This window comes from Epinephelus lanceolatus, chromosome 8, assembly GCF_041903045.1.
Source record: "Epinephelus lanceolatus isolate andai-2023 chromosome 8, ASM4190304v1, whole genome shotgun sequence".
Taxonomy (NCBI): domain Eukaryota; kingdom Metazoa; phylum Chordata; class Actinopteri; order Perciformes; family Serranidae; genus Epinephelus; species Epinephelus lanceolatus.
In genome coordinates, this window is record NC_135741.1 from 39,245,791 (window position 1) to 39,377,954 (window position 132,164).

Sequence of the window (132,164 nt, forward strand, 5' to 3'; positions counted from 1 at the left end):
TAGTAATAATGTTAATATTCCCAGTTAGCTAATGTAACATCCTGATCACACACAGAAAACATTTTACATGTTGCAAAACATGAAAAAAAATTTAATGGAATGCTACTAGTAAAAAAACGCTTGCTGCACCTTTTTATTGTTGCCAGGCAACCACCCCATCACCTCCTTAACATAGCCTTCCTGTTTAATCAATCTACTATTTTTTTTTTAATTTGATTTGTTTCACAGTAATTAGTAGCTAGTACCTAAAACGGACAGGCAGAGGGTACTTGCTATAGCTCTGGTCGAGGGTGCGAGGCTGTCAGCAAATAGTTTGTTAGGCTCAGGGAAACGGAGATCTGTGTAGATACACGAGATGCTAAAATCTGAGTGGATCATGGGGGGGTACCACCAGTTGGTTCAGGAGCTTTGCCTTGATGATGACTGTGTCCAGGCATATTTAAGGATGACTCTGGAGCAGTTTGACAACCTGTTGTCTATCGTCAGGCCCAGCATAACCACCTTGAATACTAACTACAGGGAGTCCACTGGTCCTGCAGAGCGACTGAGCACCACCAGTTTCTCCTCAATTGTTTACCAACTGTGAATTTGTTGTTGAGACCACCACAGAAGGCCCACCTCGAAAAATTATCTGACAGGACAATGGGAAGTGGAGATGACGGGGGCGTTTTTCACTCTGAGTTCAAGTTTGTTTCAACTCAAGGAGTTCAGAGTGCTCTGGCAAAAATGGCAGGCACCTAGAGCAGAGAAACATGAGGCGTGTAGCGATGGAAAAACAGTGTGAAAAAAGCTTAATTAAATAAATCAATAACAAAAAGCCGCTCCTAGCTGCTAAAACGCTTTCTGTGTTATCAGGGCCTTAGACTGTTTGATTTTAACGGTTAAGTTACAGTAAGTGAGTCAGCAGCAAGTGTTTACATTTACAATGTGTGAGCTTATGTTACCGTTTTGTTAACTATGAGGAGTCAAATCTCTGCGACAAATTATGTCACAACATTAAAAACTTAGCGTTAGGTACGGTCTTGTTCTCATCCATCGTGATTTAAGGTTGCAATGAGATCTCTCCATCTCATTTTGTCCTTGGCAACATGTAGCTCCTCTCCCCATGACGTGTCCAGTAGACACACCAGCTAGCACAGCCGTTTCTAGCTTTCTGGGGGGCCCTATGCAAAATGTTGTTTTGTCCTCCTATTTTACTCACATGAAGACACAGCAAATCTGCATTATATTCCATATGATGCATATGAGACCAAATGCTGCATTTTACACATAAAAAAACATATTTTAATTTAACTTAGCTGCATTGTTACCATTAAAATCAAAAGAAACTGTTGCTGGCCCACATCAAAAAAGACACTTGTTTCTTGGCCCACACCATGCCCCATCATTGCCACCTGGCCTAACAACTTTGGGGGAAACCCTGCATTGAAGTAAGCTGCACATATTGTAGGTGCCTATGTAGTTAGCTAACTAACGTTAGCTATGTTAAGTTTTCAGTTGCAATGTGAATCTATGATGTTATGATAAGGAAGAGAGGGTTAGTCCAATATTGTCTCTCCTTTTAGCAGAGATGGAACCAAGTCACACATGTGCAAGTCTCAAGTAAGTCTCAAGTCTTAACCTTCAAGTCTCAAGTAAGTCCCAAGTCATTTTTTCTTGGTCAAGTCAAGTCAAGTCACAGGTTATGTCAAGTCAAGTCCAAGTCAAGTCACCTTATTATTGTAATTTTACCTGCAGAATCTGATCTTAATAAAGTGAAAAGACAAGATATAAGTAACTGTCAGTAAACATTGACTTCATCGCTGCAATGTTTACTTTGCAGGGACGACTCCCATGCGTGCGTGTGCACACACACACACACACACTAACCAAGGCAGCGGCCAAAATCACTCATTTAGCTCATTTAACCCTGTGTTGCTCGTTCATAAAACGTTCAGCCGGTCTTGTGATGAACCGGTCGAAATGTTCGCTCACGTTTTCTGGGGTTAATGTTAGCAAATAAATTAAAAAACAAGTTCCTCCAAACCGCTAAAGTCATTCAAGTCATCGTGTCTCAAGTCAAGTCAAGTCCCGAGTCTTTAACTTCCAAGTCCGAGTCAAGTCTCTAGTCTTTTATTTTTTGTCAAGTCAAGTCACAAGTCATCAAAACAGCGACTCGAGTCGACTTGAGTCCAAGTCACAATGACTCGAGTCTCCATCTCTGCCTTTTAGCCCTGGATTTGGTCTCCACCAACTCCTGAGGGGAAATATCTGTCTCTTCAGCTGCTAAATGCTCCACTATGTTTACCAGCTGCACACTGTTTGGTGCTGAGCAGGTAGTGTTTATTTGCCTGATATCAGACAGAATTGTCAACTCCTGACACCCCTTTTTAATGTTCGGTGAGACATTGCCCCCACTTTAACTGGTTTCAATGGGGGAGGGGGATTCAATTTTCCTAACCAATCACAAGAGGCCAATGTATCTACCTGAATCTAATATCATTTTAAGTCTACACTGATATATAGCCATGACAATGTACTGGTTTTGCCGGGGTTTTAAAAGTTAAACTGAATGAAGTTAAACAAACTACGATGTTGGGTGATCCTTAGAAGAGATGTTGACTTAGAACCAGAGTCCTGCACTGGGTCGGGTACCCGCAAAAACAGCTGATTTGCAGGTGGTTTTTAAAAAAACATTTTTTCCCGGGCTCGGATCTGGGTGGACAAAATAACATGCAGGTCGGATCGCGGGTTTTAGATAAACACATCAGTCACTAGTTTGGTAAACTACTGATAACTATCTTGGTCATTATTTACTCTCTGAGGATCGCCTCAGCTATTTCGCAACGGTCATTGGTTCAGCTGTTTACACGCATTTCACCACGATTGGACGACAGAATCAACATGGCTGCCACCGTCTAACAAGCGCCGCTTCCAAAACAGTAAATAATTATTTAGGTATTTGAGAAATAAGTGGATAAAACGTACAACTATCACTTTATAATGTTTCTGAAGTGTTTCCCTGATGGATTACTTCTCTCCTCGATGGATTCTAAAAACACGTGACGGCTCATAACTGCTGAACGTCGCTCTGGACTAAAAGTAAGTCTATTATTAGGCTATACATGTAAAGTTCCTTTACATAGATTAAAAGTTTAAAAGCATTAAACGTAACAAACGAGTGCTTTTACACTCGTATGGGAGAAGAACACAGAGGGTTGATGATGGAGCTGAAGTCAGGTTTTTATTGTGAGAGCTGCTTCATTCAGGTCGTTGTTTACTCACTGGCACCTTAACTGTGGCGATATGCTGTTCAATATTCAGCCAATATGACCCAAAATGATTACTTTAAATCCGGGTTACGGGTCGGGCTGCGGGTCATGTTTCAATGGGTCGGACCGGGTTGCGGTACTAATTGGCCTGATGCACGGGTTTGCGGTTTGGGTGTGGGTTTGTATGTCGCCGGGTTGGGTCGGGGCAGATCTTGAAAACTGGACCCGTGCAGGACTCTGCTTAGAACAGCCTGGATAGCAGCATCTTGTCTATAGCACTCGCCTTTCTTGTTATTCCTTCTCTTTAGTTCAGCTGCACTGCTTGACAACTGCTTTACAACAGCTTGATAACAGCGTTAGTCCCTCCCTGCGGTGCTCATTGGATAGTTGTTTTTGTTTTAACCGAGTAACAGCTGTTTCATGTCACCAAGCCAGATGGATCAGTCAACTCAGTGGAGTGGGTTGATTCCAAGGTCTGGACCCAGGCAAAGACAGAGCTTTCTTGGCAGTAGCTTGGTCCTTGGGGTCTTTGCTTTGGAACCTGAAGAGTTCACTGGTTTGAATGTCCAGTGTGTAAGATTAAGGGGGATATATTGGCAGAAATGGCATATACTATAATAACAAAGATTTCTAAGGCGTTTAATCACCTGAAAATAAGAATATTTGTGTTTTTACTACCTTAGAATGAGCTGTTTGTATCTACATAGGCAGCAGGTCCTCGCCCACAGAGTCTGCCATGTTGCACTGCCAATGTGTCTAAAGTAGCCCAGATCTCTGAGGATAATGTGGCTCTTGGTAAAAACCTCCTGAACAATAAACACTGAAAAATCCTACCTGGGAGTTTATGCTTACCCATGGGAGAATTTTCAACTGGTTGCAATCTGCAGTCCTCAGTCCTAGTTACACACTGTTTCTTTAAGTCCACCTTGGACCAAATACAGCGCATTGGCTGGTAGCTGGACACTACCGAGGCACCCTTGAGCAAGGCCCCTAACTGCTTGGGTTGCCATCCTATCCTGATGCATGTGTATAGACTCTGGGTGTGCGCGTGTGTATTTGGGGTCTATCTGTTTGTGTAAAATTTAAAAAAAAAAAAAAAAAAAAAAAAAAAATCCCTCAAAGGGATTACCGTGATAAAAAATGACTCCCTCATCTTTTTCTTTTTGTTTACTGAAAACAGTTGCCTGCTGCATCTGGAAACAACGATAAGAAGAGCAGTAACAATGAACCAAAATATCAAAGTTGCAGGTCATCAAACCAAACAATGAACAGCCTTAAGTTAATTTAGAATGCAGGACATTTACTTAAAATGGATTTTTTTTTTTAAGATATTTTTTGGGACATTTTTAGCCTTTATTTGATAGGACAGACAAGCACGAAAGGGGGAGAGAGACTGGGAGTGACATGCAGCAAAGGGCCACAGGCTAGAGTCGAACCCGGGCTGCTGCGGCAACAGCCTTGTACATGGGACGCCTGCTCTACCACTAAGCCACCGATGCCCCAAATGGAACATTTTTACAATATGTTTTTGCTACTTAAACATGAAAACTGTGGATAGTTTTCTCTGTAAAAAAAAATAAAAAATAAAATCTGGCTTTTATTTTATGGGAAAGGTTATAATCAATTAATTCCCAGGACAAATGACTCTGGAGTGGTCAAGCATGTTTATTGGCTCCAATCAGCTTTGATCAGCACTGATGGAAATACCCAGGCAGACGCCGTAATTTTAGCCCCTTTGCTGGCACTGCAATGACTGGCTGCCACACAGTACTGTCTGTCTCTGTCCAAGCCCTCGAAAATCATTCAAAATTTAGTTGGCACCAAGTTTGAAAGACAGACTGAATAAGTATGAGATATATATAAGTAGTAAGAAAGATTCTTTACTGTCTACTATCCTGTTTTCAGGTGTTGTCTTTAGGGTTGGGTTGGTATGAGAAAAAAAAAAAAACGGTCCGGTTTTTGTAAAAAAAAAAAACACATCAAGTCGGTAATACCGGATTTTCACCACTTGGGGGCGCAATTGACTCATTTAAAATAAAAAACAACCTTAGGACAACAGAGTGACAGTAACAAGTTGTTTCTTTTATTCCTTACAAATAAATTTTGCAGCTTACTCAATCAGTGCAAACAAGGGTTGCCTCCTTCGTCTGGCTCAAAGCCAAAGTGTTGCCATAGTGGCGCATTCCTTGATTTCGTCGAGACTAAATTGTCCGCCATTATCGACTCCCCGTCACTATTAAACAAATTCCAGGCTACATTAGAGGCGCATGCGCACTCGCACCTCCTAGCTCAGTCCCCGCCCCACCCCCCTCTCTCTCCTGCTTGCTGTGCGCTTGGTGAAGAGGCAGACACCGATGCCCACAGACTCGGGCTTACTATAAGCGGAGTGGACTACGTGTAAAAATGTCTGTGAAAAATCCCCGCAATGTGAAAAATACATGCCAAACAGTCTTTTGTGTGACACTGGTGCGCGGAGCGGAGTCCGCGCGGTCGTGCTTTGCGCGCACAGGGCTTGCCGACGTCCACTTTTACTGGGCGGACCTCCGCGGTATCCACTCTGCGTACGTTCTTCACGAGTATGCGGTCCGGTCGGTCTCAAAAAATAAAACCCGGTCCAAGACGGAGTACCGGACCGAATTGGTATTACCGAGAACCGACCCAACCCTAGTTGTCTTGAAGACTGTTTTCTCATTGATATGTGTTTCTCACTCCCTAAACCTGACCCTAAACCTCAGCCCTAACCCTAACCACTGAGGGGGGCACTACGCAATAACAGGAGGAAAACACTATTCAACAGGGGAAAGCATTTTGATACAACACCAGCATATCTGTGACGTTGAATGTGACACATTAGGAAAACATTTACAATAAAACGGTCTGCAAAGCTAGATACCAGGATGGATGAACAAGAAATGTGTGAACTGACCCTTTATCATAGGTATGTTAATTTAATTGGAAATGTCTTACATGTCCACAAGATGGCAGCACCAGACAGACGTTTGAGGCAGACAAATTCTCCCTGGCTGCATAACATTTGAAAATGAAAGCACTTTAAAAAGCAAACCAAAGCTGATACACAGTATTTGTCAGTTGAAATTGAAACAAAGCCAAGCGTTTATCTTGCTGAAACTGGTCCAGGCCATATTTCATTGGGGTGGAACATTTGCATTTTCTTCAGCCCTTAACACTTTACCCAAGCATGCACTGCAATCACCAGCATGTGACTGTGTGTTTGATGTGTGTTTCAACACTTTTTATTCACTGTAGACTTAAAAACAAAGCTAAAAGCTTGTTTTTAGTAATACTTGTCGACTAAAACACCATACTGCTGGGCTAAAAGACGCCCAGGTCTGGTATTTGCAGGAATCAAAGTGGAGATATATATAAATGCTTTAATTACCTATCAAAATAAATAACTTTTTACTGGAAAGTTGATACTTCAGATATAATTTTTTGATAATAAAATAGTTAATGATACTCACTTGGTGAAATGTTTCCTTTAAGTTCATTGCCTTTCCTGTTTTTCTACCAGGTTTTAATGGTTAACACAGATGCGTCAGTGAAAGCTCCAGCTTCTTGTGAGAGCCATTGTCTGTCAATATCATTAACTAGCCACATTCTGCCCGACCAGTTGGCTTTCAGTTTTCATTTCTGGAAAAGCATCTGACGCAAAGAAACACAAACATGATTGGTGTGCGGCAGATTTTCCAGAAATACATCCAAAGCAACCTCAAAGACAATTAAACGCATTTTTCTCTTCAGACAGAAACAAATGTGTTGAAGCTACTCCCTCGCTGACATGTTGTGAAGATGTTGTCAAACAAGACAGCAGCTGCCAGTACAACACAAACACAGTAGGGCACGCGTCCCTGATTCATTTATGGAAATTAGGTGAGGACTGTGACGGTATACATAACCCAAAATCTACCCCCATCTCCCCTCCTCCTTTACACACACTTTGTCCTTTATTCCCTGCAGAGCTTCACCCAGCTTTGACCCCCAGCCGCAGTCCTCTGTCCCATTAGAATTGGAGATGTTTCTCCATCTCTCTTGAGGAAACATTTGCCATCCGTCATCTCTCCTCTCCCCTTTGTTCAGTGCTTGCCCATTGTCCCTTATTATAACAATAAAGCAGCAGAAATGAGGATTGAAGGGAGAGAATCGGCCCTCTGAGCGTCAGCTTGGAGTCAATCTGGCGCGTTAACCAAACCACACACTCATGCAGCGATACGCCTCCTTAAAACAGCCCTAACTGCAGGTCTTTCAGCAGCCAACTGGAACATGTTTCCCATTTGACATCCTGACAAAAGACAGATTCAGCCCACCGCTTGGTGACAGTGACACTGATGCCTCTTGGTATTGATGGGAGAGGAGTGTCGGGGAGAGTGCTTTGTCACCATCATCTCCATTTCTCGAGATGAACGCTTCGTCACATTGTTTTAATGAATTCAATTCAGTTTACCCTGCAGGGATGGGATTCTGAGGGTGACTCGCTTCTTGTGATTCCACTGTGCTTTGCAAGTTTTTTTCCTCTCAAGTTTCTCTTTCATCTCCTCATATACAGCATACATAACAGTGCTACAGCTTACTCAGCTGAGGGGAAACTGCAGGGCAGAGAAACAGAGGGAGACAGGACTCTGTGTCTGCTTGTCAGTCATGAGAACGCGTCTGCAACAAACCCTTAATTCCTCCAACACGGTGAATGTAGGTCACGAAAAGCAAAAACCCAGTGTGATGGCGTGTGGCCTCAGATCTTTCTGTCACTGCTCAGCCTCGTGCTCTGTGTGTGCTAAAGCCTCAGACTCGTGCCTGGCTCTATCTGTCGCTGCCTAACCTCAGCATGTCCAGACTTGTTGTATTTGGCCTTGCTTTTTTCTGTAGAACTTGTCTGGACCTTGGCAGAATATGGCCGTGGCAGTGTGTGTGTCGGCATGTGAGTTTGCATGATTGCCTGTCCCCTGCATTTCCACCCTTGAGGCATTGTGTGTAACTGGGTCATACTCCCAACACCCATGCTAACGATATTGCTCCTCCTCTTCTCCTCTCCTCCTCATCATTTCTCTTCCCAATCGCTCCTGCCATATTCTGCTCTGCTGCTTTGTGTTATATCGGTGGACCCTCTGCCCTCGCCCCTTATTGGCACCCCCTCAAAGAGAACACCGATGCATGACTAAGGATGAAAGGGATTGGGAAGTGGCCGTGATTGTGTGCTCGCTCCGCTGCACGCATAATCCATAACAGTAGCCAAACATACAGCCTACATTTCATTGTTTGATCATTTACTGCAGTGCATACAGAATTCTCATCATTTCAGCATGCTTAATTCTAAATACCATCCATCCATCCATCCATCCATCCATTTTTCACTATTTAGTCTACTGGGTTGAGGTTGAGCAGAGTAACTCATTCGACCTTCTCCTGAGCCTCATCCTCCAGATCTTCCTGGGGATTCTGGGGTATTCTCAGGCCAGATGGGATATGTAATCCCTCCTGCATGTTCTGGGTGTTGGACCTTCTCAGAATACCTCCAAAGGAAGGCACTCCGGAGGCATCCAGATCAGATGCCTGGACCACCTTGACTGACCCCTTTATAATGCAAGAGAACAACAGTTCTACTTCGAGCACCCTGTGGACATTGGAGCTCTTCACCAAATCTCTGTGTCCAGAGAGACAGTGAATTATTTTTTGCCTTTAGTCATTTGCTCAAATTTAGTAACTTAAGCATTTCCATCCTTCCATTTTCATCAGCTTATCAGGGGCGGGGTTGCAGGGGCAGCAGGCTGAGCAAGGCACTCCAGATGTCCTTCTCCCCAGCTTTCCAGCTCCTCCTGGGGGATCCCGAGGCGTTCCCAGGCCAAATGAGATATATAATCCCTCCAGCAGGGTCTACCTTGGGGTCTCCTACCAGTTTTCATAAATATGTACAAATGTGAAAAAAATTCTCACTCAACTTCAGACATAATCAAATCATGCCAAGGTTTCTTAAATATAATATAATTAATGCCACCCCTGGCAAATTCATGTCTAATCACATCTTTCCATTGACTTTGTATGAATTACTAATTTTGGTTCCTATGGTCAGGGTCATTTGGTAATGACCTTTGCCCACAGTTTGGTACAGCAGCCACATCACTGCTGATGCTCTCAAGCTTCACTTTACCCTCACTCACAAACAAGGATCTAAGATACTTGGAATTCTTCATTTGGGGCTGTGACCCATTTTCTAGCAAATTTTGGCCTTACATCTCTTCCTAACATAGGGTGAATGAGCTAACTAGCAGATGGAGCGTGAAAAATTGTCCAGATATACTACAGATAACGACATTCAGTGAGCCTGTTGACCCTGAGTAACAGCTCGCTGTTGTTCTGACAATAGGTTTGAGGTGTGTGAAAAAGTGACACAATTTGATGTTCACTTGTTGGCTCAGTTGCATTGCCTTCAGTTAGGAAGAGGTGGTAAAGTTGGAGGTGTTGACCCCCATGTCTGCTGCTTCACAGTCAGCTGGAAAGCTTCCCGGTGCGTACTGGAGGTCACAGTTGAAGCCAGCAGTCCTGAAGCCATCATACAGGACACTTTCCTCGCCTTAGTTCTGCTGAGATTCTGTCCCTGAAAATCACAACCAGAATCGGTGAAAGGGCACAACCCTGGCAGAGCCTAATGCCAACTGAGAGTGCACCCAATTTCCTGCCAAGAATGCAGACACACCTCTCACTCCAGCAGCTGTACAAAGACCAAACGGCTCACGGTAACAGTCCTGGCACTCACTCTCACAGTTCCCCATACAAGATACACCAGGATGTCATGAACTTAATAACCTTCCCCAAGTCCATAAAACACATGTACACTACATGGGCAAACTCCCATGACCCCATCATTATCCTTGCGTGGGTAAAGACCTTTAACTGTTCCATGAACAGGACGGAATCCACATTGCTCCTCCTAAAACTGAGGTCTGTCAATGGGCTGGAGTCTCCTTTCCACCACCCTGACATAAGCTTTTTCAGAGGAAAGATTCATAACATGAAGTGGGTACTTCTGTAATGTGTTCATGAATATTTTAAGTTTTGGAATGAAAAACACTGGGACACACATTGGGATACTATGCAACTTTCCGAACTGTAGAGTAGAAATTATGTCAAGCAGTAGGTTGTTCGGTAACACTCTGGCACACATTATAATTATCAAGTCACCTTCCATATGTCCATTCACCCGATGAAAGACTTCCACTGTTGGTCTTTCTGATGCTGACCTGGATAAAGTGCCTAATCAGCACTGAGAGTTTTCCTCTTTGTTTGCTTTCACTCACTCTCTCCCTCTCACTCCTCCTCTCAGTTCCTCCTCTGATAGTAAGTTTCTAAAGTAGAGTCTGAGGAGGCGTGATAACATTGTTTTTGTAGGCTGGGCACTGTCATGTTTCCACCGGGCATGGTGTCTCGCCCACAGTTTGAAGTTTTAGTATTTCCCCTCATCCAGGAAAGCAGGGATAATTGTTGTTTGCTCGTGATGAAGAAAAACAACACTGTTCTTCAGTCACCATGTTTATATGCACACAGGACAATCACATTATTCTAGAAAATGAGGTTATGGGAGGAAATTTGAGACCACCTTTACATACACTGAATAACCAGGTTAGTGTAAAGTGTGTTTAAATGCAGCTGCTCAGTAATCACATTTCCCCTCTACCCTCTGCTTTATTTTTGAACCAAGGCAGCAATATTATAAGTGCATATGTGTAATAGTGATATATGAGTATATCAATTTAGGACAATAAGAAGACTCAGAGAGAGGACACAGTTTTTCTAACTGTGACGATGTGTCTGAGTTCTACTAACAACCTACGGTTCAGGAGGAAATAAACCAGCTTCTTTATAGATATTCATTATCGTTTTAGTCGGACTTAAAATGTACTTTTTTTGGATAAATGAACCTACCACTAAGGTTAATTGTCTTTCCCTCATCCCCCAGCACTGTCACAGTATAACCTCCCTTAAATCTTTCTCATGCACATGTGCACAGGTAAAAATCCTGAAACTTGTTTGAGTCACGAAATTACAAATGCGTAAGAAATCACACCAAAAATCAGTAGAAGTTGACAAACTTACCTCAAGGTCCATTTAGTTAGCCTGATAATCAGTTTCTTGATGGGAGTAGATGATTTTTGTTTTGTCCTAAACCAATCAGTAGCAAGTGACGCATCCATCCCACCAGTATCATTTTTAGTTAGCACAGAAGCTATGGTTGATGTTTCTCATGACAATCAAATAAAGTTTAGAATTTAGGATGTTTTATCTCTGTGAGTTGATTTACAGGAACTAGCGCAGCTGCCGTAATCTCATCCAAACTGCATTTTTGCAGTCATGGAACCCACCTATAGGGCTGATGACGATAAGCCTCTGGAGCCAATGTGCAATATTACGGGAGATCCAGTGTGGATCATTTTGTCAGTAGCACTTCACAAAGGATATTAACTTTGAACCTCAGTACACAAGGTGTCTTGATAGGGTGTTAAGACACATGAGCCTGCAGAACAGCTTTAATAGATTCTTCTGTTCTGTATAACTCTACTACTAGGATAAACATTTGCATTGTACTGCAGGACTCAGACATGAAACATGATGAAATGAAATTAACACCTGGCAAACTCCAGTTCAAACTTCACAGGAATTAGTTAGACTCCAAACTAGTTGGTGTTTACTGTACTGTCTCTGCTCTGTTAGTATTCTTGTGGGGTCGTTTTTAGGTCTGTTGTGTTGGTTGGTTACCGTGGCAGCGAAGGGTCGGATTTGTTACTGCCCTGAAAGCTGTGAGCCTTCCACTGTGTGTCAGCAAGGGTTCAGTTCCCAGGATGGATCACCTGTGGACACAATACTGGGGTCCCGACCCACCGGGGTTCCCAGCTACACCCTAATTAACTTAATACCAATTAATCTACAAGACTGTGCTCTCCTCTGTCACCTCTGCCTGTTTTGTTTGAGGCCAGAATCACCGGGGGCCTCAGGCAAACGTGACAGGAATGAATGTGATCTACGTAATTGGTGCTAATGATTTTTCTTCTATAGACAACAGACAAACAGGAACATGTTGGTTCGTCATTCGCTGTTTCAGTTGTGCTAATGACAGCATCCAGGCTGCGGATGTTTCTTTGTGTTTCTTTGAGCCAATCCGGAGTTGTAAAGGTAGATGAGTGTCATGGCAACACAATGTGATCAGCCAAGGACTGATGTGATTGAGGTTATATGGCATAGGTGCCTTAAAAGAACACAACCAACAATGTCAACATTAAGATTTTGCTCACCCTTAAATTTAAGTTTGGTAGTAAAAATACAGCAAACCAAAAAACTTGCATTTGCCACTCTAATCCAGTGTCCGTGTTTTAATAAAAATTTAAATTATCTGTAGGAACATGTTGAATATATTGTATTTTTTTTAATTGAAGTATTTAAATTAGAATTTTTGTCTTTCTGTTACCATCACAATATTTTTTGGATGACTCATCTTCAACTATGAGGCTCATACATAAATGTATCCTATGGCTCAGAGGTGTGTTTTCCACAAATCCATAGTCTATACTGTTGAATATTTTGTGAGGTTGGACCTTTTTTCCGTCAGTGGTGTTGAACGCATTCATGAAATAACGAAACATCATGAGTTTGAATATTTCTCGCATAAGCATTTAATATAAACATATAGGACTCATTATTTTGTCTGTAACTGTTTATTTTGAAAAAGAGGTGTGTATCACTTTTTAAAAAGTCAAAGGCAAGCAAATTGGTGTGAAAACATGTAAAATTTAAGTTACTTCAGGGGACACCCCTGCCCCCGAGGTTTAAGCTGGAGACAAAGAATGTATAAAATAATTGAATGTAGCTGCCGTGACATTGCCCTTTGGTTTGAGGACTCCCATTTTGAAGCCCCATGTTTGGCATTTTGGCCATTGCCATCTTGTTTTTTCTCATTTTTTTGTGGTAGCTAGAAGTGACCATATATGGATGAGCGAGGGGTGGATCTGACTGAGAGCCCGAGGACACCATTGGTAGGTAGCCTGTCACTTAAAGTGCCCACGCTCTTAAACATGTGGAGACAGCCACAAGTGGCCATTCAAAGAACTGCAGTTTGAAGCACTTCTGTGTAGGCTTCATTTTTAGCCCCAGCTGGGCAGTATATCAAGGCCCTTTTAGCTTTTTTGGTGTATAAATAAACAAAATAAACATATAGAATGTCAAGAAAAAATGTTCTTAAAACTGTTTTTCTGAATTTACTGAGATGAATGGGTAAATATGCTTGTTCTGCATGCTTTTTATCCCCGCTGTTCCTCTCTGCCATTGTTGGCCTCATTGCTATTTTGCTTGTCGAACGAGAGTCTGTCACTGAGCAGTCTCACATAGCCAGACCTATCTCCACACTTTGTTTAAACGCTGTGCCAGCTGCCCACTGAGCAGAGGCTCTGAGTCAGTCTTCGAAGGCAGATAATTAAATTAGCGAAATAAGATGCCAAAAATTGCCACCAAAATACAACAGGCAATGCAGCCAATATATTCTTACACCCCACCCTAGTTCACTTATTCACAAACACAACCCTGCAGAGCCAGAGAGGACATGTACCCTTACTATACAGTTATGTCAGTTGAAAGTAAACCTTGCTGCAGAGCAGGACCCCAGGATATGTCAGTTTGTATTTCTGGATCATCCTGCTGAACAGGATTTTTGTAAACATATTTGAAAGTATTCCATAAATGCAGCACAGTCACACACTACAACAGCTCTGCACATTTGATGTTTCATATATTTACATTGTACTGTCGTGTCACGTTTAGACAGCAGTGCATGCTGCGTCACTGAGTTGGAAAAAGCTTCTAATCCACAGTTCTCAATACAGCCAGACACATGTTGGCACCCAGCATACACACACAAATACACACAGGGTCTCTCTTAAAATTCACCCTGGGAAGAAAACCAGGAATACTCTAAAGGAATGTCTTCATATCCTGGTTTCCAATCAGGTGACCTGGAGAGAGCCAAAAGTAAAGGATGGAGCTGCCTGAGGTTGTTTGAGCAGTTACGCTTCACCTCCTTCAACATGTTGCAGTGTTCTTGCTTCATATCAAACCCCCCATGATGAAACACATACTAGAAGATGACAGGAGCATGAATGCCTTTACAGACGCATGTCGGTAATATACATGTCGTAGTATGAGGTTTGGTATGGTACACAATTAAAAGCCAGTACTCCACTCATTTATGGAGCTGGGCAAGTCACTGCATTGTCAACAACACGGACATGACAATAATTCACAATAAAAAACCTTGTGCTAACAAATGAATGGATTCCGTCCGCTGAGACGTTGTCAGAGGGCTTTTATTTTGAAATGAAAATAGGAAAGGTTTTTTCCCACCTGTAACAGATAAAGACATTGAAACTGTAGTGAAAGGTGGAATAATATTAATTTGGTTATCTTAAGACCATATTCACAGTCTATTTTTGCTGAAATTGTACGCATTACTTGGAAAAAACAGGCGAGACTCCTACTCTCTAGATGTTTCACAGCTGTGCAAATTTACAGAGGTTTGTTGGGGCTAAAGGACACTCACAATGCATTATGGTTATTTTTTTAAGAGAGACTGGGGTGTGTGATTAGCTGAAAGGTGAAGGGGCCGTGACTGGTGCCAATGCCACTGTGATTAAAAGGGGCATGATGAAAAGTGTTATTAAAGAAGACGTGACGTAAAAGAAAATGTAACGTGAATAACTCAATTGTGAAATAACAGCAGACTTCTGGAAAGGAACATAATAAAATACACAACTCTGCTATTGTGAAAATAAGTGATTGGATAACATTTCATAATAATGATTTGAGTTCTCATGATAGACTTTTTTACAATGTCTTGATGTATTCATATATTTCAAACAATCGTGATTGTTTATTTCATGTCTTTAATTATTTAGTATTGAACACTTGCTGTATATACTGTAGGTAGTAAGGATCGTTGTCTCTTGTCTAACTCTTAACTTGATTACTATTTCATCTCCACTCACTTTGACCTCGGGTTAATTGCCTATTGTGCAAACATTTTATTCACTTTTTGTTTGTGCCTCCTGTTTCCTACTTTCTTTTATCTGACCATACACAGACAGGTTTTCTTACAGTGTTGTTTGCTCTATTTATATTTATTATATTCACAATGTTCAGAATCAGAACATAGAAAATTGGTGCAGTTCTTCCTTTGCTAAAACACACGTTGAGTTTTGGCTGTGTGCAAAGCAGGAGCTTGTGTGAGTTTTTAAATTGATATTGAGGATTAAAGAGAACATTTTGATTTCAGAATGATAGTGTAATCACCATAACAGCATCTGATTCACGGTCAGCCTCTGGCTCAGTAGACAGGGCCTTAATGTGAGGTATAGCAGAGATTATGAATCCACATGGATTCGAATGATTATATATTCTTTTTACTGAATGCGATAACTGCGTTTGTTGGCAGACACATCGTTGACAACATGAACATTGTCAAATCTAATCATTACCACTCTGGAATGATTCATCCCTCCCTGCTTATTCCTAGTTGCAGAACTTCCAGCACCAGCTATGTATATTATCTTCCTTTCATTATTCATCTTCATATGATCCATAATTCATGTTTTGGTGAAGTGCCTCTGTATAGCTGAGAGTCCGCGGGGGGTTCCATGCTGCTGTAGACCAGCTCGTGCCACACACTCTGCATCATCTGTCCCAGATTATCAGGGATGAGGAGTGGTGGGGTGTGGGGTGTAACATGGAAAGCGATGGGGTTCATGATGAGGAGTGGGTGATAAGTGGGCTGATTTAGTGGTGGGAGGGGGTGATTTTGCTGTCTGATACATAAAGAGAAGGCAAGAAAGTGAATGTGGGTATTTCACAAAGCAATATACCTTCTTGTTTTGCCAGTTTTTTTTTTCTTTCAGGGAAAAAAAAACAATAAACAAAAAAACAACAACCAAGAAAGTATAGTTCATTGTTTTGTGAAATACCCGCAATCACTGTCTTGATGATAGTAAGATGTGACAGTCAAGATCAGTCTCATATCTGGCTGTTAGATATACACCCAGGAGATGGTGAGTTTAGCTTAGCACAAAGACTTGAATACGGCTCTGACTCATCTGTCCCAAAGTAACAAATTCTGTCCACCAGCACCTGTAAAGCTCACTAATCAATATGTCATATCTAAATTATGATTATTTTTATCCATGTGTATTTTATTCCCACAAAAAACAAAGTCTGTTGTGGTTTTATGTGAGGTGACCCGTTGGTTTGTGGACTCCCGTTTTCAAACCCTGAGTTGGACATTTTGCCAGTCAACATCATGGATTTTAGGAGCCAGAAGTGACCATATTTGAATGAGAGGGTGGAGATAACCCTAACACTAGCTGCTAGCTCGATAAGCATGGTGTATTTATAGCTATGATTAACTGTGATGATGCTAATGCTAATTTTTGCTGGTGAAAAACAGTCTTAAAGCCACTCTAACTAAATGTATTTACTGGGGAAAGAAAATGAATATCCAACTCCTTAGAAGGTCTTTTAGGACTCTCTCTCTGCATGTCAGGGCTGACCTCCTCCTCACAGCGTGCGCGCACACACACACACACACACACACACACACAGAAACTTAACAGAGTCAGACAACAGCAGAGAGCCCGCAGTGCAGATGAAGAGAATATAACTTCAAGATCACTCTAGTTGTTTGTCTAATTTATCAATACATGTGATCTGCATGTAGAAAGCCGTATTTCAATCTGCTCTGTCCGCAGTCTCTCATTCACTGCTGTATGATTTACAATCGCGGTCGACACAAGCACATCGCGCTCACAGTGCTAACAGCAAACTGTTAAAGACAAACTAAAATGAAAGCTGTCTGTATGTAGGCTAACACTTTATCTTAAAATGTACCTGAGGCAGCCGACCTGCAGACAGTGAGTCTCCTAAGTAAAGGGTAACAGCAGTAACAGCGCCAGGTCACCATCGGACGGGCATCCCTCTCCTGTTTTCTTTTCTTTGTCTCCTCAGACAACACCTTCACCTTCTTCCTTTTCTTTGTGACTTCAGCCATGACAACCACGTTCACCTCGGGCTACGCTATTCTAAAGAGAGGAGGGGGATATGAAGAGAAGGGAGATATGACGAGAGGGGGATATGACGTATGCTGTAAAGCAGCCAAATTTTGTAGTCTTTTTTGTGTCTGGGTTCCTACCCGATCCCCGAAACTGCATAGTGCCAGTGCAAGTGAAACAGATGCTCGCAAACAATGATGGAGATGTCATCCAACCTATTGTGAGTTGATGTACCATCACAAGGATCTTGGATATATATTTTGAGGGCTCAAAAACTCCATTGTGTCGCTTTAAGTTGGATATTTTGATATGGGGGGCTGACTTGGTTTGGAGCCAGCTTCAAGCGGCCACTAGAGGACCTGCAGTTTTTAGTGCTCTCCCGTTGGCTTCATTTTTAGTCCTGGTGGTTGCAGCTTGGGAGTTATTTGGTGGGTGCAGTGACTCTGGAGATTTTTTGTCTTTGTGAGGTTGCTGGGCAACCAACAAAGACTTATAGTCACTAAGTCCAGCCGAAGCCTCTGGGAACGGGGCTGGGCTTCAAAGCAATTTGGGTGTAATGGCCTAATGGGTTAGGACAACTTCCACGTCATCACATGACGCACACTGGCCCAAAAAGCGTTGTTCCCATACATGATCATTGTAAGAGGTGCAGCTTTAAAACAGTGAATACATTTTTCTGCGTGCCACAAACCCCTGAAATGACTCTTTTTTATAATCAAAATTTAATGTTTTCGGTCCAGTAACATTGGGAAAGTCTAGAAGAGCCGTATGGTTACATTATTTTATCCCATTCGTGTGTGCATTGATTCAACGGGAAGTCAGGGGGCTCAGCCAGAGGAAGTCTTGGACACAGATGCTCTCAGCTGGTTTGGCTGAAGAAAGACTCTAGTGCACACGCTGTATGGGCCCAAAAATGCAGAAGCGTGCTCCAGTGTTCAAGGTTTATGCTGAGCAAAGCTAAACTACTCCTGGCTCTAGCTTCATATTTATCGTATGAATGTCATATAAATAGTCTCATCTAACTCTCAGCAAGAAAGTGAATAAGTGTATTTCCCCAAATGTCAAAGTACTCCTTTAAGGATAAAGGATAATAATTGTAGTGATGGAATCACAGAAGTTGTATGATTGACAGATGGGTAAAATTGCTGTCCTTTACCATCCCAAATATTACAAATTTGATCCCTTCAATGTGTCCATCACCAGCCAAGTTCCCATGAGCATGACATTAAATGCTTCATTAAGGGTGCATCCTCCATACTACACTTTTATCAGTTAAATCTTCTCTCACCTGCACCAAACAGCTATTTTGCTCCGTTATCCTTCTCCCAAAAGTACAAATTTACAAGGCTGTTTCTTTTTTTAATGCAACAAACTAAGTATCCAAGTGCTGTGTTGTGGAAATTTCTGTTAGGCCTGAGTGTTTAAAGAGTTTTGCATTATTGCTGTTTGCTAACGGCAGCCCTTTTGCTGCAGTGTAGAAACAAAGTGAAGTTGTGTGACCTGCTTTTCTTTAATTGAGTAAAATGTGTTTGAGGCAGCACTTTTCTAAAAAAAAACCATAAAACTTTAAAAGGGACAGGGGGGAAAAGGGAGAGATGGGGGAATATATCAGGTGCAGGCTGGCTGGAGAAAGAGAGGATGACAGAATAGAGTGATATTTTCTTATCTCCTCCCATGGGCCCTTGTGTGTGTTTGTGTGTATGGAGGGTGGAGGTTGGGGTTGGGGTTGGGAGGTTTCTGTCCCCTGGGCTCTGACCCCGACTCTGCTGTTAAACCCAAACCCTATATCTTACGTCGGTGGTTAAACCCCATAATGAGTGTGTGGGTGGGGGTCTGTTGGACAGGGACCCCCAGAGGCAGCAGAAGTGTGTGTGTGTGTGTGTGTGTGTGTGTGTGTGTGTTCTAACAACAGTGGTAGTGGTGACGGAGGGGGATCCAACACAAAAGATCCCGGCACATGCAGGTCTGACCTATGTCTAGTCACACCCATCCGCCCTCTCCCTCCATCCTGCCAGCCCTTCTTCCTCCACCTCTTGTCTACCTCCATCCCCTCTTTTCCTCTCTGGGGATCATAGCTTGCTCACATTGATGTGTGAGGCAGCAGCTGGTTGTCTGCAAAGAAGGGAAGTGAGGTGGCAGAGGGGTGGACGAAAGGGAAAAGGGAGGGAAGCACAGAAAATAGGAAAATTGATCTTATTTATGAGTTTTCTGTAACCTTTGGCACAGATTTGCACTGTTGCTGCACGTCTTTGACTTCAGCAGTCATTTTAACAAATTAGGTGCAGATTTATTACCATGCAGTGCACTTCACATCTGAACTTTGTACATGAAAAGTAAGCATTACGCAAGTGAGTAACGTCAGATTTGTTTTCATTGTCTTTTGTTCAAAGGAAAAATTATCTATTAGCAAAATAAGCGTGAAATAGGAGGTTTTTTTTGCCAAGAGTTAGATGAGATACTTCTGTCATGTCTCTACGCTAAGTATGAAGCAACAGCCAGCAGCCGTTTAGCTTGGCATATAGGCTGCAAACAGGTAAACAACAAGCCTGACTTTGTCCAGTGGTAACAAAATCTGCATAGATACAGTCAGTATTCATGGAAATGCCCACAAAATGGCACATCTTTTTATGCAGACTACACTGAAGAATTAAGGGTAGTTTTCAACCCGGACCTCATATTTATGTGTCTAACAGATGAATGGAACATTTTTTGAAATTGGTCTAGTATTAGGCGAGACTGCTGCAGGCGGCAGTGGCCAGGCTGCAATGTAAACACTTGGCATGTTCACATCGTCAATTTATGTCTACTAAAAGTATTTGTTTTTGTCACTGACAGGCTCAAATTATTATTATAAGTTTTGTTAAAGAAGTTAAAGAGTAAAATTCTTTTTTGTTGAACCAGAAACAGCCCTGAAATTGCTATCATCAGACACACCAGACTCCATTAAAATAAACAAATGTAGTAATTTTATTATCTTAAAACAAAATGGTTGAAATAAAACCTTAATTCACTCATTCAGATGTGAGATATGCTGGCTCTATAAGGGCTAAAAGTACTGTTTATATAAATGGAGTCTGGTGATTTTGGCAGTGACGATTTTGAGGCTGTTTCTGGTTAAACAAAATGGAGCAAACACTTTGTCCAAACAGTGTTAGATTGTTTAATAACAGGAAAAACCTGTGAGCCTCCGAAGACCTGTAGTTCTTGAAGCTGTAAATCCCTGCATGCTGAGTTATAGCACATCATCAAAACGTGGGCTAATGGTGTTGAGTAACATTAACACTGCTGTACTTTCTCTAAACATGCATGGAATTCATTAAAACATATGAGCCTATGACATCATAGCGTGAATGACTGTAGGATACTGATATTATGATAAATGTATCTAATCATATCTACAGTAAATGTAATAGTGTCTCTTATGTGAGTTTAAAACCATGCTTTCTCAGCATTTGCTGGCTGGGGGAAAGATGTTGCTGTTTTCCCCCCTCACCTTATATCCTGCTTGTTTAATCGGTACAAACACAAGCAAGTTGTGGTTTTATAAGGGTTCATGTGCCAGACTATGTCTTGACAAGATACCAGGAAGTAGACTAACTGGCTGGGGTAGTTTCATCGCTTTTACAACCTCATGTAAAATCTCAACTTGTCATTTTTACACTTTGTACAGATTACCTTAAAGAGACCCAGGCTAGCTGTTTCCCTCTGTTTCTAGTCTTTATGATAAGCTAAGTTAAGCCAAACATCTCGCAGGTGTAACTTTTTATTTGCCTGAAATAGGGGGGCGGCGGCAGTAGCTCAGTCCATAGGGACTTGGGTTGGGAACCGGAGGGTCGCCTGCTCAAGTCCCCTTCCGGACGAAAATATGGAGTGTGGACTGGCAGCTGGAGAGGTGCCAGTTCACCTCCTGGGCACTGCCGAGGTGCCCTTGAGCAAGGCACCAAACCGCCCAACTGCTCGGAGCGCCTGTCATGGGCAGCCCCACTCTGACATCCCTCCACTTAGTGCATGTATAGGTCCTGTTTGTGCTTGTTTGTGTTCAGACCTGTGTGTAATTGACAACAGAGTGAAAAAAAATTAAATTTCCCCTCGGGAATTAATAAAGTATATAAAATTTAAAAAAATTAAAATTAAATACGAGAGAGGTGTCAGTCTTTTCATTTAACTTTTTAAGTGAATAAGCATATTTCCCTACAACTATTCCATACACATACTGACTGTGTATAAAGACAGACAACGTTGCAGCTCCCCAAAAGTGAAGCCAAAATCGATCGCCCCCTGGTGGCTGGCTGCAGTGTAGGTCATAAACCCCGCCCCCTCTGTGTTAGTGGATGGGACATGGGCCAAACTGAAAAAGGGTGCATTTTTCTCATAGGTTTGGTTTTAATTTGATATCTGATGCTATAAAAGGAAGATGTGACGTTACAATTGACAGCTGTGTGCTAGATCTCTACTGCGCAGACTCTGGCTCTAAATGAAGGAAAATAATAATAATAATAATAATAATCTTCCCTTATTTGCTACCCAGTTTTTTTTTAAATTATCAGTCTCCTTTACATTTTGCTCTTTTCACCTCTTGCTGACTTAATGTCTGTTGACTTGCATGTGGGACCCCAACAGTGTCTGCAATGTCCCTAAGGGAGGCTGCTGCCAAACAGTGGTAAATCACCATCTGTCTCAGCTCTGAGATCAGCTGACCTGAAATTGTCAACCTTGACCTCCATCCCCACACGTGCCTGCTGGTCTGTTACCCTGCAAACACAGACATGACGCACGCACGCCCGCCCGCCCGCACGCACGCACACACACACACACACACACACACACACACACACACACACACACACACACACGTGCAAACTCAATGTATTGTACCCATGCAGAAAGACTAATTATATGCATAATCAGTTGAACTGTTTAAAGCCTGTTTCCATCTCTCTGCACTGAGTACACTTCTCTTCAGGGTTTTTTTTTTCATGCAGGGCTTCTTTTTAGCAGCTTGACATCTTCCACATTTACATTTCACACGTCTTTTAAACAAAGAAGCACATATGTGCTATTAATAATAGTTGTAACACAATAAAAGCATTAGAAATGCTTTGTACAGTATTTGCTGCATTATTAATGCATCTAGATTCAATGCATTTAGATTCCTTAGGGGAGATGAGATTCTTAAAGATAAAATGGCACTTCTATATAGTTATATATATAGCTATATAGCTTTAGTATTGTGATACATGTCTGAGTGAAACAGGATAGTCAGATGGGATATAACATTTAGAGGAATTTAATTTGATCGTTGAAAAGTGGCCGTGTCATAACAGTGAGGCCTTGAGGGTTAGGCCAACAGGATGGTAGTACCCATTAGGAAGAGAGAGATGAAGTATGTGCAGTTAACGTTAGTTGCTGAAGCAATCCACTGTAAAATGCCTTGCGCATAATCTGGAGCTGTCACACATACCACTTTCTTCAGAGTGAATCAAATCGAGCCAGCAGGCAATAACTAAGGTATTTTGGGAAAACAAAGATACAACAACATAGCATGCTGTTGCTAGTTAGTTAAATGAATCTTAGTTCTGTGCAGCTAATGCTGTATTCAAACTACATGCGGCAATGCAACAGCGTGACCAGCTGCAGTCACTGCTGAAGTGCTGCTGAAGCGCTTGTTACCATATTTACACTGTTACAGGCTCGTGTGTGTCTGCTACTTGCTACAAAGCACTCAACTGAAACTCAACTAAAATTTGTATTTTGGCAAAAAAAAAAAGCTTTTGATCAATGTCTGAGCCCCATTTTAAAATCACTTTTTAGTGTCCCATTGCATCCTTGTGTGCACCACAGTACACATAAAGGGGAGCGTATCTACAGTACAGGCCAAAAGTTTGGACACACCTTCTCATTCAATGCGTTTTCTTTATTTTCGTGACTATTTACATTGTAGATTCTCACTGAAGGCATCAAAACTATGAATGAACACATGTGGAGTTATGTACTTAACAAAAAAAGGTGAAATAACTGAAAACATGTTTTATATTCTAGTTTCTTCAAAATAGCCACCCTTTGCTCTGATTACTGCTTTGCACACTCTTGGCATTCTCTCCATGAGCTTCAAGAGGTAGTCACCTGAAATGGTTTCCACTTCACAGGTGTGCCTTATCAGGGTTAATTAGTGGAATTTCTTGCTTTATCAATGGGGTTGGGACCATCAGTTGTGTTGTGCACAAGTCAGGTTAATACACAGCCGACAGCCCTATTGGACAACTGTTAAAATTCATATTATGGCAAGAACCAATCAGCTAACTAAAGAAAAACGAGTGGCCATCATTACTTTAAGAAATGAAGGTCAGTCAGTCCGGAAAATTGCAAAAACTTTAAATGTGTCCCCAAGTGGAGTCGCAAAAACCATCAAGCGCTACAACGAAACTGGCACACATGAGGACCGACCCAGGAAAGGAAGACCAAGAGTCACCTCTGCTTCTGAGGATAAGTTCATCCGAGTCACCAGCCTCAGAAATGGCAAGTTAACAGCAGCTCAGATCAGAGACCAGATGAATGCCACACAGAGTTCTAGCAGCAGACCCATCTCTAGAACAACTGTTAAGAGGAGACTGCGCCAATCAGGCCTTCATGGTCAAATAGCTGCTAGGAAACCACTGCTAAGGAGAGGCAACAAGCAGAAGAGATTTGTTTGGGCCAAGAAACACAAGGAATGGACATTAGACCAGTGGAAATCTGTGCTTTGGTCTGATGAGTCCAAATTTGAGATCTTTGGTTCTTTGTGAGACGCAGAAAAGGTGAACGGATGGATTCCACATGCCTGGTTCCCACTGTGAAGCATGGAGGAGGAGGTGTGATGGTGTGGGGATGTTTTGATGGTGACACTGTTGGGGATTTATTCAAAATTGAAGGCACACTGAACCAGCATGGCTACCACAGCATCCTGCAGCGACATGCCATCCCATCCGGTTTGCGTTTAGTTGGACGATCATTTATTTTTCAACAGGACAATGACCCCAAACACACCTCCAGGCTGTGTAAGGGCTATTTGACCAAGAAGGAGAGTGATGGAGTGCTGCGGCAGATGACCTGGCCTCCACAGTCACCGGACCTGAACCCAATCCAGATGGTTTGGGGTGAGCTGGACCGCAGAGTGAAGGCAAAGGGGCCAACAAGTGCTAAACACCTCTGGGAACTCCTTCAAGACTGTTGGAAAACCATTTCAGGTGACTACCTCTTGAAGCTCATGGAGAGAATGCCAAGAGTGTGCAAAGCAGTAATCAGAGCAAAGGGTGGCTGTTTTGAAGAAACTAGAATATAAAACATGTTTTCAGTTATTTCACCTTTTTTTGTTAAGTACATAACTCCACATGTGTTCATTCATAGTTTTGATGCCTTCAGTGAGAATCTACAATGTAAATAGTCATGAAAATAAAGAAAACGCATTGAATGAGAAGGTGTGTCCAAACTTTTGGCCTGTACTGTATGTTCCCAGGGTTCTGTGTTCCCCACTTAACCCTGCAAAAAAGGTTCTATGTTTCCCGCTTGGTTGAGTGGGCAACATAGAACCCGGGAAACATAGAACCCTGGGAACATAGGGATGACCCCCACATAAAGCTAGCATACCATCTTTGAACTAAGCTAAATAACCCAGGAACTGACTGGGGCGGCTGTGGCTCAGAGGTAGAGCGGGTCGTCCACCAGGATCAGCAGCTCAATCCCTGGGTCCTCCAGCCTGCATATCGAATTATCCTGAGCAAGATACTGAACCTCAAATTGCTCCCGCTGTTTGATTGGTATATGTGTGTGTGTGTGCTAAAAACTGAGTAGCAGGTGGCACCTTGTATGGTAACCTTGGCTACCAGTGTATAAATGTATGAATTGGTGAGTGTGACTCATAGTGTATAAAGTGCTTTGAGTGGTCAGATGACTAGAAAGGTGCTATACAAATGCAGGCCCATTTACTAAAACTAAGAATAAAAACATATGATTGGTTGACACTTAACTGCGTCATATGATGGTGCAGGAAAGAGTCCTAAACCCAGAAATCAGTTAGCATTTTAGCACTCTCGGTTCTCTTGTCTTAAAGTCAACGGGCTTTTTGAAAAGGTTTTGGTTAGATGCATGAAATAAAGTGTGTGGTTGACACAAGTTTTAGAGACTTAAAATTATTTTATTCTATGACAAAATACACCAGTAAATACCTTACTCGTTAATTTTGAAGCCTTTACATGTCTAACAAAAGACAGCTGGTAATAAGTGGCTAAATGAGACTACAGAACATCATCATGTGAAACACGGCTTTATAGCCGTGATGTGATGTTGAAGACATGCTGTGTAGTTCATGTATAGCCTAATGTTAGCCTCTCCCTTCTGGCGATTGCATTTACGCTTCCAAAATTGTAAAGTTGTGTCTATCTGTGAAGGTTATCTTGCTGAACAAAGCGTGTACGTATCATAAACTTTTGCTTGCCACAGAGTTTATTTTCTGCAATTATCCAAAATCCAATGGAAAACTGACTTAAAGCCCGTTGCTGTGTCGTTCATAGTGTGACCACGGCATAAAAGTTGAAAATTGATCATTGGGTGATTATAATGTAATTGGTTGAAGTTTGTTGGTACTAGCTTATGTAAGCACAAGTCATATGTTTTTTTACAGTAAGAAAACATGATGGATTTTGATTTAAGAATATGAAGAAATATATTATTCTTTGTATTTTTTTTAAAAATTTTTTAGCATATATTGTTGAATAGGTGCACAATATGGCCAGGGGTGTGATCTAAAAGGGTTAAAAAGGCACTTTCCATTTCATCTCAACTTTAATAATAAACAGTGTTATAAATTTCTTGGGTCCTCTATTTCATAATTGATTAATGTTCAATTCTTGTGTCGTTTTGGGATAATTTTAGCTGTAAATAGAGACTTTTTATCTACATAAGGCTTGTATGTTGCGTGAGAGGGTTAAGGCAAAGAGAGCACCATTGAAGGTAAGATGAATGTATCAACATTTTTATCTTTTCTCATCTGGATTCTGACAGCTAGACACAAAGAGGACATAGTTTAGAGAGATGTTAGATTTATGTGCCCCTATCACCAGTGGAAATTAAACCCTTGAGAAAACCTTTTTTAAAATGTAATTTTTCAATGTTTTGTGCAGCACAAACAACATTCCCTTCATGGTACTGGGGTGGAAACAAATTGTTCAGAGGTTGTATCTCAAACCAATAAAAACAAAAACTGGCTAAATGGCTAGATACCACAAGAAGTTGGAAAGAATCTTTTGTTGTAATTTGCCTAAAAGGACCCTTTCAAGAGCTTGTCTGGAAGAAACGTACTGGAGGAAGAGACAGAGTTGTGTTGGGTTTCTGGCTTTGCATTTGGTATACTGAGTTGTAACAGTATCTCCAAATGAAATGTTTTTTACTCAGTAAGTAACAGGAACCACGTGACCGTGTCCATGTCTTAGTGGTTGTTGCCACATGTGAGTAGAAATTTGTTGACTTTATTATGAGCTCATGGAGGAGCTGAATGTAGTTATTTAGCAACTGCCTCTTTATATGCGTGTGTCAGTTTTTCCGCTTTTCTCACATTCCTGTGAATGGAGGTAACACAGCTGTACACTACCATTATAAAACCCAGAGGAACGCTGTGGTTGGCTCTGCTGGAAGTCTTGTCTGCTGCCCGGGCAATTGCTCTGTCCACAATTCACGTTTTAACTGGAGCGCCAAGGCAAACTAGGCTTCTCCTGCTGCTCGAGACTTCACCTCTGTTGTATTTCTCTCACTGTTTGTCCCCTTCTGCTGTCTTATTTGTGACAGTTTATCCAGTTTCTGAGATCACTGGTTTGTTTTTGCCTTACAGTGTTTGAATTATTTGGTTTGTATTGTTTTATCTCTCAGTTTTGAGTGTAAATATTCACTCACTGTCATGCCCAATCTGTTCTCATTCCTAGGGTGTCAAATACAGCAGTCTGGTCAGTGGCCCTGGGGTTCTTTTTTCCAATAAACAGGGCACCTTACAATGTCTGTATAAGATGCACCAGGTGTTCAATCAACGCCAATATAATCTCATCTGCATCAATAACATAGCAGAAAGAGTGAGACAGTCCAATTAGGATGGGAGGGAGTGGTGCTTGAAGGGTCAAACGCACACGCCGGACTTTATCCAGAAGACTGCTGTTGGTGTCTTGTGTGAAACCAAGAGTCAACTTCATTTTTTTTAAACCCTGTAAGGTAGTTACTGGCTTACTTAATGTGACAAAATTGTCAAGTGACATACTCACTAAATTACTGTAACAAACACAGTCATTTTAATCCAAGTTATAATTGTTGCCTAAACCTGAGGTAGTTTTGTTGGCGAAACCTGTAGCTTTCGTTGTGAAACTCCTTGGTTTCCTAAACTTTACAAAGTAGTTTTGTTGGCTAAACCTAGTTTTGTGGCAAAACCATTTTGTTACCTAAACCCAAAGTCGTTTTTGTGGTTAAACCATTTTGTTGGCTAAATCTGAAGAGGTTTTGTTGGCTTAACCTAAAGTAGTTTTGGTGGCAAAACCCAAAGTAGTTTTGATGATGAAACTGTTATGTTCCCTAAACCTAAAGTAGTTTTTGTGACAAAACCGTTCTGTTGGCTAAACCTAACGTAGTTTTGTTGGCTAAAGTAGGTTTGGTGGCAAAACCATTTTGTTGACTTAACCTTATCAAGTAGTTTTGTACCTTACCCTTAAGTAGTTTTGTGGTGAAACCAAGTTTCTTGTGAAGACCCAGGTTTATTTTGAAAGACAGTGTAGCATGTAATGAGCGAGCTGGGAGTGAGAACGTGTTGCAACAGCTGCAACTGTTACGCCTCAACACTTGGCTTGAATAGAGATTAATCTTGAACTTGCTTGTGTTTGATGTGTCAAATATACAACAGAACCGTATCCAGGAAACATCCCTTACATAGAAGTTGAAATAATGTGATTACGTGAATTACGATAAGAAGTCAACAAAGGCAACGTTGTGCTATTTTTTAACTCAGACTTCCTTAGAAGTTCCACAAATAGCTGTGTGAAGGAAACTGCAGAGTGTTGATGAGGAGTGAAAAATTACTGGTTGGATGAATCAAGCGGAAGACTTTAGAGAGTGGAGCTGTCAGTTGTGATGGACTACCTGAATTCAGGCCAGACCTTTCTCCAACAGCAGCCCCACAGCCCCTCAATAGCAGGAAACCAGCCGTATTAATAGCTCTATGGTCTTATGCCTGATGAAGAGCGTCAAAAATAATAACACAAATCAACATATACGGTCAAGGTGAGAAGGAAATGATATGTTTCCAGGAACAAAGCTGGCTGGACATTGTACTCTTTGCTTATTTTAATCTAATTTAATTTGTTATTGCATTTGCAATTTGCCCACACAGTTTATCAAAGAAACAGGGAAGGGAGGGAGGGGAGTGAAATGGGGAGTGAAATGGGGAGTTGAGGAGGGATGATTTTACACAAGCAAAGTCTGAATTTACTCTTGTGGTAAAAAAAAAGTGCATGGCACAGTGGTTATTCTTACTATATGAAAGCAACATCAGCAGAACCTACTTTTAAATGTTAGAGGATCATAGTTAAGAAACAAACCAGCATCCGAGGTGACTACAGATGAAGATAAAGGTAGAGTTTATCTTTCACCTGATTAATACACACAGTGGTACCGTTCCTGTGCGTTGGATGCATAGATTGATTGTAAGGTATTTTCAGGTGTACTTGCAAAGTGCTTCCAAGAAACTTCCAGGGCAAGTTGTATTTAGTAATGGTGTTGTCATCCTTCACAGTTCTGAGAAAAAAGGAAGAACTTGTGTTTATTATGTATATGTATGTACATTTATTGTGCCACCAAAAGCTGGTATTTTAAGCCCAAACGTGATCTTTTCATAACCATAACCAACTGTTTTTGTGCCTAAACATAACCACATGTTAACCACAGCATTGTAGAAATGTAAAAAATTGTAAAGTTTTAATATCTTTGCTACATGAGAACATACAAATATTACATATCAATGGTTTGCAGAATTGTGTAATCCATTTATTCTGGTGATTTGGTTGCTGCTGAATGTGTAAATAATCAACTGTTGGCTAACAAGTTCACAATGACGACTTTAGAAAGTGACAGTATGTCAGACCTTCTTAGAAGGAAATGCTAAAGACCACTGTAAAATATAATTCACCACTAATGTGCAGTAATGATCAGACACTGTATGAGCCCTCTCATTATACTCTACCCCCTGCTTTACCGCGACCACCTAAATTATTTAAATCTAAAATTAAACAAAGAGGAGTTGTGCATAACAACCTCATAAAAATTAAAACCTCTTCAGTGACAGAAAGACAAAACAGGAGAATTAAATGCGGACTGTTAAATATCAGGTCTCTATCGTCTAAAGCAGTGTTATTAAACGAATTAATATCAGATAATCATATTGATTTACTCAGTCTCACTGAAACCTGGCTGTGTCAAGATGAATATGTCAGTCTCAATGAATCCACTCCTCCCAGTCATAATAATACCCACATTCCTCGAGGCAGCAGCCGAGGAGGGGGAGTTGCAGCCATTTTTAACTCTAGTCTGTTAATCAGCCCTAAACCTAAACTAGATTATAATTCATTTGAAAGCCTCGTTCTTAGTCTTTTACATCCGACCTGGAAAACCTCGCAGCCACTTTTATTTGTTATAGTGTACCGTGCTCCTGGCCCGTATTCTGAATTTGTATCTGAATTCTCAGAGTTTTTATCCAGTTTAGTTCTTAAATCAGATAAAGTTATTATTGTAGGCGATTTTAACATTCATGTCAACGTTGATAATGACTCCCGGCTACCGCGTTTATCTCATTATTAGACTCCATTGGGTTCAGTCAGGGTGTACATGAACCCACTCACTGTTTTAACCATACCCTCGATCTAGTTCTGACATATGGAATTGAAATTGATAACCTAAAAGTCTTTCCACAGAATCCCTCGCTATCGGATCATTATTTGATTACTTTTGATTTCTTTTTACTCGATTACATGCCACTCAGCAACAGTTACTATACTAGATGTTTATCACATCAGTGCTGTCGCAAAATTTAAGGAAAAGATTACTCCGTCGTTAAATTCAATACCAAGTCCCTCAGTAACAGAGGTTTCCTGTACCAACTTTGATCATTTTGTCGATAGCGCCGTAGGCTCGCTGCGAACAACACTTGACTCTGTAGCTCCTCTTAAAAAGAAGTTAAAAAAGCAAAGAAAGTTCGCTCCTTGGTATAACTCTCAAACCCGTAAGTTAAAACAAATATCGCGAAAATTTGAAAGGAATTGGTGATTGACCAAACTGGAAGAATCTCGTTTAATCTGGACAGACAGTCTCAAAACTTATAAGAGGGGCCTCCGCAATGCCAGAGCAAACTATTACTCAGCATTAATAGAAGAAAACAAGAACAACCCCAGGTTTCTTTTCAGCACTGTAGCCAGGCTGACTGAGAGTCAAAGCTCTATTGAGCCTTGTATTCCTTTAGCCCTTAGCAGTAATGATTTTATGAGCTTTTTTAATGACAAATTTCTAACTATTAGAGGCAAAATTCATGACCTCTTGTCCTCAGATAGTACCTATCTAACCTCAAACACAGCTGTAAGACCTAATATATATTTAGATTGCTTCTCCCCAATTTCTCTTCAAGAATTGACAGCAGTGATTTCTTCATCTAAATCATCAACGTGTCTCTTAGACCCCATCCCAACTAGGCTACTTAAGGAGGTCTTTCCTTTAGTTAACACTCATATATTAGATATGATCAATATATCCTTATTAACAGGTTATGTACCACAGTCTTTTAAGGTAGCTGTAATTAAACCTCTACTAAAAAAGCCCACCCTGGATCCAGAGGTGTTAGCCAACTATAGACCAATATCTAATCTTCCCTTTATGTCAAAGATCCTTGAGAAAGTAGTCGCAGACCAGCTGTGTGATTTTCTCCATGATAATAATTTATTTGAGGAATTTCAGTCAGGATTTAGAGTGCATCATAGCACTGAGACAGCACTAGTTAAAATTACAAATGACCTTCTGATTGCTTCAGACAAAGGACTTGTCTCTGTACTTGTTTTATTAGATCTTAGTGCGGCGTTTGACACAATTGACCATCAAATTCTGCTGCAGAGACTGGATCACTTAATTGGCCTAAAAGGTTCTGCACTAAGCTGGTTTAAATCTTATTTATCTGATCGTTTTCAGTTTGTTGACGTTCATAATGAATCATCCTTACGTACCAAAGTTTGTTTTGGAGTTCCGCAAGGTTCTGTGCTCGGACCAATCCTATTTACTCTATATATGCTTCCTTTAGGTAACATCATTAGAAATCACTCTATAAATTTCCATTGTTATGCGGATGATACTCAGTTGTATTTATCGATGAAGCCAGAAGAAAGTAATCAATTAACTAAACTCCATAACTGCCTTAAAGACATAAAAACTTGGATGAGCACCAATTTCCTGATGTTAAATTCAGACAAAACTGAAGTTATTGTTCTTGGCCCCAAACAACTCAGAGACTCTTTATCTGATGACATAGTTTCTCTAGATGGCATTGCTCTGGCCTCTAGCACTACCGTAAGAAACCTCGGAGTAATATTTGATCAAGATTTGTCTTTTAATTCTCATTTAAAACAAACCTCACGGACTGCATTTTTTCATCTGCGTAATATTGCGAAAATTAGGCCTATCCTGACCCGAAAAGATGCAGAAAAATTGGTCCACGCTTTTGTTACCTCTAGGCTGGATTACTGTAACTCTCTATTATCAGGTAGCTCTAGTAAGTCCTTAAAAACTCTCCAGCTAATTCAGAATGCAGCAGCACGTGTACTAACAGGAACTAAGAAACGAGATCATATTTCTCCTGTTTTAGCTTCTCTGCACTGGCTCCCTGTAAAATCCAGAATTGAATTTAAAATCCTACTGTTAACTTATAAAGCTCTAAATGGTCAAGCTCCGTCATATCTTAGTGAGCTCATAGAGCCATATTATCCCACCAGAACACTGCGCTCTGAGAACGCAGGGTTACTCGTGGTCCCTAAAGTCTCCAAAAGTAGATCAGGAGCCAGAGCCTTCAGCTATCAGGCTCCTCTCCTGTGGAATCATCTTCCTGTTACGGTCCGGGAGGCAGACACCATCTCCACATTTAAGACTAGACTTAAGACTTTCCTCTTTGATAAAGCTTATAGTTAGGGCTGGCTCAGGCTTGCCTTGTACCAGCCCCTAGTTAGGCTGACTTAGGCCTAGTCTGCCGGAGGACCCCCCCCCCCCACCCCCATAATACACCGGGCACCTTCTCTCCTTCTCTCTCTCTCTCTCTCGTATTCTATTACTGCATCTTGCTAACTCGGCCATTCTGGATGTCACTAACTCGGCTTCTTCTCCGGAGCCTTTGTGCTCCACTGTCTCTCAGATTAACTCATATCGCAGCGGTGCCTGGACAGCGTGACGTGTGTGGTTGTGCTGCTGCCGTGGTCCTGCCAGATGCCTCCTGCTGCTGCTGCCATCATTAGTCATTAGTCATACTTCTACTGTTATTATACACATATGACTATTGTCACACATGTATACTGCCAGATATTAATACATACTTTCAACATATTGTACCACAGTAGCCAGAACTATAACTATAATATTGTTACTTTCAATAATGTTGTTGTAAGCTACTGTCATTACCTGCATCTCTCTCTCTCTCTCTCTCTCTCTGTCTCATTGTGTCATGCGGATTACTGTTAATTTATTATGCTGATCTGTTCTGTACGACATCTATTGCACGTCTGTCCGTCCTGGAAGAGGGATCCCTCCTCAGTTGCTCTTCCTGAGGTTTCTACCGTTTTTTTCCCCCCGTTAAAGGGGTTTTTTTGGGGAGTTTTTCCTTATCCGCTGCGAGGGTCATAAGGACAGAGGGATGTCGTATGCTGTAAAGCCCTGTGAGGCAAATTGTGATTTGTGATATTGGGCTTTATAAATAAAATTGATTGACTGAAATTGATTGATTTACTGTATGTTACTCCCTGTGTAACCAAAAACAGTTACTGCAACTGATGACGTTGTCTCTTCCAGGGACCTCTCAATGATTTCCTCCTCTCTGAAGTCCAGCAGTTCGACTGAGGGTCAGAGTGTGAGCCTTCATGAGCTTCCTTCTCCTTAAATGGAAGTCATTGAAAGGACAATCGACCAGCACAGGTGGGGCTGTAAACAATCATCAGCCTGCTGTTTCACTGGCTCTTTATCTTTATGTGAGGCTGTGGAAAATATGTTACTCGGTGGGGGAAATATTTATTATGTTACATAAGAAGGGCAGCAGCAATGTTTATGATGGTAATTACAAGCTTTCTGGCAAATGCTCAAGACGCTGAACATTAATTGATAATCAGAATGCTTGGAGCTGTTTCAGTTCAAAATATGTGCACTATGAGAGCTTGTGTTTAAGGTGTGGGTGTTTATGGGGTGTATTTTGATGCCCAGGGCTCAGGTAGCAGATAAGATAGATAAGACAGTTGTGTAACCGGAGAAATTAGGACCTGCCAACCCTCACAGCACTCAAGTTAGAAGGAAGTGCTCACCCCTGCTGCAGACTTGCTAAATAAAGGCACAGTCACAGTCAGACACCAAAGTTTTGTGACAAGCAGAGTCAAAACACGTTCTGTCACGTCTTATTTCAAGCTTTCTCTCAGCACTCGTTCACCTTAATACATATAAAACAATGAAAACTACAGATACAGAGAAAACTCTGTTAATTTTCATTTCTTTATCCTCTTCATTGCAATAGCCGTGGCCAGATGCATTATGATTTTGGGTCTTGTGAACGTGATATCTCAAGAGAATTCCTTCAGATTTGGCACAAATGTCCACTTGGGTCAAGTTTTGGCCATTACCCAAGAATTTATACACTAATTAGGACAAAAGTCCACACAAATGTCTAATAGCATAAAATAAAATGATGACATTTTATATCAAAGGTCAAATTCACTGTGATATAGCATGATCTGCAAAAACACTTTTCTAGCCATAACTTAACATCATAACTCAGGTACAGATGGGGAGACATTTGGTTGGAGACTGAATTGGTGACACTAATCTTTGGTGTCCACCTTGAAACTGTGGTGACTATATAGATCCTCTGTGCTGCCAGGGTTAAAATGTGTGTGAAGCATCAGTGTTTTAGAATTTATAGATTCTCTGCAGCAACATCCGTATTCAAAGCATTGTCATCTGTTATGGGACATACTACTGCAAGGTGGTAATTGTAGTTCTGACAGATATTTAGACTGAATACAGGTTTTGCGTTTCCAGACAATATCTCTGAACTTCACTGCTAAAATGTTCTTTTACCAATAACACAGCCAGCTTTATGCAGAAAAAAAGAACAAACAGTACTGTCTTCACGTCGTCTGTTTGTATGAGTGTAAATAAGTCATTTGTGAGTAATATAATAATCCTAGAGTATTTTGTGTGTGTCACAGTCTTATAACTTGCATGTGACAGGGTGTTTTTGCCTCTGTTGGGTGACAGCAAGGCAAAGGTCAGCTACCTCAGACCCTCATCAAAGGTACATTCCCATTAGCCTTACAAAATGCCCTGCAGTCAAGCCTAAAAAGGATGTGATGTCACTGTTCTGTTGTGGGTAATAAATAAATTTTATACAGAGCATTCACAAACTGTTCTGTTCTGTTCTTGTTTTAATCAACGGCTTACCGAGCACTAGGGGACCAAAATCTCAGGGGTCCACCTGACCTTCACCTGCAAAATGTCACTTGAAGAGACAAGTACCAACCAGGTAGAGACTTAAAATGACCACAGATAAACACAGAACAACTACAAAGAGACACAAGAAAGCCATAAAGAGACACAAAAGTATTAAAAAAAAGATGCAAATTAGCTGCAAAGAGACTCACAACAACCATGAAAAGGGGCAAAACAACCATTAACAGACGCAAAATGACAACAAAGAGACACAAAAAATGATACAATCTGAAGGAGCAAAACAACCACAGACACAAAGTGACCACAAAGAGACACAAAACCCCAGAGGCTAAACAACTAGAAAGCCTGTGTGTCTTGCTTCTATGTAGAAGAGGTGGAGGGGCCTTCTGCGCTTCCGTGCCCATGGGCCCATGGGCACTTGTCTCACAATCTGCCTATGGATGACACACACTAAAATAATACATTTTCCTAATACAGAGCATCAGTGTTTCTATTTGCACATTTGCATGGTAAAAGCTGACTGAAAGTGAACTACGAGTTTCAGCCCAAAGCATACTAGATAGAGCAATTCTCAGCGTATAAGTGTAATGTGGGCAAACTTTATTTCACTGCCACAACAGCACTATGGGAAAAATGCAGCTCCTTCATTCATTCATTTGAATGGGACTGGGGCTGGCACAGTGGAGGTGCCAATGCAGACGGCTCCAGTAAAAAAAAAAATTCAACCCAGCTCAGATTTCTTTGCAATGCAATGCAGCGTCATACTGGCATCCTTTTGTAGTCGGCAGGATGCTTCGAATCCTTTTCCAGCTCAAGTTTCACTTTATCAATTGATCAAAAAAAGTAAGCAAATTACTGTACTGTAAATACTGTCATGCACAAATCAGCAATAACAATGTAACATTAGCTAGCTAGTTAGCTACTGAGACATCAGCATACTTATAATGGCAGGGCCATAATACATTGAAACAGCATTAAACTAAGATAATAGGATGGTTACCATTATTCTTACATCTTTATTATTGAAGAAAAGTTGTGGGTTTCTTTTCTTGCTTGTAGAGCCATCTTTTTTTCCTTTAACACAAGTATGCCTCAGCTTCTGACTGGAGAGCCATATAGCCCACTTCGTGCTCCCTCTCTATCCCAACATGAATCGGGACACCCTACACCATTGTCAAGAAATATGTGATTACATTGTTGATTATGTCCTTAAAATACAGCAATTTTAACATTATGAGACTTTTTTCATGATAATGAATGCTCTTTTAACTCATGAAAAGTGCATCTGACACACAGGGATTTATGGATAATGGAATTTTTATTTATTTTTATGAGCATTGAAAATGGAAGATGAACATTAAGTGAGTGCTCCTGTTGTGTTAAAAATCCTCCATGTGGCCTTTGATTAAAAACCGAAACAACAAAAACAGCATCCCATGTATTATAGAATACACCTCGAGTACACCTGCAATTTGTGCCAGTATTGTTTTTATTAAGGTAAATGAATTTGACTAACTGTAATTGCTGGATATGCAAAATGCATTTTGTTTGCATTGAAAATGTTTTTAGATGTTTAAATAGAAAAAAGAATATTTGTGGAGCTCTTTTTTTTTTTTGGCTGTGTCAATTTTTAGCATAGGGTGCATTATTTTTAATGTTTGGTTTTAAAGTAATCCAAAAGTATTGAGATTAGATTACCCTTTTCTAATCCAATGGATTACGTTACTAATGACAAATAATTCTATGTTATTTATTCAGTAACTGACTACATTTCAAAGTAATCCCGACCCAACTCTGTGACCATGTCTTTGAAGGCTGTTCACCACACACTGCACAGTGTCTCATAGTGGATGACATTGAGTCAGGTTCAAGCCAAGTTTTTTGACTGACAACAAAATGAGGGGGCTGAGTTTTACCAAACACACTGTGGTGGGTAGCAGCAAGCAATGAATGGATCACTGGTCTACTGGGCCTACTGGACACAGGCCCAGAGGCCCAAAATGTCAAGGGCTTCCTTGGCCCTCACCTGCACAATGTCACTGAAGTTAACAAATTACCATTCGGCAAGCCTCAAAATGACCACCAAGACACACAAACAGACCACAAAGAGACACAAAACGACTGCACAGAAACACAAACAGACCACAACCACATAATGATTACAAAGTGGCATACAAAGATGATAAAGAGGTGCCAATGAACTGCAGAAAGACAAAAAGTAACTCCAAAACAGGGCAAAACAACTACAAGAAGACACACAATGTTCGAAAAACAAATTACCTCAAAGAGACAAAAAATGACTACAAAGAGATACAAATAAGCACCAAAAGACAACAAATGACCAGAAAAACTTAGACAAAACAAGACATAACATTAACACAGACACAAAATTACAACAATGACAAAAAGAGGCAAACTCACCACAAAGTTTGTGTCTGGTGGGGAGGTGGTGGGGCCTTCTGCATGTCTATAACTAGCGACCCTTCATCTCTTAATCAATCCATGTGTAAACCAACTCTAAAAGTTGCAGGTGGTGGATTGATGTGTTTCAAATTTCACCAGTACAAACAAGAGATTCAGAAAAGGATATTTGCAAATTGTGTAAGGACAGAGCTTGGTGAAATGTTTTTTCCATCCTGACAGGGCTCCAGGAAGGGAAAGGTGACACTGTGCTGCTGATACTGCCTAACAACTGTGATCGTCTTTCTCTTGATCTTTCTTTCCTTCTCTATACATGCTTGTGTTGTCAAGATAAGTGGTCCAGTGTGGGCATCACACAAATGAATAAAAGTTTACAGGTGACAGGTCAGACAATTTATTGTTTGTTTTACATAAAGTAAATAAAATCCTGTTTCTCACATGAACACATGTCTGTTAAATCCATAGACACTAATCATCCACCACTAAACACCTGCAGCTATAATGTGATTGTGCTATGATCGCCTCACACACAGCTCTGGGCTGCTCTTTGATGTGTGGCAAGTATACTCATTGCATCATTCTCACTCTTATCGACACTCATCCAGACGTTTAGCCTCTCCTCTTTAATTCAAAAGAAGACGTGCAGAGGAATGACACTTTGGTTTCTGGGGAGAAGAAAACAACGACTGTCCTCATGGGAACAACATGGTAAGTGTTGTTTCCTCCTCCGCACGCACGTGGAGGGAGACGGGAAACACGCTCCTCTCTCCTTAAAGCTGAGGTCATCCTGAATTAGTTAATTAAAGCAGGTTGTTGCCAAAACATTAGATCATCCCCCAGCTTGTTTTGTCATTAGCTGAACCCGAGCCCCTCTGCTGGCCCCATCTCTTTGAGAAGGAGAACATGAAGGGGGCAGATCAAGCCTTCGTTTTGGAGTAACTGCTGTAGAGCTGTAACCTCACTAACTTTCCTGCTCATCATTCAGCTTGAGCTTTAAATCTTTTATTTTACTACAGGCTGAGAGAAGTTGTATTCCTTCATATTGTATTTTCACTCATTAGAAAGCCTAAAGTAATCCTGTAAAGGTCAACTGAAAGTTTGGTTCCTTATTAGTGTATTGTGATGAAGCATATTATCCCCACAGGAATAAGAATATTGTGGTGGAAATGATCATGAAATAGTATAGTAGTAACATAAAAGGTTAAAAAGGACGGGATCCACAGGCTTTACACTCCCAAAGTTCAGTTCATTGACTGTTTCAGAATACTTCTCTGCTGTGATAATACAGTGGTTAAAAAATATACAAGCGTGCCACTTAATACGCCACTGTCCACAATCCTTATGCTTTTTTCTCTCTCACACAAATCTTTATTTTCATTCTAGTCCAAGTTTTTTTTTGATTCAACTAATTAAACCTTGACATTCACTAAGAACAAATAATAAAACAAAAAACTAAATAAACTCGGCTATAAAATAGATGTCAGATGTTTCTATAGAAATTGCAGTTATTTCAATCCAAATTAAAGCTGGGTTGAATATAGCCTTGGAGGGATATATTCACTAGGATTGTGAAGTGTATTTTGTTGCATTTAGGCCTAATTGGAATAATAATTCTTATTGAAATATCCTAATGGTTAAGTCCATCATATTAAGGTTTGTTCTTGTTTGGCCTGGGTACAATACTTTATTGAAATTATTTATTAGAAAATTATCATTACAATTTTTGTGAAAAAATGTTTTGATTCCTCCATTTTAATGCTGTAATCTTAACAGCTGAATATCACTGTACCAATTAAACTGACCTACCTCTAATCCTATTAATTAGTTCTTTGGGAATGTTTCCCATTATACTATTTGATTTTGTAGATGTTGAATAAATTGAATAAGTGCAGAGAATGTTATAATACTGAGTGCTGAAAAGAAAAGTCTGTTCAACGTTCAAACGATCATTTTCTATTGTGTTCCATGCCTTTATTCTCGCGAGAAGAAGTGGTTACCAAGGTAGCGGGCACGCAGCGTTCTCCAAAACTGTAAATGTCCCAGGCTGACCAATGAGGGGAGACCCGACCGTACCAAAGTGGGGATCATTTTAGGGGTGCGCTAAATGTCTATCTTAAATAAACGATATTATAAAAGGAATTCAGCATTTCAGACTCACTAAATCGACAGTTACTCAAGCAGATTAATATATTTATTATTTTAAAGGTTGTATTGTGTTTCATAAGCGCACATTACAAAGCCCAGGTATTTGTTAAAGTGCGGTTGGAGTTCATATATGGTAGCAGCCGCGCCAACATTAAAAGTTTCTGTGAAAGTGAACACCGTCTGTCGTTAACACAGCCCATAATACAAACGTTTGTTTGTATCTTTCTGAGAAATAACCGCTTCGACACATTTCTTATGAAAATTAATACACCGTCCTCCAAAAAGAGCTGTAGACATAGGTGAGTTGGTCTTTTTAATGAAAGTGGTCACGTGGAACAATAAGTGTGGTTTTTGTTGTAACCATAGCATTATAAACGTTTGCAAAGCTAACGTTAACTGAAAAGAAAAAAGAAAGCAAAGGCTTGAGGTGACTTCGCGCACCTTTGCAGTTGGTTAAATATACCTTTGAAATATTCAGTCGAGGGAAGCCAAAGTAGTTTCTTTTTAAAGTGTGTTAACGTGGCTGTTAAAGCCAATAATCTTTGCCTTCATTTGCAAAGGATGCTATCTTTAACGTTAACATTAGTGAGTCAAACATTCTCTATAAAGTTCATGCCCCTATCTAGGCTGCAGTGGGTCTGTAGTCTCTCTGAGACCCTCTCAGCTCGTCTGTAATCCCTGCAGAGATGATTTTACTGGGGAGGTGATGTTGGGAAATCAGGCCCATGAGCTGCGATTCCCAGAAGAGTGTAGAAAGATGTGAGCTAACATGATGCCTGTTGCATAAAACGAGGAAGTCCACTTGAGTACTAGAGGATGTGAGTCTAGTCTGGTTATAAGGTCACACAAGGCTTCTCACTATTTGGCTGTTGCAGAACTATGAATTACGTGTGACACCCAGGTTTTTACCAGGGGGAGGAAAGCTTGTGCCTCCATCAGAGGAGGAAGTTGAGGCCATAGATGTTGAATCAGATGTCCTTTCCTGTATTCGCCTGGTTGCCTTTTCTTTGAGTCAGCAGGTTCAGTCTGGTGTCATCTTTAAAATCATGTTTTTTCAGCAGATGACTACACAGGGAGAAATTCTATGTTCTCTTTGCAAGGAGGTCAGAAGTCAGCTCCAGCTACAGAGATTTAAAGGGATAGTTCAGGTCTTTTGAAGTGGGGTTGGATGAGGTCCTTATCCATAGTCAAATGTATTACATAGTGTAGATGGTGGTCTGCATGCCCCCAGTTTGGAGAAGCAGGCAGGATTATCTGCGCAGGAGCTAAGCAATGTACTGCTGTGGACGGGGGCAGGAACAAAATGTATTCTAGCCACCTTAAAAAGTCCCCCATAAAAAAAACAATAACAGTTTAAGGGAACGCTATATTTAGAATATTTTCAGAAATTGACTTTGTCTCAGACAACCCTTTTTGACAGGGAAGACGTTACCAGCTTCAGTTCTGTGCTCTGGTCAAAGCCACCAGACTCCATAGTCAAAAACTGTAATTTAACCTTGCTGAACACGGGAGCTGCTGCTCTACTGCTGCCTCAAGCAGTTGGTTAGTTTGTGTTATTGTGTAACTTTGGTGAATCTGAACTAATCCTTTTAAATGTCAAAGTCACACAATAACGCAAACTAAATAACTGATCAAAGCAGCAGTGGATCAGCAGCTCCTGTACTCAACTATGTTAAATCACTGCTCAATGGAGTCTGGCTTTGAAGAGAGCGATACAACAGCTTTAGTTCGCTGTTGGAAATTACTGTCTGATGGCAAGGTGAAAATATTCTAAATACATTGTGCACTTAAACTGATAATGATTTTTTTAAGGTGGCTAAAGTACGGTTTCTTGCTGACCCTTCCGCAGCAATACATTAGGCCCGTTTCCACCACAGGAACTTAAGGGTAATTTTACGGGGCCGGGGCCGTTGGTGCGTGTCTCCACCGCAGGAACCACCCCCGAAGGACAGAGTTCCGGAACTTTTACGGGGGCTAAACAAGTCCCTGCCTCGGGGTAGGTACTCAGAACGGCCCCGAATGACTCCCGGCTGGGGCTTGGGGATTACTTGGTGTTGACTGGATATACTCAAGGAGGGATGTGACGTCAACAGAAAGCAACAAAATAGCCGGCATTTTTAAAACTCAGCAGACGAGGGTTAGCTCATTCATATAGCTTCCTCCACCGTGTAAAAAAAACTCACTAAATGGCCTGTGAAAAAAATATTCTTTCCAGCAGATATCTTAGTTACAACATGATTGAGCTAGCAAAGCAGTTTTGTGTTGCTATGTGTGGTATTTATTCAGTTTTGGGAAATCACGATGTCTAGAAAGCATCAGTGGCTGCAGCTGACAGGGACAGCTAACAGCAGCAGCAAAGCTAACATCAGGACATCATCTGTTAAAAGCCTCCCGTTGTCGGATACGACATGAAACTACTCCAGATAGCTCAATCATGTTGTAACTAAGGCATCCGCTGGAAATTTTTTTTTTTTTCCACGGGCCATTTAGTGAGTTATTACAGACACCACTAAGGGCTATCAGCTAACAGCGTCTGTACGTCGCCCCGGTAAATGGTTGCACAACGATTACGTCACATCCAGAGCCCGTAACTTTACAGGAACCTTCCTCGTACTCCGCTCTCTCAGTGGAGACACGGCGATTGAGAGAGCCGAGCGAGAGGACGTTCCTGTAGTAGTTCCTGCCCCCCAAATAGTACCAGGAACTTCTTCAGTGGAAACGGGCCTATTGCTTAGCTTTCATATCATTACTCCCCCCCTCCTCACTAAACTGGGGGCATGCTGACTGATATACTGTAATACACTGACTATGGATAAATACCTCATACACCACCAGAAGACCCAAAGAAACCTTTAATCTAATATTCTGAGTTAGATTTGAAAAAAAGATAAAATATAATGTGGGAAAGGTAGACTATTTATTTTGGCCTAATAATTGACTCATACTCACAATAGACCTGCAAAAGCTGTTCACCTTAGGCAACAGCAACAAACACACCACCTTGTAATTTCCATTCTTAATCATTCCCAGGCCAGGAATGTGCATCCTGCAGTGTAGAAAAGTCTGTTTGCTTGTCAGTGTGGAGTCTTTTTTATGGGCCCCTCAGTGAGAGAGTGTTCAACTTGGGGAAAAACAAGAAAAACAGTCGGCTGACTCTATTTTTCATATCTAAATGGAAAAAGCGTACTATGTTTCAAATGTTAATAACAGTGAGTGACAGAGTGCATACTGTATAGCAGTGGTGCAGAACTGCCTACTGTTATTCACATACATCTTTTGAAGAATTCACAGAGACTTTGTTTCCTTCATTTAGACAAGGGGGAAGAGTATGGGTTTGTGATGTCTGGAAAGAAGCTTATGGGGGTTTCGACTGAAGACAGGGACCCACCACAACCCACTGGTGTCCTGTCCAGGGGATGTATCAAAGCAGGAGATGGGCTCCTGCTTATGTAATTCATTTGGAAGATGCTGGATGATTATACTCCACTGGTAACATAGCCTTTTGTCTAATTTAGGATCTTAGATTAGGTTGATCAGCAGCTATGCAATGCTGTTGGGCAAAATCATTTAAAGCCATGCTTAAATACTTTTGATTAATTTTACAGTGAAACAAGAATTATAATAGAATGAACACAAAATGTCATCTCTTCATTTTGAATTATTTCCAGCCATGAGAATGACACAATAGCTGGTATTGTTTTCACCTTGTGAGTCTGTGTGTGTGTGTCATGATGGCACCTATTGGGGGCACCTGTCGCAGCAGGGACTACCAAAGAAGCCATTTGAGTATTTTTCTAGGTGTTTTTGTGGACAGATTTTGTCAATGTGATAACATTGCAACAGTGCAAGATAGAGTCACAAAACTTCGCAGATGTGCTCATGAGATTTAAATAAAGGCTGATTTCCAAGATGGGCGTGGTCTGAGCAACAGGGCTGGAAATATTGGAATAGGAGGTCAAGGAAACTATAAAAGAAGGATGGGTCATGACTGGGGATGTTCCTGGTGATAATTTCCCTGTCGCCTAAACGAAAATTTTCATTATGACTAGTCGACTAGTCTAAAAAAGGGAAAACACTCAGAAATCAGTCAAAATTTAGCACAATTTATTAAGTATTTGAAACACTGTCCCAATAAAATATTGTGTGCATTAAGAGCCCTTTGAAGCCTTTAATCACAATCTTCAACAACCACGTTGGATTTTTTTGACTGAAAAATGCTTCCTTGTTGTCCTTGTTACTGGTCTCCAAACAGATCATGGCACTGTCCATCGACTGTATATAACCTTAGTTCACCCAAGCCTGTTTGATCCAGTACATTATGATGCACGACCAGACGGGGCAGGTCTGACCTGTTATCATTGACCAGATGTAAATTAACCAGATAACAGATTGTTGCTGTGTAGTGTGTACTTACAGCAGGTGTGTATTTGATTATCAATGAATAACCAACTTCAAACTGTTAGTGATATTAAATAACATTTAGGAGGGCTAACTTTAGCTAGCTTTCTCCTTAATGTTTCCTGTTATTGTCATGATGCTATGCTAATCTCCAAATTATTATAAATCTGGACCTTTATAATTTACAAATACCTGTTACTTTGTTATCAATAAACTAAGTTAGCATTTGCACTTTGTTTAGCATGAACGTAAGCCAGCTATAACCCTTTTTGAGATGTTCTACATTACTACATCTGGAGAACCATTAATGTCAGTAAAAAATAATCCTTGTGAAGGTGTTAAAGAAACAGATAGAGAGCTGCGGCGTAGATGAATGATAGCAAATGTTACAGCCTTTCTTGCTTAATTGCTGTTATGACTTAAGTGTGCTAGCTAGCTAATATAGGTTAGCTGACCAGGGTGAATGTAAATCACTGAGGTGAACTGTAAGGCGTTTGGTAGCAGTGTGGTCAGTGATAATAGGTTGGACCTTCCTAGTTGTACTTGCTGTGCCCACCCCATTAACTTTAATAGAAATGGCACCAAAGTCTGGCACCAATGCAAAACCTTAATGCTCCCCCCCTCGCCCCTGAGTGCCCCTAATGATAACTGCTGAAGCTTCTATGAGGAAATACTTGTTTGGGTTAAACAATATAAATCAAGAGGATAATAATTTTGTGGCAAACACAAACACATAGTTAGCAGTTATATTAGGGGTGTTTTTAGATTTTCAGTTTACTCTCCACCAAGTCACTATGTCTGAGGTTTGGTTCATGAGGTTTTCTGTCTTAGGCTCTCAGAACCTCTGAGAGATCTTTTTTTTCTGTCTGCCCATCCTGTTGTTAACTTTTCAGTATTTTGGTCCTAGTGGTGTGAATTTAGCTGGCTAGGGAAAAAATGAGGGAATCCTTTCTAATTGGTAGATGTCAGTGGCTGTAATATTACAGTTTGTGCTTAACATAGCTGCCACACAGACAGACATGCTGGAACATTTAATTTTGACTGTTACATCAGCCTGCTGTGATTGGCATGCATAATGGAGTAACTAACCGCTGTTGCTAATGCTGGTGATGTTCTCTGTTTTCTCTCAGCTCATCCTGAAGGTCTATATGACACCAAGTCTGTGATTAGTTGGAAAATATCATATTTTCCCCACCAAACCTACATACCATGAATCACAATGAATAGCCAGCAAATAACAGTGTGGCCTTGGCTAGACTGTGCTCCACTGGCTGTGGCCTATAATATTACAGCCAGCAGCATTGTTGCAGAGCAACATAGGAAACTGTGTTTGTTTTTTCTTTGCAGAGTGCAAACTGGCCATTCTCAGATGTTTCACTTCAAAATGCAGAGTTTTCCCAGGATTAACACAAGGCGAGTTTGGTTGGAAAGTTGTGTTAGTAGCTGCCACAGTCAAATCCCACACTGCACTTGTTTCAGAAATAAGTGTTTGAATGACTCAGAGGTCTTGTGGCTTTAGTTCTCACACCTACTGTCTGGCTGCTGTCAGAGTGTTGCGTTATTTGGCTGACTGTGACAAGTCCTGCTTGTCTGTCACGGTGTTTCACTTGCTGTCTGTCTTTCTCCACTGTCCTGTCTCTCTCTCTGTCTCTGTTTGGCTGTTGTCCATCTGGTGGTGCTATCTGTATTTGGCTGTTACTGCTGCACTGACGTAGCTTTTTGTGGTTTATCTGCACTACCATGAGGTGATGAGGTCATTTTATACTGCCATAAATGTTTGCACCAGGCCAAGTATTCTGCCCCCCTTGGCCAGAGTATACAACATAACCACATACACATAGAGCCACAGCTACAAGATGGCATTATGCATTGCTTTTCAAAGCACTTATTTAATGTGCATGCATTTTTGTGTATAGGTGTAACATCCATTGATTCACATATAATCGGAAATAAATAAGATGCACATAAAGTCATAATCCTCAAGAATTTAATCGCATAAAAGTCAATGTTTGATAGTTTTTATTGTCTGCATTTATACTGCTGTAGCCATTGAATGTATTTACACTCAATGGTTAATAAAAAGTTTACAACAATGGTGCAGCAGTGGATTCAGATGGCCTGAACATGCAAAAGGGATTCACAGGAAATAATGCGTGTATGTGCTATAGAGTTGGGCGATCTTGTCCATATCCTATCGTCCTATCGCCATCTAGTGAAATCGCCGATGAACGATGTCATCGCCCGGGGGGGGGGGGGGGGGGGGTCATTACGTGTCGCCGCTGAAACGTTCACTTATAGCCTCTCTTTGGCGTTTGAGCAGCTTTATAAAACTCTTGAACATGTAATGGCTCCTTAATTAGCAAGTTGACTTTACATAGACGGCATATCTTTTCAATTTCTCCTGACACTGTGTTGTTTGTTTTGTTCACCACTCCGCGACATGCGCGTTAAGGCCCGAACATACTCGGGCGGAACATACGCGGAACGGACTCCGCGGAGGTTCGCGTGGACTCAAAGCGGACGTCCGCAAGTCCTGTGCACGCAAAGCTCAGATTTTACGACTGCGCACCAGTGACTGCTCAGCATGTATTTTTCACGTCGCGGGGATTTTTCACGGACATTTTTACAGGAAACTACAACGCGGAAGTGCGCTCGACTATGAAAGCCCAAATGACTGTGGACATTCCTCGCGGAGTCTGCTCTGCTTATAGTACGCCCGAGTATGCTTGTGTCGAGCGGGTGGAGGCGTTGAGCCCCCCTACTTTGATTATACAGAATGTGCCTTTTTCGGGGCAATGGGCGGCGTGTGTGAGCAAGTAACAAAACATGTATCTCAGCATGTGACGTAGACAGTGACATGGGAGGCGAGCCACGGCTAGTCAGTCCTTTGCCGATTCTCTCGTAAGTCAGCCCGTCCTTCACACCTCTTTGTTTGCGAGGGCAAGGAGGGTACGCAATTCCTTGTTTCCCCAGTTGCTCATCTTTACAGTGTCTGTCAGGTTTGCGTTTCCCTCTTGCTACTAGTACTAGCTGCTCGCTAACTCCTGCTATCAGCTGTTTCTTGTTTATCCACCGCAAGTGGGTCGCACGTGTGGCATCATCAACAGCTCTTCCCACAAGTCATCAACATCCCCTCCCGCGACAGAAGGCCGCCTCGTTCTGTTTAAACCAAAAAGGAAGGTTCCACCAATATGTCTACCCTACGAGGCGGAAAATTGGGCACCTCGGATGTGTGTCTAAACGCTTGCAGCTTGCCGGCAAAACGGCCCAACATTTGCCGAAAATCTGGCAGTGTAAAAGGGGCTAATGACAACAGCAGGAAACGAATGTTTGACTATCGCATTGCATCACGTAACATCGGAGCTCTCTGTCCCCACTGATCATTAAATATACACTTCTGTTCATCATGTAAACAAACCATGTAATCATCAGCTGTAGACTGGAGAAATAACCACTTTAGTAGATTACTTGCTATCTTCCTACATTTTGTAATTTATTTTATACTTTTTAACAGATTACTTTTGAAACAGACAACACATGGTCTACTTAAGCAATATCACACTCAAGCTCGTGATGTTATACTCGTATATCGTCACGGCTGTGATTTGGTCATAGACATGAGGCCGCAGGCCGAGTGCCGAAGACAATCACAGACAACAAGCCGGGTTGCAGCGAGGGCTCTGTGCCTGCCAGACGCTGCCTGCACAGCGCGTGTCCGTCGGACCCGTCGCACACACCCGACAGGCGCTGAGGTGGCATGCACTGTTAGTATCGATACTTTTGTAAATTAGTATTGTATCCGGATACAGCGTTTGAGTATCGATACTTTTGACAACCCTAGATCTGACAGTATGTTGCTCCATTGTTTTCTGCTCTCCATGGATGGCTTCCAGTAGCTTTTTAACAAGCTCTCAGACCTGCAAGACAAAAGGTATATTTTAGGGCCCGACTCCTAATTAGAAGACTAACTTTACACATAGGCTACGTTAAAACAACATCATACCTGTGCCCACTCACTGTCATGATCTCCCTAGCTTCAAGACCCGCATCTGACAGCTTCTGTATGGCAGTCACCCTGAGGCTGTGATTGGTGTAGATAGCTCTTGTCCCCGCCTCTTTACACATCTTTGGCAGCATCTGTGCGAGTGAGTTTATTCCCAGTGGAGCTTTAGTGTACCAGATATTGCCTGTGTGAGCTGCTGTCATCCTGGGCTTCAGATAAAAGGCATTTGCATCTGGTGGAAGTTTGAAAATACTTTTCCAGGGATACAACGCAACTGCTGACCTAACTGACACTAACCGTCAGTTTTGATTTGATTGTTGATTGCAATCAGCTGTGAGGCGGAGTGATACATACACAGTGAAATAACCGTGATGTTGTACTCCAATATCGTCACGGTTTTACTGTCTCTCGACCAATCAGATTGCAGGGCCGGAACTAACTGTTGTATAAATTGTGATTATTACTGGAAATGACATACAGTATAGCCAACAGCAAGTAGCATGGCTTGTCATTAGTGATGGTCATTAGGTTAACCAGATATATTCAGCTACCTGGCAATCACCCTCCAGTCAGCTGTCACCTCATTTTTTTTTGTACTCAGATAAGAAGGTATTATATAGATAATGCCCCATTTTATCTTTATAACTCAGCTGTACTTTGTCCATTGCAGAAATTCTAAGGTGAGCAGCAGGAATAAAAAGAAACAGGGTGTCCAACAAAAGCTCAGTACAAAACGACAGTACTGTGTCACCTGCAGCAAGTTAGGACACCTCTTCCATCAGCTTCAAATCCAAAATATTGTCAATATGGTACAGTATTTTCTTGAGAGACTCTGCCATGTCTCCTCTCGTCACCCCAAAAAACACACACCTCTGTTGTATTTTCAACAGAGTAGCTTGGTAATTTTTGTTTTCTGCCCCTTTGATCAAACTGTTATAGTTTCAGGAGACTGTATAAAATAATTGATGGAGCTAAGGTGACATTACCCATTGGGCTGTGGACTCCTGTTTTAAAGTCTTGATATACATTAGCCGGAAATGTAATACCAACAGTGGTAAAACCGGAGAGGCATGCTTTTGTATCAGCTGACTTCATTATTTCCACTTGATATCACCAGGACGTGATGTCTCATTTGTGAAGACTGCAGTTTGCATTCTTGCTAGCTTTACAGTCAGGTTAAGTCCTCTCTGGCCTAAATATCCTAGACAGTAGGAGTCATGTGGCTAGGGTTCCCTTCTGTCATTGGCCCTGTGCAGTTTGGGCAAGTCTCACCCTGAGGAATGAGGTCAGTGTGACTCCTTGCTTGTCCTGGCAAGCTGTGTGTCTGTCTGGACTGAAGGTCACCAGCTCAGGACTCACATGCAGATCCCTCACATGCAAACAGCTTGTCTTGTGGGACTGATTGAAGTTGTGACCTGAAGACATACTGACGGCACTTTGCTCAGTGAAAGGTAACGTAGATGCATGATGTTGGTGTCCTGCAAAAACCTTTGATCCTTTAAGTTTTCAGTGCAGTTGACAGATGAACTGACCTAAACATGAAGAAAATTGTTTTTTAAAGGGCTGGCTTTGAAATGCATCAATTTAACACTGTTTTACTTTGTTCTACTTTGTTGTGTGTGTTTGCCAGGTGAAGGTGTTTGCTGCTATTTATATGCCAACAGACCACACACAGAATCAGTGATCATAATTGGGTTTAAGGCTTAAAAACCAGACAGTAAAGACTGAATCAATGATGACTGCATACGGTATCTGGTTTGATGAGTTTGTGTGTTTTTGATACGTCACAGTGTGTGTGCTCATCAGTTTGTTTTCTTTAATCCTTACACACCCAGAACGTGTGAGCTGCAAGAGAAATTTGCATGTGTGTGGGAATATGTGTGGGTGTGTTTGCTCACGTATTTTTAGAGGATATCCCTTGTCCACCATCTGCCCCACCCTTCCAAGACAACCAACAGCAGTCTGGATGCCAACCTTTCTTTCATCATGCCCTCCTTTTTTTATTCCCAGAAGGCCATGCTTTCTCACTGCAGTGCACGTGACAGAGACTCTGCCCTTTGACTGTCGTCAGTGCCTCTGGCTGTTTTGAGGTTGCTATTTAGCAACATGCTTCTTGTTAACCATCATTTACCCAGCCCCCCCACACTGGGCCCACTGACCTACTAACCGAACAAACAGCTTTAAATGTGTCTGTGTGTTACAAATCCCTCCTGTTGTTGTGTCACGTTGGGATCACAACACTTTCGATACATAGCTCCAAACTGTCTGCAGAGGTGATGAACACTACTGAAAGAAGCAGTTGTTTTATTAATACATAAAGGACATGTACTGTGTACCTTAAACACAACAGACTGATTCAGTGGTAACATAATTTCTCTTGAAAGTTTCAGCGGACTACATTTTAGAGGGACACTTTATTTTCCAAATACAGTGGAAACAGTGGGCGTTTTTTGTTGTTGTTGTTGTTGTTGTTGTTGTTGTTGTTTTTCTGAAAGCCGAGAGTTAAAAAACGTTCACCTTTGGGGATAAACACTGTGCTTGTCACTGTCACTTCAGCTGTTCAGTCACAGTGGAGGAGGGACAAATACTGTGTAGACAAACCATTACATCTTACATATACAAGTGCTGAACCCCAGCATGTTTCAACCTTCCCCTCATCCAAAGCAAGTACTCTAACCAAGGAAAACACAAAATTATGATACATTACGATAACAATATGATCTTATATTTTCCTCGTCTCTACCTTGTGTCGACATGTTCACTCCTGTGGATATTCCTTATCATAGCAATCAGATGCAACCAAAGCGCTCCCAGGTGGGCGTTTTCTGAGGAACAACTGGCATTTTCAGCTGGGAAAAATGCTTTGGTGGACAAAGAGCCTCAAAGTGATCATTTTGGGATGTTGCACACATGTGAAACTAAGACAGTGAATTTCAATATATTAATATAATATTGAGTAGAACTGAACCCAGAAATAAAATTAAGACAGGATACCACCTGCAGTTCACCTGTTTGATCCAGGCTAGGCTGAGATCATTTTGCTTGTGAGGACATATAAGTAGCATCCTTCACTGTGCCAGGAGCATCTGTTTAGGTACTTCACAGTAGAAGAGGGTATCAAGTTCATTTCAAGGGCGTAGAGGGACACATGTCACTGCTCTCTGTGAAACTTTAACACACCCTATTTACATTGACTACAGAGTTTTCTCTGCTGCGTGGCTGTATGGTTTGTATCTGCTATGTTTGATTTAAAGGACGGCCATCAAGGACTTCGACACATGTTGTAATGTTTAAACAAGCCCAAAATATTTGCTTTGTCTGTTAGCAGCACGTTTGAGTATGTGAAAGTCAACATACATTGAATGTCAGCATTAACCAGGCCTGAAAAGAAGTCCCTCTTGAAATTTGAATTTCAACTGCCATCTGTTATCATTTGTGTAATAATCATAATTTACATGGTCGAATTCAAGACATGAATTGCGAATTTGAGCAGATAAGTGGACCATGAGGCAACTGCTTGTGCTCGTCACCTGCTTCATTACAGAGAAGCATTTGTGTTCATTTTCTCCACAATCTCCAGATTGTTCTCACTGAGCTCAGTCTGATTTTCTCATGGGATTGATTCCTGTTTGCTATCTTGATTCCTGTTTGGTATCTTCACCAGCTGAGGATGCATGGTGACAGAGAGCAGGCCTGCTTGGGCATGCCAGTGTGAAATGTGAGCAGTAATGTGAGATGTTAGTCTGTTGTGTCCCTGCATTCGTGGAATGTGCGTGCGCACTGGGTGACGGAGCTTATGATGTTGGTATGAGAGAAAGGAGCTGGAGCTGCAGTAACTGTACACCCCTCGCCCTCTCCAGTGGTCACTATAGAAAGATATTTCCAGCTGATGAATCAAAAAAAGGAATTGTGAATAAAGCTGATTGAGTGTGTTTAGTAAACATCCAGTGAGGCGTCAATATAAGACTCATTGTGTGGGTAAGTAAGCATCTGTGCATCATGGATCACAGAGTATTTGGCCAAATGAGAAGGCACCACACACTCACACTAATACTCTTAATCCACCTGCCTCCTCTGTGTCTCCGAGTGAAGGTGTGTGTTCCCATGGAGGTGCTTTACCACTGCCAGGGGGCCGGCTGGGATCTTCACAGGGTATTGTGTTGAAATATTTCCCCCTGGCACTGATATCTTGTAGCTTTCTATAGATGTGAGAAGGACTGACAGAAGAGAAGTATGAAAGTTGAAGAGAGGAGTAAGTCAAAAGCTATAAACAATAATTTCAAAGGCAGAAAAGTGAGGAGAAAATATTGGATCTAGTAGAAGAAAAGTAGATGTTTTGCTGAAGTAGTAAAGAGGAAGAGCAGAAAATATATGAGAAGAGGAACAGAGATGATAAATATGTGATTATCACAGGCCCAATCCTTGGAAGGAGGGATGGAAGGGAGTGGAGGAAGGAAGGGAGGAGAGTGTGATGGATGGTGTGTACAGAGGTAGAGAAGGTGTGGAAATGTGTTGACCCAGCTGAAATGTTTATAGTCCTATCCCGTCGACTCCTGCTGTGTTTTTGACTTCAGAGCTACCAATTGCTTTTCCTCCACAGTGAGGAGTCCGAGTGGAAGTCCGCTCCCTGCTGCTGCCTCCGGAGAATCACTGACCACTGCATGCGTGTGTGTTTCACTTTAGCCTGTGGATTTGAGTGCCTGAATCTGTGCGTCGGTTTGTATACATGTATTTTAGTGTGTGTATACCACAGGGAGGTTGGTCTGGTGCACCCCACCCTGCTGACTCCTTTAAATAAGCACCGGCACTGTGTATGTTTGGACTAGAAGGAGCGAGGGCAGCTCAGTCACGGTGTACAGGAAGTGAAATGAACTACTCATGGGAATGGGTACGAGTGCATTTACTCATCTGTTTTTTGTATTAAGTGGACACAAACCTTTAACTTCAAACACAGAGGAATACTAGCAGTCGTTAGAGCTTCTGCTGAACCACTGTTTTGCAGGTGCTAATGACAGGATATCCTTGACCACACCTCCTTCATAATCATATTCTTTTTCTTTCATCCACTAGCTGTCTGTTATCCCACTTTCCTTCCTTGACTTTCTCACTTACCGGTATGTAATGTTTACTATCTCAGAAGGATCTATTGGACAGGAAAGGCTAATGTTATCTGGCATAACTTGAAGAAATCAGTGTTTTCTTTGGATTCTGGGATGTAGTTGAGGGTAAACCTAGACTCAGTGAATTAATAGTGTTTATCTGCTTTCTTATGTTGGCGTAAATGTTTTCTAATGTGCTATGTCTAGTCTTATTCATATAAAGTAATATGAAACTGATTAAGAAGCTTTATGTGAGATTCAGAGCATAAATGATTCAGAGTTAGCAGGGACTGACTGCACAGGGCTCTCAACATGGAGGTGGCTGAGCAGCTAACAGTTCTAACAGCAGGAGAAGTGCTAACAAAGGCAACAGTGTTGTCAGAGCTGATGGTGTAAAAGTAGAGGGGGGGACCGGAGAATAGGATTTATGCTTTTACAACAACGGCATTCTACCACAGGGGGACGGCATTTATCAGTGGTAACCGCAGTGCAGAGCAGTGGCGATTAGCTAGCCAGTGGGACACACACACAGGCACTTGCGTGCACTAACAAGCACGCATGGCCATACTGGCTAGTACAACAAAGAACAGAGAAGCTTGGAAAACACACAGAGGTAGCGTGACGTCATTCACTACTCAGGATCCCATTACTCCACTATATCTTTACATAGTAGATAGTTGTTTGCTGTTATATTAATGCTCTGAATGTCGCATACAGCTCTTAAAACTTTACAAAGTTAGAATGTTGCAGGAATTAGTCCTAAAACCTGGAAATGGGTTGCCGTTTTAAAACCCCCTGTGTCCTTGTCTTGAAAGCAGTGGGGTTTCTTTGGTTAGATGACTGAAGTAAAGTCGGTTAATAGGGGTGAGGGGAAAAATCGAAACAGCATAGACATTTGGCAAGAGGCGTAATACATCCTGGTCACCAGACTATCGTAGGGCGATCATATAGAGAACTATGGGCAATTTAGAGTCACCAATTAATATAACCTGCATGTCTTTGGACTGTGGGAGGAAACCGGAGTACCCGGAGAAAACCCATGCTGACAGAAGGGCTCCCTCCTGGGTTTGAACCGGGAACTCTCTTGCAGTGAGGCGACAATGGTAACCACTGCGCCACCGTGCCGCGACACAAGTAGCAGTTGGAAAAAAGTTATAGATGGCAATATATCACTATCTATGTGATCGCAGTATTCAGCATATTGCAACATGTTTTAAATCACAATAATATTGTATTGTGATAATATTGTTTGGTGGGGTCTAGTGGTTAACACAAGCTTAAGTGTTTTTAACGTTGTTTCTTCTTTAACATAAAATAGGCATTTACACCCCACTCCTAAATTTTGAAGCTTTTATGTGCCCTAACAAAGGTAGCTGCTAACAAGTGGCTAAAACTGAGACTACAGAATGTCATCACACGGAACACGGCTTTACAGCCTCGTTGAGGTGACATTGAAGTCATGCGACCGTAGCGTATCTTGTTTATAGCCTAACGTTAGCTTTTTTCTTGTGGCGATTGCATTTACGCTTCAAAAATCACAAAAGTGGTGCTGAACAGAATATGTAAGTATCATAAAGGTTTGTTTGCCACAAAGCTTATTTTCAGCAATAATCCAAAATCCTGTGGAAAATTCTTATTGGCATTTTGACGAAGGAACCAGGGCGGAGTTCTGCATCAACCTACAAAAGAACGTCATCCCTGCAGCACTCCATAGTGTTCATAAGTGATATGTCCCTTTCAAACATGCACTTGTAGATGGCGTGGCATTTTTAGATTTTCTCGTGGTGGAAAAAGCCCCCAAGGCACATTTCTGTGAGATATTACTGTAACTTTTCTCGGTCAATTGACATATTGATTAATAGAGAAATCACAGCAGCTTTAGTGATAGACATAGGGAGTAGCGTCAAACGTTAGACTCACTTCTGACCTGTCTGTTTGAATTAATTTTATTAGCCAGGGCTGATGCAATTTATTTTCGTCCCATACAGAGCATGAAACTGATGTTCTGCACTGAGAGTTTGTAGCTATTGCTACTTTTCAACTCTTGTCCCTATTTGAGCTTTTACATGTACAGTGTATTCAAAATATACAACATTCAGTATCACAAAACCATAACACACTGTAAAATGGGAATGCAATAAAATACTCATCACACAATACACACACCAAAATACACCATAAACCGTGGTAATTTCTAATACAATCAGCTAAAAATGGGTATTCTGCTTCACCTGCCGCTCAGTCTTTCCCAGGAAAAGTCCTCTTGTTAACAGGAAGGATGCATTTTATATTTTCAGCAGCAGCTGCAGAGACGGCAGCAGTTTGTTTGTAAAAAGCAGGAAAAGACAGTAGTTCTCATGAGCTGTAATACAGTAGCAATAATGGCTGTAAAAACAAAATCTTGTTCACACAGTTTAATCAATCTCTGATTTGTGTCTATATTCATAATTTCCTCTACTATGAGCGCTGGTGAGACACTTTACCTGCTTTTCCTGTACTTCTGCACCAGCATGGTTACAAAGATTGAAATTGGTTACGAATCATTGTTCCCATTTCCTGCATTACAGGTGCCACTGCTATAGTTAGTGGAAATGGCACTTCAGTAATGAGAAAGTGTTGGGAAGATCATGTGACTGTGAGTAAAAGCTCTTGCTTCCTGCTCTCCTAACTCTCTTCCTGCTTCTAGACAGAGGGGGCGGAGTCTTCCTCAGCAGCAGTAGGAGGAGAAGGAAAGAAGCATATGAGCCTAAGGAGCAGAGAGACGCTCAGGTTAGTGTTCATTTGACTGCCGCACACACAGGAAGACACCACGCGCTTACCGGCACATTGGCAGTTGTACCAGCTGGAAGCAGCCTTGCAGACTCAGAGCTCCTACCTGCTTCTCTCAGTGTGACACGCGACTGTCGCTTTCAAGTTTACTGGTTTTCGTGGTTTCAGATTATACTGTCCGACTCGTATACACCATGTAAGTAAACATTACCTTCTGTCCTGTTTGAGCAGATCAGAGTGCCTGTAGTGTATAGACAGAGGGTTGTGTCTGTGTACTTAAAAGGGGGGAGGGCTTGTTGCTCTGGCAGGTAGCGACATCAAACTTTACATTTGAGAGGGATGTTTTGACCTAAAGATTTTTCTGAGTCTTTTAATTGGTTTAGTTTTTGATTTTTTTTAACAGTCTGTTTATAGAAATGCATTTAATTTTTGCTACTAATATCTTAAACATAGGATATTAATAAGAGGATCAGCACAAGTCTTTATAGTGATAGTTTGGAAAACTATACAAAGCAAATGAAATGCTCTGTTATAACAGAGGTAGCTATTGTCTCTTACTGTGTCCCTGCCTGTGCTTCCTTGTCCTTGAGATGGAATGCCAAATCTAAAAATACTGGTCTTGATTATAACATTTGGCAGCTCTGCTCCAGGACTATTTTCATTCTCTCAGCCCTCTCAGCTGTAACAGGGCGAGAAGCTGCGCAGCTGGCTGGGAGAGTGGATGTGTTGTACCTCTAACAAGTTTCATGTTAACATTTTATTTCAAGCAGAAGAGAAAAGTGTTTCAGAGCATTATCATGGTAGAGGTGCTTTGATTAATCTCACAGACTGTGCTGTTAAGGGTCAAAGATCTGACGTTTCTTGAGCTCATCTGTCTGTTTCCTTTCTGAGATGTATGGAGTTATTTCTGTTTTTAAGCCTGTAGGGGAGAGAGAGAGACGTTGAGGGCACATCGCATCAGACCGTTAGCTAAAACAAACAAACTCATTTTTTCATGGGCCTCTTCAGACTGTCAGCGCCTCTCTCTGTTAGTGAAGAGGTAATCAGGTATTATAAAGGGTTAACAGTTGCAAAAAGACGCCTGTGTGTGAGTGTGATTGTACATGTGAGTGCAACCAACGGTGTGTGTGTGTGTGTGTGTGTGTGTGTGTCAGTGAGTAAAACACTCCCTGTATCAAAGCCAACAGTGAGGCCTAGCCATTGAGGCGACTCCACAGTGACCACTCTCCCTCCCACTACTGTGTGTGTGTGCGTGTGTGTGCGTGTGCGTGTGCGTGTGCGTGTGTGTGTATGTGTGTGTGTGGTGGCTCTATAGCTGACTGAGGACAGCAGTATGTGATTGCATCCACGCCTGCGTGTCTCTGGAATGTGTTCATCACCACATTGAAGTTGAGATATTTTCTCTCTCCCTGCATTTTTTAGTTTGCCTTCAGGCTCTGGCATTGCAGCATAGACCTGTGCGTGTATGTGACTGTTCAGGTATGCAATACTGTATCTTTTTTAATATGCAGTTGGCATGTAATTGCATTAGTGTCTATATGTGTCCGTATGTGCACATATGACTCCAGGTGTGTGTGTGTGTGTGTGTGTGTGTTACCTGAGAGATGAGCTCCAGCTAAGTGAGACAAGAGGAGCTGCCTCAAGCCACTGATCCGAACACACACACTTGAAATTACACTCATCTCCCAAAAGATCTACTGATAAGTTTGCGGGGTATCATCGCAGTTTCTATGATCAGCAGAAATTCTTTGCTGGATCAGAGTTATTTCACCCTCTAGAGGCTCAGCAGTGCCAGAATCTCTACGGGCATTATAAATTTGTACGGTTGTAATCCTGCATGCAGGGTACAAAATTCACTTTTTGGCCTATTTGCCAATGGCTGGTAAAGTTTTAAAAAAAAATGACTGGCCAGATATTTTTCACCTGGCCATAAAACTGCATGACATAAAAATGAACACAAATGAGCAGGTCCTGTTTGCAATGGTGGAATGTGACTAAAAGTACATTTGCTCAAGAATTGTACTTTAATACACATTTGAGGTCCTTATACTTTACTTTAGTATTCCCATATACTTCTGCCCTAATATGTCTTAGAGGGAAATGCTTTTTACTTCACTACATTTAGGCTTGTCTGACAGGTATATTACTTTTCACATTAGATTTTTTATCCCCTTCCTGTTGGATGAAATGTTCCTATATGTGTTGAGAAAGTTCTCCTCCTCCTCCTTAAAACCCTCTTGGATCAGCTGGAAAATGCATCGTCACAAAGCTGAAAACAGGACTGTTTTTCTGACACCATGAAAAATTGACTTTGTAGAGATAGGTGGTTCTCATAGGACAGTATGATGCATTGCTGTAGATTAAACTACCCAGCAGTATAAAAAGGAGATTAAATTAACACAACCTTAAACATTCACAGCAGTCAAATGGAACATACACATTAATGCAGCAGTAATATAATTCCAAAAATGTCAGGTACAACTGGATCACACTGACAGGGAACATTTTACTGCACTATTAATACTTTTACCTTCATACATTTTGCTGACAGTACTTGTATACATTTACTTCAATAAGATCACACAGCAGAGCAGTGAGCCAGAAAAAGTAAGAGTAACTGTAGCGACGGTGGACAGCTGCGAGGGTCAATCAAAGAATTGTGATACAATTATTGAAAATGAGATGTTTCATTCTGTCAGTGCAGAGGGAAAAGTGTTCAGCTTATGTGTTGCTGTGATGAGGGTTCGTAGCAGGCTTATTTTAGCAACCCGCCTCATTAATTTTATTCACAAACTATATTTCTACAATATTTCCACTCAACCTTAAAGTTTAAACTAGAAAATTAGCTGACTAGTCAAAAAGCAAGTACAGACCACAGTCAAAGTTGAGCACAAGTTAATCTACAAGTTTAAACATTGTTCGAAAAAAATCGTTTATTTTATAAAAGCCATTTAAATCATTGATTGAATTTTTTAATAACCAAATCATACTTTAATGCTGCTGAAATGTGTGACCCTTTGCACCGTGCATTATGACCATTGTAAATTATACCACAAAACATGACAACTCACCAAATGAAAGTGGACAAATAACATGTATTGACAACAATATTCTGTAGCAAAGTAAGCCTTCAGGAAATGTGCCTCATTAGTACTTTGACATTTTTAGAGGGTAAACAGTATTTCATAAAATAATAATAATTTTAATAATAAGTTTAACCGACTAGTATTTCTGGTGCCGACTAGTGAGGATAGCAACGTATCATTGAATTGACAACTAATCGAGCACATCCCTAGTATCATGTTGTTCTTGATCATTGTTGCAACGCATATTAATTCAGCTTTTTTCTATTTATTCAATGTGGGCAAATGGCAGATGTTATAATATGTTTGTCTTAGCTGCGGGGTTTAGTTTTCCTGAGGGAAGACCTGCTCTCCACTGATTACCTACTCAGACAAAACTCCCTTCCTGACACACACACACACACACATACACACTCTCTCACACACAGAAATGAGGATGCTGACATTCATGGATGCACAGCTACACTCATACACATGAGACTGGATTTCATTGGACCCCTCCTCATCCCACCCTTGGGTGTAATTGTGCGTGGATGTGTGTGTTTCCCGGGGCCACAGGCGCAGACAGTGATGGGCAGAGGTGGTGGTGGGGGGTGTAAAGGGAGAGAGTGGGGGAGGGCCATACAAAAATGAACCTAGATGTTGTAATAACTGTCTGCTTATGGTTCAGTGGTTGTTTTTGCAGCTGACTAGACCCTAGTCCGTGTAAGAGTTGCATAACCTTTCGTCCAGACACTTCAGTCATGCACGTCAGGCGCGTTCTCCACCCAGCCAAGAGCTGTTTTCAGTGGGAAATGGGCAGCATGGCCAGAGCTGATAGCTGCACAGCGGTGTGTGGTGAGGCCAGGGCATTAAGGGATGAGGTCTGGTGTTTGCCTCTCTGTCTTCATTAGCTGTCTTTGAAGCTCCCTAAATCAGCCTGGAAGGGGCGTGACTGATAACCTTTGAACTCTTCTTTTAAGCTTTTTATTGACTTACAGTCTGAAGCTGGGGTGTCCCAGTGGGTGATGAGCTGGGGCTTGTGTTGCACGCACATAACCAGATTTTTTTAATGGCCTATTTTTAACCAGATTAGACTTCAGATCATTCAACCAGAAGATACAAGGAGAATGCTTAACTGAGTTCAAGTGGCAGGCATACTCAGAGTTTTTCAGATCGTGGAAATGTTAAAGAATCTTAGAGTCACAACACCATACTGCTCCACAGCCCCTCGCTCCAGCAATATCACAAATCCAGCACATATTTCTATGACTTTTTCTGACTGACATTGCATGATTATGTTGCATACTCAGGACATCTATCTCGGCTTGGTGATGTATTCTGTAAATATCTCAACTATTGAACTTCTATAAATGAACTATGAATTTTCATGAATTTTTGAACTGACATTTATGGATGTTTATGAGGATGAATCCAAATGTCTTTGGCGATTTCTAGCTTTTACTCTACACCATGATCAGTTCAGACTTGTTTAGATTGAAACCTCCGCTGTTCTTTAGTGATTATTAGAAAGTGTTAGCATGCTAATGTTAGCATTTAGCTGTTAGCATGACTATTGACTTTTAGCCTTGGTAAAACTGTTCAGAAGCAGCCAAACTGTCCTCAAGCAAGATTGCAGATTGCAACCAGCTGAAGCTTCTGTGTACCAAGTGTGATCTCCCGGTTAGGATTCCTTCAATGTGCATTGTTCAGGAGGTTTTTACTGTAAGCTGAATTATCTGCATAGGTCTCTGTCTCTCCAAAACAAACGGACCAGGTGATTTAAACTGGTAAAAGCACTGAAAAAAAGCAGTTTCATGTTACAAGTCAGTGTTTTTCCAGTGCTGTTACGCTTGTTGTGGAGGGGCTGCTAACTATAGTGGCTAATGCGAAAACACGAATGGCACTGTAGAAACATTGCGGTGCAACATCCCTGTGTGTCCCCCAAAATTTCACTGTTAAAAGGTAGAATTTTTATATTGAAATTTAAAAATCTTTAAAAAAAAACAAAACAACAAAATTCCTGAACTTAACTTCCCTCGTAAAATTTCAATCAACCCTCTGCTACCCTAGCGTACAGTCACAGTTGTTTCTCTACCTTTTTAAAAAAGAGGTTGACAGAGCAGGAAGAGGTAATAACACCCTGCTCTGAGTTGCGAGGCTTTAGTGAACTCTAAGGGATACTCATTGTTTTCAGCAGTGATTTGTTAGGCAGTGGTTAGACTGCACAGTCACAGCTTACCTCAGTGTGTGATTCCTCTACAGCGGTTGCCAATGCATTGTGTACAGGCTTTATGGCAAGTCCCAGTGCCCACGAATAGATGGGTGAAGGTCACTGTAAAACAGGGTCAACCTGCTGATCACCCACACACAACCACACACACACAGTCAGAAGCAAACACTCCAGCTGAGTACTTCTGTTTGTTTTTCTGTCTTTCTTACACATTTCCTGTTGTGAAATGCGTCATCGCTTCCTGCTCGTCCCTCCAGTGGGCGACGAACCTGAGAGATCACTGCTGACTAACTTGCCACAACTACGCCCTCCTCCTTTTTCTCTCTGTCTCTGCTTGAGGGGAAGGTGACTCTTTCGAAGAACATTTAATACATGACCAGTCAATGTGATTCTTCCCAGAGATTAAAGAATTTAAATATTATTAAGCAGTATCTAGCTGCAAATTGCACCTGAGCAAGATACTGAATCCTTTCCAGCTTGGGGAAAGTTGTCAAGCTAAAAATCACCTTGAAATCACCTTATCTTGTTATCTACACTTAGATCATTCATTTAGTTCACAAGATTAACAATGTGTTCTTCAGTGTCAGATTGGACAGGGGGGGATTACTGGTGACATCTCTTTAGGTGGGGTCTCTGTTGTTTTCTATACAATCTGGGGTCAATGTCCGCTGGGACCAAGGCCACTGCGATATGACAAGCCAGCTGGCGTCACAGCGCCTTGTTCCTGTCCCTGTGTTTGGACCCTCAGGGTCCTGCTGCATCTTCCTGTTTTTTTTTTTTTGTTTTTTTTTGTGAGTTAGGACATTTTCTAGGAGGAAAAGTTTACAAGTTTTGGCCTGTGTTTCTCTTTGCTTTTGCCTCTCTTACCAAAACCCATTTCCCCACGTGCTGCTGTTTGCTATTTATTCAATCAATCAGTAATTTTGTGTTAGAAAATATTGGTGAGGCAAATTGCTCCCAGTTGTGGGCTCTCCCTGTAATTAGTCTTAAAGCAGGCCAGTTGGTAGATGACCATAGTCAGCTGTGGTAAAAAGTTAGTCATCCCTTCCTTTCAGCTGGAGCTTCCTCTGCTTCCCTTTGAAACATTTCTGGTCACAGAGATCTGAATAATAACATGTACACTTTAATCTATCTATTCTTTGTCTTACTAATGTATTACTCACACGCTCACACACTATGAAACACAACCTCTTTCTCACACACACAGCAGACATCGTAGGCCATATCATTCCCCGCTAATATGGTGGTTGGAAAAGCAGTCAGATTCATAACAGAACAGTGGTTAGCATTTTATGATAATGGAACTGAGCAGTTTCCATCGTGGAATAGAAATATCATTCCTTGGTCTGTCGCTGTGGTGGGTGCCTGTGGTGCGCTTGCCGCTTTTTTGAGACATCAGCTGTTTGTGTAACTGCAGAAAAGAACATGAACTGAAAGCAGAAGATGGAAAGTTAGAAAAACAAGACACACAGGCTGATAGATGTTTTTGTCTCCCAAGGAAGTTATTCCTAACTCTCACACACTCAGATCCGTGCACTCATTTTGTAGTTTGATCAGTTTGCACCTTGTTTGGTGGTAGCTGGAGTTATAACGCTGCAGTTGACACACACATTAGTCCCATAGGAGAGATGCCTTTGAGCTGCCTGACCCTGTACAGTGAGTAAATGAATGACTATTAGCTACTGTTTTTAGGAGAGGGGACTATCCAGGCTATTTGCATGTAGATGGCTCTTATTAGTACCAAAGAACGGGGGAACTGGGCTTGCTTTTACACACTCCCTAATATGGCTGGGTGATATGGCCAGACATGTTATCACAATAAAACTTTTCATTGTGGTCAATAATATAAATAATTACCATGATAAATGTCAAATCATTTTTCTTTCAAGTTTAAAGGCTGGTTTTTGCCCCTGAGTGAAATTCGAAGAAACATACGGTTAGCTGTGGTTTAAACTATTCTTTATCGTCAGATGATGACAGTATTTGCCAAACAGTGGAACACTCACAGATCTGAGGTAGATTCAAAACAATTATAATCAAAGTAATGTCAGTAACTAAAACCTTTAATATACAAAGAAATCTTAATCCTGGTCAGCAGCAGATCAAACTCTTAGTGCAGATGCCTTAAAACAATTTTTAAGTGTTTTAGCTGACACTGTAAACAAAGGAAAGAAGTCTCAACCATGGTTAATATTTTCTGTACAGATTTTAAACCCAAAGTGTATAATTTCTGATGTTTCTCAATCAAAGCAAAAACAAAAGACTGACTTTGATGATGTCACAAAATAGCAGTCAGAGATCATGTTCACGGACAATTTGATGTATCAAAGTTTTATTTGCATTACCTTTTATTTATGTTATTCATGTTATTTGATTTAATTCTAATGAAATAGCTGCAAGTAACATAACGTTAACTTGCTAATGTACAAATAGCATAGCTAACATAACTAAAGTCATGTGGTGAATGTAATGGTGGAGTAGCCCGGTGCTGTTATCCATGATCAGAGCACTCAAAATAACTAATAAGTGACTGCATTAGCTTGGTGACGGTAAGTCTTGGTGGCTGTTGTTTTCTTCGCTATAATGGCGGGTGGCGACTAGCATTTAAGGTGCATTAGCACCCCCCTCTTCCTGTGTTTGCATGGTTTAATTATGTCATATATTTAATGAAAATTTGTCGTGTTATTATTGAGGCAAACTATATCATGATAATTATCCTTTTATCGCCCAGCCCTATCCCCAAATCTGATCTCTAAGCAGTGTGAATTCATTTAGCAGCTTTTATTTGACTTTTTCCTGTCCTTTGCTCCAGGTGTTTGGACCCTTGTATCAACAATAACTATTATAAGTAGTTCGATCACTTTGACTCTTTGTCGCTCCGCCACCAACAGTATTCATGGCTGAACTGTGGATCATGGGATTATAGTTGAAATGGGTTTATGTTGGATCTTTGTGTGTGTGTGTGTGTGTGTGTGTGTGTGTGTGTGTTTTGTGTTTGGATGCACACAGCTCTTGCTTGCATGGGCGTTAAAACCTTGTGTTTTCTAGTGTTTGAACTGGTGACCTATCCCATGACTCCCTTTTGTGTTTACATGACTTTCCACTGTAGTAATCATGTTTACAGCGTGTGTCGGAGTCAGGAAATGGAGCCTTTAAATTACATTATGTTATGTTGTGGAAAAACCAGAGAGGAGGCCAAGTTAGTATGTGTACACTTTATAGACCATTGCACTTTGAATTGGGACCTTCTAAGTATTTGTATATTTTATTTCTAGCCAAATGACAAAGACCATTCTTAAAGAAATAGGTCTTTTTGTGGACATGAAAAGACTCTAAATCTGGACTAAAAGGATGTGTTTTTTGTAGTAGAGGCCTGTGTGAGGGTAATGACAAGGCCACAGCATACTAAACCTGAGGTAGCGGAGGTCTCTAAGACCAGACATTTGTCTTCGCTCTTTCTGGTAAAGTCTTTCTTTAGGATGAGTTTGGACACATATACAACTGTCTGTATAATCACCTATAGCTATGCACTGAAGCTAGTGTTAGTCAGTGTGTGAGTGGTGAGGTAGAAGGCCTTTTTCTTGGTGTTTCAAAGGGTTTTGGGGACTTGCCTGTCCATTTCCTGAGCACTTCCTCTTCTTAGCATTTAAGTATTTTTGGAATAAGAACGCAAATGCACTTAAAAGTACAAAAAATGTAATAAAAAGAGGACATATATTACTTGTAAAATAAGATTTTAAGGCAGACTGTTAAAATTGTTTTCAAATATTCTCTTTGCTGGATACTGTAAAGTTTCAGTGGCTGGCTCCAGTTTTTACTGTGGTCTTTCGTGTGTTTACTGTGCTGTAGTGCAAATGTTTTCTCTAGCAGGTGGAGTGCCAGTGTTGAGTCATGTATTTGGTTTGTTGACTGACACACCACATCCATTAATTTGTGTGTTAATGATGATCATTTCACACATCCAAGTCTGTTTACAGGTGTTAAGCAATATGACTGCACAGTTGAAAAAAAGTTGTATAACGCTTTTTGTGCCATGTTGCTATGTAAAGTCTGATAAATTGCATCTGTAAAGGTTAAAGACTGCAAGTTTGATAACGAAAAATTAAAAAAGTGGAGTTATAAAGAAGAGAGCTTACCAGACCTCTGTAAGCTGCTCCCTATATCTGCATTAACCACAACTAGCATAGCACTCTTTCATCTCTGACTGAACTGTCTGGAGTAGCGTGCATTATAGGTAATGTTGGTGTCAGCTTATAGATACAGTCGGTGTCTAGTCATAGTTAGGCAGTGTGGTCAGTGAGGGGAAAACAGACTTTTCTCTCAGCCTGTAAATGCGAGGAAACTTGGTTTTTGAATTCACATAAGAGACATTATTACATTTACTGTATGATTAATTCACCGTACTATATTATCACTATCCTGCAGCCATCAATCAATCAATCAATCAATCAATCAATTTTATTTATAAGCCCAAATCACAATTTGCCTCACAATTTACCAGAACACTGTGATGTAATAGACTGGCATGTTTTAGTAAATTCCATGCAGGTTTAAAGACAATATAGCAGTGTTAACGTTACTTAATGTCATTCGTCTGTGTTTTGATGATATACCATAACATTATAAAGTAGGGATTTACAATCTCAAGAATTACAGGTCAGTGTACGCCCAGTGTTTTTTTTTACCGGTAGATAAACAATCTAACAGTGTTTGGATTAAGTGTTAGATCCTTTTTGTTTGACCAGAAGCAGCCCAGAAACTGCCATCGCCAAACCCACCAGACTCTATTTAAATAATTAGGACCTTTAGCGTGTATAGGGTCAGCGCATTTTTATGTCCAAGTGGGTGATTTTAAGGTTTATTTCAACAAAACCAGATTTGGTGGTTATCAAAGCAGTGGAGAGATGGTTTCTGTGAGTTCTAATTTGTTTTTTGTTGACTTTGAATGAAGTGTGTTTTACAATTATAAAATTACTTTTTTTAAAACGCCCGAGTCTGATGGGTTTGTCGATAGTGACTCTTCAACAAAAGGGTTTATTTCTGTAGGGATCATTTCAATAATCTTGTCAGACACATAGAATAACAATCTGAAACTGTCAGTGAAATAAACAAGCACTTTTAGTGGACGTAAATTGACGGTGCGAACACGCCTCTGACTGTTTACATGGTGGCCTGGTGGCTGCAGCCCTCTTCCTCAGCACTGTACCTATTTCCAAAAATGTTGTTCCTATTCGTCACTTAGAGACAAAAACATGGGAAAATAGGGTCCATGTCGATTATGAAGTTCATATGATATGCAGAAAGCCACGGCAACTCTTTGGCATGGCAGCAAATGCCATGTCCAATACTGTTATAGGTGTGCAATGCTAAATCCATAGAGTACTCTTAACTAATGAAATCTCAATAGTTTGAAGACGGGTGTGTGTGTCTCTCACTCTGTGGATCATTAAGTCCTTTTGATAAGCCAAAGGTTCCAACTGTGGTGATGTCATCATCTTCTGTGCATCTCATGGGTATCTGTCTTCCTGTAACTGAAACTAACTGAACAATCTGTCCTTTCATTGCCTGTCAGTTGGTAAATTTTTCTTCTTACCCAGATAATTTTTTTATTGTGCATTCAGTTTTTCCATAACAGCTTATTTTTTCTCTATCCCCTGATTGTACTCCTTAGAGGCTCGCCTAAAGGCTTTTGGTCGCTTAGTGTTTGTGAATCATTATTTTCTGTGATGCAAATGTGTTTATAATTTAAGATAGACTATTTTAAACTCTTCTTTGGTTTGTCACATAGTCAAGATGAAAGCAAAGCGTGTGACTGTTTGTGCATATCTGTGGGTTTTCAAGCTCTTGCAGATCCTGAAAGCAAGTGTGTGTGTGTGTGTGTGTGTGTGTGTGTGTGTGTGTGTGTGTGTGTGTGTGTGTCTCCAAGTCTAAGCTGTCATGGTTGCTTTTGCTCTTTCTCTCTGCTGCTGGTCTGCTGTTCAGGGATGAGAGAGGGAAGGGGGGGGGGGTTGTGTGTGGGGGAAACAGGGTCACATGTTGACAGAGACGGGAAGGAAGACAGCTATAAAAAGACTAATTAAAAATGTGCAGATAGATATGTTGGAGGTGGAGGTGAAGAGGAGGAGCAGGGAGAGAACGGGCCCACTAACTGGGTGTGATGTAACCCTGGAGTGTAATGTTGTAAACGATAAGAAGTAGGGGGAGGGATGAACAGCATTGAGGAGTGGAGGAGTGGATGGAGAGAATTGTTTTTCTGGGAAATTAGAGCTTGGAGAAAGAGGGAAATAGACACTGTGTGTCAGCAGTGCTTTGAATTCTTAAAACCCAGAAATAATAATGCACAAGTAATTGGATGCGAACTAGGGATGTCAGTTTCGTTTAATTTTGCTTTCGATAGCCTGACACCCATTAACCGCTAACTGTTTTTCTTTTTTAAAGGAAAAATGCAAAATGACGTGAAATACAGAGCATGGATTTATTAAGAGACCTGGGTACAGCATTGGAAGATCCTGTTCATTCCTATGAAAGTTGCTCAGTGGCGCATGAAGCCAAAAAAGCTCTATTTCTGCGATATAAAATTACCCAGATGATCATTATGCTTCTGCATCATTGGGCCCATAGAGCAGGCGCACTAGAGACTTCCACTGGCTGCTCAAAAAAATGTATCCACTGATTTATGGATGTCCTTTCCCAATGTAAGTCTTTGGGGAAAAGTCTTTTTGGGCCCAATGGCATCTTGTGACAAACCCTGGAAACTGCAGTACCAGTGTTTGACCACTATGAAAATTGGCTTCAAAGCCCAGCTCCCTTCCTGGGGGGCCTGACAGAGAGGCCTTTCCTTTTAGTCCAGTCCATGTAGCGCCGCATTTCAAAGAGCTATCCATTTAGAGATAGTGAAATTTTGTGTTGTAAGTGTCTTGCCTTTTATTTTATTTTATTTTCTGTTGGCTTTGCTGATAGACAGCCAGCTGGCTGTGATAACATGCAGAAACATAGTGCCCACTGCCCAGCCTCCGGTCTCCACTGGTTAGCTAACGTTAGCCTTGGCCACTCTGCACTGCACACCAGCCGGGTTGGGTGGGAGGTGGCTAGTGCTGCCGCTCATTTATGATTACTGCTGGTGAGGTAGTCCCAGTGGTGGGACGACATTGCTGCGGATACATGGTGGCCACCCCTGGTCTCCCTCAAGGACGCCCATTTGTGCCGCATAACCCCTCTAGCCTTGTTAACTATGTGAACACCACTAGTGTGCTGACACTGCTAACTAGTTAACTAACAAGTGGAGACTGAAGAGTGGGCTCTACGTTTCTGCATGTTAACGTGGTTTGCCAGCTGCCTGGCTCCCATCAGATCCAGGTGGTGCTCAGTGCAGTAAACTGAAGAGTAGTGAAATTTACCTATAAACTGACATTGGTCAAAAATATTCTCTGGGGTTAACTGATTAATTGTTAACCATAGACATCCCAAATGTAAACATGTGGAAACAGAGAAATAACTTTCACTGCCTGTCTTTGTTTCTTTTTCTCTAAATCGGGCCAGTTGTAGACACTAAACATTAAGACCGCAGCACTACAAGCACAAGCTAAATAGTTAAAATACAAATGTAACCATGATGAGACTCGGAATAAGGCAGTCCTCTATTGTTTACTGTGTCTCTCAATCACATTGGGTCTCTTTTTCTGTGGTGATGAAGACAAAGAGCTCAACAAGGAGAACAGTTGTGTGGGCTTTCACTGTTTTCACAGTGTTTTCATAGCACCCTGCTGAGCTTGATGCAAGTCAATGTAAAAGATTGCAGCTGTTTTGCCCGTTGTCCTCCTCTCTCTTTCTCTCCCCCCTCTCTCCCTTTCAAAGAATTTTCATTTGAATGAAAATCCTGCCCCAGTGTTTTGTTGTGCTCGGAGGGGGGAGGGGTCCAATTGGTCAGAATCGCTTTCGAGTTGGACCAATGCGAGCACACCTACCGCCTCCCACCCCGCCCCCTGTGCCCCACCACGGCTCCCGGCCTGAAGTGTGATTGGCCGGCTGGGAGGAGCCAGACTCTGGTTTTAAAGCCTGTCCCGTCTGCTCCACTTCAGTGTTGAAGAGAGTCCCCGTCTGTCAGCTGGTTGAGTGTGTGTGTGTGTGTGTGAGTGTGTGTGTGTATCAGTGCGTGTGGATGCTTTTCTTAATAAGAGGCGGGCAGAAAACAGAGAGCTCTGCTATTATCTGACTTGGACTTCCTTCTCTTTTAACCCTCTCCAGGACTGTGGGGCGCTTTAGCTGAGTGGCTGGACAGCTTTTTGTGTCAGATCACCAGCTGGACAGGCAGACGCCGGGCTTGACAGACCAGTTGGACGGAGATCATAAAGGGGATCTTAAAGGCTGTTGTGTTGCCCGTATCATCGCCGGCTGCTCTGCCAGACCTGCGTTTTGGATAAAGAGCTTCCATCGGCTGCACTGTGGCTGACCGGTGACCCCGATCTGCAGCCTAACCCTCTTCTGGGTCACCGCTGAGCTAATAGAGGTGGTCTGGCTGGACCTGATGTGGAATTTGACCCCAGCTGACCCTGTCCCACAAGTAGCCTTTCACTGATCCTGGACTCAGTGGAAAGGAAGGATAAAAGAGCAAGAGAGGCGACAGAGAAGAAAGGAGGAAGAAAAGGAGAGAAGTGAGAGCAGCAGCACAGCGACTGGTGAGGAAGTTAAAGGGGGCTCTGGGTGCGAGGGAGGGAGGAGAGGAGGGAGGAGAGTGGGAAGAAAAGAGAGGGTACAAAAGAGCTATTTTCTTAAGCTTAGAGAGGACATGTGGGAGCTCTAAAAGGATGTTCGTTGACCATTAAAGCCCCAGTCTCAGCCACCTCTCCTTCTGTCAGGTCTTCTGTTTGTCTCTAGTCTAACTTTTATCTCTTGTCCACAACACTGTGGTTGGTATAAATCACTGTGTTACCTTTAACACAATAAATACAGAGAAGTATATCATTCTCTTGCTCTTCTCTTTATTCTTTGCTTGCCTTTTCATTTGTACATATTTCAGTTTCAAAAACCTTTTGACTGATAGAAAATATTTCTTTCTCTCTGTCAGCTCCTCCAGTATGCCAGTGGAGACCCTGCGGCCATCAGACGGCCGTCTGGCCGGGGTTCCCTTCACCTCTGCTATGCCCTTCAGGATACTTAACAAGGGTCCAGACTACTTCCGTCGTCAGGCTGAGCCTGGGGCCCGTAAACTGAGTGCTGTAGAACGCCTGGAGGCCGACAAGGCTAAATATGTGAAGAGCCAGCAGGTGGCTCTCACCCGCCAGGCCCCCATCAAACCACCCATCATTCGCAAGCCCCTCGTTCCTCCAGGGATGATGCTCCAGTGTCAGATCAGCACTCCTCCAGCTCGCAAAGTTGCCCGCTGCCCAGCTGATGTGGAGAATGGAGGAGGGAGAGATGGACCAGGAGGAAGAAGAGGGCCTGCTCTTAACCTGGATATTCTGAATAATCTTATCAATGATGTATGTGATGGACCAATGCCCTCCTCCCAGTCCTCTTCATCCACCTCCCCCTCCTCATCATCCCCTTCATCGGGAGCTAAGAGCATCGGCAGTAGCCTGTCAGCAGAACAAGAGAGGAGCAACCGACTCCTCAACAACCTCAAACCACTGAATCACGGCACCGTCAACTCCTCATCCACCTCCTCCTGCACTTCCTCTCCACTCAACAACAACCTCCGGACCCCTGCAGCGGAACCCACCCGCCGTCCACCCCCTATCCCAGCACGAGTGCCCCGCATTGGGGTTCCAGTGCCCTATAGCTCCCCTAACTCAGTGACAGTGCGCAGGGTGGATGTTCGGCCTCAGGCTGAAATAAGGAAACCTCACAGGGCTCTGCTGCAGCCCCAACTCAGGCCCAGACAGACTGCCCAGGGCCAAGTCGCACACCCCCAGGTCCCACCTCCACCACCTCCTGCACCCTCTCAGAACACACCCCAACCCCAAACCCTGCCCTCCCCTCCTGTTTACCTGCCGCCTAGTCCCATGCTGGTTCGAGCTGGCGTGATCCCACCAGCCTCCCCTGCTTTCACTCGTATTTCAAATGCCAGCTCCAAGGGGTCCAGCCGTAAGCATCCATCCTTGCACCGCTCAAAGTCGGACTTGAGCGACCGATACTCCCGTGCCACGGCCGACCTGGAGCGCTTCTTCAACTACTGCGGGCTGGACCCAGGGGAAGTTGAGAGTATGGGCGGAGTGGAGCGCTTCACAAGAGCCAACTCAGACATTGTGTCCGTCTCCAAGCTCCGCAGCGTTAGCACTCCCAGCTCGGAGTGTGGGGACGAGGCCTTCCCGGCGAGGGAAGACTGCGGAGACGAGGATGACGACGACGGGCCCGCCAGAGCCAACGAGCGGGTTCCCTACGGCATCTCCGTCATTGAGAGGAATGCTCGAGTTATCAAGTGGCTGTACGGCATCCGTCAGGCGAGAGATGCTAACAACGCTGTCTCTAACGTATAGACAGGGGAGGACTTGAAAGAAAAAACAGGGAAGCAGTACTTTTTGTACGTTTACATACGTCTGAAGAAGGGAAAGCCCGTCTGCTCATCTTCTGCTGCCTTATGTGACATTTAAGGATAATCCAGTAGTTGTTTTTTTCTGTTTCCTCTGAAGACTCACACTTGTTTTGGAAATTACACATTAGTAATTGATACCTGGGCTGCAAGTCAGGACTGCTTCCCTGCAAGACTCCATGGACGATACATTTCCCTTTTCCTCCACTTGATCTTGTTTAACAATACTGGTATATGAAAGCAATAATAGACTGGTATAAATGCTGATGGTGAGAATGAAGGCAGAGGATGTTTGCGATTGTGGTTCCTCATGTAAAGGTACTTTGTGTGTGTGTGTGTGTGTGTGTGTGTGTGCATGCGCGTGTGTGTGTGTGTGTACGTCTATGTGTGTGCGTGCCAGAGAGCTCCGCAGCACAAAGCCACTGGAACATGGCTTCAAGCTGCCAGAGCCTCTGATGCTACGCAGCGCAATGACTGTTGAGCAAGCCGGGAAGAGAACCACGTTGATACTGTGAAATTTCACAAAAAAAGCTTCCATAAAACACATTTGTATTTTCAAAAACCTTTTGGCTGTAAGACTGTTATTCTACAATTTTCTGTCAGCATGCAAGTGAAACGTTGGTATACATTTATTTTAGGGTTTTGTCACATCAGCAAAGCACACACTTAACTCACACAGATAATCACATCATGGCACAAACTTTACATTCAGGTCAGTTACAGTAAATATGAGAGCAGGTGCAGTCATGCTGTCTGTATATCTGAGCGTAACATTGTCTAGGTTTGTGTTTGCATCTGATACACAGTCTCATGTCTTGGATTATGCTGCACTGGTGCAGCAAGAGAAATCTGTTTACTATGTATGTCTGGGCACGGATGAGAGAGCAAGTCATGTGATAAGGAATGATCTCACAAGTGGATGGTCGAAGTAAGTGTAGCATGAAAAAGTTATTTTGCCTCCAGTAAGAATGGAGAGATGGGTAAAAAGAAGACTGAAAAGACTCGGATAGAAAAACAAAGATATCTGTGGTGGTTCTGAAAGTGTCTCAGGAAGATGTACTTGGCATACTAACAAAAATGGACCAATATTTATTTGGAAAATGTAATTTAATGTATTTTTTAATATTGGACAACTTTGTGTACAGAATTCAATCTTTGAAAGTGCAATCTCATCATATCTACTACAATGACAGTATATGTAGGATCACATTTAGACACACATGCAATTACAGGCACCAGTCACATGCTCAGTGTGAATGTTGTAAACAGGGGAATGCCAGTGTAACATGTGCCCCGCTGCTCGTGGGGAGCGGCAAAGAAAGTGAGACTGTTTTGTATTTATTTGACTTCCTGTTTGTCGCAGCGGGAGCGAGACTGTGCACGTTCTCCACCCTCTGCTTCTACTTCCTTTAACTTTTCAGGATAAACAGTATGAGCACCAGCCAGGTTTTTCTCTTCGTACTTGTCACAGGTAGATGAGGAGCAGTGTACAGCGGGAGTCAGATCAGAGGGCTGGAGAACACGACAGCAGCGGCAATGAACAATGTGTGCTGTTGAATCTGGCACTGGATGCCCAAAGAGTCTTCAAGTGAGAGATCCAAAATGCTTTACCATGGTGTATTCTAAACAATTAATAATAAAAAAATGTTAAAGCATGTACTTGTTCACTGTTTTTATTATTGTCTAGGCTCTCAAGTTGACTGATGGTGCCGCCTGGTTCCAGCATATGGCCACAAACAGCCACTCCTCTGATTTCTTCAGTGTTGTGGGAGTTTACGAGGTGCTTGCTGCCAAGTCTTTGGTTTATAATCTGAAATCTGGTGCGGGTCCAGTTCAGCAGAGGCAGGTGTTTGGCCCCTCATATCAGCATCAATAATTGACACACGGCACTTTCACTGATCTCCTCAGGATGGGTTTGTTTACTTTGATCGTGTTCTTGTGAGAGTCTGACTGCTACATTATTTAGCGAGGAAAATGTTGACACGCATACAAACTCACCCCGCTCCTGCTCTCGTAGTCTCTCATTTAGTCACTCACATAAAACTGCACAAGTTGTATTATGACACTGTGCCACTGCCACTGACTGCAGTCTAAAAGCCTGTTGTGATTACCCCCCCACCCAACTCCTCAGCACCACACCCTGTTTGAGAGCTCTGAAACCTCATTAAGAGACCAACTGCTCAATTAAACACCCTGCTGGAGGGCAACGAGGGTAAAAAAATTAATGGGTGTGAAAGGGCTACTTTTGCGAGCAACTGGTTTTCTAGAGTATGTATTCATCGCACTGTTTATTTAGGCAAAAACATGGAAATAGGACAGAACACTGATAAAACACTCCACTAAAAAGTTGTCTGGAGTATCAAGTTTTTACCTCCTGTAGGTTTGAAAGGTGAAAAGGTTTGACAACAGAGAGGTAGGTAATGCTGCAGGAGTGGTTTGAGAAGCAGAGGCAGAACAAGATGTTGTAAACAATGGGGGATCAGCCCAAACCTAGGGGTGTTCGGGTTCATGTTCCACCAGTGAGATTTTTCTCCCATTTATGGCAGCCATAGGCACTATTTTTCAAGCTATTTTAGGCAGTAGCATGCCTAAAAATCTTAACATAGTTTGGGAAAAACATGATAGTTGCCAAAGAAAAAGAAATCATCCTGTAGAGCTGACATCCTATTTTGTATCTAAGTGTTCTCTGTCTTCATCACTCTGAAACTATAATATAACAGATGTTGAGGATGATTCATTTTTACTCCTGCCACTTAAAAAGAGGCAAAATGTCCAATGTTGCCATTTTTAAGTTCCACAACAAAGGTAGGGTACAGCAATGTCAAGTAAAAGTGGTCCTCAGTGCTCTTAATTGCATATTAGGCCAACAAAAGAACATTTACTCAGATGTCTTTAGGGAAAAATAGAGTAGGATAATCAACATGGGCACATATTATCTGAATGACAGTTGTTAAAGGTATTTTAAAAATTTTTTGAGCAAACAAAAAGCTGAAGCCACCCCCACCCAGTCTGCCTCTGCTGAGAAGTTTTGCTGTGACTCTGGGTCATTACTGTTTCTGCTTTGATTCCAGGCTGACTATCACTGCATTTTTCCACCAAAGAACAAGATACAAATGTTTTTGAACATTCAGATGGTGAGTGTTTTTTTCTTACAGGTTTTAAGTTATGTGGTCTTTTAATTTCAGCAGTTTTTTTGTGTACTTAAACTTAGGCTACTCATCCCAGAAACAGTGTATCCTACATTTCCCATAATGCAACTTGATAGCATATTTTCTTAGACCCTATGAGCCAGGTAAATACAAGGGGTGTAACGATTCATCAGTCTGCATCGATGTATCGTTGCAGTATCATTGATGCAAGGTGAAAACATCAACCCATATCATCATCTTTAGGTTATGGTTTTATTTTGAAAGTCTGTGTCACCTTCAAACAGCGGCAGGCAGATGGCAAGTAGCCAAGAAAAATACGATGAGGATGACGTTATTTACTCAAGAATTAATCAGCAATGTGGAAATACTATCGATTATGGAGAAAATACAGATCAACAGACAAAGACATTAGCTGCTCTCATTAGCTGTTTCTACAATGTTCAGCTAAACAAATGTATATGCAGGCCAAGATTCAACCCAGATGTTCTGTCAAGAGATGCAGCAATTTAAACCAGTGGTGACTAATAATAATAATAACAATAATAATAATAATAATAATACCATTGAATGTAATTTGTTAAGCTATGAGTAGAGGATAAAAGCCTGTGAGCCTTTAGGCTAATTTGTACCATGTAAACATGCTTAAGCTGATAATGGGGGACTAGCAAAAAAACAATTGTTTTTTCTGTAAACCTTGACAGTTATTACCAGTGTTGGGCAAGTTACTCTCAAAATGTAATATATTACATATCATGAGTTACCTTCATTTGAAAGTAATAAGTTACTTGATAATATAACTCTCTGTGTAGAGTAATAAGTGACTCATTACAGTATGCAGTTTGCGTTACTTCCATCAAAATCACCTCAGAGGAACTAATGCTCATTTTAAATGGATGCACTTTATGCAACTATGCAAAGTATGGATGTTTATGTCACTTACGTCCCGCACGTAGTTATTTTGACCAAAACCACAATCTTTTTCCAAACTTAACCAAGTATTTTTTTTGTTCTCTAAACCTAACCAAACTACAACAAAACTGTGGCTGTTCGCAAAGACTTTACACTGGCATTGTTTTCATGTTGCCAGTGCGTAATTTAAACACATTTCTTCATAATGCATTGTTAAGAGGTTGTGTCCATTTTGTGTATTTCTGTGAGACTGTAGTTTTTATAATACAAACTTTCTGTTACAAATTGGTCACCCAAGCAACCTTCACAGGCTTTAAAAGCTCCCTCCAGAACAGGCTGAGTAGTGCCCCTCATGACATATACACTGACTTTGATGTATATTATAAATGTGTTTGTGTATTATCAACATCAATTAAGTCATCCTTCAACTCTAAAATACTAACCCGCCCTGGGTGCCTGAACTGTCTGGGTTCATTTCACCATCACCGCCAAGTGTTCCCTCCTGTTCTTGTTTTCCCTGCAGACGAGCTTCCAGGATCAAATGCCACTTCTGATGATCACTTCTGATATTTGGTGGTTTCCATGTAAGTTATGAAATTGTAGAGCTTTCAGACAGCTGGACTTTGGCTTGTGCCTCCTTCAGGCCTGTGAAATCATAGTCCCTTCACATCATGGCATCATGACATGCATGATCTCCTCTGGAGCGTGGCCTTGATTTACTGCTCTCACAGTTTACTGGTTTTGAGGATGTGGGTGGCTAGAGGATTGGAGAAGTGTGGTGGAGTGGAGCACGCTGTTGCAAATGATAAATATTGCTGCCTGGAGCCTGGGGCTGGGCATCATGACAGCAGCGGCCTGATGTCCCAGGCAGCTCTGATTAACAGCCAGCAACACTGAGAGGAGAGAGAGGGGAGCGGAGATAAAAAAAAAAACGAGGGATCACAGCAGTTTAAAGGCTCGGAAATGGAAGTGGATGGGAGAGGAAGTTGGTGGAAGGAAATATTGGGGAAAGCTAGATGGATGCTGCGAAAGTGAAGGTGATTTTACGCCTATCAATAAGTAACGTGTCAGCTTCTATTAGAGGAGCAAATATCCTGAGCCTTGGAGCAGCTGTGCATCTCTGGGGCTTTAATGTCCAATAAGTGAGATCAGCAGCTCTGCACTCATGACAGAAAATACTTTCTCTGTTCATTTGCACTGAAATTAAATCAGGAGGTAGTTTTCCCTCTGAACAGTCAGAAATAAAGTGTTACTGGAAACTGATTTTAGTCTCTCAACAAAAATGTGCATTACTTTTTGTCACATTGTAGTTGTATGTTAATTGCTAATTTCAATTTAGATTTTGCCAACAAAAACTAAAGACTACTTAGTAAGTTTTTGTAAGCAAATTTTAGTGTTTTGTTATGCACCATTTTAACTTGTACCTCCTAAAAGTGAAAAATTCCGATGAGGATACACTTGCTCAGTCAGCATTATTACATTATTAGAATAAGCATTATACAGCATTATTATTACAACTTACTGTCCTCTCACGATCATTCAGAGGCTGTATTAGAAAATGCCTCGAATTTGCTTTAGATGCACAGCTAAGAGATTGGACAACATTATAAAGGACTTATATATGCTATATTCATTTATCAAACATGTAGAATTACATTTATGTAGCTGACAGCCCTTATTAATCCTGCACTCATTCCAGCCAATGACCTATAAACACGAAAGATAGCACTAAACTTCTGTTGGCTTTTCATGAATGGTGGTGTGCTGACCTGTTTGCCCCAGCTGTTTTGTCACTGCTTCTTGCTTTAGACCATTTTTTTCTTTTACCATCCAAGAAGTGGTAACACTACCTAACAGTAATACAGAGACCAAGTGGCAACCTCCGGGACTTAAAAATGAAGCCAATGTGGAGGTGCCAAAAGCTGCAGTTCCTCTAATGGCCACTTGACGCTGGCTCCAGAAGTGAGTCAATCCTCATAGACCTCCATGTTAAAATGCCCAACTTTACAGCACAAATAAACATGTTTACAGCCTGGTACAAGAAACAGTTTTGGTATGTTCAGCTAATTTCCCCCCTCATGACAACTGTACAGGAGGTTAATTTTTATATAACTCAACCACTGACATTTTATGAAGGCTTAGAGTTACGCATATGTAAGGGCTGTCTGTGAGGCATGACCACAGTCTTAAGATTCACATCCACCCCTCACTCCTCCACAGCTCCACTCTCTTGTCCAAATATGGTCACTTCTGGCTCAAAAAAAATACAAAAAACAAGATGGTGATGGCTGAAATGCCTAACCATAGACTGTATATAAAGATGGACGGCTAGACAGTTCCAAAAATGTAAAACCAAAACATCTCCATGAGCCAAACATGGGCCAAACTAAAAATTCTAAATACACCTCAAATAAACTTTTCCTGAAGAAGATTCGGGAAGATTTGGGTCATAATTGACAGCTGTTTGTGCCAGTGGGTATGCTCGTTATCAGTGGCACTGCTCAGGATTGAGCAGTGCAGGTGTATGGGCAGGAACTCGATAGTGGTGGAGATCACTACTGCGCAGACTCTGGCTCCAAATGACATCCCCAGCACCACCAGAGGATGGCAGTGACCATATCTGGGATATCTTAGCTTCATTTTTGTATAGTCGGGGTAAGTGGAGATACGCCATGTATCTCATACACAGTCTATATGCCTAACGTGAGGCTTCAGTCATTTTTAAACAATCTATGGCAGGGACATAATATTGCTGAAATAAGATGCTGCTCATTGGTGCAACAGGTCGGGCAGCTAAAAGTTTTGAAAAGTAGATATATTCAGGAGCTGGAGGAGTGAATACATTTTCAAATACAATTTTTTCATAGATGTCAATTAAAATATCAACAAGTTTTTGTTTTAGTTAGCATCCAAAACATAGAGATAGGCACCATTTTATTAAATGGTTATCATTGGGAAATGAATGACTCAGAATCATACGCTGGTGCCAATACAGTACTGTATACATACTGTATTTATACAATTGTACCAATGTACAATATAAAATGTATAATAAAATGATGCATATCTCTGTTTGGAATGCTATTTGAGTGCATATAGTTACAAACATTAGTGAGTTATTATTGCGGCATTAAGTTCAGCAAAACCTTACCAACCTACACAAATAACAGTAATTATTAATGATCTTTTTCCCAACAAAAAGAGACTACAACTAAATATAGATATGGTACGGATATATATTTTTCCTCTATTCTTTTAGATACAAACAAGAAACAGAGAAGTCCTTAACCAAAATGGAATCAGAGACATTTCTGTGGTATGGTATGGCCACTGAACATCTGGAGAAAATGTTTTGAAAATGATTTCTTTCCTCAACAGGACACATAATGATTAAAAATGCTTTTCAAATCTTTGTTTGTTAACATCCAACTGAATTTGACTGGAGCCCTGATATAACAAAGCAGATGTAGCAAAAAAAAAAAAAAAAAGGGGGGGGTTGACGCAGATATGGAAAGAAAGACAGAGATCACAGATTGATTGTAGCTGCCAGGTTTTGTTCCAAGCTGTCACAGCTTTTGTTTTGATACATGATGTACACATTTCACTTCACTTCTTCAAACCGATCTGTGGAACTTACATAACAAACTAGTCAGCCTGGCACGACAATTCCCCTGTTTTCATCCCGTGACAGCTTCATGGTTACATAACTGAGAGTGGACACCTCTGACCCGCTCTCCGGGGGGATGTGAAGAGTCAAAAAGGCTAAACGCTTCAGCTTTGGGAAAGGAACACATGTCCTGGGAGGATAAGATGTCTCTGCCTGCTGCGGTCTCCCTGTGGACAGATGAGGAAAACACGCCAAGAACCGTCTCTGTGTCATCCTTGTACTCTCTCTCTCTCTCCCGCTCTGTCTCTGTCTCTCCCCACAGAGGCTGACCATATGTCCATATTTACTGAGAGATCAGCTGGGCTTTGGCATCCTGTCAGAATACAAATGCACACTCACACACAAACACACGCACAGTTTGTATCTGCCTGTGCATGCTCTGTTGCGTGTCTCGGTCTTGTTTGTGTTGTTTTTCGGAGCAGTAAGTCCTCAGAGTGTGTGTGTGTGTGTGCGTGTTTAATGATTTTGATGGTGCTGACATGCAGAGGATGTTTCCAATCTTTTTGGGGATGAAAATGTGTGTGGCAGTGAGTTGTCTTTGCATGCATGCATACTTAAGTCAGAATTTGAGTGCTTGTGCATCTTTGGAGTGTGTTGAACCAATGTGTGTGTGTGTGTATGTGTGTGTGACAGAAATGCTTAGTTGGGAACAGTATATTGCTTGATCCCAGTAGTGCCACTAATGTATGTCAAAGCTTGATATAGGCCTTCTGAACGGCCTCAGTGCAGGGAGTGATAAGCTGATTAAGGCGCCGGGGCAGATGGGATCTCTGTGTTTTTGACTATATATGTGTGTGTGTGTGTGTGTGTGTGTGACTGGGACCAACTGTATATCCCGTGGGAAAACATAACTGGGTTGTCTGTGTTAGCTTAACGTGTTGTCGCAGAGCACTGCGTTGCTTCCCTTATCTCTTGACATCCATCTTTCTCTCTTTGTCTCTATCTGTTCATCTAAATCATATCAGCTTTTGGACGCTGCCTGCTGCCTAAACACACAGCAAACTCTGTTGTGTTTACGCTCCTCTATAGCTTTGGACACAGTGCAGCTTTCATCTTTCATCCAGCCAGTCTCAGACAGGATCAAACAGCAAATACCCTCAATCTTATTCCAGGCTTTTAAATGTGACGGTGAATACAGTTATATAGATTCATGTGTTTAAAAAAAAAAAAAAAAAAAAAAGAATTCAGAGAATCCGGATGTTTCTTTGTGAAAAGTCAAAATTCATCTGCAGCAATTAAAGCCAACATAATGATAGGCTTGATTTCCTGTGAGGATGACTCTTTGGTGTTGTGAGATTTCTGGGCTGCAGTGGTGATGTGTCGGTCCAAATGTGCGGAGCAGTAAAATGAAGAGCTTATTGTCTTTGTTTTCAGTCGTTTGGCAGCCTTCAGTGAGACAGGATTCTGTTACCAAAATGATTTTTTCCATCCCTAAACTGAGCTTCTGCTGACACTTATGTTGCTGCTTTGTTTCAGACTGTCAGCACACGACCTAAAACGGAAGAAGTCATTGTCTGTCTGTATGTGTCTGTCCTTTGATTTTCTCGACATCCGGTCATCCGATGGACTTAACACTTGGCGGGTGTATTGCTGACTACCTAAGAAAGTGCAGTGCCAAGTGTGAGCCTTGAGCTCTATGGGACATATTTATAGTAGTGCGTTCCTATCACCAGAAGTATACTGCCCTCTAATGGAACGTGTAAGCTTGTGGTTACAACATGGGAAGCTGTGTACATGATATGCTTGGTGTTCAAGTGGTTCAATTGTGAGGGCACTGCAAGGCAACGGCAACATGGAAACTACTGTAGGTGTCTAAAAGCCACCAAGGCAACGAGTTAGCAAGCTAGCAAGCAGATCAATGGAGGAAATGTAAAGGCACCTGTGAGAACTACAGCTTACCCTTCAACGCTTGTTAGAGATGGACCAGGGACGTCATATTATAGAAAACTCAAGCATTTCAAGCATCAGTGATGTAACTTTTGGAAAGAACCCTTTGTTCCTCAGAAGTAGCCTGATCCCAAATAGCTAGGTGTTAGCAAATGACGTGTATACTAGCAAGCATTGCTAGGAGATGTTACTATGTCATGGCAGGTTTACTTAACATACTTAATTTAATTTAGACCAACGTGCTGTTTTTCTTTACTCTGAGCAAATGAGTTTGAGTCATGCTTGTGTTTCTGTATCCAGCTGGTGTTTTTCCAATCTGTTCTCACTCACAACTGGTCAAATACTGCCACTTGTTCAGTGGCACTCAGCATCAGGTACCGATGCACTCTGGGTCTGTAAGAGATGCACTGGGCCACAGAATTATTTGATGCTCTTTGCCAGTGGTTGCAAACTGGTCCAGCCACAGGGTCCAGATTTCTTCTTAGTCATTAGTTCAAGGTCTGCACAGTTTATCATATTCGCATTTGGCCACGTCGTCAAGCTAGTTTGCTGTCCCTTGTTAAGTAGGTGTCCGTTTGTCACTCACTCTACAGCAGGAAATGGCATTTCAAAATAAAGGCTCTGTGCGGAAAATTCGTTGTACTGAAAAATAAAATGTGTTGTTTGCATACGTTTGCAAGTCAGTTACGGTCTGTTCAGAATGGACCTGTGACCCACTTTTGGACTGTGACCCACCAGTTGGGAACCACTGCTCTAAGCAATGACTGTAGTAAAAAGAGCAAGAAAGTCCATGTAGGGCATGAGAGAGGGGTGGCGGATAGGTCAAACACAGGACTTTCATCCATGAGGCCGCTGTGTGTGTCCTGTGCAAAACAAAAAAATCAACGTTATTTTAAGAACGTTGCCGAGTATGTTGTGAAGCAGGTGACTTGTCACATGACCCATGCCTCTTGACATTATGTTGGTAAGAAATATGCTTATTTTAACCCAAAGCATTATGTTTTTTCTAACCCTAACCAAGTACTTTTGTCACCTAAACCTTAAAACTACGTAAACCTATGATGAAAGTTTGTTTTGAAACAACATTGTATGCATTTAACAAGCGTAAACTGTACATTTCCTTTAAACATAGAAGTTTATTTTGAAAACACATTATGCATGGAACAATTGGAAATTGACGTGCTGTCCCTGACTGTTCAAAAGTGACGCTAGAGGGCCACCTACAGTGTCATAATTTGACGCAAAGGGCCACTGACCAAGCATCAGTATTAGATGAGGTGGAAGTGAGAATGTGTTTGTTTCATTCATGCTTTACAATCCTATTCAATCATATTAATGGAGGTGTGCTGTGCAGATATTATTAACTGACCCTTCACTATTGCTCTGCTGATACGCTCATACTACTGCTCTTTGCTGCTGCAGCTCCCTCCACCACTCCATCCTCTTTCTCCTGTGCTACATGTTTGCTATTTTTGATTTGACTAAGAATCATGTTCATTTGCGTATTTATTAAAGAGATTAGTTCTCCCAGCAGAATCCTTGGTGGTGCTTGGATTTTTGGAGAGCACCATCAAAGAGCAGAGCTTTCTCTGCCAAATAACCATGTGCTTTGAATGACCAATTCTCTGTGTGTTTTAACTTTGTTCCTGGAAAACATCATTTCCATCAACATCTTGACACAAATTATAGCATTAAAACCTATCTATGTAATCGATTTACATGCTAACGGTTATTTTTAGTCGTGCTAGCAGTGTGGCTGAATATTGGTCTGTCAGTTCATCACTTTAGTCCAGATTAAATATCTCAACCATCTTTGGATGAATTACCATGAAATTTCGTGAAGACACTGGTTTACAGATAATGTGTCCTGCTAAATTTGGCGATGCCCTGACTTTGATCCTGGTGCCACCAGCAGCTCAAAACTTTCATTGTCCAAACACCTGCAAAACCAATGATATTCCCATCAACTTCAGCTGTACCTTGTGTTTAGTGCTCACATATGTAACTAAGATGGTGAAAAATGCACCAGCATGTTATTATTGTCATGATAGACATGTTAGCATATAGACTTGTTATTTTATCTGCACCACCAACACAGCTCCCATCCTCTATCATCAGAGCTGTAACAGCAAACCTGGCTCAGGACTATAGGCATGTTGCAATCCTCAGTCAGGGTCAGTGTTAACATGATGTTGGTGATAATATAAGTGTATATTCCAGTGAGTTATTTGTCACTTGTGTAAAATACTTTGACAGTTAATTCATTATACACCTGCTGCTTTCATAGAGTGGACAAAGTAGGGGAAGCCATTTAAAACCATGACGCTTAATAGATTTCATGTCTTTTAATCATGACAAAAATAGTAAAAGTGTAACACATGGTGGAAAAAAAGAAAATGTTAAGTTGCATTAGTAATATTATAATAATACCAGAGGAAATTAAAAATAAAGGCTTCAAACTGATTAGTGGGTAAATCCTTCAGGGAATAATGGCATTAAAGAATGCCCATATTGCACAAGCTGGGATTCTTATTGTTTGCATTGACTGTCCACAGGCAGCAGACATATGATGAGTCCTCTGTGTGATGAGGACAATGTGGGAGGATGAGCAGGAGGCATGATTAGGCATTATGATTAAGAGTGTTACGTTAAGTTGCGTGTGTGTGCGCCAAGGTTGGTCTGTGGATGTTTCACAACACTGACGTCCTCTCAGACCACAGCAAAGAAACGCACACAGCACAGCACCGAGGTAATGAGGTGCAGAGCTGTACTTGAACTATAACACACACACACACACACACACACACACACACATGAATCACATTAAGACTCTTAAAGGAGAGTAAGTGCAAAGACACACTGACAATAATTCATTTTACTTATCAAGTGATGTGTGAAAGCCTAAGAGACACTCAGCACCACAGAAGCCGTGTGAAACCTTACTGATAAAATTATTACTTACTGTTCAAATGCTTTCTATTTCACCAACTGTCACTCACTGATTTTATAATAGGGCAAGGATCAGCAACCTTTACTATCAAAAGACACAGTTTTTACCAAAAATAATAAAAACAAGATCTGTCTGGAGCCACAAAACATATTTTAGCCTGATAATGAAGGTAACACAGACTTGGGTTTAAATTAGCCAATCAACATTACTAGTAGGTCTAAATGAGCATTCATTAATTATGTTTTATCACAAGATGGCTATTCTGCAGTGGGCAACCTATTATTTATTTACCTATTATTTATTTATTTACCTATTATATATTTATTTATTAACTTTACAGAGCTGGCGGTAAAAGCGAATGAACCGGTCCCCACACTATTAAATTCTCTATTCTCCTCAGAAACTTTTTTGGATTTGGAATCCATAGATGGCCAACCCAGGATGCCACCGCTTTTGAGGTTCGGCAGAACTTGGAGAAAAAGGCGTTAGGCCATAGACATTTGAAGCACATTTTTGCTGACGAAATGTTTAAACATTTCTTTATTTGGTGCATAGGTGCATAATCTCTTTAGGCCTACAACAATGATAAACTAAAATTAAAATGCTAAAAAAAATAGCCGCTATTCATTTCCATTTCAAAATACACTCACAATGTAAGTAACACCTAATTTTCAACCACTTCATGGGTAGGTTTAGGCAAGAAAAGCATGTGGTTAGGTTTAGAAAAAAACATCATGGTTACAGGGCTACAGGAACGTACATAAACGTTTGACAGCTTGTGCTGTCTGCCCCACAAACGTTTTCTTGATTCAGCATCCCTGTGGTGTGCAGGTAGACTTTGTATGCTCAATATGATGTTACAGAAATGTCACTGACCAACAATCTGTCGTTCTTAGAGGGGTAATTAACAGACGTCCCAGGAACCGCCACAGCCTTGTGGGTTACCTGATCCGTTTCCTTTACTCTTCATTATCAACATGTTGTTTAAACACTCTGAGCAGTAAAATACAGCATATCTGCATTGTAACGTCCATGCTGTTTCCACATTTACAACTTCAAGCTCATGAACACACCAAAGTTGGAGGAACAACTTTGACTCAAGTCCAATTTAATGGTCCCTGCTTGTTCACTCAGGTCCTTTGCTGCACTACATAACAACACCTTATTGATTCATGAGCACTCAGAAGCTGGTTAGCTGCAATGATACATACCAGACACTTAAAAGAGTCGTTCAAAAAGATATGTTTGTTCATTTTTGCCATCACTACAGAAGATTATGAATTTCATGACACTTATCTTGAGCACTGTGACCAAATTACTGTTTCTTTCAGTTACACGGCTTAAACACTGTACATGACCTGACTGTGTGCGTTCAATTTGTCAGTCTGAAAAAAATGGTTACATTTAGTATTTCATTTTAGTGTTTTCTTCCTGTTTTATATTTTTCTTTCTGTAAGTGTTACTAATTTGTCCTGACATTTTTATGACTCAGTCACGGCTCCTGGACTCTTGTGAGGACTTTCCGATCGGAGGTAGGCTGACCTGTGGGTTTAAAGGCCTCAGACTCAGCCAAGCAATTTGGGAACTAAATTTGCTGGACTTTGACACGACAACAGTCCCACGTGCAAACACCAAGCAGACATTTCCCAGCCATGCAGGCTATGTTTGGCTCCTCCTTTGCTCTCATGTAAAGCCTCTTTCATTCAGTAGCCAGTGCCTGTTAGGGAGGACAGAGGGTGGAAAAAGAAGTCAAAATAACTGTGCTCTCTTGACAGGACAGCACATTCAACAAGGGGGAAAAAAGCAAAGCAGAAGCAAGGAAAATTTGATTAGAATACACGTCATTGCAAAGCTTAAAAGCAGTGTTTTTTTTTAATGTTTGTAAGGGAATTCACACTGTCCATCTGCAGCCAAAACAAAATCTCTGGCCAGCAGCTCCACAGCAGCAATCAGCGGAAACATGGAGTTTACCCGCCGATGAAGGCTGCCAAACGCACAGAAACTGTGACTGGCAACTGTGTGAGAGAGAAAGAGAGTTGAGAGTTGAGTTCCAGAGGCTTAATGTTTACCTAACCTCTGACTGGATGAAAAATCCCCTTCGCTGACTGACTAACATCATGAATACAATATAGGAAGTTTCCCACCCTGCTGTTATTTCCAAAGCAAACTGTGTTGGGAAGTACTAAATGACGGCTCATCAGTTAGCCAAAAGTTGACAAGCAAGATACCCATCAGTCATTGCACCTCGCTGGAACCTTTCATAACAATCAAGGACGACATATTTCACAGATGAGAAACAATAAGGAGGAGGAGGAAGGCGATGAGGTGCAGTGTGTCTGCCACAGGAACCCTCTCAATTCAAACGACTAAAATATAGCAGTGAAATGATTAGCTGTGTGTGTGAATGACTGTGCCAGACGGTTGTGTCCTGCAGCAGTTCTACTGAGTCAGAAGGCTGGAGGTCAGACTCGACACATCGATGGAGCTGATGGGATTGACCGGGTTTGGGATCTTTACCGCTAAACACATGACCTGTAAACTTATGACCCATTAACCACCTCTCCTATGTTAAACCACCATCATACTGGCTCAGTGTTGACTGAACTGCCCTCTTTCAGCACTAAACTTCTGTTTGGCAAGTTGCCACAAGCAGCCTTTGTTTGATCAGAGGGTGAATCACAACTAAAACACCATGAAATGATGATTCCTCTTCCTTTTTTTGTGACTGCCTCTACCAGGAACAAACAGTCATGATATCAAGGGCCTAATCAAAGCACACAAACTGGATGTATTGTTAAGTCAGACAATGAACCAGCACATTCCTCTTTGTACCTGTCCTCTCCTGTCATAACATCAGTGTCATTTTATTCACAATCATCTTCCTCTTTCCATCCTCTCTTGTATGTCCTTCCCTGTGTATATCTCATCATCGATGACCTGTTTTTACGTAGGCATCCGAGGTAAGCATACATTCTTTCCATAATGCGTAACATTAGCAGTATCGAAATAGACATGTCTCTGCACTGTGAGAGATTTCTGAGTGTATGGAAAGTTCAAAGAGCAAAGAAGTCACTATTCTGCAGCAGTGTTTGATTAAAATCTCACTCTTAGATATCTACAGCTTTAACAATGAGACTTTAAAATGACTTCTGAAATGAAAGTGAAACTCATTTTTGAAAGCATATAGCTGTCACCTAGTTACTAAACCTCATCCTATACGAAATGGTAGAAATGCTGTCTTGGCTATAGACACTCCTGTAAAAGACATTTTAATATCAGTGACACCAAGTTGAATAAAGGTCAAACCGAATTTAAAATTGATTAAGAAAACAGTATATAGATCCTTTAGTTTTGACTTATATACTGATTTGATCAACACTAATTATTGCACCATCAAAAAAATGAATAAAAAATCGCACTCCTTAGAGAACACTAATGTAGGGAGCACTGTCACTGCAGAGAAATAATGAAACTTCTATTTCTTTTTTTTTTTTGTATTTCAGAATTGAAATAGTTTATTATCAAGGAGTTTTGCATGTACAAGTACTTATCTCAGTAAATTGGTGCATAACAACAAACACAAAGCAAAACTATAAGGAGATTATATAAAAGAAAAAAGAAAATTTACATTAGAATGTGAAAAAATAAGAATACATTAAAATATATCTGTTATTTAAGTATCTATTTTTAAAGTGAAAGGTACCCTGAGTGTGTTGGTTGTTGATGTTCAGGGTCGCCGTGTCAGCCTCTCTCTGTTACATGCATTGTCTATTTTCAAAATACACTTCTGTTTTCACAGGAAATGTACAGTTCGCATACAGTCTCTTTCAAAATGAACGCGCTACCTTGGAACAACACTGCAAATTGACGTTTTTTTCCGTCAACAACAAGTGCACATGGTTACACTACCAACACACGCACTTGGTTGGGTTTAGGAAAAAAGAACAGGGTTTGGCTCTACATTCATATTGGAAGCGAACACTGGCCTCCTGGGTGAAAGTCAGTGGTTGTTGGATGGTAGCTTGGTAGTGATGTGCGGGTCAGGGATTTTTATAACCCGCACCAACCTGGCTCATAGTGAGAGCCAATGCACCCCACCCATCCCACAAACACGTGTTAACCAGTAACCCAAAACCAATTTGCAGTTTTTCAAATTTCTATTTCCATGCACCACTAGTAGCTTGCTAACAGGGGTCTTTCAGCATGTGTGTGAAGAAGAGACATATTGTAATGTGCTTTCACACGCATTTCCTTAAGAAATGCACCTATTTACTATTTCAGCACATGTTGAATGAAAAGTAACATAAGTAGAAATCAGTTCTGATGCTGGCGTGGTAAGCTAACTAGCGTGCAGGCTTCCACTTTCCATATCAAGCACAAACATCCCAACATAACAGGTCCTCCCAAAAGTTGAATGTGGTAAAGGGACGACAGATTGGTAACCAACTCTCTGTGGGCTTTTTGAAAAAGAGGGGAAACACATAAGCCGAAAAGCTGGAGTGTCATTAAAGTTTCTATTTCTGTACACACAAAGTGAGGAGAATCGAAAATCGAAAATTTCAGTTTGATTCTAAGAGATGAGGAGATGAATTAGCAGTAGACTAACATCTAATTTAGGCTGTTGTATATGCAGGATTAGTTCTATGCTTATCTAGTTCATCACAAGGAATTATGTTAAAGTCCTAAAAAGTCAGATGAGTTATGGTTGGCCTCTTCAAATTGGAGCGGCCTTTTCACGTGTTGTTTTTGAGATCTGTATTGTGATATTCTCCACGTGTGCCTCCATCGCTTCCTCATGTGCCACTAGACTCATTATGACGATTGGTCATGGAGCCTCATGTGCATAGAGACTGTGTGTGTATGTGTGTGTGTGTGTGTGTGCCAGTTGTCTCTTAGACAGGACCGTTGGACCACAGCTGGTACTCAGCGATACAGTGAAACGGTCACGAGCAGCTGTCATTTAGACTGAACTCAACTGTGGGAACATACCTAACAACAACCAGCCAAGTAGCTTCAGCACACTGTGTGTTTGTTGCAGATTAGAAAACCTCACTGAAAAAAAAACAACAAAACAAAAACAAAGGGTGAGTTCAGGTAAAGGGACAAATAAGCATTTTACTAATCTGACATGTGCAAAACAGCCAATCATTAAAACTGAGTTTCTTGGCACAAAACAATGGACATTATCAGAGTGGATGTGGTCTGTCTTTACAGGAAGTCTGTGCAGTGCGAGCACATGGTAAGTTCAGTGGCATATGACATTGTGTCTCTCAATCAGAAGGCTGTTAATGGAATTTAGATTAGGTAACAACCTATAGCCTACCACTGGATCAAACTGAAGAGGTTTAACCACTGGTTAAAACACACACACACATACACACACACACACACACACACACACACACGCACAAAGTATAAAATAATGCTCTGTTTTAAACAAAACTTTTTGTGTCAGCTGAACATGTACGGTAAAGTGGGACAGCATTTTCTGCTTTGTTTATGCTATAAAACTATTTTATAATCAACTGTTGTCAGCGTGCCTATAAAGCCCTGTTTCCACCCTAGGTTCGTTTAGCATTTGAACCTCAAACAGTACTGTTAAAGGGCCAGTGTGTAATATTTGGCATGGTTTATTGTCAATCTGAATCTGAAACTGAATATTCTACCCATTAATATGTTTATACAAGTGTATGATCGCTATAAAATAAAATTTGTTTGGTTTTCGTAGCCTTATAATTATGCTTTTATATATATATATATATATAGCAAGGGCCTTGCTTTAGAGAGGTCGCCATCTTGCGCCGCCATGTATGTACGGCAGACTGAATGGACAATCCAGCCAGACAGAGAACGTGTTTCGCGTGTATAAATAAACCAACGAAGACAGCGGAAGGAAGGAAGAAGGAGGAAGAAACAGCAGAGAGTGTTAGTAGTTCGTCGATAGAGAGTAGTGAAAAGTTTTTTTAGTTATGAAGTTTGCGAATGGACCACACTTACCACGCAACAGGAGAGAATGAACCTGAACCGTCATCTGCGAGGAAAAGAAGACGCAACTTCACTCCTTGTGATGCACTCTCTGCAGCACTTTTCCTCCTGATGATATATCTCCCCAACGATGGCAGCAGTAGCACCGAATCCCATTCTATGCATTCAGCCTCTCTTCTCACCCACTCAGCATCAAACACATGGAGTTCCTCATCTGTGTGCTCCGGCTCAAACAGGTATGGCTCTGGGTCTGTGTCCGCTACAAGAAACTCTTCGAAATCGCGTTCAAAGTCGTCCATTGCAGCTACTATAGTCCGGAGATATTGCTAGGCTAAATAAACAGCTGAGCTCTGTTTACCGGCTACGCTGTCAGTCAGTGTGCGGGCTGGAGATTGGCGGAGCAGAGAGGGGAGGGGGGTCCCCACTTAGTATGGTAAACGAGTATGTGTGTAAAGTTATGAAGTGTGTCTGTTACGCTAGAAGAGTCAGAGTTTTGGACGGAGACTTTTACCCCCTGGAGTGTTACCGGAGTTTCTGGAGTGCTCAAATAAACGGGCCTTTTTCCCGAACGCTCCTCTGGTCTCCTGCTCGTGAGGGATTCATTACAATATCGTAACATGGTTTAGATTTCTAAATAAACATTCACCTCGTCGTCGCTAGATAGACCTACTCCTGAAAAAGTTGTGCGCAAGGCTTTTTGTCCCTACGAGGCCACCGTCATTTTCCCGACGGGAGGGGTGAGCGAGTGAGCCCTGCAATCTAGAATTTGACCACTGATGTCACTGTTTTCAACCCATTTTACACACTGGGCCTTTAAATGTGGTCGGGGTTGTTGTCACTCACTGCTCTGTCCAGCTCTCACTGTATTTCTTCATCACTGGTGACACAGATGGAAGTCTGCACCTCATTTATCGTCCACAGAATGGGGTTGCACACCGACATTTTCTGAAAAAAAAAAAAAGAAGAAAAGGCTGGGGTGAGAAACTCTAGCGATGGGGTATTTAAAAATAGCGTGTTTGTGCATTTAGTCCTTCTCAGGCAAACACAGGGGTTTAGTGTTGCCGTAGCCCACAGAAACAATGCTTTGCAATTCTTTTTTTTTCCACAAGTAAGGAGTCAAACATATGCAGTTCACATAATCCGGTAGAAATTAATATATGTATATATATATATATATTTTTTAAGATATTTTCTGGGCATTTTAGCCTTTAATTGACAGGACAGGTGAGTGTGAAGGGGGGAGAGAGAGTTAGGGAGTGACATGCAGCAAAGGGCTACGGGCTGGATTCGAACCGGGGTCGCTGCGGCAACAGTCTTGTACGTGGGGTGCCTGCTCTATCCACTAAGCCACCGACGCCCCAATATTTTTAAACGCTTGAAGAGCCACTCATTACTAAGTGTATGTCATCCAAGAGAGACAATAAAAACTAATGGAATGGTCAAAGTTGTCATATTGAAATTAAATGTGTGCTGATGGATTCATGTTGTCAACTCATGCATTGAGTAACATTACAAGAAAACATTCCACCTTAAAAATTGCCAGCAGTCACCCCAGTCAGTTAAATAATTTTTTTCTCAGACTACAGCTGCTGCAAGAGGCAGAAAAACATCCTTTCATTTATAGTTATAGTTTACTAATCCATGTAAGACTTGCTACAGTACAAACAGTGGTAAAAACAGCTTCAACACCAGCCACAACTCAGCCCTGAGCAGAGTGACAGTCCGCTATTGACCAATGGACAGACTGCAGTGTTTCTGGCTCCACATGTTAGTACTAGATCTGTGTGCTAGGTACCCCAACACAGGGGTGACCAAAATGGGGACGGTAAAGCCCTGTTTCCACCAAGCAGTCTGGTACAGTTCAGTTCGGTACGCTTTTTTTCTGTTTCCACTGTAAAAAGTTGTGGATGGTCTGTTGATTGGTCAATAGCGGACAGTCACTCTGCTCAGGACTGAGTTGTGGCTGGTGTTGGGGCCATTGCAACCTCTGCTCATACTGTGGAGAGTTTTATTAGTAGAATATAACTATAAAATGAAAGGATGTTTTTGGAAGAACTTAATTCAGTGGGTCAACTGCCGGTGACTTTTAAGGTGGAACGCTAACTTGTAATGTTACTCAATGCATGAGTTGACGGCGTGAATCTGACAACACACCTTAAATATTCCACATGACAACTTTGACTATCACTTTAGTTTTTAAATGTCAGACACTTGTAGTAATGAGTGGATCTTGAAGTGTTTATATACATATTCATATTATGTGAACAGCATATATTCTAATCCTCACTCAGAGAAAAAAAAGCATCACGGAGCGTCGTTCCTGTGGGCTCCGGCAACACTAGACACCTGAGCTTGCCTGAGAAGGACTAAATGCGCAAACCCACTATTTTTAAATATTCCATTGAGAGAGACTCTCACTGCACCCTGTTTAATTTTGTTCTGAAAATGTCAGCGTGCAGTGTCGTTCTGTGGATGATAAATGAGGTTTAGACTTCCATCTGTGTTACAGGTAATGAGGAAATACAGCGAGTGCTGGACAAAGCAGTGAGTGACAACAACCACATTTAAGAGTACTGTTTGCGATGGAAACGCTAGGGTCTAGGTACCAGGTCTGAAGGGTACTTTCGGTTCCAAAGGTACCATACCAGAAGTGTTTGGTGGAAACGGGGATTAAGTAACAGTTCCATAACTTTTCAGTGGAAACAGAAAAAATCCGTGCTGAACCGAATTAATGAAAACGGGGGCTTAAGTCAAACCCCACATGTGATTCCTGTCACAAACCCTCAACCTCTGCATCCAGCATTATAGTCTATAAACTACAGCCATAAGCCTAAATCTAGATTATTTTACCCACTTGCCTGCCTGCCTGCCTGTTTTTTTAATCTGTGAATGGCTGTCCAACCAAACAAGCTGTCTCACATTACCTGAACCTGTTGCCTGAATGAGAAAGGGGGTCATGGTATGTTTGAGTGAGTTAACGTTTTTTTTTCCAAGTCTTCTGAGGCACACACCAAAAAATGACCCACATTACCTGAATTCACTCTAAATTTCACAGAGCATGTGTTTGATTTTGTTTCAAAATGTAAAAACTTGTGCATGAAATGTGATACATACATCAAATTTAAACCCTTTCCTTGTGAAAAGAGCAGCAGCATAGTAAGCGTGCTAAAAAACTTGCTTGATGGCTTCATCTGTACTTTAAGCATGGCCATCCCAACGGAGCATTTCCCAGAGGAAAAAGACTGGCCTGGTGCTTTTACATTTCAAGTTGAATTCCAGTTGAGGCGCTGATTCCCCACAGAGACGGCAAAGTGACTGAAAACCTCCCAGGGAGAGAACCTCGATTTCACAAATTGACCAGAATTTGTAATGAATTGAGCCCAAAATCTCTTCCTCCATCTTAAGACAGCCTGGAACAAAGACAGACAGGAAGCAGCTCCAATAGATACACACTCAGGGTGTTCGGACCATGTAAATAATACACACAACAGCAACATTCTCACAAACGATAGCAGCCTTTTCTTTCTTTCTCTCAGTTCTGCTTTCATCTGATTCTGTGTTGTCCCCCTCTTCACAGAGCTGAGGAGCTTTTCAGGGAGTAAAAACCCTGTTCTAATTACAAATGCGCCATGTAGCCCACTTTTGGCTCCAGCTAATGTTGGTAAAACTGCCTCTGTAAGGCTGCGGAGCTTATACTCCGCCACACAATGAGGCTGCGTGTTCCTCAGTCTCTTTTGTTTTAGTTAAGCTTGCAATGCAGTGCACCTTACATCCAACATGCACCACGTGCCCATACCCTATACCCTTACATGACATAGTACAGTAAATTTAACAGTCTAATGGTACAGATGCTGAAAACACATTGATAATGACAGAGCTTTTGAGACAGTGACATCCCGTACACAGAGAATGAAAGATGTTGTGTTGAATCAAACACTGTTTAAGCTGCAGCATCCTATCACATACAGACTGTGTAAACGTTGTGTCACATTCAATCTGTGTGTGATGAGATAGTGCTGCAGCAACACAAGCGGGTGTGCTTCCAGTTTTACTTTAGGAATCTGCTTTGTCAAATGAGTATTTTTCAGGATCATAAACTGATTTAGAGGGCTGTCATTGCAGTTTGTCACACCGATTTTATTCTATTTCAACACACAGGCTTTCCTTTCATCTTCCATGCCAGGCTGCATGGCATCACACAGCCAGAGGACTGCTACTAAATTATAACAGTGAAAGCCAGCAAAATAAGTGGAGCGATTTTAATGTGAAATAACCTGGTGATCCAGCTGGAAACCTCATGATATGTAGGTTACTGTTGGGTGTTGTTTCTTGTCTCATCAGCCCATTTCACCACTCATCTTACTGAGGAAGAGTCCGCCTGCGAGCCTGGATTAATATTTCACTATTGTTGTACAAGGGATTTGTGTGTGTGTGTGTGTGTGTGTGTGTGTGTGTGTGTGTGTATTTGTGAGAGTGTTTGTGTCCGACACATGTGTGTGCACGTGTGCTTTTAGGTGTGTATGGGCAGAGGCTTAACTGTGTCTGTGCATGTGTGTGTGTGTGTGTGTGTGTGTGTGTTCGCAGATTCATCAGTGCAGCATGGTTGCATCTACTGTACTGCATGTCTGCCTGATTGCATCTGTGAATGCCTTCATGCACTTGTGTGGATGCTCAAGTGTGTTTGCATGTACACTTATATTATTTTATTCAACCATTACAGCTTTATCAGGGCAAAAGTCAGTCTTATGCTCTAGGTGCTGGATAAAAAGCCCTGCAGATTTGCCTCTGTGCAACAGTACATGAACTGTACAATAACAAATAACACACCACGCTGACTGTTATCTTTTAATCATGTATTATACAGGTGCTTCCAGAAGTATTCAGATCCCTTCACTTTTTGCTCAATTCACCAATGTGTTGCAGCTTGCTGCTTGCCATCCTGTTAGCAGTTAGCTCTCCAGCTACAGTGGGTCACTAACAAGTAGAGCTGGGCTATATGGAGAAAATCAGATATCTCAATATTACTGACCAAATACCTTGATATCAATATTGCAACTATATTGTATGGTTGACTATTAGTGCTTTCATAAAATATTTACCAGTCCCCACAGGATGTTGCGATATTGCGAGTGAATTTTGCGTGACCTTTCAATTTTGTCCAATCACAGCATCTTTACTGCAAATGATCTAAAACAGGTAAATCAAATTTCATCATAGAGCTGTGTGTAGCATGTTGATTTGCTTAGCCCCTCCTTGCCCTTCTCTGTCTCTGTTAAACATGAGACTGATGCTGCGGGAGTGTGAGCTCTGTGCCTGGGAGTCACACACACAGTGACAGGGCTAACTGTTAGCATCACATGGATAACATTACCCAATAATTATAAACAGGTTTAACGACAATTCCTTAACGGCTCAGTGTCAGATATTAGCCACCGCTGCTGTATCAGGTAATTTTAAGTGGGCAGAGAGTAGGAGGAGAGCGGCAGAAGGAAACAGTCCTTCAGCGCTGCGTTGTTCTAATTCTGTGAGAAACACTGAATGCTCATATTAAGGCTCTGATTCTTTGACAGCATAACAATTATTTTGGCAGTTTTCACTTACATAATTTCATCACAAAAACACCTACAGACATCGCAACGTGAATCACAATTTTTTAGAAAAGCTGTTGTGAAATCAGACATTTCAGTCTGCAACTTTAACAAAAACAGCCCGTGAGCCAGGAGAAGACAACATTTACAGTAGTATGATATCCAAAATCTAACATGATACAGTCTCATATCATCATATAAACAAAATATCGATATACTGCCAAGCCCTACCAACAAGCCATGTGAGTAGTAATTCTCTGTGTTGTCTGTAACTTTATGTTGCTGCCTGTCCTGGCCAGGACACTCTTGAAAAAGAGATTTTTAATCTCAAGAGGTTTTTTTCTGGTTAAATACAGAGACTAGATGTGGTCTTACATTTTGGATATCATAATATCGTAATAAAGTGTTGTCTTTTCCTGGTTTAAAAGGCTGCATTAACTGTTCTATCATTTGTCTTTACGCACTTAGTCATTTTATCCACATGACTGATGATTATTTATTAAATATCCTATTGTATAAATATTTTGTGAACGCACCAGTAGTGAGCCCTACAATATTGCCACAACACTGATATCGAGGTATTTGATTAAAAATATTGTGATATTCGATTTTCTCCATAATCGTCCAGCCCAACTCTTAATGCTTATGTAGACAAGAGATGTCAGTTTTGAATTTTGAGAAAATAAATTGTCAAAACAATCAACTAAATCCATTCTAAATTAAAATTACAAAACAATAAGTGTGCAAAAAGTCTGAATACTTTCCAAAGACACTGTCTAAATGGTGGCACTGCTTGCATATTTGTTGATTTACCATTGCTCTATACAGAATAACCTGTGGTTTTCTCCATGGCTCATATATATGATATACTATATATATTATGTCATATTCATGACACTCTTATTCCAACTTTCCATGGGCCTGGAAAGATTTTGAGACGTGTTTATGAGCACAGAAACATACTATGGTTACTGATACAACAGTATAAAAAAAAAGTGATGACTACAATTATGCTGCCTGGCATGAGTACACGAAGGATCCATCAGATACAGAAGCAAATCTGGAAGAGTGTCCATCATCAGTGTCTGTCATATGGTCACTCATGTAAACAAAACTGCAGGAGTGAACTGATTCAGCAAAATATATCAATGTAACTCTTACTATGTATTCTGTGAGGCTGTCTATTATACATTGAGGGAGAGTAGATTATTGTATGCAGTCTAACACTTGACAATATTCATTATTGAGTCATATAAAACGGATATGGCTAAGTGAATAGTGCACATTGCTTTTCCCTCACGAGTTGCCAGTTGGTAATTGAGCGATTTCTCCTCCTCCGGCTCTATAATGGGCTTGTCATGCTGTGCTGCTCAATGCATCTTCAAAAGGAACCAACTCTCTGTGGCTCAGAGGCGAGGGCTGTAAACTAGGTCGCCAGAATGAGCCAAGGAATTTTGCAAGACAGGAAAGAAAGTTGTGTGTGTATGTGTATGTGTGTGTGTGTGTGTGTGTGTGTGTGTGTGTGTGTGGGGGGGGGGGGGGGGGGGGCAAAATAGTGCATTATTAAGGTGTAATGGCTGGGGCCTGAGTGAATGCTTTGGTTTGATTTATTTGGGTCTGGGGAGAGAATTCTAAATGTGGATTGTGTGCATTAAAAATACTATAAAGGCATCCATTTATTCAAGAGGCACATCTCTATTGTTTGTTTTGAGAGTTATGTAAAACTGAGGCAGAGTTGAAGGTAAGAAACAAGGGGTATGGCGAGAAAAGAGGACAGAGTGTTCCTCTGCCAGCATCATCATCAACAATGTCAGACAACTTTTATCATGGCTGACAGTCAGATAAAGGCATGTTTTAACCTCTGAGGTCTTCTGCATGAGCACTCCAGTGCACCACTGCCTTCTGTGTGTAAGAGGTGGAAGATCATTGCCATCCGTTTTTGTCTGATCGACACTGTCCCGTCCATAAAAGGTGTCACACCATTAAAGGTCCCCTCTCCCTCCCTGTCTGCCCTCATGCTGCTGGATTGGAGGGGGTATGAGTGTGAGTGTGTGTCTAATGGTGTGAGACAGGGGGGTTCTGGCATGTGAGGATAATAGCCTAGTTGAGTGCTAGACCTTGGAAGCTTTTACATTTGACGAGGTGAGATCCCATGAGCCTTTTCAACATCTCACTGCCAATCAGAGACCACAGAGACCACAAACTGCAGCTCTCTGTGTGTGTCCATCCGTGTGTGTGCGTGTGTGTGTGTGTGTGTGTGTGTGGACATACAGTATGGAATTATGTCTGTCTGCATGAGTGTGTGTGCGAGAGAGAGAGAAAGACAGATAAACAGAAAAGATGGAGTAATGGTAAGTAATGGTATTTATAAGCGTGTGTGCAGAAGTGTCACACAGTAAAATCTATATTTTTTCTTCTTACTCGTAGTGCTATCTACTCATCTAGATTATTTTGATGTGAGTTGCTGAGTGTATAATGGAACTCAGCTTGTGGTGCTCAAAGCGTAGAAATAAAATGAAAAAAAAATAAAAAATACATTTGAAACTCAGCAGCAATGTCTCTTTTCAGAAATCATGACATGGTTCCTCAGGATTATCCACAGACCTTCCTTTGAGCAGCTTCATGTAGGGACTATTTTGTCTCTACACCCGCCAACCGCATCTCTCCGTGGAAGGAAGTGTGCATCTACTGCTAGCTTGCCTAGCACCACTGAGCTAGCTAACATTACAGCTCAGCTGAGGAGGATGCCATGTTTACATCTTGCACTGGCAGATAGAAGTGTGTGTGTACTCATGGATAAGAGGCTCATGCTCGTGCCAGCATGAGATTTAAACATAAATGGTGAAACTCCTAAGCTTAACTGTAATGTTAACTAGCTTAATGATGCTAGGTGAGCTAGCAGTAGATGCATGCTTCCTTCTGTGCAGTGATAAAACTTGGGTACAGATCGGTAGAAAGAAAATAGTTCCTACATGAAACTGCTTCAAAAGCCTGCATCTAGTGCTAGCTCACCTAATACCATTAAGCTAGCTAATATTACGCCTCATCTGAGGAGGGCGCCATTAATGTTTAAATCTTTGCTGACACAAGCATGAACCTCTCGCCCATGAGTACATACACACTTCTGAACTGACAGTGCAAGATGTAAATATATTGGCATCCTCCTCAGCTGAGCTGTAAAGATAGCTAGCTCAGTGGTGCTATAGGCAAGCTAGCAGTAGATGCATTCTTCCTTCTGTGGGGTGATACTATTGGCGGGTGTAGTTCAATAGAAAGAAAATAGTTCCTACATGCTCACAACAAGGTCTGTGGATTATCTTGAATAACCAGGTCATGATTTCTGGAAAGAGATATTACCGTTTTTTTTTTGTATTTATTGATTTATTTATTTTTGAGCACCACGAGCCATCTAGATCAATAAATAGCGCAACAGGTAAGAGGAAAATTATGTTTTTTTTATTGGGGTTGAACTCTCCCTTTAAGCTTGCGTGTACATGTGACCAGTAAAATATGACACCCTGGAGTCCATAATTCGGCTCTGTTTCTCTATTACGATTCAGACCTGCATGTCTAACTTATGAAATATGTAAACAGAGACTCTGTAAGCAGTTTTGTCATGAGCTTGGCCCTTTGTGTGTGTGTGTGTGTGTGTGTGTGTGTGTGTGTGTTGACAGTTGTGTGCCTTCGTGCTTGCAGGGGTGTGTATGTGTGCATGCATGCGTATGTAGATGAATTATAGAGAGGCACTACTTTTCTGAGATCAAGCTATCAGGGAGTTGTACCAGCTGCAGCTGCATCTGCTGTTCATACAGTGTTTACAGTGTTTGACCTGAACGACACTGTGACACAGTGATACAGTTATTCACACACAGGCCATCCTCTTAGCGGAATCTGCTAACTCATTAGTGTTAGCCTTTAAAACGTAGCAGTTTTGTTATTTGAAAATCTGCAATAAAATATATCTTAAGACAATAAAAACAGAAACTAGCTGTTCAGATGTGCCTCATTAACCATGTAAATGCATATGGTTTTTTGTGGAATTTACTGGTGAAGGCAAAGTATGTACCCCATTAGTGTGGTTTTCCCACATAGCCTTGCTTGTGGTTGTGGGATCAAAAGGAGCAGAAAAAAGTCAAATTCTCGTGGTTGTTCATGCAAGAATTCTCATGTGAGATGTAGACGCCTCAAATAGGACTGGTTAATAAAATGGCCTGGAAGAGAGCAGACACTGCAGCTCGTATTTCAGCTATTTAGCTGATGCATGAAAGTGGTGGAAAATGAAGGCAGTGCATCTAAGGGAAGGTGAGATTATGCTTCACTGGAAATCATTGAGAGGATGTCAGTAACATTTCTGTGCTTTTTACATTACAGTAAATATGTGCAGTATAAGAACAAGCTTCCAAGATTACTAATTTAACAAGACTAAGAGTCTACAGCTGCAGTAAAAACTCGGTGAGGCTGTACTGACACACAGTGGTGCTTTTTTAATGCTAACATCAGTATGCATTCACAGTGACAATGCTGAGGTTCTGATGTTATGCAAGGAACATGTTCACCATCTTAGCTTAGCATTTCAGCATGCTGGCATTCACTAACTAGCACTAGACACAAAGTACAGCTGAAAATGATGGGAATGGCCGTTGCAGATATTTGGCCATACACAAATGTGTTGGACACATGAAATCTTGACCTTATGATGGTTCTACAGGAAAAGTCAGATGATGATGATCCAGCCTGGTAACTAGACAAATCTGTGAGCTCATGTTACATTTGCTCTGGCAGTGGCATGTGGCCCCCCTTCTGTTCAAACCAGGCCCCCAGTAAGTGCGCCAGACTTTGAAGCCAATTTGATATAGAGGCCAAACCACATAACTACAACGTCAGGGTCTGCCACATGATGCTCATGGGGCCAAAAAATGCTTTTCCCATAGACTAACATTGGGAAAGAGTTGTCTGTAAATGAGTTGATACATTTTTTGGAGCATCACAAACCCCCATGAAATGGCTCTTTTCACTATCAGGATTTGATCCATTCGGTTCGATAATATTTTTAAAGTCCAGAAGATCTGCATGATTGAATCATTTTATCTCGATTCAAGTTAGTGGAGAGCTGAACTGGAAGCAGCCAGCTTGGCCGGCAGAAGTTAGCCTCTTGGTCTCTAGTGCGCTTGCTTTATATACCCAGTGATGCAGAAGATCTGGGTAATTTCACACCTGCAAAGTCAAGTTTTTTGGGTTCATGCACCATTGAGCAACTTTCATAGGAATGTACAGAGCCCCACCTCCAGTACTGCAACCAGTTCCCTTTACACATCCAGCCGTTGTATTCAATGCACAATTATAGGCCTGTTTCCACTGAAGAAGTTCCTGGTACTATTTGGGGGGCAAGAACTACTACAGGAACGTCCTCTTGCTTGGCCCTCTCAACCGCTGTGTCTCCACTGAGAGAGCGGAGTAGGAGGAAGGTTCCTGTAAAGTTACCGGGCTCTGGATGTGATGTAGGCTAATCATTGCGCGACCATTTTGACCGGGGCGACGCAGGGGCGTAGGGATGCTGTTAGCCGATAGCTGTGTCTGTAATAACTCCGGTCATGGTCTGTGAAAAAAAAATTTTTTCCAGAGGATTTCTTAGTTACAACATGATTGAGCTAACTGGAGCAGTTTCATGTCGTATCCGACAATGGGAGGCTTTTAACATATGACGTCCTGATGTTAGCTTTGCTGCTGCTGTTAGCTGTGCCTGTCAGCGGCAGCCACTGATGCTTTCTAGACATCGTGATTTCCCAAAACTGAATAAATACCACACATAGCAACACAAAACTGCTTTGCTAGCTCAATCATGTTGTAACTAAGATATCCACTGGAAAAAAAAAAAATTATTGAGTTACTGAGTTATTAGACGCCACTAACGGCCAACAGCTAACGGTTAGCCCAGCTAATCTACGATAACCATGTTATTAATTACAAAACATCACATCCCGCCTTGAGTATATCCAATCAGCACCAAGTAAACCCCAAGCCCCAGCCAGGAGTTTCTCGGGGCTGTTCTGAGTACCTAGGGACTTGTTTAGCCCCTGTAAAAGTTCCGAAACTCTGTCCTTTGGGGGTGGTTCCTGGCCCCGGCCCCGTAAAATTACCCCGAAGTTCCTGTGGTGGAAATGGACGTTATATGATGATAACACTATTTTGGCTTGCGGCTCACCCTTATGCCAAGGACACAACAGCTTCTTAAAGAGGAGTGCCACTGAGGCAAAAAACAAACAAGATAGCCTTAGCTGATGTGGAACTTTCTGTTTAAGTAATATATAAATTCTGATTGCAAAATCAGCAACACTCACTGACAGATGTAATGATGCCACACCATTACCACTCATCTCTGAATGCTGCAGTCTGTTAACATTTGTCCATTACTCAGAACTACATCACGTTTCATTGCTCTGATTGGTTGTAGGTGTATCCAATTGCTTCCAGGGGCATTTTGATCTACAGCCTTTGATATCGTCCCTCGGAAATCGAAAATTAACCGAGAGGTTCCAGAAAAACATTTGCGACTTGGTCTGGTGATAGTAGGTTACAACTCATCCTCTGGGGAGCCATTAATGTCACTCCTAAATTTCATGGCAATCCAATCGGTCTGGACCTGAATGGACCAGCACTTACTCAAAACTCAGGCTGGAGATCAAGGATGAAGACAAAAAGCTGATGCAGGACAGAGAGGGAAACACAAGTTGTTATAATAATGTATGCATGGCCTGGAAATCAAACTCAGATCACAAAAATGAAACCACTACACTTGCAGTGCTGACAGGAGACAAAGCACTGATGGAAATCAGGCTGAGAAGTGAGAGAATGGAGATGGAGACAAAGCTGAGGGTGAAAGGGAGGGCATTAACATGGGAAAGAAATGGGGGTTGTGGCAAAGAAGGTCAAAAAAGAGGGGATTAGAGAGAAAAGAGAAAGAAAGGGGAAAAGACATGGGTCCCATATGGAAAGATTTTATAAGAATTTCTTTGTGCTCCAAGAAAATGGAAAGAGGAGCCTTTGGTGAATTGTGAAATGGTCATCTTACATAAGGATTTAACCAAACACTTTTCCATAAAGCAATGATTGTGAAAATGAAAAGAGAAGCTTTAACAATGTGAGAGAACACGTGCAAGAAATCTGTCTGCTCATGCATAACGTGTGCAGCAAGGGGGAGGGTGTAGCATACTCTACATGTCTGTGTGAATGTGTGTGTGTGTGTGTGTGTGTTGTGTGTGAGTAACTTGTGAGCAGTGAAAAAAGAGGCCAGGTAAACACGGAGTTGAAACCCTTACTATGAGTCCAGCTGCAGAGAGAAGCTGATTCAAAAGCTCTGCGGCTCTTGAACACGTGTGAACATAGAGCCTGAGTGTGTGGGGAGAGCGCTGTGGCTGTAACTGAAACACACCAATCTACATATCTGCTTTGAACTGGAAACATTTTTCACTGTGTGACTGTAGAAGGGTGTTTTGCTTTGTGGGAGAGATGAGACCCAGTTTCATCTACTGGCTGTCACTTCAAATCGTTAAACGCAAAATAAATTAAATAATTTAACAGGGATGCATTGGAACAGCTATTAATAATTTTTACTCCATACTATGAAGAAAAAGATTTTCGTGTGAGAGGAATAGGTCAGAATTTTGGAAATATACTTATTTTCTTTTTTTGCTGAGCAGATTTCTACCACTCTCATGTCTGTGTGTTAAATATGGAACCAGAGGTCAGTTATCTTAAGATTAGCATTAGCGTTTCAAAACAAAAATATGCCTACCAGCACCTTTAAAGCTCACTATTACTGTGTTGTACTGTTTGTTTAAACCAGTGGTTCCCAACTGGTCCAGCCATGGGGTCCAGATTGCTCCTTAGTCATTAGTTCAAGGACCACACAGTTTAATACATTCAGCTTCAAACATGCATTCGGCCATGTTGTTGAGCTAGTTTGCTGTCTCTGTCAAGTAGCTGTCAGTCAGTCACTCTACAGCAGGAAACGGCGCTTTAAAATAAAAGTCCTGAGCCAGAAATTCACTGTACTTTAAAATAAAGTGTGTTTTTAATCAACTTGACACATTTGCAAGTCACTTAAGGTCCATTCAGAATGGACCCAGGACCCACTTTTGGACTGTGACCCACCAGTTGGGAATCACTGGTTTAAACCATATACTAAGAGGAGTTACGTGCTGTTAACTATCAAGATTATTATTGAAGGAGTTCTATTTATTATTAAGTGTATCTGTGTTTCAGAGGTTGTCTGCACACAGCTCTCAACATAAAGATGGTGGAGTCGGCGGCTTGCAGCTAATGGTGCAAACAGCACAAACAGTGCTAACCACTGTAACGCATCATTTCCACTTACGTATGTGTATGGAGACAAGTCAACCGGAGGTCCATTCATTTCTATGGAGATCTCCAAGATATCTGACTTGCCTGTGACACTCCACCCCTCTGTGATATTTCGGTCCGGAATTTGGCGTACTTTCAAAAAATTGAACTTTTGCGGTCGATTTCAGACAGACAGTGTGACAGTGTGCTAGCTTATCTAACAGGCTGCTAACTAGCAAACAGGCTATTTATGAAATAGCCTAAAGTTACAGTCAGATTTATCAGTCTGATATGAAATAGCTACAGTCATCATCTTTATCAGTTTGGTATGAAAGTGCAGGCATATGATTTGTTCAGCCATTCATACATCTCTTTAATTAAATATTTCACAAAACATGCTACGTACCTGGCAGGCCAACATCTTCACTTATTTGTTGCCATGCAAGATTGGTCCTGTGTTTGTCTCTGTAATGTTCCAAGTGCATATTCCAAACTACTGGATGGTGAAAAATTAGCCTCTCTCCCATGGTTACAGGTAGTTTCTATCAGGTTTCCATCCATCTGTAAAAAAAAAAATGCACTTCCTTGTGTTGGACACTTGAGGCATCATCTGTATATTCACGATCTGCAGACACCAGTCATGACTTGCTAAATCACAACCACTTTTGTTGTTTGTTGGTCTCGAACAGTGGTCTGCAGCTTGGCAGGCGTCTTGCCTCAGTGACACCAACATGTTCTCACCCCCACCTCGTCACATATTGCTACTTGGTCAGTGGATTTTCACGTCTAATCCTGGGTGTGGCTGTTACTGACATTCTGGGATGCTGTGTCAGTTTATGCCTATATAAAGTACAGTCTCTTGTTCAATAGACGGAAACAGCCTTTTTTTCAAATCAGTGAAACACCTCATATTTATGTTTATTTCCTTGTGCAACAAATGCACGTGGTTGGGTTTAGAAAAAAACATTATGGTTTGGCTCAACATTCACACAGTAAGCGAACAGTGGCCTCCTGAGTAAAAGTCCAGGGTTTGTTGGACCCATCCACCTCCCCTCCCACCTGCCCTGTAGAGACCTCCAGCTACTTTAATTATGTTGTTTTCTGATGGCGTTTCAAACTGCACACATTTGGATGAGTACATTGCTAATAAGACAAATATTTTTATCCATCAAGGTATTATCAATGTTACTTTTAAATCAGGCAAATGATGCCATTTCTCCATTTGAATACATCAGCAGTGGTGCGTTCTGTTATTGATTTAACTGGGGGGCTTCTGTCTGTTTTGACCGGCTGAACTTATTGGAGGCCTCTGCCTGATGACCTACAATTTCCCTCATTATACAGAAGAGAATGGGGGTAGTCAGAGGGGAAAGGGTGATTAGAGTAATGATTATAGTAAACCTCTTTGATAGTGTCTGTTGGATACAAGAAGAGAAGGGGGTGAGAGGATACAGAGGTTAAAAAGAGGATGAGAAGAGGGGGTGCAAAGAGAGCGAGAGGGGGGATGATAATGGAGGCAGGTGATGAATAGCAGCTACAGAGGTTAGAGAGCAAAGAAGGATGGAACGTATCAAGTAAATACAAAAGGAAATATTTGGGGACATTCGGTGATACGATTCACTGGAAAGAACTTTATAGTGGAATTTGGGGAAAAAATCCATAAGCAGAGTTTGCTGGTTGAGGAGGAGAAAGAGATGAAGCAGATTATGATAAACTGTTGTTGACTCCAGGCTTACAGCTGGTTGATTGTTCATCTGTCTGTTTTCCACACAGACTACTGGACACACAACCAATCCTCTTACATGTACCCTGACCTACAGCCATCTAATCCGTGGCCTCTTATTCCCAGGAAGCTCCATACAGTCACAGAGCACAACCTGCATGCTTCAGTCATTGATTGGAAATACTTTCTTTGGAAGCTTTTGCTGCAGTGAGAGTAGTAAACAATGCATTTGTACTTTTCAGCACTTTTGGTTGCATTTTGCTGAAGTCTCCTGAATCAGTGTTACAGTAGACACACTCTTTTGAAACCGTGACTACTCCTGACTTCTGGCCCTCAGTCTGCTATGACACTGCCCCACAAACTTGAATCAAGCTTTTGCTAATAGTATCTGGAGACAATATAAGGTAAACTAGACAAATATGTATACCAATAGAAATAATATTCAAAGGAACAGTTTGACATTTTGGAAAATACATTTATTGGCTTTCCTGCTGAGAGTTAGATGAGGAGACTGAGGCCATTCTCATGTGTGTCTATTTAATATGAACCTGAGTTGATTAGCTTAGTTTAGCATAAAAATTGCAAGATGGGGAAATTATTTAGCCTTCACTTGATCTCAGACAGAGTTGTTAACCCATTACACTCCATTTCCATCTTCAGTCTGATATTGCGTCCACTGATTTCTGTGGGGGAGGAGGATTTGATTTTCCCTTACCAGTTAGACCAATGTATCTGCCTGAATCTAACCTAATTCAAGACCACACTGATGTGTAGCCATGCAAACATATTAGTCTTGCTAGGCTTTTGGAGAAATTGACTTTTGGTCTAATGAGACATTTTTTGGACTAATGGGGCTTTGGAATTTTTGGCTGTTGGAACGATGGCATGGCACCAGGTAAGGAGTTCAGATGTGGTAGTAGGTGATTTTTTAAAATTTGGACAGAGCCAGTTGCCTGCTGTGGCTGAAAATAATGCTGATGAGAACAGTGAGAGTGAACCAAAACATTACAACTGCACACTGTAAAACAAAAACTATGAGCTGCAAGACTCACCTCAAGTGACAAATTTCACTTTTCACATAGTTATTTGTTCCTGCCCATTCTCATTCCAGGTTGTCAGATACAGATATTTTGTCACACCCCCTCTGCATGTAATACCTACACCAGAGTCACCCTTTGGTGTCTCCATGAGATGCATCAGGCTTGCAGCTAATTCCACTTTAAACCCATCTGCAGTAGAATTTGATGCTGAGGGCGAGTGACATAGTATAGAGTGCAAAAAAGTCCACATGGCGGGGGGAAGGCAGTCAAACAAACACTGACTTTCCCCTAGGAGACTGTTGTTTGTTTTATTGTACTGTTACATAACTTACGTACATTCCATGGGAAACTCACTGGCATGTCTTATCCTAACCCAAAACACCAACAACATTAAACATGTGTTACAATGTGTTTCACCCAGGAGACAAAAATGCGTCACATACAGACGTTAAGGGATGCCTTGTGCATCAGTATTAGACACAGAGGGGGCGTGACACAACATTAATATTTGATGACCTGATGATGAGAATGAGTTGTTTGGTCCACTATTAATACAAAAATATTGATGAGAGCAGCTTTAACTATTGGATTAATTTGTCAAATTTCAATGCTGAAATGAATTTCACACCAACATTTTTTTAATAAACTTAGATTGTAGGAGTAAAGCTGCCCAGATGTGTGTTTCAGAGGCAGGTGCCTAGGTTTGTAAAGTGTAAACAAAGTGGAAATGTACCAGGCAGCAGCCCTTATGGAGGGGCTGAGGCTCAGCCCACAACATTCATCACATGTTTGAGACTCACACTTAAACTCCTTCACTACAAATCCTAGCTTTATGCAATGCTTTAACACTGACTGTTGACTCACAGTGGCATTTCCACACAGATGTATTCTGACATACTGTGAATCATCAATGGTACTTTTCCCACATTGTTCACAGTGTGAGTACTTTTTAGCCTCACATGTCCAAGGTTACCGAGAGGACAGGTAAGATCAATAACAGAGGTGTGAGTGGTGTGACGTGTTAGTTTCTGTACAGTCGTTCTAACACCTCTGCTTCCATGAATAGTCTGTATTCTTATCAACAGGCCTCATCTGGCAGGACTCACAGAAACGTTCAAAATAATTTAGCAGGTAATAGCTTTGGCTCTAATAATGTGTTGGCAAGCACAGCTGGTATGCAAAACATTTCGTCAATCTGATTAATTTTTCAAGATAAAAGATGACTGAAGATGATTCATCGGCCCATTCTGAAGAATTTAGGAGAACTTGAGTGGAGGCGCGAGGGATAACAATGCCAGATACAAATGAAAAACATGTTTTGTTAGATCACAGTGAGCTTGACTTTTCACCACCAAATCCTACTCAGTTCATTTCTGATTCCAAGTGGATGTTTGTGCCAAATTTGAAGAAATTCCTTCATGGTGTTTTTGAGATATTGTGTTCATAAGAATGAGACGGGTGCAAGGTCACAGTGGTTTTGACCTTTGACCACCAAATTCTAATCAGTTCATACTTAAGTCAAAGTGAACGTTTGTGCCAAATAAAAAAAAAAAAAAATGGTGTTCTTGAGATATCACGATGACAAGAATGAGACAGACTAGATCACAGCGACCTTTGACCAACAAAATCTAATCAGTTTATAGTCGAGTCCAGGTGGACATTTGTGCCAAATCTGAAGAGTTCCCTCAAGGCATTCTTGAGATATTGCATTTGTGAGAAGGGGACAGTGGGAAAGATGGAAACCCATAAACATAATGCAAGGCCATAGTCATTGAGTCAACACTGGAGGGTAGCAGATCTGCCAGAGGCCAAGTGGTCTGCCCCCCATCCCCTGAAAAAAACTCAAAATATGAAAACTGATTTCCATACTATATTATATTATTTATCATAAGAAAGTACAGTTGTACAATATATTAAACAAATATGCAATAAAGAAAGCTACTAATGTCTACATAAATTACAAATGCAGTGCAACATAAATGACTGACACTTTACTCAGACTTCAAGTGGGCTATCCAATAAATATAACGTAATAAAGACATTTACATTAGTTGAATACAGGCATGAGCAGGTTCTGCTGGGGTACGGCAACACCACTTGGACAAACCACATGCAGAACTGCAGTACACCATAATACTAGAAGCTCTAATGATAATAATGGCAATTTGTTAAGCCTATTTATGATTCTCATTAAAATTGCTGAAGATTATTTTGGAAAGTAGTGATGTGCCTGTCGAAGAATAGAATAGGGATTTATATGTTTTTTGAATGTTTGAGTATTGGTGGGGATGTGTTCCCTCCAATATATAATTATTGCCTTGACATAATGCCTCCAGCCACAGCTGTCACCGGCATGATGGCATAAAAAGCAGTGGCACTGTCAGTTTAAGCGTAAGTACTGAAAGCAGTTGAACTGTCATTTGATGAGTGAGGTTTGTAAGCAACTGAAACGTCAGTTGATATGTAAATGTTGAAAGCAGTTGAAAATTCAGTTAAAGAGCAGGAGCTGACAGCGGCTGAATTGTCTGCTGAAGTGTTCATTGACATATCAGTAGTAAAGGTAGTACAAATTTCAGCTGAAGTGTTTCCAGTGACTGACAGTAGAAATAAAGTGTGGAAGTTGGACTGTCAGTTAAATTGTAAGAGATGAAAGCAGTTGAATTGTCAGTTCAAAGATTCAACAAATTACGTCAAAATTTCAGTGAATTATGTATGAGATGCAGGAGATGAAAGATATCATGACTCTGAAACACAAATAGAAACGCAGATGTCCTAAATGAATATTTGAATGAAGATTCAAGGAAAAGGTATGAGGACGTTGGAGCCTCCAGAAGAAAAATGCAGATATGAATATGAGTGTACTTTTATGAAGCACACACACAAATTAACTTCATACTGCTTTCAGCCTCTATTCATTTTCTTTTTTTCTGTTTCTCAGAATCATGTTTATTTTGTGAATATTTACATCATTTCCTTGTTGTTCTCTGTCAGTTCTATCAGAAATAGGTGCTGTTCACACACCACCATGTAACCTGAACAGAGAGGGCAGGACAGAGGGACGGTGTGGAATTTCACCAGCCAGAGTGTGTATGTCTGTATCTGCACGTGTGTGGGAGTGTGTGTGACTGACTGCTAGCCAGTGTGTGTGCTGTATCATTTTATCTGTGTGTCTGTATCTGAGACACGGTTATACAGCTTTGTGGTCACCTCCAGGCAAAGGAGAGCTAATATCACAGTGTGTTGGTTTCTGTTCTCAGTCAGGACTTAATGCATGTTATTATAGCCTGTCATGTTGTCATCCCCTCCTCATTGCGGGCCTTGTTCTCTCTGCTCCCTCTATCGTATTCCTGCGTCACTAAAGCCAGGTAAGAGATGTGATCCAGCTGCTGTTTGGGTCAGCGCTCAAAGACAACATGTCTTTTTCTACCTCTCTCTCAAAATGATTAATTGTTTTCTTTGCAGCTGGTCAAAACCACTAAATGTTTTTCTACAGAAAATTTGTTTTAATCATATCCTCCTCCACAGGGAGGTCAGAGGTCAGGTTTAGCATCAGAACAGCAATCCTGTGGCTGGAAGGGACTCTTGCTCAATGACACATCAGTAGGATGGATTCTAGCCAACAGCATGAGTTCTGGTTGATGAATGACCAATGATCTCCCCCCATCTATTATGTCTGTCCTACTTTACATTACATATTCCAGACATTAAAAGAGCTCTATATGATATTCAGAGTGTTAATATAACAGCAAATAACTATCTGCTTTGTAAAGATATAGCGGGCTAAGGCATGCTAAGTCTTGTGTGTGATTTATCCTGGCTTCAAATGAGTAAAGAAAAGCTACTCTAGTTGTTAGGCTTGGTTATACAATGTAAAATGCCATAGGCCTGTGCTAATAACGTTAGCATGTTGTATTTGTTTGGAAAACGTGTTTAGTATAAGACAGTTGTTTTGTTGGTGAACCTTTGTAAGTGGTAATGGAGCCGAATTTTGTAACGTTACTTTTGTTAAATGTTGCTGTTGTCCCTGGCTTCATTTGAGAAGAGGAAATCTCCACTAGCTGTTAGGCTAACTTATGCTATGTAAACTAGAGCCAGTGTTACTGTAGAAACATGGCGGTGCAACATGGCAATCTCCGTAAATGAGGACCAGCTCCCTCTGTAGATAGATAATGGCTCATTGTAAGGTAAAAAAACAAAAACAAAGTGATCCTTATTTTCAGGTGATTACACACTCTTGAAATCATATGTATTATATTATATTTCTGCCAATATATCCCCCTAAATCCTACACACTGGATCTTTAATGTAAAAATTAGTTCTGAAAAATCTCTTGGTTGTAAAAATATAGCAAAGAGATTAGACAATTTCACAAAGTAAGTGTGTTTTTTTTCAAGAATTTCCGTGAATTGAGTCATTTTCATGTCACCAGTAGGATGACATGCCTTATTTTGCATATTTCCAAGGCACTGTTACATGTTTGAAGTGAAACTAAAGAAAAGAAAAACTACTTGTGCTGAGTCTCTTTATCTAGCAACCTTGTGGCTCTTGGTTGGGAATTGTTCACATAATCAAAGAATCTCACTGTACAGGCGTTAATTGCATGCAATAAGAATGAGAAGAATGAAGAAGTGGCACAAAAAAAGTGTAATACAGATTGTGAGGCTAAATGGGTTTGCGAGTTGGATATTTTTGCAGTGGGTGACTCTCGCTTCTTTCACTTTGCATCGTTTCATATTAACTGAGCTGTCAGCTACTCTAAATCTTCTCCACTTCCATATCTCTCCCTCTAAAAGGTTCCATCAAAATCTAACACATCACGCTCCGACACACACACACACACACACACACACACTTACACTCCCCCACATGACTTAGAGGCTGAATCACCTGTGGCCGTCACTGTGACGTCAGCCTAAAGGGAGGGAGTTAACTCTGAGTGACACACACTTACAAAAATATATAAACATGCTGTTACATGCACGTAACACGAGCGTGCTAGTGTGCATGCTCAGCCTACATACGCTCACATACACCCACACACCAACAGTCCCCCAGGTAACAGGAAGTATACCTGAGGGTGTCTTATCAGCGCTAAATCCTCTGCTGTCTGTACTGTACAGACAAAAACACACAACAGATGCAACACTTATGCAACTTCTGAAAATGCAATGAACTTCCTATTTTCCTTTCATGTTTTTTTTAAGTTCTTTAATGCTCTTCTCTATGTTTTCTCTTTTACTTCTTCTTTTCAAATGTCAGTCAGTCTGATGCACCCTTACCGACGTCATTATGACGGGCCAACAGTCATTCTGTCTTCCTCTATATGTTTGTGTTTATGCTATATAGGCTTGTTAAAGTTTGAGGTGCAATGAGTGTGAAGTGTGGGCTGCATAGCTCACATAGCTGTGATGTTTCAGTGTTTGACAGATGACTCCTCAGAAGTACAGACAGTGGAAAGCAGGTATAGACATGTTTCTACATGAGCTGAGTCATAGCAGTGATCCTAATGAGCAAGTCAGGAGTGTTGTAATGACATTACACCAGCTATTTGTACATCCATCACTAGTTAAGTGATGGACTAGTTAAGTCCTTCATTCTTGATAACTGCTATCTTGATTCAGAGCAGTGATTTACTAAGTTAAATTGGAGGGAATGTCTCAGCTAGCGCAGACTTAGTCATATTTATATCTGCTTCTGGGAAATAAGCGCAACATCGGTTGTGCTTATTATTCAAAAGCAATGAAAATCAGCTATGTAAACAAAGTTGCTGAGGCATCAGAAGCTATAACATGGCATCCCACTGGAGACCATCTTGTGATGGGATCATTACAATGATCTATGACTTAAAATTGGTGGGCGAAAATGGGGGAGCCAAAAATCTTATTATTCTAACCTACTTTGATGTTATTTTGTCATTTAGTCAGAAGTTATTAGAATAATATTTTGCAAATGTAGATATATTGTCTTGTTTTTTGTGAAATGTAATTTTAAACTAGAGACCATCTAGGATCACACTGCCCAGGCCCCTAGTGTGCCAGTCTTCATAGTGGCCAAACAGTGGAATTTCACCCATAATGTGATGCTTTGTGGCCCAAAAAGACTTTCTCCCATTTGCATGGGGAAAAATAATTTGTTTTGAGTGTCACAACCCCTGCAAAATGACCTTATTCACTATCAGAATTCAGTCCGATAACATTTGGAAAGTTTAGAAGAGCAGCATGATAGAATAATTTTATCCCCATTCAAGTTAATGGAGTGCTAAACTGTAGCCGGCTCAGTTGGCAGAAGTCTCAAGTGCACCTGCTCTATGTGCCACTGAGCAACTTTCAAACACTGTATCCAGTTCTTTTTATACATCCATGCTGCAGCTGGGATACACTGATCTGTGGCTTAAAATGAATGTAGGCCAGGATAAAGTTGGGGGCTAATGGCCCTTCCCCTAATTCCTACCCCCCTACTTCCAGCACCTTTGCTTGAACCACATCCATTTTTGGACACAGCCTTCATTTTGATCTCAACTACACATCTGTAAAGTTTTGTGACTGCAAGCCCGTCACACTTTAAAGCCTATAAGTGATATTTTATACTCAAAATGACAGAACATTGAATATTTTTTTGTTGGGAATCTTTATCTTTAGACGCCAATGTACAGTTGGTGGGGTGACCTCATAGTCTCAAGCACTGAAACTATAGTTCTTTGTTCCTTCTTTTAAGAAAAAGGTATTGCATGGTTGAGACGCTATCAAGTTGACAAAATCTGTCCACAGACAGACAGACATAAAAACATATTTAAAACTACTTCTACGGTAGTTTCCACTATTATAGTTGCCACCAGAACCACATTTTGCCATGATGACACAAACAAGCACACACACACACACACACACACACACACACACACACAGAGTCACAAAGTGACAACAATACCAGTCTGTGTGATTTTGTTGAGGCTAGTAACCATTACAACTTAATAACCAGCAGTCAAATCAGATTACAGTGTCAGGTCAGATGTCGACCACATACCATGACCTCTTATACCCTTCATTCTTAACAGTTGAGCAGTAACAAGCTAACATCAGTTTTTTCAGTTGGTTTTAAGTTGGCTACGTGAGGCATTATTTGCCACTGTATGTGGTGCAACCGATTTTAATTCACTGACATGTAAATCTCCACTTAATAAACACTTGCTTTATAACTAGGCTCAGTTAACTTGGCTAACATACAAACAGCTGGTGAGACCAGCTACTCTTGGCCACACTGTATCTGCAGTCAGTCTTCCTTCATTAAAAAGACGTTGATCCAAGCTGATATGGAGCTGCATACATTATAGCAGAAATATTTAATGTTGTATCTCACAGCCCATGTTTGGTGTGGCTGAAATGCATGATGTAATTACAACATTAATGCATGCACACGTAAAGCCATACACACCCAAATGAGATAGGAGGAAAACGGTAAAGGACGCCTCTTGGGGCCCTCAATTAAAAATTGATGTTGTGCTCTAGTGAGCTCTTGGCTGTATCTGCTGAATATTTGATAAACAGTCTGACTTTTCTTTTTACATTGGCACCATTATGTTGCCTTGGGTATATGGGACAGGAAGCCACTCTCCTCTACTTCCTGTCTGATAACACCGATCTCTGGAAGACTGGGAGGAAACCGCACCAAAGGAAACAGGGATGAGGAAAAGGGAAGGTGGAGCATCAAGTCGACTGCTTGGTGGTAAAACAAAAACAGCAGTGTTTGAGGAAATCAGAGAAGCTGTTTTATGGATGCATTTAGAAAAGAATATATTTACTCCCAATGTTCAGTTATTCTGGATGAAGCAGAGACAAAATAGGACCTGCAATTGTCTTATCAAATCAAACGACTGACAGAAGTATGCATGTATGTATGAGAGAGAATAACAGGAGAGAAGAGGGGAAAGGGATGATCGACAGTTTGAGAGAGCAGCAGTTAAAAGACCCAGACAGCAAGAAAAACATACAAAGATAGCGCAGCAGCCACGGTGTCACAAGATCCAAGGACTTGTTTTGTCTCTGTGAGAATCAGAGAGAGGAGGAGGAGGGAGCCAGGAGCTACATGTGTATGTGTGAAAGAAAGTGAAAGACAGGGATGAAATGTGTGTTGCTGTGTGATGCCTGTTGTGTGTGTGTGTGTGTGTGTGTGTGTGTGTGTGTGTGTGTGTGTGTGTGACGGAGGGTGGAGGGACTCCAGGGAAAAAGAACCCCGACTCAGCCTCCAAAAATCCCTTTCATGTGTGATTGGGGCTGTGCCTCTGTCTCCTCGTTATCTCCACGCACAGGCCGGGTATCGCTTTCTCTGCGCTGGCTGACTCTGTAACCAACACCGAGCGTCTGCAACACAACTTTGGCCTGCTTTCCTCAGCCCGCTTCCTCCCTCTAAACTGATTTGAATAAGGGTGAGAAGCGAATGACTCAAATAATGCTCTATGTTAGTCATGTTTTTGACCAGGCACTTGGGTATCATTGCCATCAATGAAACCCTAAATTGGAATGAATTAATGGTACAGTGTGCTGGATTGAGGAGGAATATATTGGCAGAAATAGTATGTAATTATTCATAACTATGTTTTCATTGGTTTATAATCAACTGAAAATAAGAATTGCTATGCCTTCATTACCTTAGAATCAGCCATTTACATCTACATATCGAGTGGGTCCTCCGCCATGTTGTTCTACAGTAGCCCTGAATGGACAAACCAAACACTGACTCTAGATAGAGCCATTTGCGTCTTCCTGTCAGCCAGCTTAGTTCTCTTACATGCCTGGCACACAGAAGAAGATTCAGTTGGTTGCAATCTGCAACCTCACCACTAGATAACACTAAATCCTATACACTAGACCTTTAAAAGGAGGAGGTGAGGCTTAAGTCCCGTTTCCAACAAGCACTTTTGGTACCCTCCAAGTGAGGATTAGAATATATGCAGTACACATAATCCAGTTGAAACTGATAGGTATTTTTAAACACTTGAAAATCCACTCATTACTTTGTCATCCAAGAGAGACAATAGAAACAAATGGAATAGTCAAAGTTGGCACATTGAGATTTAAGGTGTGCTGATGGAATCACGTCGTGAACTCATGCATTGGGTAACATTACAAGTAAACCTCCACCTTAGAAGTTGCTGGCAGTTGACACAGTGAATTAAATCATTTTTTTCTCAGTCTACAGCTGCTGCTCGAGGCAGCAAAACATCCTTTCATTTTATAGTTATAGTTTACTAATATTTGTAAGACTTGCCACGGTATGAACCGTGGTTACATAAGCTAAACCAGTTATATATACTTGATTATAAACTGGTAATCAAATGTATCACAGGTGGTTTTTACTGAATTCATACAAATTTTTATCTTAAATCAAGTGTCCAAACTGACTATTTGGAGTGATCAATCTTGTGATTAAATGTTTTCTTTCACACAGAAATGTCATGAAACAGTGAAGCATCTACTGCAGAGGCAGATTAAATTTATGTGATAATATAAACTAATGACTGCAGACAGGAAAGTCAGTGTCTAAAACCATGAAGACCTGATTCTTCACACTTGAAGTCACAGCATAAAACCTGAACTGATGATGTGATTGGGGGTCAGAGGTTGGTTCTCCGATGATAGTGCTGACGTACGTCTCTATGATATAATACACTTTTCTAGATCTGTCATCTGATGATGCCCCACAGCTGAAATGTCATGTTGTAATGAATAAGAGGAGCTGCTGTTTATCCTTCTACAGTGCCTCTTTTCTTGCTTCTAAGATGATCTATCAAAATAAATGTGATTTAAATGTACAGCTTACAGCTGTAAGTCAAATAAGGTGCACATATCCCATTAAAATCACCACTAGTTCTTTCATAATGTTGAAAGGAGCTCCAGGATTTGTGGAGACAACATCATGTCTACTGTCCTATTTGTTCTCTGCTGTTCAGCTTCAGGCTGTTTTCATGCATTGTTTGTACATTTCCTAAAAAAAGTTAGACACCAAAATTTGTACAAATTCAAATTAATCATGAGCCAGTAAATTATGCATAACCCATGTATTTTGGAAGGGTGCGATCACCAGACCAATGCACTGACAGGAGAAAAGATGGAAGCGGTCCCAAGCAGTCCATATTGGCTGATGTGGTGGATGGGTCACAAAACACAAGACTTTCCCCAGGAGACTTGTGTTCAGAAAAGTGTGAACACATCATTTTAAGGTACATCCTCACCATGTTTCTTTTCCCAAACCTAACTACAGTAACTTTACTTGCTTAAACCTAACCATGTAACTTTCTGTTAATTATGATGTCATTCGTACGCTAATTTGTAGGGTATCACATGAACTGCTGAATGAGGATACACTGTTAGCTTAAAGGAATACTTCACCCCCAAATGACCATTAGTATATCAGTTTACTCAGCCCGTGTTATGATGAATTTGTGAAGAAAACTTTTCTCACATGCCTCCATGGTGAACAAAGAATACAAAAACAGAGAAAATACTATTAAAGTCAAAAGGGTCAGCCTTTAACAACAGCAAAACTACATCAAAACATTGTTTACAAATGGACACACAACTTGTGCAGTATAATTCAACAGTCTTAGGCACAGGTATCATGCCAGCGCTGCTTATGCAGAAGTGTTGGATAAATTAGGCAAGAAAAAAATAGTTTTCTCCCCAAATTCAACATAACATGGGATGAGTAATTGATTTTTTTTTTAATTGTCATTTTGTGGGGTGAAGAATTCCTATTGAAAAGAAACTCAGCACCCTCTGAAATTTTTTTTGCAGACCTTTAACTTTTCACCTTCCTGCAGTAATGCGCAGGTGTACTCCAGGACCTTGTGACATCACAATCGGGTGTGGTTACAGATGCAAAGCCCACTCCTGGTAAGAGCAGGAAGGGCTTGAAACTGAACAACATTATAAAACTCTTTTCACATAGTACTTACTATGAGGAGTCAGACCTTCTTTAAGACTATGTTGCTAAATGACTACTCTTGCATAGCCAGACCTATCTTGCACTGTGCTAGATCTAAAAAGATTAAACAACATTTTAGTGTGTAGGTTGCTAGCTTGGAAGATGTTACCGTTTGATGCACAGCACTAAAATAAAGTGTGGAGACAGGTCTGGCTATGCAAAACTACTTGTAGTTTCCAGGGGTGTAACAATACATTGCTCTGAATTTATATATCAAGTCAATGATAACGATCCAATATTACCGATGCAAAGTGCAAACATTGATACATATTTTCATCTTTACTTTGAAATCCCCATGGCACACCTGTGTCACCATTTCCATCCAAGTACACCTCCATCCTAAACATTTAACAGTGCTAGCGGCAGATTAACAATGGCAAACAACCAAGTATAGACAATGAGGGTGTTTACTGATACCATCTCGTATTGATCGCTGGCCCTTTAATTGAATCAAATTGAAATCCTATTGCTGCAAACATTGTAAAATCAGATAATCTCAAATTGTTGTCCAAATGAATTGATATAATATTGTATCATGATCAAACTTCTGATTTACACCCCTACTAGTTTCACATAGCAATGGGAATTTTGAGAGTCTGAGATAGTTGGCCAATGACAGGCTTTATGCCCACAGTCTGAACACTACTAAATGGCTAAAGAGAAACATTTTTGCAGTGTTCTGCCAAGAATGTATACGTTTTATCATCTACAAAAAGATGTTGCAGAAATGGAAAAAAGCTTTTCACAGCGGTAAAACATAGTTACTGATCAACTGCAGATGATTATCCTTCTGCTGCTTAGGTATTAATTGATCTAGTTATTATGCCTATTTATCAGTTAGGACAGTGTAAGACTTTAGCAACAGTCATACATCTGAATAATCCTGTTAATCGCTCAGAGTCTTTCCAACTCAGTGCTTTGTCTCTGTCTCTTTCTCTCTGTCTTTCTCTTGCTCTCTGTCTTCCTTTTCTGCAACAATGCAGTGTCAGTGGCTTACATAAGCACATGCGTAGACGGAGAGAAATGAAGCCTTTTTAAAGCGTGATGACTGAACCAGAAATTCAAACACCCCAAAAAACTGTGAAGATGAAGGGAAGGAGAAAAGAGAATCTTTAATTCTGATGAAAAGAAGACACTTGAGAGCATCTGTGTTGTGTGTTTAAAGGCGTAGTTTGGATGAGGCAAATCAATATTTTACCCCATCTCTCCATCCCAGCCATAACTCGGCATCGCTTTAGATATGGTGAAAAAATAAGAAAAGCAAAAACCAAAAAAACAAAAAAGATGGTGTCAGAACATGGGAGGTTTTTCCCAGGATGCATCCAAATGTCCTCACTGGACTCAAATTATTAAACAAAAGAAATATATTCACCATAGACCATGGTCACCAGCCCCTCCCCCACCACAAACACATCTACTGTACACTAACACAGACACACAGACACTAAAGGCTGCCAAATGTCAACTGAGATCTGGGGCAGTTTCCTCGCAGGCATGGCACAGACGCCTATACACAGCCAGATGAGGTCCTGCATCCAGCCGAGCATGTGGTTACCACGGTGACCCTGGTCTCTCTCCATCACCACCAATAAAAATGCTGGAAAGCTGCAGAGGGGGATTGTCTGGGAGGCATTTAGTAAAATGTCATGTGGTATTACCCAAAACAGAGTGTGTACTGGTGTGTGTCTACATGGATGCTACATAGTGGGGACCAAAATGCATATTTTAGCAAACAGAGTGAGGACATTTTGGCCGGTCCTCCTCACTTTCAGGGTTTCAGGGTTAGGACTTAGTTTTAGGGTTCAAGTTATAATTAGGTTTAGGTTAGAGTTAGGGTAAGAGATGCGGTTAGGCATTTAGTGGCGACAGTTAGGGTTAGGGTAAGGAGCTAGGAAATACATTATATCACTGAGGGTCCTCACAAAGATAGAAGTACAAGAATGTATGTGTGTGTGTGTGTGTGTGTGTGTGTGTGTGTGTGCTCAGCGCCAGTATTGGACACTTAAAGGGTTTGAAAGGGCCTTGGAGGTTGTTTAGATGCTCTGGTGTGGTAATAAAACACACACAAAGAGACAAGGTTGTTTAATGTCCGTTTATAGGCTGATTTTATCGGAGTTTGATTTAGGTTTAGTAGCCATTACTGGCAGCACACAGTGCCTGGGGGCTTTATTGCACTGATGATTACACAGGCTCATTGACTCTCTTTTCAAGTTAAGTGTGGATGCATTGAATGTTATTGGGCTCTATTTAAATGGACACATGAGGCCCTTACCACATTTACTGTGTTTCTCTCTTAATGGTTATAGCTGGTAACTGCCTCCACCAAAAAACAAATGTAAGCATGATAAACATGGTGTATTCAAATATTTCATTCAAAAGTATTATGCGAGCCAATCAGTTTGATCTATTTCTCAGAAAAAGATAAAGTGCTGACCGAGTTAGTACTGTTCAATATTTGTAGGCCTTTTACATATAAAAATCTTGTTTTCTCATGCTGAAGTTGAAACAATCTCTGTACAAGATTATTGTTTTTTTCTGTCCAGCTTTCTTTCTCAGTTTACAATAAAAAGGAATTGTCTGACATTTTGGGAAAACATGTATTTGCTTTCTGACCAAGGGAGGATTGATACCATTCTCGTATTTCTCTGTATGAGTTATGAAGCTATGGCCAGCAGCTGGTTAGCTTAGCTCAGCATAAAGACTAGAAACATAGGCAAAGACAATAAAACAATCTTCCTGTCCTTCTGGGTAGTCAACCTGAACCAAGCCTGGCTATTCTCATGCACTATTTGTACCTATACAGACGAAGAGTAATGCACCACAATTTATACATAACCCATATAATCATGAGCCAGTGATTTGTGTATAACCCATGTAATTGGAAAGACCGCAATCATGTGATCTATGCACTGACAGGAGTAAAGTCCTCTCTAGCGCAGACAAAGTGTTGTGGAAATAGGTTTGGTTATGCAAGACTAGTACTGAGAAACACACCTGGAGAACTAGTTGGCGAAGTGGAAGCTAGTCTGGTGTCAGCCTTGTGTATTGTATTTGCTCCATTCTGTCGACCTCCTACTGCGAATGAGGCCCCTCTATTAATTTAATGATACTGACATTTAACAGCCATTACATAGAACATAAAAAAAATCTTTATTGGCGTCATCTTTTCCATTGTCCCACAACTATACTGCACTAGCCTGCCAAACAGCACACTAATGACCAAAGTCTTGCAGGTTCTTAAAAGTTCCTGTTATAGGAAGCTCCATATTATGAGTTGTCAAAGGTCCAGCATGTAGGATTTAGGGGAATATATACTGTCAGAAACGAAATATAATAGTCATATTTTTTTACGTGTGTTTATAATCATCTGAAACTAAGAATTGTTGTTTTCTTTACTTTTGAATGAGCTGTTTATATCTATAAACAGAGCAGGTCTCCTCCATGAAGTCCACCATGTTGTTTCTTCAGTAGCCCAGAATGGACTGACCAAACAAAGGCTCTAGACAGGGTAATTCATTTCACATCAGCCACCATAATTCCTCTAAATGCTTGGCACATGGGAGAAGTTTCAGTTGGTTGCAATCTGCAACCTCACCGCTAAATGCGGCCAAATCCCACAAACTAGACCCTTAAGTTCCTGTGGTGGAAAAAAGCTAATGGTTGCATTTTATTTATTCAGAGCAAAGGGCAGCCAGAAGACATTAAGCAAAGACAGAATATGTTGAGATTTGGTTTAAAGTGAAATGTAAATCCTTTTTATAAACTTTTATGTATTTTATTATGTTATTTATTTTGCAGAATGTTGTCTTCTGTCTTTGTATGTTTGTGTCTTGTGTACATTGAAACACATTGTCTCTGGTGTTGATAGTGAATTACAGTGTGTCAGGTTTTATTAGCTCCTTGCACCAGATGGTGATATAATAAACCTGATGAAACCCTTTAATGCACATGAGCCAATTAGACTAAAATATTCTTAATTTATGAGTTAAATGAACCAATTCACACATCTGCCCAGTTCACTGTAGATAAGACAATTAAACACAAATTAGAGGGACTCTTTATCCACATTACCTGTATTTAGACTTGAAATTGCACAAGACAGCAAATTCAGTCTGTTTTCTATTTAATAAACTACATTGATTTTCTTTTACTCTACATCATTCACTGCCTTCATTTGCAGCCAGTCTGTCAGCTGTAAATCACTGTGGGTTTAATTAAAACTTGTTCGCTGCTGTGTCTATGTGTGTCCCTCAGTCACAATAAGGGAGTGAGGGGTGTTTGACCCTCTGTGACACTGGGATGAGGAGGGGGAAAATACAGAGATTAAACAGAGGAAATGTAGTCAGGGGAGAGGAGAAAGGTAAAGACAAAGGTGAGAAAATAAAGGAAGAGGAGATAGCGAGGCACTGGCAGGCAGCATGCTGGTTGTAGTAAATCTCTCTCTGGCAGTGGAGAGACGAGAGGGCCATGTCCAGATTTATGGCTGCCTGCTGGGGTAATAAGAGAATGGATTGGATCCTTTTCAATCACCCCCTTAACAGCATTGTAGTGCCTGTAGCCACCTCACTGCTGCTATATGATGATCTATATACTCTATGATCTGCTACAATATGCAGACCATTTCATCTAAGGTGATTTACAGTGGACACACTCTTGTCATATGTAGGTCAGTGGCTCCTGTCTGGTCCCCACAGACCCGGTTCTGCCAACTGTATCAGATGATTGTCTGCTGCCATGGAGATAGAAATGGAGCTGGCTCTAGTTTTGGTTTTTCAAGAGAGAGACAGGCAGTTTTCAAGTATGTGCACGTGCAGAGAAGCACCTATTGAGATGCAAGTGAAACTAATGGGTTAGTTAAACGTTATAATGGCAACAGAGATAATAAGGCGCTTCCTCTTTCCGTCTTCCTGTTGATACCACACTGTTTCTCTTACCTCGCACTGAGCAGCCTCATGGGCTAAAGCAAAACACAGAGACGGATAGAAGTAGAGATGATATTGTCTGGATATCCGCCCTGCCCTGTGCAACTCAAGGGAAAACTTACAGTGATGATTGAGATTGTAGACATCATTTGTCTACAGCAGCGCTGGGTCATTACTCTGCAAGATATTGACAGTAGTTGAATAAAAGTACTGTACACAGCCGCACTGTTCATACGAATACCTACAAAATATAATGCACCAGAATTTGTATATAACCCACATAATTGGGAAGGCTGCAATCAAGGGACCAGTGCACTGATGTGAATAAAGAAGGCAGTATTATAAAGAGCAAAAGGCTGTGTAAGGAGGCAGGTTGGGGTGGTGGATGGGTCAAACAAACACAGGACTTTCCCCCAGGTGACCTGTGTTTGTGTCCAGTGTGAAAGCGAGTGAAATTTGACTTATTTTATGGCCGTCACTAATGCTTTTTTACTAAACCTAACCTACCTAACTTTACTTTTCTTTTTTTTTTTTTTTAAGTTTATTTTTTTGGGCTTTTTGCCTTTAATGTACAGGATACAGTGGTGGAAAAAAGTTTTTGGACACCCTTAAAATTTTACACAATCTCAAATATTATCATGAAATATATGTAGAAAAATCTTTTTTGTGTTTCAAAAGGTGTGGCTGCATTAGACAGATACAAACAAATACAAATTATATTTTTTTGTTTATTGTTTACAAGAAAAACTAACAAAACTAAATTCTTGACAGTTTCAATATGTCAGTTCTCAACATTGTCGGTATCAAAGTCAACAAATAACAGAGAATGTGTTCAAAACTGAACAAAAAATAAATAAACCATCACATCATCAAATTAATATTTAGTAGTCCTGCCATTGGCACGTAGTAGAGCTCTAATTCTGGCTGGCATGTTCCCCACAAGCCTTTCACACTGTTGAGGGGTAATCTTGTCCCATTCTTCTTGAATTACTGCTTTTAATTCTTCCAAATTATTTGGTTTATGCTTTGAAACAGACCTTTTGATAATCCACCACAGATTTTCAATGGGGCTCATGTCCGGGATTGAGCTGGCCACTCTAAGACCTGGATACTGTGCTCCTGCAGCCAAGTTCTACTGGCCTTGGATGTGTGGCAAGGGGCATTATCTTGTTGAAACATCCAGTTTTTACCTCGATGGAACAGTGCACGTGCAGAAGGGAGCATGTGGGTTTCGAGAATGGTACAATACTTGGTAGAGTTCAATGTGCCATCACAGACAGTGAGATGACCAACACAGCAGCACTCATGCATTCCCAAACCATGATACTGCCTCCACCATGCTTGACAGTAGGTACTGTACATGCTGGAGATAATGCTTTGCCTGGCCTTCTGCGTACCCTCACATTAGTAGGAGGAAGATAAAGCTGGAAACTGGACTCATCTGACCACAAAATCTTCTTCCAATTCCTGGCTGTCCAGTTCTTGTGTGCCTGGGCCCAACGACGCCGGGTTAACCTTTGTCTCTCATTGATCAGGGGCTTCTTGATAGCCTTGTAGGACCTTAAGCCATAATCTAAAAGTTGGCCACGTACAGTGTGGGTGGAACACTGGACACCAGTTTGGTTTGACCACTGCTGCTGAAGCTCCTGTGATGTCATTCGGCGGTTTTGCCTGCACATGCGGATCAGGATGCGGTCATTTCTTGCTGAAGAAACCCTTGGACGCCCAGATCTCGGTTTGTCTTCCAAGCTGTTGGTTTGTCTGTATTTCTGCAGAGTGTATCCAACTGCTGAAGGACTGCATCTGCACTTCCTGGCTATCTGGCGGCAGCTGTACCCTTCCTGGCTGAGAATCTTTATCTTCAGGCGTGTTTCCTGCGTTAGGTTCCTTGTTTTAGCCATTTTTGTGTCTGAAGAACTTTCAAATGTGCTGGCTTTATGTAGACACGAAGCTTGGCAACAAAAATTGTGTCTTTTAATAAAAAGAACGACCTTCATCACTGGTACCAAAATGACCCAATACTCAAAATTTCTTATGTATTTTTATGGAACCAATCAATTTTAAGTTTTTAATGGCTTTTTTAGGATTTATTTAGTATTTTGGCTGTGACTGTACTAAAAGAAATTGCACTTGAAGACCTAAGAGTGATTCTTAATGCAATATTTCACAAATGCATGGGGTGTCTGAAAACTTTTTTCCATCACTGTAGAGTGAAGTGGTGGAGAGAGAGAGAGTGGGGGGTGACATGCAGCAAATGGCTGCAAGCTGGAGTCAAACCTGCGACCGCTGCGGCAAGGCATCGCCATTGTACATGAGGCGCCGGCACTATCCACTGCGCTACCGATGCCCCAACTTTACTTTTCTAAACCTAACCTCAGTAACTTTATGTTGAGTACATAACTTTACGTTAAGTACGTAATATGTCGACACCATCTACGGGACATTAATTCATTAGATATCATATACACTGTTGTCTGTTGACTTTCACCTGCATGTTTATTGGCCACTTGAGGGCACCTTTTGGCAACATTGTTATTAAAATAAAAAAAATCAAATACACACTTAGCAGACGCAGAGCAGCATTAGAATTAATTTGGAGTTGTGTTTCTGCGTATCTCCCAAATGTACACTGACATGCAAAAGTTTGGGCACCCCTGGTCAAAATTTCATTTACTGTGAATAGTTAAGTAAGTAGAAGATGAACTGATTTCCAAAAGGCATGAAGTTAAAGATGAAACATTTATTCAATATTTTAAGTAAGATTACTTTTTTCTTTCTATCTTTTACAGTTTCAAAATGACAAAAAAGGAAATGGGCCTGAAGCAAAAGTTTGGGCACCCCGCATGGTCAGTTTTTTTCATTTTTTTCCAGAATCTGATAAATCTTCCTGCAGGTCTTTTGCAGTCAAATGGGGATTTTGATTTAGCTTTCTAATAGTCTCTATATACAGACTCTACATTCAGTAAATGTAGAGTCTGTAGGCAAACCCCGGAGATCTTGCCTCCGGAAGAAGAACGGAAGAGCCCTGGTTTCCAGTTGTAGGTTGTTTGTAGTCTGCATGATACTGACCAATCACGTTTGAGCCGGCTGCAGCTGTTAACAGGTTAAACGGTCGGTGCGGTGAACTAACAAAGCGGAACATAATTGGTGTCACTGCAAACTCTGAATCCATCGCAATGGTTCAACATATTTACTATATATAAACGGAAGTCGGAAATGGAAATTCGCCTCCTCCGCCCAAATCAAACCGGATTGCCAAAAAAACAGGGGTCTGCCCCCAGAGGCTGTATCGCCATCTGCCGGAAGTCAGACGCCGAATACAGCCGATGGGTTCCGAGAATGGCTTTCTAACAATCCTATGAGCAGCTCACTCTGAAAGTTTTCTTGGTCTTCCAGACCTCAACTTGACCTCTACAGTTCCTGTCAACTGCCATTTCTTGATTACATTATGAATATAAATAAACAGGTACCTGAAAACACTTTGCTATCTTCTTATAGTCTTCTCCTGCTTTGTGGACATAGGTTATTTTAGTTTTCAGAGTGCTAGGTCAGCTTTTTAGAGGAGCCCATGGCTGCTGATTGTTGGGACAAGGTTTCAGGAGTCAGAATATTTGTAAAGCTTTGAAATTTGCATCACCTGGCCTTTCCTTAAAAAGCCATAGCATAGCCCTAACAAGCTCATTATAGTCTGAGACCCTTGTAAAACTTGTCTGAGAGCTTAAATGTGTCTTGGAGTGCCCAAACTTTTGCATCGTGCTCCTTTACTTTTTTCACTCTAAAATTGTACAAAACAAAAATAATACACTAATCTTGCTTAAACCGTTGAAAATCATGTTTCATTGTTAACTTCATACCTTTTGGACATCAGTTCATCTTCTACTCACTCAACTATTCACAGTAAACAAAATTTGACCAGGGGTGTCCAAACTTTTGCATGTTACGGTAAGTCTAATTCACTCTCTTTTAGCTCTGTTTTGGTCTCCACCATCTCCTGAGGGAAATGCTTAGCTCTTTAGCCATAAAATGCTCCACTTTGTTCTCCAGCTATTTTTTTAAGCATTTTTTCTCATCTTTCCTTCATCTTGCTGAGGCCCACTTTAAAAATCACTTGTCTATAGCATCTCATGAAGGGTGAATACTTCTTTTAGGCCCCTCAGTCACCAATACTAAATTACTTTCCGCATGTTTAACACATTACAGAATGATGTAAGGTATGTCCCAGTGGTATTATGTCAGCCAGATTCTAAGAAATAGTTCTGACAGTTTGTAATTACGGTTAGGCTTTCAATGGGTGGGAACAAAGCCCCACATTGACAGTGACCCTGAGGGCAGCCATTGTTGGGGCTGACTTCACCTGGACTTCTATAGCGATGTTTGTCTGGTGGTCTAAAAAGTCTTCCCAGAGGGAAATACCTATGTAACAGTGTGAAACAATTGGTAGCTTCGATGGACTGATCCACCTCTGGTGATGACATTGATACAAGCAGGATGAGTATCATAGCACAATGTCTAAAAATCCTCTGGCTCCCTCTGACAGAATATGACACAGAGATCATAACAGCCCTCTGGCTGGAAATTCTGTAGTAAACTGAGAGAATGAATACGATGATCTGCTTTTGGAGAAAGAAATCACAAAGCTGTGTTTTAAGGAAAAAATAATTGAAAACAGGTCATGATACTCATGCAATTATGAGGCAACAAGGATAACAAATTGGATTAGGAGTTATTGCCAAACATGCCCTTTTATTGTATGTAGCCCAGCATCACTCATGTCTGCTGCCCATACATCATGTGCAGTCTTGTTTTGGGATTCCTCTCGAAAGAATCAATGCTTTGTGACTCTGTTGACCTTTAGCAGGGTAGTTAAGTTAACACAAGGCCTTGACCCCTCAAACAGCATTGTCACTATTAGCTACTGCCTGTCTGGAGGGAGATATATTGTTCTGCTTGACAGTCCTGTAGCAGGAGGATGAATAAGAGGACAAGTCTAACAGCAAGTCCAAATGAAAAGCAAGTATAACAGAATCAGGTTGAGAATACAAAGTACACTTTTTCTTTAAGTTAGTATCCATCAGCAGCAGTAGTGATGCATGATCAGATCAGAACAAAAACTCCACACAATTAATTTTATAAGCAAGAGATAAAATTGTCTGATTTTAATGAGGCTCCCATGCACCTTCACTTCACATTTGCTTTCCATAAAATATTATTTTAAAGTGCCCTTCGGTCAAAAGGTTAGGCGCTTTCCTGAAACTGACAAGCAGTGATGAGAACCAGCCTTGACTAACTAACTGTCAGGAGTCATAAACGATGCTGTGTTCCTCTGAACGACATGACACCATTGCCTTAGGGAGGAAAGAAGAGCAAGATAATTGCACAACTAGTGTGTATGTGATTTAGAGGGGTGGGGGGACAGGGAGGTGGTGGTAGCATGTCCTCAGGTCCAAGGGGTTTATGGATGCTTGTCCTAATCACCCTCCTCCAACAGCTTCACTTTTATGAGCCGTCATTTTACCCGACTTTCACGGTGCTCTGACGGTTATTGACCTCCTGTAGGTTGCTCAAGGTTAAAAAACTGTGCTTGGCTGCGTGAGGTATCTTAAATCTGTAGTTTGTTTGTCTTCTAATGGCAAAGTGCAAGAGATTAGATAATCTGAACACTCATGCAAGATGTGCCCTTTAAATAATTGTTAGCCATAATCATATATCTGTGCTGCAACAGGGGTTTTAAACAGACCTATAAGACTTTAAAAATGTGTATTTTAAACTGAAATTTTCCCTCATGATTAAATTGCGTTTTACAGCTTGTATATGTAGCCTTATGTTTTTAAAGGGATATTTTGACATTTTGGGAAAGACTCTAATTTCATATGTGTGCACCAACTATGGGGTTGGAGGCCATTGGCTTAGCATGAAGATTGGTAGCAGTTACACTACAAAAATAAGCCTGCCATCACCAAAGCTTGCTAATTAACACAGTGCATCTTGTTTGTGTAATCCTTACACAAACTAAAAAAAAATATATATATATAGACTTGTATAAAACTATGTAGCCATTGTGACATTGGTTCGTGGACTCTGGTTTAGAATCCTTGAGTATGGCACTTGACCAATGCCATCTTGGATTTTTGGAGCCAGAAGGGACCATATTTGGATGAGAGGGTGGAGTTAATCACAATGCTAGCTGCTAGCTTGGTTAGCAACGGACATTTACAGTCTATGTTTGACTGTGATAATGCTAATGCTAATTCTAATTTTCACTAGCAAAAAACAGACTTAAAACCTTTAAAACAAAATATCCTTATCAGAATAACTGAATATACAACTAGTACAACCAAACACTGAACATAACTCATTTAGCACAGCTACAACTGTTGTTGGGAGAAGTTTGCCTTACGGGCTTCCTTCCAGAAAGCCTTTTCTGGGTTTGGTTTTCAGTTGGGAGACATTTTACTTGAGGGCTTTCTATCAGAAAGGGATTTCTTGGTGAAGGTTAGGAATTAAAGTCATGATTTGGGGTAAAATAAATAGATCTGTGGTAGAAAGGGCTCTCTGGGAGAAAGCCTACATGGTTCCCTTGTCTCAAAGTCATCAGATTTTTTGAATGGGTTTTTGGTTAGATACCTAAAATAAGGTCTGTGGTTAGCTTAAGAGACTTTCAGCTTCTTTGTGTCTTTAAAAGGCGGTTGCTAACAAGTGGCTAAATGAGACTACCAAACGCCATCACGCTGAGCTGCACTGAACACGGCTTTATAGTCTTGTTATGGAGGTAATGTTACATCATGCGACCGTAATGTCGTTCATTTATAGCTTAATGTGAAATAACTTCTGGGGATTCCATTTAAGCTTCAGTAATCATGAAAGTGGTGTTCATTTGTGAAGATTATCTTAATGTTACATGTTAACGTCCGCGTCGGCTTACAGAAAAACGTTATACCTGGAGCATTCTATTTCTGCTGTAAAGTTGGGCATTTTAACATGGAGGTCTATGAGGACTGACTCGCTTCTGGAGCCAGCCTCAAGTGATCATATGAGGAACTGCAGTTCTTGGCACTTCTGCATTGCGCTTCATTTTTCAGCCCCACATGTTACCGTTTAGTGTGACCAATCCAACACCAAAATCAGACAAACAATCAGCAGTCAGAAAGAAATGTGAATGAAATGTGAAGATGGATGTATTAAGGAGAACTGGATACTGTGTTCAAAGATGCGTTCCCATGAAAATTGCTCATTGGTTGCATACTGTTTATTTAATCAGAAAGCTTGTGCTTATCGGTCTTAGCAAGCAAACTAAACGAAAAAATCTGATAACATATCTCTATAACTCATCAGGTGACTATCACAGTCATGCACTTAACTTTCTTTACATCAGGTTCATTGAGCCAGTTCCTGTCTGTGTAATGTTTTTGGTGTGCCTCAGGGCCTCAGACACACCACGTGTTGACATTTAAGTATACCTCTGCTGACATGTCAGTGTCCACTGTCTGCCTCTAACCTACTGATACTTTACACTGGTGGTACCATAACACTACAACAACACCAGCCTCATGGGAGGATAAAGCACATGTGAACACATACATCAACACACACACGCCTTCAGGGTTTCCTGAGGCGACATTTAATGCTGTCAACCCGTCACCTGGCTTATGGCTGATTTACTGTGACTGTTGTGTTTTGTCCTCTCTCCTTACTAACAGTATTGGTGTGTGACTTCAGGTACATGGTTGCTGCACAGTACCTATGACTGATTACTGCTGTTGCCATTACTGCTTTATTTCTCTTGTTCCAGTCTCGATTTCTCTCACATACACCAATTTTCATTCTCTTAATGTGACAGTCTGTGGGTTTAAACATCTTTCTCTTCTTGCCATTGTCTTCTTTGTCTCTTTCATACTCTTGCCCTGCATCTAGATGCTGTTGCCTCATCATACAGACCCTGGAGCTAAAAACATCCAAAGGGGGAAACAATATATGATCACCGCCACTTAAACCTCCTATGTGTACAGCACTGTATTTTTCTGTTTTCATCTTGTTCTTTGTGTGCATGTGAGGAAAGATGTGGGTTGTGCTTCACGAGGTGAGGTGACAACATGGTTTTCTCACTTTGCTACAGATTAATTAGCCTTGTAGATCAAACAGCCAACAGCGAACCCCATCAACCCTTTCCCCCGCAGAAACAATTAAGATACTCCCAATCTGTCTAGTACTTATTACTTTGTGCCATCTGACCAGCCCGCCATCAGACACCTTAGCGGGGGTACAAAGCAATCTCCCGTGAGAATATTCTCTCCATCTGTTTATCATACTGAAATCAGAGGTACATGTTTACTGGAATGGTTTTGTCAGAGGTGAGGCGTCTCATTCTTCAATCAGCATCTGTTTCACGGTAGTCTTGCACAAGAAGACAAACAAGAGATTGGAGCAGGATGGTATGATAAGATGCAGATTAAGATCTGACTGCTGTATTAGAAGCTCAGTGGTTTCACACTGAGGTGTCACATCTTGAAGAGATGGGATGGGATGAGATTAATGGGACGAGATGAGATAAAAGCCATAATAATGTCTATAAGCAGCCTCAGGCTAGAAGAAAAATTACTTAGACATCATTTAAGAAAGCAGACTCTGTAGACAGTGAAAGCAGATGATACAACTATAAATATAATAAACTATAAAAATAATAAATATCGCTGTAACCTTTACTATCAAGAATATTAGCCATTATCAACTGGACATTAACCTTAGCAAAGGTGTTATGATTTGTTACATAATTTGTTTGATTGTCAATTTGGGACATTTTTGGTAGAAGAAAACCACCTTAAATTCTAAAGTCTACCTTGAGTATTACTTTAGAACTTGTTATGCATTTCTGTTTTTATTTTTATATGGACAATTTGTTACCAAGTAAAATAATTTAGAAATTGTTGACCTTCAAACACATGGAGGCCCCCTACTTCACTCTGATGACATGTTCAGGTGAAATGGGACAATCATGTTTGTTTGTTCTTTAAATGGTTGAATCAATTTATCAGTTCAGTCCTTAATTCATTAAATCGTTGATGTAAGCTAACTATTTATTTAGAAGATGTCTAACTTTTCTGCCATGCTTTCCCTGTTCTTTTGCTGCCTGATTTCTTAGTGTCATATTGTCTACAATGGACATGTGAGTGTGATTGCCTGTGTGTAACACTGTGCTAATTCTGGTCTACTGCACCTGACATGGACTCACTGCATCATCTTTAATAAGTGACAAATTACAAAAAATGTCTGTAATATGTTAGGGTGGCACACAGTA

At 41.2% G+C, this 132,164-nt stretch overlaps 1 protein-coding gene across 4 annotated transcripts; it reads left to right on the plus strand.

Moving 5' to 3' along the window:
• The first annotated feature begins 39,833 nt into the window (after positions 1 to 39,833).
• Positions 39,834 to 73,384, plus strand: LOC117258645 (protein FAM110A). 4 transcript variants are annotated; one of them, XM_033629705.2, is made up of 4 exons: positions 39,834 to 39,939; positions 55,827 to 55,909; positions 69,449 to 69,879; positions 70,269 to 73,384. In XM_033629705.2, exon 4 carries the CDS (start codon positions 70,279 to 70,281, stop codon positions 71,677 to 71,679), a length of 1,401 nt encoding a protein of 466 aa, XP_033485596.1. In that variant the 5' UTR covers positions 39,834 to 39,939; positions 55,827 to 55,909; positions 69,449 to 69,879; positions 70,269 to 70,278; the 3' UTR covers positions 71,680 to 73,384. The 4 variants fall into 4 exon arrangements, with proteins under 4 accessions (XP_033485596.1, XP_033485597.1, XP_033485595.1 ...); XM_033629706.2 differs by lacking the exons at positions 39,834 to 39,939; positions 55,827 to 55,909 and adding an exon at positions 49,474 to 49,492; XM_033629704.2 differs by lacking the exons at positions 39,834 to 39,939; positions 55,827 to 55,909 and adding an exon at positions 55,916 to 56,105.
• Positions 73,385 to 132,164: the final 58,780 nt, after the last annotated feature.

Coding starts and splice junctions, on each gene's coding strand:
- LOC117258645 (XM_033629705.2), top strand. CDS start 70,279: ATGCCAGTGGAGACCCTGCGGCCATCAGACGGCCGTCTGGCCGGGGTT.